Here is a 131982-nt window from a genome sequence, read left to right on the forward strand (position 1 = left end):
TTACAGTAAGTACAGGGACATTCCCCCGAGGCAAGTAGGGTGAAGTGCCTTGCCCAAGGACACAACGTCAGTTGGCATGACCGGGAATCGAACTGGCAACCTTCGGATTACTAGCCCGATTCCCTCACCGCTCAGCCACCTGACTCCCACCTAAACATGCCTAAACATCCCACCTAAACATGCACGCACACACACACACACACACACACACACAGGCCTAACCTTCCCCCACCCCACACACACACACTCTGCCTGACCACATTCCAGTAAAGGGTGATCGTGAATCTCACCCTGGAATCCGAGCCCTGAGCTGGTGAGGCGGCCTGTGGCAGCACTCCCCCTATCCCCCATAAAGAGAGCCTTGGGTGGGCAGGAGAGCCCTGCACAGCCCCCTGACCTCCATCCATCAGCCAGGGGGGAGTTCTCTCCTCTCCTCACTGCTCTAAATCAGCCTGCCAGGGTCCAGCACCATCCTCAGTGTGCCCCCAGCCCCACCTAACTCACCCCTGATCTGCAAGTGTCACAACATGTGCTGCAACTCCACCCATACCCCCACCCTCATCACCCCACCCTTATTCTACCCTTCAACTGTCAGATAGTACAGGCACACGCACACGGCCAGACATGTGATGACCAACAGCCTGTTAGGCAGCTGGTCATAGATTTTTGGCTGTTTATTATAGGAATTCATATCTAATGATCAGGTAATTTGAAAGTAATGATAAAGGACTGTTTGAACACCTCACCACTCTGTCCACTCAATGCCCCGAATAACATACCCCATGCTCCTAGAAAAACTAGAGATACATCTATGGTATCACATCATCCAACAATTCTTTTCACTGTCAAACAACTTGTGTTCTCATTTACAACTACATGGTGAGATCAGACTAAGAGCCAGTCACATGGTCAGTTTGTCTGTTTGTGCTCTTTAGGTCACATAAACACAGACTTCAAAAATTGTCATGGGGTCAAAGGTCAAAGCCTGAGAGTCACAGAGGCGGACTGGCTCTTCCCACACAGACACACACACATGCAGACACACACACATGCAGACAGACACACACATGCAGACACACACACACGTGCAGACACACACACACATGCAGACACACACACATGCAGACACACACACACACATGCAGACACACACACACACATGCAGACATACACACACACGCAGACAGACACACACATGCAGACACACACACACACACACATGCACATGCACACACACACACACACATGCAGACATACACATATGCTCACACAGGTCACATGCTCCAGACAGCATGGTGGGCGTATGTACAGTACCCTATAGTTCAGAATGAGAATATGCTAATAAATGTGAACAGACATGCATGCATTCAGGCACACACAGTACTCCACAGTTCTTTCATTCTTGTCAGTCTTGTTTCTCACAGGGGTGGGACTGCGGGAACCACACTGTCACTTCCTGTGCCCGCGGGCCTCAGCCAATCACCATCAGATAAGAAGTACCACTCTGCCAATCAGAGTTGAGCCTCAGATTCACATGGCAGGGCACCCACTGCGATAAGGACATAACTTGCAAGGGAAAACGTCTTGATCTCAATTGTAACCCCTTCAAACCATCCCTCCCTTCCCACCAAAATAGTTGTTTGGAGACAAGGTTTCTTTTTGTTTTTGCCCATAATTACCCTCCCTTTTATCTGCCCCCCTGTTCCCCTTGACCCCAGCTCTAGGGTCAGTGGCCAGGATATCCCACTCTTCTCAGCCCCATAATGTGCCTTTTAAGATGGATGAAGAGGGGCATTCACGCCAGGGCAGACAGGAGCGGAGAGAGGAGAGTAATCACTCCATCACGGTCTGCCCCCGTCTGTCCCAACCCCAGCCCAAACACTCAAGCAGCCAGCCTCGCCACCGACATCAAAGACCTGAGCAGACCTCAGCCAGGGCTGCTGTCCACAGCCCTCAGCCCAGAGACCACAGCCCAGCACAGAGGAGCCCTGTGTCACACTGAGTCTAGAGACAAGCACAGGGCTGCTTCTTGTGATTCTACCGGACAGGACAACACTGGACAAGAATGTTTACAACCTCAAGGCATTTGCTTTAGGTATCAAACACAGCTGTTTAGAACATGATGTTGCAAGGCTGATGTGGCGCTAACATTTCCTAGACGCGTATCAAACAGCCTGTGAATGAATGTGGTGGGAGTATCAGAGTGCCGAAACAATGACTCATTAAGGAAGGAAGTGTGTGGATTTTGAGGAATTTTCCATCTGCCTTCGACACAACAGTAACAGTCTTTTTAGCCATTACCATTGTTACAGAGCTACTTCAATGCTTGGCAGAGATGGTGGGCACTGTGAGGTAATTGTAGGGCGTACAGCTGTTATGGTTATGAACTATAATAAAAACAAACTAAGAGGCTGTCATGCTTATTGACGGTGAAATTCCACGATAGAAACAGCACACACACACACACACACACACACACACACTTGAACATTACACAAATCTCTACAAAACTCTTTACTCTACAAAATGACACACTAGCAGTACAACAAACGTGAACACACACACACACACACAAAACAGACTCATCAAATCACATCTTGAACAAGAGGCAAGGCAAAGAGGCAGCAACATGACCCAGGCACCCTCCACTGCGGAGCCACCTTGAATAGGCCGTCCTCCCTGGCTGCCTGAAGCCACCAGAGCCTGTTTTCTGATCAATAGCTGGATTAATTGCTGAAAGGGTGGGGGAGGTGGAGGGGGGCATCAGAGCCCCAGGCAGGGGAGGGTTTTTGGGGGAATGAGAATGAGAAGGAGGGAGGGAGACAGGGAGTGGGGGTTAAGATGGTGTTGACAGGCAGGGAACGCTGGGAGGATTTAAACAGCAAGAAAATCTAGGGGTTAGGACTGAGGCTGGGCAGTGCCCCCACCCTTAGTCACCTGGCAGCGTGCAGGGCGGCGGGCCGTCAGATTAGAATCTGAGAGGGGGAGATAACGAGTTGATTGCCCCCTGGACGGGGCTGCTGGAGCCAGGGAGGAGGGCCAGGAAGAGTGGGGGCAGTGGTGGGGGAGCGCTTGTGTTTGTTTTAACCTGGGGAGATAGATGCAACCAGGGCCCTTTGAAAGAGAACACCAGGGCTGTAAAACCAGCATGGTTAGAATACCAGCCTCCACTCAACCAACAGTACATGAGCCCATCCATCACTGATACGACACACACACACACTCACACACACTCACAGACCCCTACGTGTATGCATGTATGTATATGTATGTGTGTGAGACTTACACAGAAAAGGGTAATAGAGAGAGAAAATAAAAAAGAGGACAAAGACATTTATTTTTTATTTGTACATCATCAATTGCTTTTATCATGGCTGTTATATTTTTGCTTTTATCACAAGAAAGGGATCAACCTTATCACGAGTGCCTCATGAACGTAACTGAAGCTGAAATGAATCAATTTCTAGACTTGTGGAGACCAAGGAGAACACACAGAAGGACTAGCTGGTCTCACAGGTTAGGAGTGGGAATTAAACAGGTACAGTCCAACACAGGATGTGTTTCAATGAAACACAGAGAGGATCGGTGAGATGGAAAGAGACTAATATGTGCTAATATTCATAGTTGCATGTGGGATCAAGCCAGATTTTCCATTGAGGATAAACAGCAAAATCACAGAAATTGTATTGCAATCCACTTTCTTAATGGACTGAAATTAATTATCTACCCCAAGCTTGGGTGTGCTGTGTTTGCTCACACAATCACACAAGCAAAGGGAGAATATGATACATGAAATCTATATGTAATTTAACATTGCAGTCGGATACTCAGTCATTGAAGTCTGTGCACGTTTTGGAGGCTTGTGTTAGCTTTGCGGGTCTAGCCCAGGCGGGAGAGAGGGATGATAAGGGAAGCGGATATGAGAAATATGAAAAATAGTTCTGCGTTACTCTGATCAGAGAGAATGAGCGTTGCAGGTTGCTGTGATAAATGAGACAGAGTGAGTAACCAAAACCTATTCATATATAGACTCCATGATAAGATATTTCGGAAAGCACACACAAAAAAGACAGCTTCAAACCACATACAATGGATGACATGATCCCCCTAAAACACACAAACTCCCACTTTCTCTCTCTGTCACACACAAACACATGCACACTCTAAAAGGGATTTTGGGGCCCAACAGAGTGGCACGCGAGCGGCCCTCTGTCAGCTGTGTTTGCGCTGAGGCAGGCGAGGGGCGCCCTACGCTTCGGAAGAAGCGGAGCGAGGGAGAGAGGAGCGAGGCGGAGAGGGGAAAGAGGAGGGGTGCTCGGCAGAAAGGCCAAGGTCTGGAGAGAAGAGAAAAGAGCAGCCACAAAGCTGTCCTCCAGAGAGAGACTGAGAGAGGGGAGGGGCTGCTGGAACAATGCCCCTTAGGCTGCAGGTGCAGGGGCTCAGAGTGTGTGTGTGTGTGAGAGTGCGAGAGAGAGAGAGAGCGAGAGAGAGAGCGAGAGAGAGAGCGAGAGAGAGAGGCAGACCTTTCTTTTTGTGATGATTGAGCTGATCTGTTGTCTTTTCACAGCGGCAACTTTAACTCTCAACTGATTAACATGTGGCCTTTTGCTGCTCCTGAGTGTGTGTGTGTGTGTGTGTCTGCTGCAGTGGGAGCTCCCCGTGTCTGTTTGGAGAGTAATGACATGGGCACGAGGTGTGTAAAGACAAGCAAACAGAGTGTTAACTTGATTTGCACTTGTATGGATGACAGAGAAATGTAGAACGTTTATTTGAATAAATGCATGATGTGCTACATGTCCTAAAACAGACAATGTACACAGATGTCAGTTAACAAGCAGATCAAACACCAAATCTAGTCTTACGCACAAACAGTGTGCTTTAGTCACAGCACACATCAAGACACAGACTAAGTAAAAACGTCTAGATAAAGAACTATTAGTTAAAAGTTCGATGGACACAGATTGATCCTAATCGAAGATGGAATCCTACATTTAAAGCCATAATATTTCACCACTAACCAATGTCTGTAAACCTACTATTAGCAATTTAAAAATGATCCATGAAAGACAAATTGTTCAACTTGGATTGGTGTTGTCTAGTTGGACAGCAGAAGAGACCTTGAGTAAATGTTCAGGCTGAGTTGTGTGAGATGCCAGCCCCATGGTGCCAGTCTCTCATGTTCCTCCTCACATCAGACCACACCAGGGTGTTTGGACAAGTGGTTTCTATCCCAGGCATGCGGCATCACACAAGAAGATGGCTCCTTCCACCTTAGCCTGAGGGCAACTCTGAGACCGAGGGCTCAAACACCACACACACACACCACTGGACCAACACAGACCACCAACCACACACTTTCATGATCACATTGTGGTGTCCTCTATCATAACACACACACACACACTCACACACACCTCAAAGTGAGAGCCTCGGGCTCATCGGCAGGGTGCTCAGACAGCCTCGGTGAAACAGAAACACAGAAACATGTGTAAAGCCTTAAAGAAGACACTTACTTCACAGAGAAGTGAGTCCTCCACCCCTCCCCCATCCCACACCTCTGCCCATCCCTTTCACAAGAGATTATTGAGGGAGCGTGAGGGGCAGGGGGTGAAGATGGGAAACTGTGATTGAGCAGAAAGAGGCACTCTGTTTCCACCTCTCAGCAGATATTACTGCTTAATTAAAAGGGCAGCATGTGCTAAGTATTATTCCAGCTGAGATTGTTATCTCCCGGCTATGTAAGAAGATCTATGCAGGCTTACAGCTAAATTTCAAGCAAATTTCCTTCCTATTCTTTGCTCTTATTTCTTTTTGGGTCTGTGTCTGTTTTCTGCTGTCGCTGCAATCTCCAGCCTGTCTGCATTGTGTGTGCATGTGCAAGCTTGTCTGTTTTGCATGTTAATTAACTACCACTAATATTTTGTACACCACTTTGCGCATGAAAGTGTTCTGTTGAATTTATTCCAATTAGAAACGTTCCTTGAGGACAAGTTGGTTTTAAAGCTTGAAAAATGGCTTCCATTTCTCATAAAAACTCGTACAGCATGGACAAAATGTTACAAGTTGACTTCCTGTGTTGGTTAAAACCTTGTTCAGTACGTCTGGAAATCGCTACACCGGCTGTCTTTAGGCTTGACAGTCCTAAACCCATCCTTGATTGAATACATCTGCTCTCCTCAGACTTATGATTCATGTCTGCTCTTAATACTAGATGTGCACACACTGACTGTATGGGGGTGATGGATTGCATCTAGAAGACTATCTAAAACGTTATATAAATCTACATTTGGTGTAGATTTTCAACCAAAATCACATATACTATTACTTGCTGTGAGATTGTCCATATATAGTATGAAATTTAAATTATTTTAATTAAATATGATGCTAGATTTGAACCACTTCCAAATGGTTTATGTTTCGTGGTTGGTCAAGAGGCTGGCACATCCAGCCCCTTGAATTATTTCCAATAGAGTGGCTTGGAATCAAATTCAATCATCCGGTAAATGAGTTTAATCCAAGAGCAAATCTGTCTCCCTCACAGGACATTTTCAGAGGTGTCAGTCTGAGATAAGGCAGTGTGACAACAAGGCAGCCCCACCTTGGGGGAAACAAGCAGCCTTCAGGAGGTACAGAAAGGCCCACTCCAAAGATACACACACATTCTAAACTAACTTCTCTTTTCCAATAAACTGTGGTGTGACGGAACGATGACATGTTTGCAGACTTTTCTTCACTCTAAAACAGAAGAATGATGAATATTTAAAAATTTGAAATTTTCTCAACGGAAATTCCAAACTGTATCAGGCAGTTTAAGTTAGCTCCTTCATACTCTGCACATCATACTTTTCTCTCCCACACACAAGACACACACACACACACATTTCCTTGCTCTGTCCATGTGAAGTCCAGCCTCTGCAGATCACTACTGCCCTCTATCAACCACACATGTAAATGCAGTCAAGTAGGTTGTGACATGGACCCAATGTGTAGAGGCGAGTTTCAAGTTAGAGTAAATTTAGAGTTTAAAGTACATTTCCAGGTCTGAATACCTGTTATAAAAACAGGGTTGTATTTACAACTAGAGAGACGACTTTAGAAAGGTTTGGGTTGCACAGCTTATTTTAAAGCAAGTATATAAAAATCAGACAGAAAAGAAAATGCTGGACATAAAAACAATTTACAACAACAACATCAACTGTAGAGTAACACCAACAACAACTCCAAATGGTTCAATAAAGAATACAAAGTGAAACATAATGTCAACATTATCATGGCCGAAATAATAAGACAGTCATTTCCAAGACGTTATCTCCCCTTCTCCTGTTTCTCAGGATGCCAATCTGTCGTCGGGACCACACTGTCGTCCACCATTAAATCACTAAATCCTTACTTTAAAAGGCTACATCGTAACACCACGTAGTGGAGAAAAAGATACGACTTCATGAAAGGACTAAAGAGAAGCATAGGACAAGCTGACAACCAGGGGAGGGGGGGGGGTGATGTGTGTCATTTTAACATTAAGAACAAGTGGGAGAGGAAACAAAGAGAGAAAAGTCCAAAGGAAGTAACAAAATGATCTTTGAGTAAAATGAGATCACAGGCCGCAATTATATAATTCTTGTCAAGTGATGGTGGTGATAGCCTGAGAAGAATGCACACACACACACACACACGTTCATGCTCAAACACACAGACGCGCACAGTTCCAGCAACAGTCTTCTAGACTACATTTAAAAGTTGGAAAGTTTGGGGGGTCAGTCTAGGGTCAGGTACAGGAAGAGGAATGTTCATGTGCGTGTGTGTGTGTGCGGGGCAGAGGGGGATAAAAGCACTGCTTCTGATTTCCGTTTTTCCCGACTTAGTTTGTGTCCGTTTTTTCATTCTCTCTCTAGTTATGATGAAAGTCAACAGCCAAACGTTCACAAGTGTTCTCCGATGCCAAGCACAGATTTGAAGCTTTAGCAAGACTTAATATGTGTGTGTGTTGGAGGGGGGGGGGGGGGGGTGCATGTGTGTGTGTGTCTATGTGGGTATGTCTGTGAGTAGTGTATGTGTGTCTGGCTGTTCTGATCTGATCTGGCTTCCTCACATGCATGGCTACACAGCCTCATGAATGCAAACATATATGACGAATTGTCCAGTAGCATTTCCAGATGAATGCATTGAATAAACTTTGCCTTCACGATGATCCATACATGTTCTACATGGCCATTACACAACACCGAGTTTACAAAACCCATTTTACAGGGTGGAACACAAACACACATGACACAGACATACACGTATACACACACATGTATACAGACACACACACACACACACACAAACACCAGTGGTGGTGGTGCTGGGGCCAGGGGGTCTGGGGTAGGTTCCCAGGGTGCCCCTGTAGTCTCATGGAGGCACTTTGTCTGCAGAGGCTGGGGCAGACTGGAGCAGACTCCAGCAGAGATGCCTATCAGCCCTGGCTACGCTACGGCCTGCAGGATAGGGCAGACTGGAGGAGAGAGGGAGAGAGGGAAAGAGAGAAGAGGGAAGGAGGGGGGGCTTACAATAAATAGTGTGGAAATGTATAATGTACAATGGTTTTAAAACTATATTTAAGATACATTATTTAGTGTTATACTTACAGTATTCACTAAATGAAAGATAAACGTATTTGTTTGCAACACATCACATTTTTACATACAGTATTATATATATGTATACATGCAGTGTCTTCCAAATTTAGCAAAGTATTATCTTCCCTGTGATTTTTCACAAGGGGCCCAAAAATGGAAATGCCCCTTGAGAAGGAGGGAAAGTTTCACACCCAGAATGGAGTCTTGAACAGTGGTGAAGGCTGTGTGTGTGTGTGTGTGTGTGTGTGTACAGGGCCAGGTGGTGACAGGCAGAGTGATGTACTGAGGCTGTGGTGGTTCAGGTCACAGTTATGCTGCAGGTCAACAAGAACCTGACCTCTCCAGGTGTGGCCAGGTCTCTCACAGCTCACCAAAAGACATCTCTCTTTCCTGCCGTCTTCAACACTCAGTTTGGATCATTTTTATTATGTATCTGAACAACAAAAAACTTTAAGATAAATCTGTCTCTCATACTTCTCTCTTTGCCCCCTCCCTCCCTCCCTCCCTCCCTCCCTCCCTCCCTCCCTCCCTCCCTCCCTCCCTCCCTCCCTCCCTCCCTCCCTCCCTCCCTCCCTCCCTCCCTCCCTCCCTCCCTCCCTCCCTCCCTCCCCCTCTCTTTCTCTCCCTCTCTTTCTCTCCCTCTCTGTACCAGCAAGGTTGCCTGTCTTGTGGCGTAGCGCTAGACAGGTTTAATGTGGACTGTCTCCGACATGGCGGCTTCCAAGTTAGAGCGTGAGGGCATTGGGGAGGGGGTGGGGCTGGGGGTTGCACCATGACCCAGAGATCTCCAGCCTCTGTCAGCGGAAAATTAGATTACAAGAGTCGGACTTGGGGGCGACTGAGGAGGGGGCGTCAAGAAGTCTAAATATGGAGGGCTGAGTATGTCCATAATCACTTTACACAAGTTAGCCGAACAAAAAGACTTATATTTAACTCACTGTCCAGCCTGTGTGGTTGTGTTCAGTAAATGTGAGTGTACATGTGTCTGTGTGTGAATGTGTGTGTGTGAATGTGTGTGTATTACCCAACTTGAATTGTGCCCCATTTGTGTGCGCTGGTCACAATGGAAATTGTATAGAAAATGTAGCATACGTGTTCATGAGTTCAGCTCAACAAGTCAAAGTCAAACCGATTTGGATCGAGATATACCGTGTGACAGTTATGTCTGTCTACTCTGTATGTCAAACCGGATTAACATCCATGCTGGACCTTAGGATGTGACTACTGCTCTAAGGCATCCTGCTAACAATCACAGAGCTGCTGAGAAAAAACATGACTGGGATACAAAACATCAGTTTTAAGTTTTGTAACATTTATGCTGTAGTCATAAATACTTAACTGGAGAGGGAGAGAAGGGGACAATGTGGAAAGGGGGGGGGGGGGGGGGAGCGACAGAGAGACAGAGATAGAGAGAGAGACAGAGAGACAGAGAGAGATAGATAGAGAGGGTGAGAGACAGAGAGAGATAGAGAGACAGAGAGAGAGAGACAGAGAGAGAGAGACAGAGAGAGATAGATAGAGACAGACAGAGATAGAGAGAGATAGAGAGACAGACAGAGAGATAGACAGAGAGAGAGAGAGAGAGAGAGACAGAGACAGAGAGAGACAGAGAGAGACAGAGAGAGAGAGAGAGAGAGAGAGACAGAGAGATAGACAGAGAGAGAGAGACAGAGAGAGAGAGAGACAGAGAGAGAGACAGAGAGATAGACAGAGAGAGAGAGAGAGAGAGAGAGAGAGAGTAGAGAGAGAGACAGAGAGAGAGAGAGACAGAGAGAGAGAGACAGAGATAGAGAGAGAGAGAGAGAGAGAGAGAGAGAGGACTGGGAGGGCGGGGGGTTCACGGAGGCACACGGACAGACAGTGACAGTGGCTCTGCTCAACAGTGGAGACGGGAGGGGGCAGAGACAGAGCTGAACATTGAAGTACATGTAACATGACACAAATGGACAAAAGTATTTAGCTAATGATTTATTATTAAACAGCCAGCCCCCAGCACAGCCCTGTCCCAGACCCTATTGTAGACAGATGGAGTGAGAGATAAGGGCCACTCTAATGGCAGTCAGATGGCAGGTGGGCTGGTCACTGGTGGGGCCGAGCCCAGGGTTAATCACTGTTAAGTGCTGTGAAGAAGAGAGAGAGAGAGGATAGGGAAGAGAGACAGAGGAGGCAGAGTGGAGGACACCAGCCTGACTGAGACACTGTATCCTGGGGGGTTTTGGAGAGGCTGGGTCAGGTAAGACTGGTCAGGTAACTGCCCTCGGGAGGCAGCTGCATGGACACTAATAGCTTAACCCAGGACGTCATAGCACTAATACATTATATCAGCTCCCTGTCGGTCTGAGTGTCTCTGTCTCGGAGCATCTGCTAGTCTCTGTTGTATCCCTCTCCGACCTTGTGACTTGCTGCAAGATGGAAGAAGACTATTAACTCTTGATATTCCGACTGTCTAGGTAGAAACCGGCCTTTCATGTGACTCTGCCCCCTAGTGGCAGGTATTCTGTCAGCTCTGCATTACAAAAAGCAGCCTCTGGAGGAAATCAGAGTATATGAAAAAACAACAAGGCGGCTCTCATTCCATAGCATGAAACACAGGCCGCCGTGCACCTACATGGCAGACTACTAACCTTTAATGAAGGCAGTAATTGGAACAGCATTTCAAGTCTGCATCGCTCATATCATTCCGGCATCCCCGTCTCAATGTTCCAGAACAACTGAACAAAGAAAATAAAAAAACGCATTGACTTCAGATGGGCCCATGTCTAAGATCTTTTACAGCCTGGAGTCTGCAGCTGTGGCCATCCCCTGTGACATGGAGAAAGCCTCTCTCTGTTAGCTCTATCTAACCTTATAAAGGACACAGTACTCTCACCCTTGAGGTATCAGTCATACTGCATTATGGAATGGGCAATGCCACATTTTAGAGGTGGGACGAGGACTGGGAGATGAACTACAGTATGGGGGTTTGAGTCAACAAAACACGACACACACACACACAAAACACACACACAAAATCCCCATCAACCCTGTATCTGGCTCATCCCTCTGGTTGTTTCCCATAAAATTGAGTTGTAAACAGCAGATTTAGTCATCACGGCATGGAGGAAGAAGAAGAGAGAAGAGGTCAAGTTGAACTGGAACCCTTAGTTAAATCATCTGCTTGTAGTAAACAGCGGAGAAGTCCATCTATCAGGCAGGCACGTGCTGCTGACAGTATAATAATAAGGTGGAGAGAGCGAGAGCGTGGCCTGAAAACAGATGAAGAGCTTACCTCCTGATAGAGAGACCAGCCAGAGAAGAAGAAACCAGAGGACAAATCGAAAGAGAGAGGTACCTCATCACATTTACTATCACTGGGTGCAAGTGGAGCTCTTTTGATTTGACTGAAGAAAAGTGCATTGTGGGGACTGTTCTCTCTCCCTGGGTTATTGTGCATTGTTACACAAGACTCTGTGGACATGACTGACAAGGTTGGCAGCCAGGCCGGCCAGCTCTCTGTGGCCCACCGTGGGGATAATTACCTCATAACGACAAAATGGGGGGAAACCTTTGTACTGGTCCGCGCTCATACACACACATCCACACACATGCGTGCACAAACACACACTCACGCACACACACACACACGTGTAAGCGAGTTCTCAGACGGCAAGCCAGCCAGCAGGCTTGATGTCAATCAAGTGTGCTTCTAATTAAACGTAGCAGGAAGAATCTGCTGGGGACAGCATTCACTATCAGTCTCCCATTTTCATATGAATGGCCTTTTTTAATTAAACTGAGCAGCTAATAAGCCTCTGTATCCAAACCATGTAGCAGTTTAACAGACAAAGAGCTTCAGAAAAACACAGGCGAGTGGAGGAGAGGAGAGAGGGGATGAGAGGTAAAGACAGAGGGATGAATAATGAAGAGTAGAAGAAGGGTGATGCATTGCCTTTGAACCTGTTGGGTCTCTTTTTGTTCATGCGGGCACTTAGCCAGGAGCTATTGTTGTCAACAAAGTTTATTTAGCGTTGATGGTATTAAACACAGTCAACCAGAATTTGCCTTCATCAACCATAAGAGCAGAATGAAAGGAAGAAGAGAAAAGCAGGCACAATGCTATCGCTTATTCAGATGAAAAGGAAGCACACAGAAACCATTTGGGCCGGAGCATGTTTGCTTGTGCTCTTCCACTGCTGTGAGGTAATTACAAATAAGGGAATAAATAACTGGATCCAATCAAAGGTGAAAGTATACTTGTAAATTGAGGTGTAGTTTACTCAATGAATCCAGGTTTTTCAACTCAAATTGCTCTAGGCAATTCATTTCATCAAACCATTTGAGTAAACTTAACTTTTCAGGTTTTATAGTGTTGTATTACCCAACGCCTCTGCTTAAACAAATGACACTAACCAATAACTCAAAACAGTGCAATATTCTGTGTTTCTTGGACGACATTTTAAAATTCTGTAAGCATTTTGTTTGGTAAAGCGACCACAGTAATCAAAAAGACAGTGTACAATATATCAGAATAAGTGTTCAAGCATTCTGTCGCTAAAGACTGATCTTTTTTGTTATGTTTTAATAACTATTTGTTACGAGTCGTACAGTATTAAATGTGTCCTTTGAGAGTCTTGCTACTAATGTTTGCTTTGTTCATTAGCCAAATCAAACTGGTAGGCTGATCTCCGTCTTCTCTCTCTTTCACTTTCCCTTTCTTTCTCTCTTTTTCAGTCTCTTTCTGTGTCTCACTCTTTCTCTCTGTATTTCTCTCTCTTTTCTCTCTACCAAAAGAACCATGGGAAACCGAAGAAGCTGAAATTCATCTTCTTTTCTCTAAAATGCTGTGATGTCTCAGTTAAGGAGATTATGATTTTCCTCCAACAAACAAAACCGATCTGCATTTTCCTAACCTTTTACACCAAATCAAGCGCTCGTTCACCATTCAAGCCACCCAGCAGGTTCTGTCTAAACAACTTGGATGTGAGAAGATTGCTAGGCCACAGCGTCTCAATTGAGCTCTCCACACCGCCCCGCCACCATCTCACATGTTAATTCTCCATCTTTCTCACTACTTCAGAAACTTTTAACATCATGACCCCAAGAAACATTTGCAAACTATAACAATACAATTAACTTGTAATGAGCAAAATAATTGCACATCAAACGCAGCTCGCTGGCGGAGCGCACGCTCTGGAGAAAGAGCCCAATTTACAGATTACATGGCTCATGACTGCCCAAGTTCAAAACACAGAGAAATTGGTTGTGAAGTGAGAAAAAAGGGCCCTTCCAAAACGACTGCCCAGCATTCTTTAAACTTGTGTAATGGATACGCTGCAGGCAACTGGGCGAATTTACCATGCAAAGAATCTCCATTCTGCATGCAGCACTTCAAAGGCAGACAAACTGAGTTTCAGGGAGCCAGTAGGCACGTGGTGAGGAGGGAACTAGCTCGTCGATGCACATTTGTCTCCTGGAGTGACAGACATTGGCAGGAGGGGTTCAAAATGAGAGATGTAGCTGATCTAGGGCAGAGCATGAGTGGAGTCAACACCACATGATTCCTCAATATTCAAGAGAAATCACAATGCAGAGAGAAGAAATGAGGATGCAGAATGAGAGGTGTCCTGGTTGGAGACAGAGAGAGAGACACAGAGAGAGAGAGACCGAGAGAAAGAGACAGAGAGAGAGAAAGAGATAGAGAGACATAGAAAGATGGCTAGGTTCTGGGAGGGTTTTAATTATCTAGCTGGCCCAGTTTTCTCAGGCCTGTGTGTAGAGCGAGCAGGGGGCAGCAGGGGATTACACACTGGCAATGACAAAGTGACCCTGACTGCACTATGGCTTACCATCAGATACACTAAGACCACAAGATACACTACAGTAACACCACAAAATAAACTAACACCAAAAGGTCATGATACAAAGCCAAAACACATCCACTCAGAGTTCACAGGACACTGCATATGACCTGCCAAGATGCAGCACAGTTCAAACAGCACTGGTTTTGCTGTGAACAGGTTGGTAATTAAGGATTTTCTTGTTTGCACATTTAGCTCTCTTTTGCGTGCTCTCCCCCGTCCCTTACCCTTTCTACGCCTCTTCTCATGTCCCATGTTCTGTCTCACATTCACCCCCCTCCGTCTTTGTCCAATTCCTTCCCCCTCTCCTCTCCTCTCTCCCCTTGTATGTACCCCATCCTCCCCTCTCCTCTTCCTATTCTCTCCCCCTTCTTCTTCTCCTCACTTCAATCCTTTTCTCTCTCCCTTTTCTCCTCACTTGGCCACATCTTGTCTTATCTGATGGGAGCTCTGCCACTGTTTTCATAAAACACTGTTTTTAAAGGGTTACATATGTGCATGTGCACATTAAGACTCACCCAGCTCAAACTCACACTAACATACACACAAACACGCTCACTTTCTCAAAAGCTTGGCGGCTGACTCTGCTCTAGGTTGTTTGAACAAGGCCTTTCCCTTTATATAGACCATTTATAAATGCACACACAAGCATCCATCATATATTCTCTTTTTGCTCAGCTTGTCTATCCCTCCCTCTCCCTCTTAGTACTGGAGAGTGATAATCACTGCAGCATCTGTCTTCACAAACCATTAGTATTTCCATCGGTCTCGCCTCATTTTCACTATTACACCCAGTAACTTGTGTCCAATTAAAATTCCACCATTTGTTTTTCCTGAAAATTAGGTTACTTCTGCAAATTAACACTAATTTACTTAACTTAAGCAAACCTCTGGCACTCTCCATTGAAAAAGGCCCCACTGTTTGTTTAACATGCAACCCGAACTCTGTGACTTTTATATGTACCCTCCCCCGCCCACCTCATCAAACCTCTCTACACTGATCAATGGTCTGAAGTTCAAGTGAAGGACACCTATCCTTGTTTGACCAAGGTTTAGAGTGTAGGAATGTGAGTTAATCAGGGATGTACAGACTGATATATCTGCTCCTCTCCCCTCTCTCCTTCCTGAACCTGTGGTGATGTCTTGAAAGCCAACAATGCCTTTCTATAAAACAATCACTATACTCTGATCGGGAACAGAAGTGGATGGGTAAGGGAGCAGTCCTGCAGAGAGGTTGGAGAGTTCTAGACCAGGGGTGAGAGTTGTATACAGCTTGAGAGGGGTCTTGTCAACAGAGACAAACCTCTTTGTCAGACCCTTCACCCTTGACACAACCACTTCCAGGTCACGCATTAGAGGTCTGTCTGAGGGTTACCCAGAGTGCCAGGGGTGTTTCACATGACCCCCAATCTGAACCATGCACCCTCCCCTCTCTCTCTCACAGACGCACACACACTCACACACATGCGCACTCCAATTCCACTGATATAGTCGTAGTAGTACAGTAGTAGTAGTACTTTGTAGATCCCCAAGGGGAAATTGTGGCATTGCAGCAGGCAAGAAGATGAAATTAACGAATACAAATAACAGTGAGCTCACACAGATGTCATTTCCTGTCGTGTCAGCCCAGCCACTCACAATGTAAGCCGTTTGATCTGCTGTAGAGGAACAGTGTCAGTGGGTGAGGCACAGAGAGTAATGATCTTGGTGGACATAGGGGTCACACCTCCTCTCAGACCACGCGTGGCGTGACTAACACTTGTCCTCATCATCATTATCATCAAGAGAACTTAACGAGTTCAGAAACTGTTTAAATACATGTCCTCCACTATGAGCTCATCTCAAATTTATGACAGAAGCCATCAGTCACATCAATGACAGAAATGAACTCACTCCATTAGGTACAAACTGTTGAGATGTTACACTGCTGCTGTTGTCAAAGCATACACAACTACAAATTAGTTCCACAAACGAGGAATATCTTGTCCTCTGTGTGACAACATGAGTGTGCGTTGGTCCTGCTGTGGACGGAGACTGTTGTGTCGGGGTCCATTAGAGCAAGTTGCGGAGCGCAGAGGTCAACCTGAGGTCCTGAGAGGGTTTCCCACAGTTGAGAAACCTTCCTCTGACTTCCCAAACTAGCACAGGAAGGAGAATTAAGGGACTGCAACAGACTAATGGACAATCATTATGGTCTGAAGTTCTTTTCCTTCTCGTAAGCAGGGGTCGAAGAACACGGCCCCTATGGCCCCCTGGCACAGAGACTCGCTTTGATGTCATCACTCAGTTCTATATGTTGCTCCTGCGATAGGCTTTTTCCATTTCAACTCTTTTATTCTCTTTTATTTACTCTCTATTTCAGCCATTCTCCTCCCCTCCCCTCTCTCTTTTTCTCTCTCTAGAAAAAATTGTCTTTAACCAAACCCTCAGTCCAGTAGTTCAGGTCCACTGAAAGCTTCTTTAATTTCGTAGTGTGTGTGCAGGCCGTCGCGGGGAAACGTGGATATGATTCACGGGGCCCATGACTTGGAGGGGTCTCATTACTGTGTGGCTTTTCATGTCTGTAGTAATTATTTGACAATCAAATCAATATTTCAAACCTAAATTATACACTTTCGGAAAAATATTGAATAAACTTTTTCTAAATTAAAAAGTTTGAAATCTCTAAGGTCCCCCTCCTCCCCGCTCTAATAAATTATCTGCTCCAACTGCACGTTGCCAATTCCCAAGTAGTGTGCTGTGCGAATTAGTGTTACATTTGGATTGCGTTAGCAACGGGTGTCAGGAAAATGTCGTCGCAACATAAATCTGGGACACAAAAAAGAAAGAAAGCATAGAGAAAATACAGTCAATGTTGGGAAGTTGCTCTTAAAAATGTTTTTTTTCACCATAACAGCAAAAGATTTGATAAGTGAGCCAACAGTAGCCTACACTAGTAACTATCATGATGTAGTGGCATGATAGCTACTAGTGTAGTAGGCTACAGGCACGCACGTTATAGCTAGCACCTCTCAAGCTTCCTGAAAATCAGCTAGTTATCTGACATTGCACGCGGTGAAAACAAATGAAAACCAACAGACAATGGGTTGATATCTCCTTAATTAATTACGTACTGAGTTAACGTTCAACTAAAAACATTAAGTTATGAAATACTTGGTGTACAGATATACGTTATAAACCGGTGTAGATAGTTAAACTCACTCTAAGTTAGGCTTGGGAGGCCACCCGTGCCATGGAGCCGCTAGCTTTTCGTTGGCGTAGTTGGTAGTGGTCACGCTTGAGATGTCGGAGGTGGACTGTTTGATCGCAGGTGCCGGCGAACGTCGGTCAAGTGTAGGTCTACCTCCGACGGGGGCGCGACCACGTCTGTTATGAATTTTCGTAAAATCCGCATACTGATGATGGGGGGCCCGGAATTCCTAGCAACGGCCTTGTTTGTTTATGGGTGTGTGTGTATCAAATAAGGAACTAGTTAAGTAAATCTATGTACACCACTTTTAATGCATATTTGTAAGTACTGCGGGCAGTAATGACAGACAGGACCTCTCATCACTTCTCCCCTGACTTCCTGTTTCAATGGCTGTCCAGTCGGACTCAAAGAACAGGCATGGTAGAGTGTGTGTGTGGTTGATGAGAAGTAAATAGTTAGGGAGGGTTTGTGAAGGTGTGTATGAGAGACCGACAGGATCACAAAACTGGGCCAAAGTGAGCTGACTGAGTTGAGAGGATGACATGTGGTTATTTAGAGGGCGGCCTTGGACTGTGTGGGTGTCAAAATGGTTTCTCAGGATGCCAATGCCTATTTGCATAATTTCCATTCCCTGTAAGCTACAAAGGGGACGAATACAAAACAAAATCAGAAGTGACAAGAAAACAATGGTGGCCTTGAATGGTCATTTAGGGGGAGCTGAATTTTCTTGAAATATAGCTAAATATGGGACAGGATAAATTGTATTACCATATTCTGGCACCACTCTTTCAAACACCTGTTTGGACTGGTTTGACAAGACAACAGTCTTCAAGTATTCTGGAAACACAATGCCATTCACTCAGTCACATATTCACACCATACCATACCGTTTGTTCTCCATTTACATGGAAATGAATGTGGTGAAAAAGAACAATTGGCTTTACACAGAGCATGGCAGAGATACAACATGAATAATGCAAGTCTAATATTGAACCTTAACCTTGAGCACCTAAAAACCTTTCAAGCTTTAATTCAGGCACATCAAAAGTTTCATAAACCACCTGAATGTCCCCCAAGATTCTATGTAAAATGTACAGAATCGCTGTACAGACTGAATAGTCAGATGAGTGGTTGTATAGAATGTGGTGGGCATGGAGCAGGTGAATCCATGTGATCACAACAGCTGTAGGGGTTGATGCGGCAGGTGAGGAAAGTGATGGGGCAGTTGAAGGGGGTGATGGGGCAGGTTAGGAGGGCAATAGGGCAAGTGTAAGGGTCGATGGGCCAGGGGAGATACGAGGGGGCAGGTGAGGATGGTAATAGGGCAGGTTTGAGGGGTGGTGATGAAGGTGTAGGAGTTGATGGGCAGGTGAAGGGGGCGATGCAGCAGACAAAAGGGTTGATAGATCAGGTGTGAGGGTGGATGGAGATGGGTGATGGATAGGTAGGTCCAGCAGGAGCCGCCCAGCTTTATCTGAGCTGGAACAGAAAGCAGGCAGGCAGCCTTGTCTATGTGATGGGTGGGCTGTCAGCTCTTTGTTTATGGATCATGGCCCATCTCACATCTTACAGCCCCAAGGCCTGGAGAACTCAAATATCAGTGATACCTTACTCTCAATCTTTTAAGCTCTCATTATTTCTGTTTGATCTTCACACCCACCATCCATTAAATGATGAGTCTAAGATTGGCCTCCCTAAGATTTTTATGGAACACATTTGGCAGGATGAATGAATGTCCACAAATCAGTGTGTACATTTGAACAGTTCATGAAAGTCCCTGTAGTAAGTTCATAGTGAACGTCTTAGAGACGGATAGGAAAAGAGAAGGGAGAGAAAAGAAACCGTAAAACAGTGTCTTGAAAAGGCGAACAAGATACGTGAACATAACCCGATCACATCCCCACGAGTTGCACAGTTGTAATTAACAAGTCGTCCGTTTATCAGTCTCTGACTGGTGATTGCTCTTTTTAATCATATTTTTCTCCACGCTTTCGTCTTCCTCTTTTCTATCAGTTCTTCTTGCTCTTATCATCTAACCCCCTTCTATTCCCCTTTCATCCTCTCCCTCTCCTCTATCCCATGGTTGTACATTTTGCCTTCCGTTCATCACGGTCTCCTACAGTGATGTTCTCACGCTGTTAAATGACTGCTGCTCCTTCTGTACTGTGCATACTTCTGTCTCTGTCTGTGTGTGTGTATGTGTGTGTTGAAGCGAAGGAACATGTGTCTTGCAGTGCATTTAAAGTGTGGAGCACTTTGCAATCCTGTGTTGCAGGATTGCCTCACATCAGTGTTTAAATGCTACAACGATAGTGGTCGGTCAACGTCATTTACAGCCCTGTGAGTGACCTTTGACCATGACAGAACTTGACAGAGCGTGATGCAGAGGTTGGGCTACACCATCACTTTCTACACCGTCATACTGTAAACCAATGGCAAGTAGAGGACAGCAGAGGCCTCTTTTCCTGACTCAACCAGAAGCAGGCCTAAAGTCCTCTACATGACGCTTCACCCCCCCCCCCCCCCCCCCCCCCTTTGTTAGTGTGATTGATTTGGAGCCCTGAAATGTGCCTGACACATTGATCTATCTATCCACCTGATGGGGGGCCGGGGGGGTTATCCCATCGCCCGCCCGTACTGTGATGAATGGCGGGTGATGGGCGGGTGACAGAGATGCAGTTATAGCTTCTTTAATTTACCCAGCGCCCCGTGCTGACAGAGGCTCATAACAAGGTGACACGCCGCAGTAATGGTCATGCTCAGTCATCCCCTGTCGAAAGGGGGGTATCTGTAGGTGTGTGTGTGTCTGTTTTTCCATATTTCCTCTCCTCCCACTGGTCAAGGTCTTTAGCTCTTATCTTTCTCTGTGAGCTCGCCCGCCCGCCCGCTCGCCCCTCACCTTGGTAACTGGGAATGCCAGATGCACCAATCCCACAGTGCGGTCTGCCGGGTCACTGTTTGCCAACGTCCTCCTGGGTGGGCTATAACTCATCTCCAATGCGAAAGGGTCTTATCGCCGCCTTGCTCTCAGCCCACTCTCTCCTGACTTCTCTCTCTCCATCCCTCGCTCTGTCTCCAGAAAGAGATTTCTTAATACCTTGGTGTGTTTGAGTTATAGTTGGGTTTAAGGTGAGTGAATAGGCCTGTCTGTCCGGTGTGTTACTGAGAATTTATGTGTGCAGGAGTGTGTGGGCGCGTGCCGATGTATGCAGTGAGGAATGTGTGGTGCATGTCATTGAGTGTGTCTAGGTATGCTGGTGTGTGTATGTATGTCATGTTTGTTCCAACACATAGGCGCCCAACTTGGCTTTTTGTCATAAGTCATTTGATCATATGAAGGGCATCGTTACACTTGCATCTGAGCATTCATCCCCTCCCACCCCCCTTCATACACCCCTCAGCCCCCTGCCCCTGCTACACCGCCTCTCTCTGTCATCTCAGCCTATCAATCAAAAATGTATTAAGTCCAGAGTCAGGCCGATCAAAGGCAGAATTCCTGGGAGGAGAGCAGATAAGGCCTATCTCATTAATAAGTGCTTTAGCATCGGAGGGGCTCGCGTGCCTCTCGCCACACCCTGCCTGCCACCCTTTGATATCTAATTATCCATCCGTTTCATTCTGTCATAGAGGGAGGAGAGGGCCGTCTCACCCTGTCATCACAGCACAACACCGCCACACGCCTGTGCAGCCCCACACCCCCGTGCTACGCCACAACACCGCCACACGCCTGTGCAGCCCCACACCCCCGTGCTACGCCACAACACCGCCACACGCCTGTGCAGCCCCACACCCCCGTGCTACGCCACAACACCGCCACACGCCTGTGCAGCCCCACACCCCCGTGCTACGCCACAACACCGCCACACGCCTGTGCAGCCCCACACCCCCGTGCTACACCACAACACCGTGACATGCAGAAAATCTGAATGTGCAGAGAGTGACATATGTAAACACATGCAAATAAAGGTGTGGCGATGCTATGGCATTCGCGTTAGAGACTAAAAAAGCTATCATTGCCTGAGGCTTGTTGCTGGATCTGAGATAAACATTTGAACATGTACAGTAGGGCCTGTACGAAACACTCATTGTATAGGATCCTGAACATGTGAAACCACTCCCAAGCCTGATGAAACCAACTGCTCTAAAGAAGCAGGCAGGGCACAATACCAAAACCTCAGAAGAGGAGAGATAGGCTACTAGATGCTGTAATAGTAGAACATCCATGTGAGATATTGGAGGAACGGGATGGAGGCAGTGCAAGGGTTAAGAGTATTTCAGCTGTGGTGAGGTGAGAGAGATGAACAACAGAAGAAGAACAAATAAGGCACGGTAGAGACAGGAAGACGGGAGAAATGAGAGAAAGGGAAATGGGATGGAGAGAAAGAGTAGGGCTTTTTTTTTCTTCTTCTCTCTTTCGTTTTTTGTAAGAGTAGCTCGTGGAGATAAGGCTAAAAGGTCCGTCAGTCTGTTTCAGAACAATCCGTTCTGTGTCCTCAACCTTACTCTCTTTCTCTCTTTCCCTCTCTCTCTCGACATCGCTCTCCCCCTCTTTCTCTCCATCTCTCTCCATGAAACTGCTCTTCATGCTGTCTAATGGCACAACTCAGATTTCCATTGATGCCTCCTCTGATACCGTCCATCTCTGGTGGCAAGTTTTACTGACATCACCAGACAAGCACAGTGCTCTCAGTTTGCCTAACAGTACAGCCAACCTCCAGCTCACAGTACAGCCAAATAATGTCCCATCATGAACACATTCTGCAAACATACAACTGTCTTATTCATTGATATGCAGGAGGAATACTCCAATCTTGTGTAAGAAGCTACAGTAGAATAACGTCTTCATTCAGCGGTTCAACCGTATTCACTAATCGCTCAAAGCAGACCTCAAAGACAAACACAAACCCAACAGGATTTAAAAGAACAAAACCGAGTGTAAACACAGGCCTGCGCGCCACACAAAGACTCCAAAGCCAGCCTGGCCAACTCGTGTCCTCTTTTAAAGAGGCCTTCATCTCTCTGCGCTCCTGTCATGAAGAGACTTCCTTTAAAGGGAGAAAAGGAGGGGCGTCAAAGACACGGGTCACAATGTTTACAAAGACGACTTTTAATCCAATCACAGCTTCCTCTGCCTTTATTTCCTGTTTCATGGGATTAAAACTAAATGAAACGTAATAAAAACAAATTAATTGCTTGAATAAAAAATTCCAATGCTAAGTTTAAAAGTTGTGTGCTGGGTTAAAAGAAGAAATTATAATAACAATGGGGGAAAAATTAGTAAAAATTGTTTCTTAAGCTTTACAAATTAATTGTTCTTGTTTTTGTGCAAGTCCACAAAATAATTGACATTAGAAAGAATTTCACAATAACCGTGAGTTTCAAAACAGTTCATATTTTGGAGAAATACAACAATAAACTCTGTACATCAGAAAACATTCTACTTATCCCAAAATGTAAAGCGTTATTTGATAAATTATAGGGAGGATGATAATATAATAACTATACTCAAATATTTTCTTCTGTCTTTTAGCTCTCACTCTCCTACACTCTCTCGACCCTCCGTCCTTCCTCTCCCTTTCTGACCTGTTGTTGTGAGGGGGCCTGAGGGGTTGAATAACTGTCTGGTGCCAGGCTGCTTAGCCTGAGGGCTTGTGGGAGATGAAGCAGAGGTCAGCCAATAGGGCAGGGGGAGGTGGGGATTGAGAGGGCCTGTGCTGTGTGCAAGCATAGAGGTGGAGAGATGGAAAGATGGACAATGGATAGAAAAGCGGATGTATGGAAAGTTGTGAAAACAGAGGGTAGGACACTATTCTCTACCCTGATTCAGAGGTTATACACAGATAAATAAAAGATCAAGAAGAAGAAAAAACTCTGTATCTCAATTTTTTTTTTACAAATGAGTAAGATATACTAATTTCTTCTCATAAGTTTCCTGTATGACATGTCAAAATGCCGAGGAGGTCACAGCCATGTTCTCCATCTAGCAATGAGAACTTGGCCGCCCCAAACCAAGAGTGTCTGCTGGCTGTGACCCACAGGCAGATGAAAGGGAAATCACCCCACTGCGATGAGCTTCATCTGGGGGTTAAGAGAGTTAGAGGCATCCTCCCTGGGTGGCTACTCCAGAATGAAGGGTCTGGTTGTGATTTGGTAGAGGACTGTAAGCTATGGCACTCTTGTATATATTTCCCCCAGAATGCTTTGGGTATCGTGGGGTGAGGAGGGGGTCAATGGGCTCCAGTGGACTGTGCGGCCTGAGGGGGTTGGGGTGGTGAGGAGGCATCCCTCAGGACCCTCGCCCCTCCCAAATCAAAACAAACAAACACAGCGGTCCTGTGATCTAATCTAGCCAGGCTAAACCCTCCAAACATCATCAACAGGCACCCTGGAGGGACTAGTTCCGGGTTGAAAAGTTCTTGACTCATAAGATGTACTATAGTTTGGCTTTATCTCGTCAGCTTAATGGTACAATAAAATGTAACCCCATTCCAGCCATCTATTGACAATTTTTCGAAAAGACCATGTATTTACAATCACATATACTAAAAGGGCAAACTGTAATAAATTGACTGTGCCCTGCTTGGGAAAACAACTATGTCTGAATAAGATGTACTGAAGATCCTTGTCCCAAACACTTATTTTGAAGCTTTGCCATGGTTTATACTACACACTGAACAGCTAACAGGGATCCTGTTTCCCTAAAAACAATACCAGGTATTTTCTCTTCCTTATAAGATTCTTGTCCAATCACGGTGCTAAATTCTGTCAGCTGACCTTCCAAAGCAGAAGAGGGTGAGATTAGACCAATCAAGGGTCACGCTAAGTTTATCACAACCATTCTAAAACTGAAACAGATGGAGAAGGCTGAAATCCCCAACATCTACTGTTGGTTTCATATCTCTAGGGCCATGTATTTTCCGACTCATAAAGGGTGGGACAATGTTAGCTTTAGTTTTAGTTAAGAATCTGGGTCATGTTGTTTTAGTAGAATAGGGTCTGTGGTGTGATGCGATTCAGGGTCAAACATTAAACGTCAGCATCAATGCTGTACTAAACAGTAAGAGATGTTTCTCTCAGTAGACATTGGATTACCTGCGTAAAACAGAGAAATTGACAAGATAAAACACCACACACATACACCAACCACATACAATGTATCAGCTATCCAGTGGGTTGCTCTTTCCTGATAGCCCCATGGGGACCGAGGAGCGCCTTACTATTTCTCACACCACACTCGTCTGGGCGCACTCTTTTTTTCATTTGCTCTTTCTATTTTTATGTTTTTGTTTGTTTCTTTTCTCTGTTATCAACCCAGTCTCTGGAATTCAACTCCCTGATTCTGATAAACATGAGGCCCCACTCAGTCTCTCTCTCTCTTTCTCTCTCTCTCTCTCTCTCTCTCTCTCTCTCTCTCTCTCTCTCTCTCTCTCTCTCTCTCTCTCTCTCTCTTTCTCTGCCTCTTTCAATCCCTCCCTGACATGATTTTCTTTCCTAGCACCCACATCAGATGTCAAAGTGATTTAAAAGAGGCGTGACATTGAAGACACAAGACTTTCGTCATGAGGGGAAAACAAACAAACAAACAAGATAAAAGGATAGAAATATGTTCACCCTCTTATCAGTCATGTTAATTGTTTCAGCTTGAAGGGATAAGGGAGAGAAGAACTTGAGAAAGTCCTGTTCCTGACTTGGTGTTAAGCCCTCTTTTTCTAAGGTCAACACCAGGTTAAAATTGTCACCTCCTCAGCCTGATAGGTGGCAGTTATACTGCAGAGTACAGTACAGTACTACATTACTACTCTACACTGCACGGATAGTCCCATACTGCACACTATACCACCACAATTCTCATTATAATTTTTTTTATAGGCCACGGTGGACAGTGGCCTATAAAACAGTGAAAAACAACAGTTTCATTCAATGAACAATAACACTTTAAACCACTTTTCATTTCAGCAACGTTCCAGTACTTTGAACTTGCCCAACAAAGTGCCCGAAATGTTGCACTTAAAAGTAGAGAATGATGATTCTAAACTACAGGTTTATCAAACTACACCTCACTACTGGTCCCCTTTAGACCCTGGCTCCCTGGTCGGCTCTGCAGGGTGAAGACAAGGAAGAGAGATATATGGACTACTATAGGGGGAGAAGCCTTGGGCACGGTGCCCGCTTGGTGTGGTGTGTGGCAGATGTCAACGTCGGTCAGGTGTATCCAAACAGCAGCACCGTCACACAGACGGGCGGGCAGGCTGGCTGGCGTCAGCAGCCACACGCGTGTCACAGCACACCACACGCCAAGGGCCTGCATTCCGCCATTCCCACACGCGTGTGTACAAAGAGTGCTCAGTCCCAGCATCATGCACCAGCGGCAACAGCAATGTGAACTATTCGAGCAGGGACAAAGGTACAACAAGCAGGGGGAGTACAAGGTGGGTGGGGGGTGAGACCTGGGAGGTGAGGAAGGGGTGAGGCCAGGGTTGAAGAGTCAGAACAAAGTTAGCGACAATAACTTATGGGAAACAATGTTAGAGTTGTGTAGTTGAGTAACCACAGTAACTGGGAAAGTTTCTGAAATTGTAAGAAACTGATAAAGTGTCTTTTATACACAAGGATCATTGTTGAAACCATTTTTGCTTTTTGCACCTCAATCCTTATAGTACATCACAAAGCTTCCTCCAGCTTACACAGACTTAGGCTTGGTTCAGGTGTTGATATCTTAGGTGACATTTTGTGGCATTAAATGTTGAAATGGGTTTTCATATGTTTTAGTCACAGTTTCAAGGGCATAAAACTTAAAGGGTAAGGTCAGAAAATATCTGTGTTCAAATACCGGAGGCCACAGATCTGCGTGACAATATTCTTCACAGATCTCTGCTGCCCTCCTCTGGTCAAACCTTGCTTGACAATATCTTTGTTGGCTGAGGTTTAGAACTGAAACAGCAACACAAATCTTTGACAATATTGCTCCTGAGAAGCTGAACTAGAACAAAGGCTGCAGTATATTATATTACATTTAGTCATTTAGCAGACGCTCTTATCCAGAGCGACTTACAGTAAGTACAGGGACATTCTCCCCGAGGCAAGTAGGGTGAAGTGCCTTGCCCAAGGACACAACGTCAATTGGCACGGCCGGGAATCTAACCAACAACCTTCTGATTAATAGCCTGACTCTCTAACCGCTCAGCCATCTGACTCCCTGACTCTCTGACTATTATTGAGGTTCATTTTTTAAATTGGATGATCATTTCTACAGTTCGGTTCATTATCATGGAGAACAATGATAGAGGACCTCTCAAACCATTGATATCACCATGCCGACATCTGGAGTAAATTAGAGAGCCCACTCTAAACACACACACATACCTCTGAAGATCCCCTTAAGAAAAACCCTCTCAACTCATGAACTTCCGACATGACCTGTTTTAATGCTGCAGCCACGGGTCTGCAGCACTCTGCCATTTAACTACAGTAGGGGAAACACTGTAGCAAACAGTTAAGTAAAGTGAGTGATACACATGCATGTGCACACACACTACACACACATATCCCGATGAGAAACTATGCCTGTTGATGAATGTAAAACAAGACATACCAAGTACAAAAGCACATATTCAGACAGATGGTAGTACTGTATTTAATTGTTGGTAGGATCATAGAGAATAATTGTCCATATAAAGATTATATTGTGACTCAAAAAGGTGAGGTGTCCGAGTCATGCAGAACCTACTGACAGGAAGAACAAATCTCACACGCACTAGCTCAGCTACACTCAAAACACTAAAGCCTTGTGTAAAGCTATTAGTGAAGGGAAGTGACCTGCCATCTGGCTAATTTAACCAGCGTGGCTGGTTATTAAAAGAAAATTATAGTGCCAATTGCTCACACACACAACCAGGCTTGTGTTAAGACTTGCCAAAACCATTGCATTTTGGAGGCTATAGATTTACTAAATGCAAATACCCTGAATTATTTGGAATATTTCCAGGTTAAACCCAATCAAGAGGACACCCCTATGGTCTATGACCAATTATTTTGACATATCCCTAAACGTATCGCATATTTTATTGTCACTTGACCTCTGTCTTCTTGTTTTGCTTTCCTATATGAACATATAGTTATGAAGGACAGTTATTATTTAATGCAGGTATGTGCTGTTTGTGGACTACGTATATAGATGCTGCATTGATTCCTCTGGGACTGAGAGTGAGCTGGTTAATCTTAAATGGCCTTGAAGACCCCTGACACAACGTAGTCTGAGATGTCTCCATCTATGAGGCCAGTTCCGTTGTTGTGGATGAACCAGCAGGGAACTTTCTCACCCTTCTTTAGATCTCTCCTGAAGTCCCGCTGCCACCCCCTGTAGATAGAGGACAGGGAAGGGGCATTGACGTGAATATGAATGTGGGAGTTTGTGTGGTAGTAGATGTTTATGCACTGATATACAGTGTAATACATCTACCCTACCTTGTCACATTGAGCTCCTTTCCCTTCACCAACATGGTTGCATCTGGTTTCTCTGGGACTTCTCCTGGGCGCAGGTCCCTCACCTCAAACTGTACCCCATGAAAAAACTGGCCCGTAGGGGGCACACAGGTGCTAAAATGGGTTCTAAAATAATAAACCAAGTCTGGATCAGTGACAGATGTCATCCCCCCTGCCACTAACTCAATTATTGCAGTATGCGAGCCAGAATACTTTTTGGGATATTCTGGGCAACAATGCTTTGTGCAGCAAAAGAGGCGTACAGTACCTACTAAAAGTAAAAAATATATGTGATGTGGATTGGTTACGCACTGATCCACCCTCCCACATAAAACTAGATGTCAGTTAAGTTGAGTACTAAATTGGGATTTGGTGTACCTAGGCCATGGACCATGGATGAGAGCAGATGTTTGTCCAGGGTGTAGAAGTACAGGTAGTCCTGCTGATAGGGGTGCCCATTCCACACCTTGTGAAGAAGGACCAAAACTTCACTGAATCTCTAAGGGTGACCATCAGACTGCGGTCTTTGGTCACCTGCAAGTCCACACTGGTAGATAGCAAGAAGAAGAATGAGGTTGAAGAGTAAAGTAGAGAGTGAAGAGTAAAGTAGAGAGATCTGTGTAACTAAGAGTGCAGCAAGAAAAGTTTTTTTATGTTTTGAAAAATAGTTTTTAAAGCTTGAAAAAATATTTTTGAAAGAAAGTTGATAAGAAAACAGCTTCAAAAGGTTTGAAAAAAGGACCTGATAGCTGTCGTCAGAATATGTGATCTCCCTGTTAAAAGGCTGAAAAGGTCTGACACACCAACCAAACCAATCTCAGTTGACTTATATGTCCTTGCAATTTATAATCAAAAGACAGGTCAACATCTGGACCTGGAAACAACAGATCACTTATTTTGATAGCTGTAGTCAGGTTAAAAATAAGTTTTTGAAGAAAAAAGGTTTTTGAAAAAAAAAGTTATTTTATTTTGGAGCTATTTCATGTTAGATATATAAGTAGAATTGTTACACTAGAAATGTGATATATTTCTGCACGTTCACCTTTCGCAACAAAAAACAATGTTGCTTGGTAATTTGGACACCAAGCTCTTCTCAGTCTACTGTCTTCTGTTATGTTTTGACCTCTCATAGTAATGGATTTTACAGTTGTATGACAAGGGAGTCAGGTGGCTGAGCGGTGAGGGAATCGGGCTAGTAATCCGAAGGTTGCCAGTTCGATTCCCGGTCATGCCAACTGACGTTGTGTCCCTGTACTTACTGTAAGTCGCTCTGGATAAGAGCGTCTGCTAAATGTCTAAATGTAACTGGAGGTATGGAATAGAACACATTTGTCCCAAACATAAAGTAACCGTATGGCTGCTCACCTCCCATTCCCAAATCTGAACACAGCCTGTGTTGTTCCTGTGTGTTTTCAGATCTCACAAGGGATTTGCTGTGTTTACAGTAAGCTGCTATTGACACTTGCTCAAATATACGTATGATTGCAAAATTCTTACAGAGACTGACTTTGCTGACTCTTGGGGGAAAAGGTAAAGTAGAGTCATTCATATGAAGGAGAGCTTTGTGGGTCCTACACATCTAATACCCTATGCAAGCCAGGCCTGTTGCAAGTCATCAAGGGGAAGATTTCCATGAGGTGTGTGATTCACTATGTTTAATTTATGATGTTTGTTTTTATTAAACTTCATGGACACTCATTGTGCCCGGTTTCATATCACATTGCTGGCCCGCTGCACCCAAACCTTAGTACTGGGATCATTTATTTAAATGTTTTATACATTTCCAGTACATAATCTATGAAAACATGAATGAAGTAAGGAAGCCACCCACATTATTTATGGTATTTTAGGTTCTGCTAAATGAATTAAATGTGAATCAGGAAAACACCCCTATGGCCCATGACCTATTTATTTGGTATTTCCCCAAACATACGGTAATTGTTTTATAGTCACTTGACCTGATGAATTACAGTTGTCCTTGTAATTATGATTATGGTGTATCATGTGTGTATTATATCTTCAGTGCAGCATTTGTTCTGTATTGATTGACTCTCAATTCATGGGAGTCAGATGGCTGAGTGGTTGGGGAATCAGGCTAGTAATCAGCTAGTGTACTTACTGTAAGTCGCTCTGGATAAGAGCGTCTGCTAAATGACTAAATGTAAATGTAATTCCTCTGGGACTGAGAGTGAGCTGGTTAATCTCAAATGGCCTTGAAGACCCCTGACACAACGTAGTCTGAGATGTCTCCATCTATGAGGCCAGTTCCGTTGTTGTGGATGAACCAGCAGGGAACTTTCTCACCCTTCTTTAGATCTCTCCTGAAGTCCCGCTGCCACCCCCTGTAGATAGAGGACAGGGAAGGGGCATTGACGTGAATATGAATGTGGGAGTTTGTGTGGTAGTAGATGTTTATGCACTGATATACAGTGTAATACATCTACCCTACCTTGTCACATTGAGCTCCTTTCCCTTCACCAACATGGTTGCATCTGGTTTCTCTGGGACTTCTCCTGGGCGCAGGTCCCTCACCTCAAACTGTACCCCATGATAAAACTGGCCTGTAGGGGGCACACACGCCAGCAGACTTTTCTGGATATTCTGAACCAAAGCTCTTTGTGCAGCAAAAGAGTTCTAAATTCTAAATGTATGCGATTTGATATTGGATCAGCACTGATTCTCCCTCCCGTTGCAAATTAGAGAACAGGTATATAGTACTCTATAGTACTGCACTGTGATTTGGTGTACCTAGCAGGCCATGGACCCTGGAAGAGAGAAGGTGTTCGTCCAGGGTGTAGAAGCCCAGGTAGTCCTGGTGATAGGGGTGCCCCTTCCACACCTTGTGAAGGAGGACCACAAACTTCACTGAATCTCTAATGGTGACTGTCAGACTGCGGTCTTTGGTCACCTGCAAGTCCACACTGGTAAACAGCAAGAAGAATAATAATGGGGAGGAGAAAAGTAGAGAGATCTGTGCAACTAAGAATGCAGCAAGACAGCGTGACTCAATTAATTATTTATATAAAAGTATTACATTGTGATATCAGATGACAATATCATATTGCTAGGATTTTTAAACAGGAACACATATAAATAGCACAGCCGACACAAACTTGTTTCTTGCTCCATGTGAGCAACCTCAACAGACAGACTCACGTGGGTCCTTTGACAGTGGCGGTGTCGGACCACAGCAGCTTGGCCTGCTTGCCATCTTGAAACACAGTGATGTCCTGAGTGGTCACCTCCAGTCTCAGGCCTAGTCCTGGGTGGACTATGCCAAAACGCCCAAAATAGGTGTTGACTTTGCCATCTGGAGCCACTTTCTTATCGCCAATGGTTTGCCCGTTAACAAGAAGACCTGCAAAGCAACATGGGAAGGATATATTCAAACAAAAACAGTTGAAGAAAGTATGTTTTGTTAAAGACACTTTAACAGTTTCAATTGAACAGTACATGTTCTACTGGCAGTGTACATCTCAGTCCAAGAGCTCACCTGACTGTGGGTCCCTAACCAGATTCAAGATGGTCCCTGGTGTGTCATCGATGTTAAAGCACAGCGCATCCTCCCTCTCTGGCAGCTCAATCATGAAGTGGGGGTCTCCATCCACTGTAGGAAGGACAGAAACATGTCAGTCAGAAGATTGTGATCTACATCTCCATACTTTTTAGAGATCTTAGGTATAGACAATGATTCTGGAGCAGGGGTGACTTACCAAAGTATGTTGGTGATGATAATGATGGGCGAGAGTTATAACTCACCAAGCTGGGTGCAAGATAACCTAGTCAAACCACCAAGGGATTTCAGGGATGATATTGCATTAAAAGATATTAACATGATTTGTCCTCATCTTGGCCAAGGAACTTGGTCAAATTCAGGGTTTGTTTCTTACCTCGTTGCTCTATTCGTTGTCTTTCCTCTGTCATGAAATGGAAACATTTATCAGTTCCCCTCCACACACGTTTCTCCTCCAACACATCAGGTACAGTTCACTACTCCCACTTCCATTTCAGGTCTCTTACCCTCAGTCAGCTTGTCTGCAATGGAGGGACCTACTGGTCCCTCCTCTGTCTCAGGCTTGGTGACCACCATGGAGGTGAGGGGAGTGACAAAGCTATACTGGAGAGACATCTCCAGGGCCTGGGCCGTGGCGTTGCTTTTCTCTTCTTCAGTGCCGCTTCCTCTGACAGATGACACAAATATGTATAACACCATATCTGTACAGTATGTGGCAGTTGTTTTAAAGACCTGCCTATTGTAAGATATTTGTAACTATGGGTCTATTAAAAAGCATCCCCAGATCTCAAAGATACTACAGGGTCAACAGACTGACCTCTTCTCCAGCAGCTGTTGGATGGTAAGATAGGCCCACATGCGCTCTGTGAAGTCCCCGAAGATGTACTCCTGCTCTGGGTAGAGGACGTCCCACTCTTGGGCACTGGCCTGACCCTGGACCTGGAAGTCGTTCTCACTCTTGAGAGACACAGAAAAAAGCAGTGGAACTAGTGGAATTGCAAAAAAAAAAATTGGCAGCCTTCCAAATGGAGTTATGGGGAGATTTAAACCAAAGTCCATTTTTTTCTTTACCCCTTGTGCAAATACTTCCACCAGGAAATTATCAATGTCATTGTCATTCAGTCGGCCCGCCACGACAATCTCCGACCCATTGAACAGTTGGGGGAAGTGGTTTGTGGTCAGGGAGTTGACAATGTTATCAGGGTACCGCATGTCCACTGCTGAGAGTAGGGGACTAGCCACTTCATCATAGAAACCCTGACAGACACAGACAGAAAAATACACATACTGATAGTCAAAGAAGATTTGCACCAAAATAAGATTCATATAGACTGACATGAACCCACTGGATAGGTCTAGAATAATGACATAGTTAATAATAATTAACTAATAATAATTTAATTTAATATTTGAAAACTAACATGTGAGTTTTACCCATTCAGTAAGGATTCACAGTATCACAAAATATCCTAAAGATTTCTGAACGTGTGTTAAGAGCAATGGAACACACCTGGAGCTGGACAGTGGCATCCGAGGCTTCGTAGATCCTCCGGGCAACTCCTTCATTCTGCCTGGCCATCACGTCCAGGAAGGAGTAGTCCACGTCGTTCCCAAAACCCAGACAGAAAAGAGACATATTCCCAGCGATAGCGTTCTTTACATTTTTTTGGATCTGTGGGATATTCCGAACTCCTGTACACAAACACACACAGACAAATTTGGTCATCCATACATATGCGCAAGAACATATTTCATATACACACACACATAAAAAACACAATCAGATTTAATTTTATATAATTTACGAGGAGATCCTAACTCACCTGTGCTGGGCATTCCATCAGTCAGTAAGATTATCATGGACACACTCCTATCTGGGAGCAAGTTATTCTGCTTGTCTTTGACCAACATGTCCACTGCCCTCAGCACTGCATCGTTTATGTTAGTCCCTGGGAGGATTGAAGGACACAGGATCAGGGATGTTGTTTTCATGATAGCTGACATGTTGATAGATAGGTACCTTCATTAAGTGCAACTACTGCATCAGGAAACTAGTACTCACATCCATTATAACGTATGTTCGCAACAAATAACTTTGCGTCCGTCACATTCTGCTTTGTGGCCTTACTTAAAGAATCCCTCCATGTAGTGATTTTGTCGTCAAACACGACCAGGCCAAAGAAGTCCTCCTCATGTAGGTCACTGAGGATAGTCTGCAGTGCAACTATTGTCTATGGAATGTTTCACAAATAAGACTGTCATAACACCCCTTCACTCTTCACTCGCACTCACCAATACACACATGAACACAATGACTGCATATTAACCTAATTTCAGATAAACAAAATACTAATTCTGGAAAATGAAATTAGTTCTATAGACCTAAACATTGGTTGAGATTTTCTTTTTTCAATCACTGGACAGAATGTTGGAGAGGATGAAGGGAGACACATGGGCAATCCTTTCCTTTCAGCTGTTAGTTCACATTAACGAGAGAAGACCGTCCCAGCTTCACAACTCCTCAAGACAGGCCCATGTAATACACCTTGACAGACACTGATTTACTGGTCAATAACAAACCTCACCTGTGTCATTTTGGTTCCACGCATGGACTGACTCCTATCGATCACAAACACCACATTTTTTGCCACTCTGGGTAAATCCATTGGAGCGAAGAAGTGAACAAAGTACCCATTCACTATCTGCATGGAGAGTGTACATCAGATAGGTCATCAACATTATTATGTTATAGTATTTCCTTAGGATATATAGTAAGTTCACTCAAAGCTGAAACATTGGAATGTGGTCAACAGACAGTATCCACTGAGCTCACCTGAATGTCTCCCAGACTTTTAGCTCGATTTACATCATATTTGATGATGAAATCTCCATCCATCATCGTGCTATCACAGTTTGGACATGTCCTCTGTTGCTCCATTGTTGGACAGAAGGACACATGCGCCTGAAAGAGTAACACACTTTCTAAGAACAATGTAAAATCTACGAAACACAACATGAGATAACCTTACAGATTCTGGAGACATGTATTTTATTAATAGTTGGTTACTGTAATAACTACTTAAAGAGCAGTATATGGTTTTGTGTTGTTGCTTGCTAATTGGGAAACAGAACCTTTACCTTAGTGTCAGTAACAGTCTTCTCTACCAGGGGGAGCAGTTCATTAGTGATGAAGGTCCCGTAGGCGTCCAGGAAGGCAATGCCCTGGGGTTCATAGATGTCTGCTACAATCTGTCCCAGAAACAAACACATCCACAGACAGACATAGTTGAACACATAAATAAACACCTGCAGGCCATTCAGTTCATATACTGTCAAGTTGAACAATTTGCTAAATGATGACTTGAAAACCCCCTCTTCCAGCAAACCAAAGACATAGAAACCGCTTTTGCGTTTGGGTATGAAATAAGACAAGAATAGCAAGGTTGATGGACCTCAAAGTTGTGGACCAGTTGTTTTGGTTTGACCCGGGTTAAGATCTCATACTGGCCATGACGACGTTGAAGCATCTCCTCATAAGTCAGAGTGAATGTGACATTACTGTTGGGTGCAATGTTCACAGATACAGAGAACTTCTCCATCTTTCTTCCTGATGCCCTACAACAGAGAAACACTGTGTTAGTCTAAACTCTTCATAGAAAAGTTTCATATGGATCATTCCTTATAGTTCAATGAATTGATTAGTGATTGGCCTGCTTCACTCACTTGACCAGGCCTGCAGTCTGCCCGGATGAAATAGCTTTCTCATACTGCTTCTTGGCTTTTTCCTTCTCTTTCACCTCACCCACATACGTCTGACTTTCAATCTCCCTGAGAACAAACAACACAGTCATATAACCAAACACACACACACACACACAGCTTGACTGGGGGAAGCGAGGTGAGACTAACATGCTGAAGTTAGTGATGAAGGCGGTCTTGGGCAGGTCCACTTCAAAAAAGATTTCCTGTGAAGAGTTGGCCTTGTTCATGGCACTGGTGGTCATGACTGTGTGGGCGAAGCGAGAGGTCACCTTACAGTCCACCTTCACACTATACACCTCCACCTGTCCTCCAGAGACCAAGAGAGGGGTTGGACATTCTGTTAAGTATTGTATTCTGCATAAAGTATTGCACTGATGCAAAGATTTTTGCCAAGGCAAATGGCTCCAGCTTTGCTCACAGGATCCACATGACCTCAGTGGGTCTAGCTGGACAGTGTGGCTGATTCAGTACAAGGTTGAGTTTATTTAATCAACAACCAATATTTGCTGTTATTGCCAAATACAACCCAGATGATTCAAAGTATTTCCTTACCCCCTCATTGCTGGTACTCCTTTTCTGTAAAGGGATAAACATTTTTGAGTTCATTGAACTGTCACTGTTTGTATGCCAATGTTAATGATAATTAATATTGAGTTGGGAAGCAATTTCATAGAGCACACCAAAATTTCCTCCAAAAAACATTTAATCAACTGCGAGCAGGAAGTACATATATTTGACTGTTCAAAATACATCAAATGTTCAAAGGAGTAAAAGTCTGATGATCAGCAGAAACTTTATGTATGTAAATAAAGAAAACCTATAATACCTTGAGCAGCCTTGTACCACCATCAGAGTCCTGAAAACACAAAGATATGGGTGAACCTAGAGGAATTTGATTTTTATTAATTCATTTATCAGATTAAGTCACACCTCATAAGCCATCTCAAAAGGTATAGAAATTATTGGACACTATGATAAATCTACTAAAGTTGCACGGATAAATTTTATTTTATTATTGACAATAGCAGTCAACAAAATATCAGCCACAATCACAACCAGAAACATAAAAAGAGTGTTTTAAATTACGGGCAGGTAATGGTAGTAGTCACCTGTGCGGTGATGGAATCCCGGGAGATAATCAGAGCTCCATTGGATAAAATGGGACCAAAGTGAGAGACACAGCTCCACAGCAGCAGCACGCTCCACACTCCAGACATGACTGAACTGCAGCTCAACACTGACTTCATTTCCCAGACAACCTCCCAACTCAACCCTTCCCTTCCCTCCCACCCCACTTATAGGGGTGACCCAATCTCTGTGTGTAGGTGTTTATGTGTGTGTTTGTACTGTGAATCATCAATTTCTCTAGCTCGAAAATGGCAGTAGATTTTTCTAGAATATGGTTTAATAGTTATTCCTGGGGATATTTACATAACAGAATAACTATAATCAAACTTAAGATCAACAGTATTTGCCGATGTATGCGTTTTAACGTTTTTTTATTTGACCCCAGGGCTATCTACTTCCGTTATTTCAACAACTCCGACGATGATGGATAGCTACTTTTCGTGGTCATGTACATAGATATATATAAAGACTAGATGTCTTACGGCGGAGTCTAGAACGTCCGCACATGGCGGCCATCTTGCTACAGTCAGCTCGCTCACCCATAACATTGGCTGTGTCTACTACCGCGCACTTGTGCACTTCGAGCACTGACTTTCAGTGCTTAGGGCGCTTACACTGACATAACCAGCAGAATTCAGTGCACTGAAAGTACCCGGATGACACACTGCAAACGGTCAAAAAATGCAGTGTACAACGATGGACACTACTCGCCCTAAACGGGCGCCATATTGGCTACGTAGTGGAAGAGGAGGAGCCCTTTCGGCAGCTTTTCATTTCTAAAATAATGGCGGACGAAATGACTCACGAGCAGATTCGCCTAAGATTCGCGGGTGTCACAATCAGATTTGCGTCCGTCACTTCCCGCCAAGTGGTTAACTTAAGTGCTCCATTTGAGACAGCACTACTCAGCGACGGAGTGCACTACAGATGTAAGTGCACTGTATTGCAGTGCACTGTATTGCAGTGTACTTAGTAAAGTGCGCGGTAGTAGACACAGCCATAGTGTTGGTGCTAGATGTACTTTTTAAATGACCATAACTTGCTAAATTTTCAACCGATTTTGATACGGTTTGGTTTTTCATCAACGTCAGAGATGTCGTTATGCCACTGCATACTTATGAATAATTATGTTTTATTTTTTTAAGAATATAAGTATGCAGTGGCATACTTATATACTTACTTACCTCATGGCCAGACCTAGTACAGAAGCAAAATCAAAATTGAGCGGAAGTACATAGGAGGGCAGAGCCATGCTAGGTCCTAGCTGGGAGTGCTTGAATTATTGATTTATGCTAAAAACATTATCTAAATGTCCACTAGATGAAGCCGAAATCAGCTCTCAGTTTATTTCATAAACTATAATTATGGAATCAATGTGGTCTAGCCACCTACTTTATCACAAAATATTGTGTTTTTGAATGATTGTTCGCCATACGTAACGCTAGCCGCGATGCAAATTTCGCTGTTAAACACTATTGATTTATGCTAACGCCGAAGCTCAACGTATTCTAATAATGGGTCAAAGTTGAAGGTATGCCCGATTTTTCTAAAATGAGGTAATAAACATGAAGACGTTAAGACTGAAGGTATGGAATTTTGATGTTTATTGAACTGTATTATTTGTGTACACCATACATTCATTTAGCTAGCCACTGTAATCAAGAGGTTATTGTTGCACTCTATTTAAGTAGGCTGATTAAAATGTAATTGTTGCACTGTAGAATGATTTTATGTTCACCGGGCCTAGTAGGCTAGTAGATGAGATGTGGGATCTTCGCGATGTGGCTAGTAGACCGTTCTTTGACTGACAAACTAGAGCTACGTACTTCTGATCCTTCATATTCTGCTGTAATTTCTATATGCACCATTTGTACATTACTTTGCATACTAGGCTCAGCTAAATGAATTAAATGTGAATCAGCAAAACACCCTTATGGTCCATGACTCATTTATTTGGTATTTCCCCAAACATACAATAAATGTTTTATAGTCACTTGACCTGATGAATTACAGTTGTTCTTGTTATTATAATTATGGTGTATCATGTGTGTATTATATCTTCAGTGCAGCATGTATTCTGTATTGATTGACTCTCAATTCCTGTGGGACTGAGAGTGAGCTGGTTAATCTTAGATTGCCTTGAAGACCCCTGACACAACGTAGTCTGAGATGTCTCCATCTATGAGGCCAGTTCCGTTGTTGTGGATGAACCAGCAGGGAACTTTCTCACCCTTCTTTAGATCTCTCCTGAAGTCCCGCTGCCACCCCCTGTAGATAGAGGACAGGGAAGGGGCATTGACGTGAATATGAATGTGGGAGTTTGTGTGGTAGTAGATGTTTATGCACTGATATACAGTGTAATACATCTACCCTACCTTGTCACATTGAGCTCCTTTCCCTTCACCAACATGGTTGCATCTGGTTTCTCTGGGACTTCTCCTGGGCGCAGGTCCCTCACCTCAAACTGTACCCCATGATAAAACTGGCCTGTAGGGGGCACACACGCCAGCAGACTTTTCTGGATATTCTGAACCAAAGCTCTTTGTGCAGCAAAAGAGTTCTAAATTCTAAATGTATGCGATTTGATATTGGATCAGCACTGATTCTCCCTCCCGTTGCAAATTAGAGAACAGGTATATAGTACTCTATAGTACTGCACTGTGATTTGGTGTACCTAGCAGGCCATGGACCCTGGAAGAGAGAAGGTGTTCGTCCAGGGTGTAGAAGCCCAGGTAGTCCTGGTGATAGGGGTGCCCCTTCCACACCTTGTGAAGGAGGACCACAAACTTCACTGAATCTCTAATGGTGACTGTCAGACTGCGGTCTTTGGTCACCTGCAAGTCCACACTGGTAAACAGCAAGAAGAATAATAATGGGGAGGAGAAAAGTAGAGAGATCTGTGCAACTAAGAATGCAGCAAGACAGCGTGACTCAATTAATTATTTATATAAAAGTATTACATTGTGATATCAGATGACAATATCATATTGCTAGGATTTTTAAACAGGAAAACATATAAATAGTACAGCCGACACAAACTTGTTTCTTGCTCCATGTGAGCAACCTCAACAGACAGACTCACGTGGGTCCTTTGACAGTGGCGGTGTCGGACCACAGCAGCTTGGCCTGCTTGCCATCTTGAAACACAGTGATGTCCTGAGTGGTCACCTCCAGTCTCAGGCCTAGTCCTGGGTGGACTATGCCAAAACGCCCAAAATAGGTGTTGACTTTGCCATCTGGAGCCACTTTCTTATCGCCAATGGTCTGCCCGTTAACAAGAAGACCTGCAAAGCAACATGGGAAGGATATATTCAAACAAAAACAGTTGAAGAAAGTATGTTTTGTTAAAGACACTTTAACAGTTTCAATTGAACAGTACATGTTCTACTGGCAGTGTACATCTCAGTCCAAGAGCTCACCTGACTGTGGGTCCCTAACCAGATTCAAGATGGTCCCTGGTGTGTCATCGATGTTAAAGCACAGCGCATCCTCCCTCTCTGGCAGCTCAATCATGAAGTGGGGGTCTCCATCCACTGTAGGAAGGACAGAAACATGTCAGTCAGAAGATTGTGATCTACATCTCCATACTTTTTAGAGATCTTAGGTATAGACAATGATTCTGGAGCAGGGGTGACTTACCAAAGTATGTTGGTGATGATAATGATGGGCGATAGTTATAACTCACCAAGCTGGGTGCAAGATAACCTAGTCAAACCACCAAGGGATTTCAGGGATGATATTGCATTAAAAGATATTAACATGATTTGTCCTCATCTTGGCCAAGGAATTTGGTTAAATTCAGAGTTTGTTTCCTACCTTGTTGCTCTATTCTTTGTCTTTCCTCTGTCATTAAATGGAAAGATTTATCAGTACAAACACGTTTCCCCTCCAACACATCAGGTATTACTCATTACTCCCACTTCCATTTCAGGTATCTTACCCTCAGTCAGCTTGTCTGCAATGGAGGGGCCTACTGGCCCCTCCTCTGTCTCAGGCTTGGTGACCACCATGGAGGTGAGGGGAGTGACAAAGCTATACTGGAGAGACATCTCCAGGGCCTGGGCCGTGGCGTTGCTTTTCTCTTCTTCAGTGCCACTTCCTCTGACAGATGACACAAATATGTATAACACCATATCTGTACAGTATGTGGCAGTTGTTTTAAAGACCTGCCTATTGTAAGATATTTGTAACTATGGGTCTATTAAAAAGCATCCCCAGATCTCAAAGATACTACAGGGTCAACAGACTGACCTCTTCTCCAGCAGCTGTTGGATGGTAAGATAGGCCCACATGCGCTCTGTGAAGTCCCCGAAGATGTACTCCTGCTCTGGGTAGAGGACGTCCCACTCTTGGGCACTGGCCTGACCCTGGACCTGGAAGTCGTTCTCACTCTTGAGAGACACAGAAAAAAGCAGTGGAACTAGTGGAATTGCAAAAAAATATATTTGGCAGCCTTCCAAATGGAATTATGGGGAGATTTAAACCAAAGTCCATTTTTTTCTTTACCCCTTGTGCAAACACTTCCACCAGGAAATTATCAATGTCATTGTCATTCAGTCGGCCCGCCACGACAATCTCAGACCCATTGAACAGTTGGGGGAAGTGGTTTGTGGTCAGGGAGTTGACAATGTTATCAGGGTACCGCATGTCCACTGCTGAGAGTAGGGGACTAGCCACTTCATCATAGAAACCCTGACAGACACAGACAGAAAAATACACATACTGATAGTCAAAGAAGATTTGCACCAAAATAAGATTCATATAGACTGACATGAACCCACTGGATAGGTCTAGAATAATTACATAGTTAATAATGTTAATATTTGAAAACTAACATGTGAGTTTTTCCCATTCAGTAAGGATTCACAGTATCACAAAATATCCTAAAGATTTCTGAACGTGTGTTAAGAGCAATGGAACACACCTGGAGCTGGACAGTGGCATCCGAGGCTTCGTAGATCCTCCGGGCAACTCCTTCATTCTGCCTGGCCATCACGTCCAGGAAGGAGTAGTCCACGTCGTTCCCAAAACCCAGACAGAAAAGAGACATATTCCCAGCAATAGCGTTCTTTACATTTTCTTGGATCTGTGGGATATTCTCAACTCCTGTACACAAACACAGACAGACAAATTTGGTCATCCATACATATGCGCAAGAACATATTTCATAAACACACACACACTTAAAAAACACAATCAGATTTATTTTTATATAATTTACGAGGAGATCCTAACTCACCCCAGCTGGGCATTCCATCAGTCAGTAAGATTATCATGGACACACTCCTATCTGGGAGCAAGTTATTCTGCTTGTCTTTGACCAACATGTCCACTGCCCTCAGCACTGCATCGTTTATGTCAGTCACTGGATACAGGACACAGGATCAGGGATGTTGTTTCCATTATGAGCTGACATGTTGATAGATAGGTACCTTCATTAAGTGCAACTACTGCATCAGGAAACTAGTACTCACTTCCATCATCACGTATGTTTGCAACAAACAACTTTGCGTCCATCACGTTCTGCTTTGTGGCCTTACTTAAAGAATCCCTCCATGTAGTGATTTTGTCGTCAAACACGACCAGGCCAAAGAAGTCCTCCTCATGTAGGTCACTGAGGATAGTCTGCAGTGCAACTATTGTCTATGGAATGTGTCACAAATAAGACTAACTAACACCCCTTCACTCTTCACTCGCATTCACCAATACATTTACATGTATTCATTTAGCAGACGCTTTTATCCAAAGCGACTTACAAGAGAGAGCTTTACAAAAGTGCATAGGTCAATGATCATAAACCAGATAACCCCAAAAACATGAAACATATGTTGTGAAAAGCAAATAAGTGCCAATAGGAAGAAACATAAGAGCATGTAGTTAAACAAATTACAAATTACAAACAATACACACATGTATGTACATGCACACAATGACTGCATATCAACCTTATTCCAGATAAACAAAATACAAATTCTGGAAAGATGAAATTGGTCCTATAGACCTCAAAATCGGTTTGAGATTATTTATTTTTCAATCACTGAACAGTTGTTGGAGTGGGTGAAGGAAGAGACATTAGGCAATCCTTTCCTTTCAGCTGTTAGTTCACATTAATAAGGGAAGACCGTCACAGCTTCACAACTCTTCACGTCAGGTGGCTGAGTGGTTAGAGAATCGGCCTAGTAATCAGAAGGTCGCTGGTTCAATTCCCGGCCTGCCAAACGACGGTGTGTCCTTGGGCAAGGCACTTCACTCTACTTGCCTCGGGGGAATGTCCCTGTACTTACTGTAAGTCGCTCTGGTTAAGAGCATCTGCTAAATGACTAATGTAAATGTCAGGCCCATGTAATACACCTTGACAGACACTGATGTACTGGTCAATAACAAACCTCACCTGTTTCATTTTGTTTCCATGCATGGACCCACTCCTATCGATCACAAACACCACATTTTTTGCCACTCTGGGTAAATCCATTGGAGCAAAGAAGTGAACAAAGTACCCATTCACTATCTGCATGGAGAGTGTACAGATATAGGTCAGCAACATTATTACGTTACAGTATTTCCTTAGGATATATGGTAAATTCACTCAGCTGAAACATTGGAATGTGGTCATCAGACAGTATCCACTGAGCTCACCTGAATGTCTCCCAGACTTTTAGCTCGATTTACATCATATTTGATGATGAAATCTCCATCCATCATCGTGCTATCACAGTTTGGACATGTCCTCTGTTGCTCCATTGTTGGACAGAAGGACACATGCGCCTGAAAGAGTAACACACTTTCTAAGAACAATGTAAAATCAACAAAACACAACATGAGATAACCTTACAGATTCTGGAGACCTGTATTTTATTAATAGTTGGTTACTGTAATAACTACTTAAAGAGCAGTATATGGTTTTGTGTTGTTGCTTGCTAATTGGGAAACAGAACCTTTACCTTAGTGTCAGTAACAGTCTTCTCTACCAGGGGGAGCAGTTCATTAGTGATGAAGGTCCCGTAGGCGTCCAGGAAGGCAATGCCCTGGGGTTCATAGATGTCTGCTACAATCTGTCCCAGAAACAAACACATCCACAGACAGACATAGTTGAACACATAAATAAACACCTGCAGGCCATTCAGTTCATATACTGTCAAGTTGAGCAAGTTGCTAAATGATGACTTGAAAACCCCCTCTTCCAGCAAACCAAAGACATAGAAACCGCTTTTGCTTTTGGGTATGAAATAAGACAAGAATAGCAAGGTTGATGGACCTCAAAGTTGTGGACCAGTTGTTTTGGTTTGACCCGGGTTAAGATCTCATACTGGCCATGACGACGTTGAAGCATCTCCTCATAAGTCAGAGTGAATGTGACATTACTGTTGGGTGCAATGTTCACAGATACAGAGAACTTCTCCATCTTTCTTCCTGATGCCCTACAACAGAGAAACACTGTGTTAGTCTAAACTCTTCATAGAAAAGTTTCATATGGATCATTCCTTATAGTTCAATGAATTGATTAGTGATTGGCCTCCTTCACTCACTTGACCAGGCCTGCAGTCTGCCCTGATGAAATAGCTTTCTCATACTGCTTCTTGGCTTTTTCCTTCTCTTTCACCTCACCCACATACGTCTGACTTTCAATCTCCCTGAGAACAAACAACACAGTCATATAACCAAACACACACACACACACACACACACAGCTTGAATGGGGGAAGCGAGGGGAGACTAACATGCTGAAGTTAGTGATGAAGGCGGTCTTGGGCAGGTCCACTTCAAAAAAGATTTCCTGTGAAGAGTTGGCCTTGTTCATGGCACTGGTGGTCATGACTGTGTGGGCGAAGCGAGAGGTCACCTTACAGTCCACCTTCACACTATACACCTCCACCTGTCCTCCAGAGACCAAGAGAGGTGTTGGACATTCTGTTTAGTATTGTATTCTGCATAAAGTATTGCACTGTTGCAAAGATTTTTGCCAAGGCAAATGGCTCCAGCTTTGCTCACAGGATCCACATGACCTCAGTGGGTCTAGCTGGACAGTGTGGCTGATGCAGTACAAGGTTGAATGAGTTTACTTCATCATCAACCACCAATATTTGCTGTTATTGCTAAATACAACCCAGATGATTCAAATGACTTCCTTACCCCCTCATTGCTGGTACTCCTTTTCTGTAAAGAGATAAACATTCTCATTTGTAAACATTTTTGTGTTCACTGAACTGTCACTGTTTGTATGCCAGTGTTAATGATAAACAATAACTAGTTGAGAAGCAATCTCATAGAAAATGTCCTCAAAAAAACATTTAATCAACTGCGAGCAGGAAGTACATATATTTAACAGATTTTACTGTTCAAAATACATCAAATGTTCAAAGGAGTAAAAGTCTGATGATCAGTAGAAACTTTATGTATGTAAATTTTTAAAAACTATAATACCTTGAGCAGCCTTGTACCACCATCAGAGTCCTGAAAACATAAAAATATGAGTGAACCTAGAGGAATTAGATTTTTATTAATTCATTTATCAGATTAAGGCACACCTCATAAGCCATCTCAAAATGTATATGATACATATGATAAATCTACTAAAGTTGCACGGATAAATTTAATTTTATTATTGACAATAGCAGTCAACAAAATATCAGCCACAATCACAACCAGAAACATAAAAAGAGTGTTTTAAATTACGGCAGATAATGGTAGTAGTCACCTGTGCGGTGATGGAATCCCGGGAGATAATCAGAGCTCCATTGGATGAAATGGGACCAAAGTGAGAGACACAGCTCCACAGCAGCAGCACGCTCCACACTCCAGACATGACTGAACTGCAGCTCAACACTGACTTCATTGCCCAGACAACCTCCCAACTCAACCCTTCCCTTCCCTCCCACCCCACTTATAGGGGTGACCCAATCTCTGTGTGTATGTGTTTATGTGTGTGTTTGTACTGTGAATCATCACTTTCTACCCCATCCACATACTCCCTTCACTCCTGACTTCATGTCTCCTCCACTCTAACAAACCCTGCATTAGAAGTTGTTGCTTTAATTATCACTATTTAAAATAGTATCAGTCTAAAAAACATCAGAAACTTTGTATTTCGGAACTGGTCAATGGAATACATTTACAGTTCTTGCAGCTGAAATTAATGTTGTTTACCTTGTGTGGACTTAGGGGACTGAGAAGTCTAAGTTCAAGTGTACTCATGCTAGGTGTACATTCCCACAAATCATTTACATGTATTCATTTAGCAGACGCTTTTACAAAAGTGCATAGGTAAATGATCATAACAACGAGATAGCCCCAAAAACAGTGCGGGTAGCCAAAATTTTGATTTTTGCCCCAATGATTGGAATTGCTTATTTCTGTTACTGATGTTTTTACCAAGTACATATGTTATGGAAGTGTAGTGCTGTATTGGCTGTAGCAGAGAGTCAAACCGCCAACACAACCATTTCTGATCCACTCAGTAAGACACAGTACTGACCACCAGGATGACTGATTGCATTATATGATGTCTCATACAATGCTACTATCTTCTGGATAAGCCTCAAAGGGGCTGATGCCATACCTGGTGTTCCCCTCTCCAAGGGGGGAAAGAGCCAGCCAACGGCCCACCTTTCTCAACCTCCCTTACTCTAGAAACTCTGAATTATAAAGGATTTATCCCAAAACAGACATTTCATGGATTAACAAAGATCTCTCAAAGACAATACTGCTTGTGGACACTAGAAGAACTATTGGAATTTGTGTGACAATTTATGCTTTACCTTTAAATGCTGTGTTGATGTAATTTGATGTTTTAATGAAACTTCCTTTCCTGTTATGATAAGTCAATCAATCTTGATATCAAAATGATTGTACCATACTAACAAAACTATTTCTGAACGTTGTATTGTTGTATTTTAAAGTTTAAGCATTCCATGGACATTTGAAATATTGACTTCAATCTACCGACCACTTCACACCTATCTTATCTCAGGACAACGCCTGGTCAGGTAAACTGACCAATGAAAGTTCACCCTCAAAAAAGGGATACCCCGCATTTTTTGGATTATAAAAACCCAAGATGAACAATCACACTTTGCTTTTTCGCAAGGATTCACCGGAAGTGTTCGCGACACATCTGACCTATCCTTCTCAATCAGCAACTCACTGGACCACTAGGAACTTGAACGAAAGATTCCTTTGCTCTAACCGTTTGACAACGACGAACGGAACCTTGACTCTTCTTCTTCAAACTGACAACAGTAACTGCGATATTGCTACATTTCTTACTTGTGAACATTGGCATATTGTGATTTAATTTGTTACGTTTGATTTTAGTTTGCAAATGATTTAACCTAACTTTCGTTAGGATTAGTTAACATACTCTCCCATTGTTCTCCAGAAGCCTATCTCTCTCTCTCTCTCCCTCCCCCCTCCCCACGCGCTCTCAACCTACCACCTTGTACCAACCCTCATCATAGTTTAGGTGAAGTCCTTATTGTATTGTGGGGGTCTATACACAAGTGCACAAAGCAGGGAGATGACCAGTTCAACTTTGAATACTTGCACCTCAAGCTCAAGTAATTGCCAACCGGCAATAATCAGCATTTAAAATGATTTTTAAAAACAGCCGCCAAGCCCCCACCCTTTCAAAAAAGAGTCAGACAACATTTTCATTTATTAAGAGTTGATTTCTTGGCATAATATCACAGTCTCCCAGTCGGGAATGAGCAAACCCAAGTGTCCCCGGACTTACAAAAGACAAGAACGAAAGACCCAAGTAGTAAGGAAACCACACACATTTATTGCAAACAATATCAAAGGTAAATTTAGATCTTCTGTGCATAAAAAGACACTTAGATGTAAACAATGAAGCATTAAGCATGGCCATTCCAAAGAGCAGTACATAATAGGTTATGTGTTTTAAACAAGGAATGAGATCTTAAGTGTTTAGTCATTATGACAAACTCACAAAAATAGAAGAAAAAATAAGACCAATATTCCAATGTAGGACATATAGTGCATTATCCACCAAGCTCCAGAATCATTCTGATAAAGTTGAAGTTATATGTATCGCACCTTTCAATAGCAGGATGATTTGTCTGTCCATATCTCCTTCTCTTTCAATGTGTCTCTATGGTTACTGTATATATGGTGCAGTTCTAACCAGTGCTTCTCCATCCTCCCTCTACTTGCCAAACACACTGGCTCCAGGTGTTTTAGCAACAGGCTTCTCCAGTGCAGTTTCTCCACCAGACCTCGCGCCACTGAACACAGAGGGAGCCACCTTCCCCATACGCTCTGAGGACAGACCCAAGATGAAAGTTACAAGGAAAGTCTGTGTAAATGTAATGTTTACTCCATGCTGTATGATGATAGGCCTCCTCCCTGGTCCTCAACTAATTCCATTATGTCACCTTAAGCCTAATAAGGGGGGTGGAAACTCTCTCAGGCTCACTCTCCTGCCACAACTGGGCTCAGGCAGACACATGCCAGAGTTCAGAGATAGCCATAGAGAAAGAATGTTCCAGCTCACACATCAAGGGGCTTTAAATGCAAATCTGTCCCCCTCCACCATTTTTTATCAAGAAAAATTGTATTTAACGGCCACATTTTCAGTTATTAAACAAAGCTGTCCCACATTTGAAATCAAATCTACACCGCTGCACATATCCCTTAACTGACTATTTCAGTTCATTATTATCATGCAAATGATGTCCACATGCTCATACTTTTAAGCAAGAGGAGGAATCGATACACTGAAACTGTCAAGCCTTGAAAAAGCTGTTATACCGTTTGAAATATAGTGGTGAATGCTGAACGACTGCTACTCACCACATTCTGCCATGACCTCATAGGTCTTACTCTTGACCTCGCCCTTCAGGCCCAGTTTACTACGTGCTCCTTTCAGATCCTCCTCCTTCATTACTGGACGCTTCTTCTTCTTTACCTCAGCAGGCTGAGGGAGAAATATTTGGGACAGCTAGTGAACATGGAGCATACAGAGAATTTGTCAAAGTAGTTGACATGTAGTAGTTGAAATGGTCTACACTCGAACTCCAACATTTCCCTCAACCATTACTCCTACCATCTAATTGAAACATACTGTATATTAAATAAATCACCTGTGACATAGCGTTGGTAGGCTGATAATCTTCCAGTTGACACAATGATAGTCAGTGGAGGTCTTGTGTTCTGGTCTGTCCCTTTCTGTCTAGCCCCTCATATAATATCCCCAGGACCCTGAGATGGCTATTATTGACCATGAGTGAATCTGTGGCCTCCCCCTCCTGTGTCTGTTGTCAGGGTGTATTATTAGGTCTGATGTGAGGGGTTGTGACTCTGAGGTCATCCTCTGTTTACGATAAACCAACAGCTGTGAAGATCAAATTGGAAATCAGGGTCTGGGTAGAATCTTTAATCAGCCATGCTCATGTCCCTGGTGGTCTAGTGGTCAGGATTCGGCGCTCTCACCGCCGCGGCCCGGGTTCGATTCCCGGTCAGGGAACAGCAATTTTTCTAGGCCTTATAAATTAGATATTGACCGATTCGAAAGATCTACGATATTGTATCGGACTAAATAAACAGTATCTATTTGCTCATCCGATGATTACTTCATTTGTTTATCTCGGTATACAAACCTCCTGCTGTGTTTATCTGATAATAATTACATTCTCTCATACACTCATTATTCACAGAGACTGTCAGGGGTGTCAAACTCATTTTCACCGAGGGCCACATCAGCATTATGGTTGCCCTCAAAGGGCCTGTTGTAACTAAAATGTAACGTCAGTAACGATGTAAAAACATAGTGTTTTAGTTGTAGCTTGAACATAGGGACTATTCTGCTGCAATTGCAGTCCGCCTTTTAATTCTTGGAAAATCTGCTGTTTTTCTTGGAGGATAAATTTGGCATATTTATCTCCGTGTTTGGTGTCAAAATGCCAACGGAGATTGTACTCTTTAAGGACCGACATCGCCTTAAAACACAAACATTCGCTTTCCCATCTTTCTTGAAATACTTTTTTTTTTTTTTATATTGATAGGCCTACCATTTTTGAGACTGCTTATCGATCCGAGTGTTAATCAGGCTCGGAGGCAGGCGTTGTCAACATTCGGGGACGTATGTTGACAACGTCCCAAACCTAGGACGTAGAAGAAGAAACATGCTAGCTTGGCTGACTACTGTAACCAAGTTCGAGAGCAATACCAAGTTGGGTTGAATGCCCGGGGACCTTGGCTGAAAATGCGCATGAGGTACGTTTGCCGAACCGGCTGCATTGGAGTGCTGTCATTCAAACCATGCTCGCCTTCACCCAGTTAAACTTTGCGTTTAACACTGATGTGTATACACTGCTTTCTAGAGGCGGGATGCTGTAAAGCAGCGTAGACTTATTTCAATACACCATTTAAGCTTCTCTACTCAGATATTGTATGGCATGGGGCAGGGTCTCCCCCTGTTGGCAATTGAGAGCAAGCATCCTTAAAATGCCTGTGATAGACACCTGTTCCTGTCACACCACAAACTCGTAGACATGTACCCTAAAATATTCTACCACTCCCTGGTGGTCTAGTGGTTAGGATTCGGCGCTCTCACCGCCGCGGCCCGGGTTCGATTCCCGGTCAGGGAACATAGTTTTGGTATGATACTGCACATGGTCAACAATGACGCCCACTGCGCAAATAATCTAATCCATTAACATCATCTTGGAATTAAAAATTTGCCTACACAACTTTATTGCCAAAGCAAATATAATGATATCCGTAATTTCCTCATTTACTGAACTAGATATTTTAATTACAAAGTATTGAGAGTCCTCTCTGTCCTTGTTCAGACAAGCACAACTGTAACCATTTTATAATATGTTGCCCGCCTTCACCAGAGTACACTCTCACTTATTCCTTTGACATCACCAGCATCAGTCATCACAGTAACTCTGAAGAACACCACCCAACTTTTAACAGAACTTATAAAAGACAAGAGACACTCACACACACACATTCCTACTGTCTGGTCCAGTCACTCACAGTTAAGAGGTCTGTGCTTATGCTTAATTTTCCTATTTCTAGATGTGAGCTCAAGCCACTGAATGCTACTGCTGCATACCTGAAGATCTGGGGCCTTAGATGAACATTCAACACACATGGTGAAAATCACACAGGCACATTGTCAAATCAAAAATAATAAAATTCACAAAACAGTGGAGAAATAAATTGTGCAAGAGGTGAAGGTTTTGTTAGTCCGTTGGCTGGAAGTTGGATAAACTTGTTTCCAATCTATGTAATCTGAAACAAAGAACACTTTTGGAGTAGGCTTTTCCATGGTTTTGGCCCAATACAACACCCAGTAAAAAAGGACAAACACCACAGACAAGGAATAAATAGGATTCAAAACAAAGAGGTTTGGACACACAGACGTGAACAGCAACAGAGATTGCAGAGCTTTCCAGGAAGAGGATTTAACTGCTGCACTCTATCCTGCCGCAACCTCCAAAGGCTTTGATAACATTGACAATACATTTCACATCGCACCGAACAATGTAAACGTTCATGTTGAATTGTGGAGGAAAAATCGAATGTTCTTGTCAATTTTAAAAGCTGTGTTCACTTTCAGGAAAAATAACAAATACATTAATTAATACCTCCCTCACATTGCAGTATCTGCATCTATTAACTTAAACGCAGTACATGTCACACACACACAGAGGCCCCAACTCAACAATTCATTACGTCCTTTTTCACGGGAAAGGCGTCTGTCAGTATCTACATAGAAACTAAATGATAACACAATCAAAGTGAGAAGCTTGTCAAAATATCAAATATATCAAACTGTTAAAATGAGGTTTGCATGAAGGCCAGGAGGGGAGCGAGGACGGCTGAGTTACATCCCAGTGCCTGCTCTCCCCCTCTAGATCCAACCGCAAGCCCCTACTCCGACCCCTCCTGCCCCTGCTCCGACCCCTCCTGCCCCTGCTCCGACCCCTCCTGCCCCTGCTCCGACCCCTCCTGCCCCTGCTACGGCCCCTCCTGCCCCGCTGACCAGAAGATGGATCATCATCCACAAAAGGACACTGTGGATCCCTTGTAGACCAGTGTTAACACAGCTTTGCCAATACTCAAATTGCTTTACCAATATAACGCTCATACATAAGAGCTTTTGTCCCAAATAAATGTCTTTAAACCACCAGCAGGAGAGAACCATAGTGATATCTTAATGATATCAACGTGGTGTGGTTAGTAAAGCTGAAGATAGATGCATCCCATGTACGATCTCCCAGTTTGATGTCCCTTATGAATGAAGGCTGTCCAGAACACGCTGACCGTCTGCAGTCAAGACATCGTCCTGCTCCTTTGTTCTCAACTGTAACAGTGTGTTGCATATAGACTGACGTGCACACTCATATTAAGATAGAACAAGTTCAGACCAGGCCCCAGCCTAGGCAGTCCACAGGGCAGAGAGAGAATGAGGGAGAGAAATAGAGCGAGGGAGAAATAGTTGGGATATGAGGTTGTGACCTGGTTAGCCTGGATAACCTTAGGTCAAACAGGAATTCCCATGCGGTGTTTTTTCTTTTTGACAGTCTTGTGGCTGGTGAGTCTGCGAACATCATCCTCATCCGAGTCATCCATCTCATCATCGGCTGAAAACAGGATCTGAGGTGGGGAGTGAGGAGGGGGGTTACACATGCCTGATATCTGGCAGACAAAATCTAAAGAAGGCAGTCAACCAAATCACTCAAAAATGACTATGTTTGCAGAAAGGATAATGAACTGAGAAGCTACAGTTAAAATGTATATAATAATAATATATATATTTATCTCCTGTCATTTCTATATGCACTATTCGTACATCAAAAGTTTTAGAGAAAGTCTGGATAAGAGCGTCTGCTAAATGACTAAATGTAAGTCTAAAAGCAGCAAAAGTTAACACTTTCTATATATCTACAATGTATTCTAGACCTAAAATGTGACATTTAAAAAAAACATCCGAGCCAGCCAGGAGTGGAACCTTGAATCTTCTGGTCTGTAGTCAGACATTATCCATTGCCCCAATTGCCCCTGTATCACCAAATATTAGTTTCTGCAAATTCCATGAAACTATGCTCTTATCAGGTTCCCCTAGTGGCGGCCTGGAAAACTATAAGCAAAAACAGCCAAGTTTCTGTCCCACCATTCCTCCCTGGTGGTTAGGATCAGGGGCACTCACCGCCATGGCCCGAGTTTGATTCCCTGTCAGGGAATGTATTTTTAGGTATTCTGACATGCTGTAGCTTAACTGTCTTTATGGGGCTGACTGCTTTCGTGAGGCAGGACACATTGTACGTCACAGGATCCTGTGACAACACGCAAACGAGAAGGAAGAAACCAAACCCCTCAGCACCACACACTGCAACTGAGTCAGACAAGTGGGTGCCTCATAGGCGGTCGATTCTTCCCCTTCCCTTCACCCTGTCAGCTGTCAATAGACGCAGCTGCCGACAATCAGCGGGTAGGGAGGGAAGGGGAAATAAAAGGCCGGTGAATCCACAAGGGGAGAGTTCAATCTTACAGAAATAAGGGTGAGAGCCAGACTACGGGAACCCTTTGAGTGTTGTTTTGCTAATATGTTGCGACAACAGAACAAGCCGATGGAAGGACAGGTGAAGACCTCCCGGAGCACAGCCTCAACAGGGGACCAATTTCAGTTCCTGTTCTTTTTATTATTTTGTTATTGTACTATAAACTTGTCTAGGGTTTAAATCCAACTCTGTCTGGGGTGCAATCTCAGAACTATGTGCGGCTCTCCTGGTTTTCTTAGCGGCTTATCACAATGCCACATGTATCGCTTAAACTGGCAAATTGAAATACAAGCAAAACAAACATTGTATGGTTAGGATTTGGTGCTTTCACCGCTGTGGCCCCGGTTCGATTCCCGGTCAGGGGATGTCTTTTAAGTTAATCTGACATGCTGTCGCTCAGCTGTATTGGTAGTCCTGACTACTTTCTGGAGGCAGGACACTATGGACTTCCACATAGGCATCAAATCAACTGGCAACAATAAACGACATAACGGACACTGTCCCATCCCAATATCAACAGTGTTTCCCCTACCATTATATTAGGGGTGCCCCCCCCCCTTATAGCTTGCTGTTTTATTAAACAAACTGGCCTTATGTTATTTATCTTATTTACACGACGGCATGTAATTTCTCTCTCTACATGCCGCCGCCGCTGCCGCCCCCCCCCCCCCCCCCCCCTCTAAAGCTGTAAACCTAGGGGAAACACTGATCAATGTCAAAAACAAAAACCTAATGAGAAAAACTATTGTGGCAAATATCAATGACTTCCACCTAACACTCCTAAGAAATATAGTCAGCAAAGTAATGAGACAATTTGTCATAGCAAGCATCAAATAGACCTCTACGATTAATGGACAACAAATTGTGCTTTTATGTTGATTGATAGTTATTTTATTTTTACTTGCATATTTAGTGAACTCAAAATTGCGTGAGTGTGACTGTCCAAATTCATTCTCATTATTCACAGATATTGTATGGCATGGGGCAGGGTCTCCCCCTGTTGGCAATTGAGAGCAAGCATCCTTAAAAAGCCTGTGATGGGCACCTGTTCCTGTCACACCACAAATTCTTGAAGACATGTACCCTAAGACATTCTATCACTCCCTGGTGGTCTAGTGGTTAGGATTCGGCGCTCTCACCGCCGCGGCCCGGGTTCGATTCCCGGTCAGGGAACATCTTTTCTGTTTGGTTTGTTTTAACCGTGTGCAGGTTTAAAACAACGACTCCAAAAGATCCAAATATTGAACAACACTCAGACTGGATTATTTGTTAACATTATGTAATTCATACAAATTCCCCAGCCAGTAAAATGACTTAATGTATTAGTTTTAATGTGGTGCGCTAGTCTGTGTTCTGTGGAGCAGATTCCAGTCTCACTCCTACCTGTTTTACAGGCCTGTAAAGTGAGAGTCCGTGGGTCTGGTCTACAGTGATTCACACCAATAAAAATTGCTCCAGCAGTTTCCAAAAATCCTTCTTATGATGAACAGAGCAAGCAAGAGCCCTTTGGGGCCTGTCTACACCGCCTGTGGAGGCCAAGAAAGATGTGCCATGGCCTAGCCCAGTGACTACGTCAGCTGAAGAGCGAGACGGCTCAGAACAGCGAGACACCACACAGGGCTTCAGGAAGGCTTTCAGGGGAAGGGGACAGAGAGAAAGGAAGCCAGGCTGGTATAAAAAGCGATGTCATATTCCTCCCCCCAAAAAAACATAACTGTCTGATGCTATACACTAGAGCCGAGCTGCCTTTCCAATGTGTACATTTGCAGGGGTTAGTGTATGTGGATATGTGGTTTAAGGTTGTGTCAAAGTGTGTAAACATACTGTTCCGAACAATGGCTTAATATCCACATCCTGCTCTTACCTCCGACTCCGAGTCGTCATGGGAGAGCGCCCGTCTGTAGCGCACCTTGCTGCTCCCTCGAGGGTCCTCCCCCACCTCCCGCTCCTCCAGCTTGGCTTTTGTCCTTCCCTTCTTCATCAGGAAGTTATCTACAACCCAGAACATCAGGGCCTGTGGACAGCCCCCCAAAAAAGAACTCATTTAGGTAGCATCCCTGTAACTAACTCCTCGGTGCAAACACACAAAAAGGCATAAACCACAATGTTAAAACTAAAACGCTCACTACAGATAATAAAGCAGTTGTAGGCGCCGAAAACCATGAAGCTCAGCCAATTACAATGAATTACTGATGATGCTGACTGACTGAATGGAAGACGTCCTCGTGACAGAGACCCAGATGAACTGTACTTACGTTAACGAAGAACGGAACGATGAGCATGACGATTGCAAGCTCCAACTGAGGGTTGTTTATGGGGTTAAGGAGAGACAGCTGTAAGACACGAACACACATGCATACCACTTTTAGTGCATATTCACAATACTTGGAGAATAAAGGCTTACAAACTGACACAAACATCTTAGAACCTGATAGTGAAATACAGTGCTCTTAGAAAACTCTTTGGAAATGCTGACCTTCTTCCACTGAGGAATTAGCAGAACCAGGATGATGAGGACCTTCTCAAACATCATGATGAGGATGTAGAGAGCACACTGACCTGCCCATGCCGTGCACTGCACGGGCTCCCCTAAACACACAACCAAACAACTAATTTAGCCTAAAATCTCTTGTTTGGTGAAAACAGTAACAGTGCCTATACTAGCACAGGGAGACAAATCTAGCTAAGGCGTGCTTAGCATTCTACAAAAAACTCTGCCACTCTTCTGGACAACCTAGATACTGCATATAATGACAAGGAAACGTGTTAAAACGCTGTGCAGCCCTCACCGTACTCCCCAAAGCGAAGAGAGTCCCACTGCCGCCACTCGACCACGGCGCTGACTGCCCTCACGCCAGCGTAGATCAGCAGCATGCCCAGAGACGCGTCTAGCAGGAAGTTGATGAGGTATCTGAGGGCAGGAGGGGTCAGGGAGGGCAGAGACTGGTTCAACATAGGGGTACATTGGTGCTGAAGACACATACACAGGTGTAACTACAGATGAAAAGTGCCACACCCAGGCAGAGTTGTTGACACCCAAACTGACTTGCAGAAACGTAGGCACACACTCACAAAGAGCAGGGGTCTTCCTCTGTAAGGTCAGACAGGTAGACATTGGCAAAGTGTATAAATAGCATTCCAATGGCCTGTTTTGATGTATCCAGGAACCTGAGGAAAACAACAGACAGAGATAAAGCTATGACGCTGTCTTATCTGCCCAAGTTTGAGAGCATCCAAAACCAGATTCAACAAACACTTTCCCAGACAGGTTGTTTGTGTTGAGATGGCTGCCTTACCAAATTCTCCATGGTCTTCTCTCATGCTTGGGCTCCCTGAAGCGCTTCACTGTGGATGAGAGACAGTGCACACAAACACACAAAGAAAGACCCAAAACAGATTGAATTAGCCCACTCAAGTAAATTATTAAATGCACACACATTTGAAAAGCAATAGTGAAATTGTTAAATCAGTTCCCTGTCTTGTTTCAGTGGTAAGACTTCCCCTTTACAGAAAGCTAAGCTTAACCAAACAACTGTACCAGCACAGAACATATGCCAGAAACTGAAACATTCCTCCATGGCTAGTGCTATAAAGTTAATGTTGACAAATGGCGAGACGGTTAAAGGAACTAGCAGTAAAGTCTTTGTTGATCTGGCATATCACCTTACTTATCAGTAGCATAGATTTCACACATCCAGTACAGGTACTAGGGGTTTAAGGGTATCTCATGCTCAATCCTGGGGGAGTCAGTTGGCTGAGCGGTGAGGGAGTCGGGCTAGTAATCCGAAGGTTGCCAGTTCGATTCCCGGTCATGCCAACTGACGTTGTGTCCTTGGGCAAGGCACTTCACCCTACTTGCCTCGGGGGAATGTCCCTGTACTTACTGTAAGTCGCTCTGGATAAGAGCGTCTGCTAAATGACTAAATGTAAATGTAAATCCTAAAGGTCTAGACATAATATTCACAAGGACAGGGAACCCACATCATCTGATTGCATGTCAGTGTCTTTGTCTCCATATCAGCAACCTCAAACTTTCATGATCATGGGACAACAGGCATGTCTTTAGAAAGCATGATACATAAATTTGTGTACCATAATATCTTTCTGGGATACATGAATTGTGATCCTTTTGTAAATCTGTTGAATGAATGAATCATGAATGATGCAATAGTTTGTATCCTCCTCTCTGAGCGAGACATAATAGTGAAGAGATAAAGCTCTTGCTGTTCATGACAATAGTTACTTGTTCCCATGCTCTCTCTCTCTCTCTCTCTGCCTACTTCTATTACATAGGATGGCCTGCAAACTGACTTTTATTCTGATTTGGAAATGTTATGCATGTACAAATGTATACAAAAGGCTTTTGATATGTGTATGTTATGCTGTGCGCCTTCAGTCTGTTCAGTTATTTGTGTTGGATGCGTCACACCCTGCACACTGCTGGCTGCAATGCTGGCAGAGGAATATTGTCAGTCTACAGCTGGGAAAACGTCTTCAGGCAAGTCGACCTTACAGCTGAACATTCCTGGTAGGCAGACACTGATGTCAATAAGGGATTCCATAGAAGGGTCAAACAACTATGCCCCATGGTTGAGGGCTGGGAAAACTTCATCTACTACTTTCAGATAATACATCTACTTTCATAAGCCCATATATTCTCTCAGTCAATCTTGTACCTGCAAATTCAATACAATTGACAAAGATATAGTGCCTAATTCCTAAAGAAACAGGGATCAGAAGAAAACATTTAGCAAGGAACAAGACAACAATAATGGATATTTAATTAAAGAACTGGCACACTGTAGTGTTGTTTTAGCTGGCTACTCACACATAAGTGTGCTGAAGGCCACGACTCCTAGCAGGCCTTGAAGGAAGATGCCAAAAGAGTCCATCAAGTCACCGTTCTCGCAGCCGCGGGTGTTTGGGTCTGGCGTGGGACTGGCGGATACCGACGTGTTTGGCGACGATATAGCAGACATCCCGGCTCCTGGGATAGCCACATCCCCGGCTTGGGACAAAACATGTGCAACCCCGCTAACCACCATGGTTAACCAGAGCACAGAGGTGGCGTGCACTGAGTGAGTTAGCGAGTCGGCTAGCAAAATTTATGTTAGCTACAGATTTAGACAACTACAATCCACAATCGTAGTGACAACTTGTCTTGTCGTGTTAGTCAGCTGGCAATCGATAAATTCCGCCGAACAATTATCTGCAAAATATAAAGGAATCATCCTCTTCCTCTCAGCCGTGGACCCATTCTCCAGTTCAGCCAGCTAAATAGCTAGTAAACTCAAGACAATTGGGATTTTTTTAAGATTCATATTAAGAAAATAGTAGGCTAAGTGTATAGAAAAACTATCCTAAAGTGTATTTTGTCCGACAAGTTTAAACTGTTAGACAACTTGCAAGTCTGAAATGGTAGGGAAGTAATGCTCATAAATGCTTCAGGATCATATTCGGGCGTTAGGACTAGGAGTACTGCTACTGAGCTAGCTAGCTACAGTGTAGCTAACAAACTGCTCTCTGATGTCACGAGTATCATATGGAATTAACAGATTGACTGTCTGAATTAAGTTAGCAACGCGGGAAAGTATTAAACGAACGTATTGGTGATTAGCTAAAAAGGAAAAGCAAAGATGGAACAAATACGCAGAAAGGATGAGCGTGATGCTGACAAGCTATACTACTGTAGGGCGCTGTACTGTAGTATACTGCTAGGATGCTACTGTGGCTGGCTAACAACGCCGAGTCGAGTAGCAGCAGGATTTACTTCCAAATGCTCTCGACTGTGTGCGCCAAATTGCATGACACTTATGTACTCACGATTACCGAGTTGTTTCTGAACGTAGTATATTCAATAAAGAATGAGCTGCACATAAATAATTTGTTTGAGGACTATAATCCAGTCGTTTCGTTTCAGACATTCCAGCGGCTTCGTTCTCTGCCTGAACAGTGCATTCTCATGTTGATGTGACGTAACGATCACATGATCAACGTGTTATAGCGGAACCACCTGCGCGGGGCAGGGCACTGATTAAACTACACGAGTCAAATGTATCAGATTCAGGTTTTTATTCAATATTTTCTTAAATAGCAATCATATTCCACAAACACATAAGTAAAAACGAAATCAATGCAAATTCCAGTTTTATTCAAGATCCATTGATCTCAGTGGTAGAGGCAGGCAAACGAGGGAAACTAAAACAATTTACTCACAAAATGTAAACACCACAAATACTACAGTACTAGCAGATATTTATAATGATAGTTATAATAATGATAAATTAAATTTTATTTTTAGATTTTAATGTTTCAGGAGAAACGTCTTGCTTTAGAAAGCATATGCCCATGATGCAATCATTAAAACCCATTACTTAAACTTAGACCTATAGGTTGGAACAGTAATATGATGGTAAAACTTAATTTTAGGCTTTGGAATCATGCTCAGTGTAATTAAGCAAAAGTTCAAATCCTTTTCAGAGAAGTCAACCAAAAAAGCTATTTTTGTGAATATCCAATCCTGTCTAGGTATTGTCCAAAAATATGCCTAAAGTCCTTCTATAGGTGCACATATAGCCTACCTTATGGAGCTTATTTAATTGGTAGAAAATCAAACTAACCACCCTGTTGCACTAGAGGTGCTTTAGAATATGTACACTATATACACAGACACACCCTGTACACTTTGCGTACCACTAAAAAGTTGTAGTCTTTGTGCTTCTTCATGTATTTGCATTGTCAAACGCTCTGGGGTTGTTGGAGCTCATCAGATCATGGAGCCATTATGATTCCTAAACGGCAGGAATGTAGGCTAGCTATACCTGAATCAAGCAAGACATTTCTTCCCCTTTTCCTAGAAGATTTAGAGAGGGAGGGGAGAACAGGTAGAAGGTCAACACAAAGCCACTGTTCCTGTGCCACATGTGCTTTGCTCCTAGATTGTACAACACACATGGCAAAGAAACAGCAAATGATGAAGCTCTTGATCCATCAGATGTCTGAGCTTGGCGCAAGTTTCCAAGGGATGTCCAGAGGCAGCAGTTATGGAGAGTCATGTCATGGGACTGAGCACTGCATTTAATCGTCTCACTTTAATAAACCCCCTCAGCTATGTAGCAAATTGCTGATAGAATGCCAGCTTGACCCTTTCAATATGGTGGCAAAGCTTAATAGCAGGCCCTAACTTCAGGTCCATGCACTCCTGTACAGTGGGGAGGTTAAGCAGGAGTAGAGCCTGTCCATCAATCTCCTGTAAAACACATACAAAGGTCAAAGGTCAAGATAATAAGGTATTAGAAACATTATACGTTATTGGGAATCATTCTATTGATCTTGTCAGTATGTCACATGAATGTACCAGGGAATATTATATTACCTGATCCAAAAAGATGCGAGCCAAGGGAGCACAGTCAGTGGTCTTAATGAAACGCACTACGTCAGTCACACTCCACTCCAGAGGGCTTGTATCTAAACACAGCTTCGGTGGCACCTCTGTTTTGGAGCTCTGCAAACCAGCACAGAACGAAGAGATGCATAAAAAAATGTCAACCACACACTAGGTAAAGACATGACTTTGAAGAAACCCGAATTGGCCTCATTTGAATGTATAGTCACAGTCCAGCACTGGCAGCATGCTAACCTTTGGCGAGGGAGGCCGGTTCTCATCATCGGAGAAGGATGGGGAGCGAGGTTTCCTGCGCCTACGGGTTGGCCTAGGTGTAGCAGGTGGGGAAGGGGACGGGGTCGGGGGTTGAGACTTGCCGGCAGAATATTCAGAATCATCCTGGAGGTCATCCTGGAGCTCTGAGCCAGAATCTTCACTCAGAGAATCATCATCATCTAGATCCTCTTCCTCACCACTGCCCTGTAACACCAACACGGGTTATGGTCTTGGGATTCAGACCATGTCAAAAGGTGAACCACATGGTGTGTGTCGGTGTGCGTGCGTTACCTGTGGTGAGCCAGCAGGCGTGTTATCCAGTGAGGCTGAGGAACGTCTCTTCTTGTGTACGAAGAGTTGCTTTCTCCTCTTCCTCCGCCTCCCTCGTCTCTTGGCTCCTCCCTCCAGGTTCGAGTGACCCCCAGGAGGCCGGCCCACTCGCTTACTCTTCTTCTTGCCATAGTAATAGGCTGCGGTGAACACACGCACATGGATGACTAGGGGAAACTATGCAGGCAACACAATTCATCTACAGTATATGTAATCTAACCTGTTATCTAAACTATTACATTTCCTGGTTAGAATGTATATTTAGCCAAAACATAAAGACATTGAACTTAGAGAAGGTTCAACTGACTGTATTTGGTCTTGGTGAGGACAGAGCAATTCTCTGAGCAGTGCTCCAGAACCATGCGTGGTCCAAACAGGTTAGGGCAGCACTCCAGCTTGATGCAGGTTTTCCTACAGAAGTCAGCAACACGGTCTGCAGTGCGCACTATCTCCACCGTGGCACGGTAACTCTTGCCTTTGTACCTTATGATAAGAAACACAGTCTCTGGGTTAAAACGAGACACATCATACTTATGGTAAAAATTACCGTTAGCTTGAATCGGCCTCATTAACTGAATGTACCAGGATTTCACGTGTCCCTTACTTGGCTTTCAGCGTCTCCCCGTGGCCATGCCAGCGCCCCTCCTGGTCCAGCTGCAGCTCCCTCAGCACACGGCTGGGCTTGTAGGCTGAGTTAATCAGCAGGGTCAACACCTGAACAGGACACACAACAGAGAGGGCTGACACATAAGAGTTGTACATGGAAGGATGTTAGTCCTAATGTTTAATAGCAAACTATCCCCACCTCTTTGAGGACCAGTACACAGTTGCCTGGGCCAATGAACTGGGGCAGCTCAGCAATGCGCCCCTTGTTCAGGTAAGGCCCAGAGAAACACCGGTGGTTGAAGTAGATTTTGGGGCAGCAATACTTTCCATTTCCTTGTCCTAAGTTACGGCACAAAGTATTTAGTCAGAAAGGAGGGAATATTTAACATGGCATCAAAATAGGAGTAGTGGTGGTCAGTAACAAAATACTACAAAAACAACCCTCACCTGTCTCTGATTGGCTGGCTGACTGCTGCTTAAAAGAGTCAGGTGACGTGGATTTGGGCAGGGCTCGGCTATTGAGTAAGAGGCAGTGGTTAGGGGCAAAGTGCAAAGGACAGAATGTTAATCAAACTAAGATGAATAGCCAGGACAACATTCCCTCCCTCTCAGTCCTGCATACATACTGTTTCTCAGGTTGCACCACAGCAATCCGTCTCTGCTTTTCAACTAAAAGAAAAGTGTTACAAATTAATAATTAGTATAAATAAATAAATATTTTTTTTAGTTGTCTCTTACTGTCCCAAAAATAAGATATTCTTTGCTCTACATGGTAACAAATACATACACTGGAGGTGGCTGACCACACAAATATGTGTTTCCCCTCTAGAGAACACCAACCTTTAGGCTTTATGGGATAGAGGAGGGGGTAGCCATTTGTCTCGCACCAGCTGACAGGAAAGATGTCTAATGAGTCCACGTGAACTATCAGCTCTGGCATTGGCTGCTTAAGCCCTGAACAGAAAGAAAGGAAGATGGATAAGTGTACATGAAGTTTATCTGTAAGCGCTTTAGCATGAACAGCTCAGATAAATGCTCACCTTCCAGGCTAAGCCACATGTGCTGCCCTTTGACCTTGGTGACTGTTGCAACATGAATGTGCTCAGGCGAGAGAGGGTTCACTGCCTCCAGTTTCATGGTTTCCTTAAAGCTGTGGTCTGTCTGGTCCTGAGAAGAGAACAGAAAAGAGGGAGGCTTTCACAAGCTAGCTTTACTGCATGTTTTGGGGTTGTAAACACACTGCAATATGTGCACTGTGGTGCTCAAGCAGTTGCCCTAACTCACTGTGGGGAAACAGTGCTGTGGAGCTGCCTCAGCCTCACACTGTTTAAGGTAGTCAGCCCAGTCAAAGTCCTGCCCCTGGTATCCTACAGAATGACAGAGAGGGGAATATAAATGAACGCAGTGAAGGAAAACCCAAGAGACAGAGGGCAAGGGTAGAAAATCAAGCATGGGAAAGAAAGAGAAATAACTTTGAGTCATGAAGGAAAACATCAGAGTTTTCCAACCCAACACACCTTTTGGGGAGCTGAGAGGGACCCCGTTCTTGAGGCTCCACTGAGCAGGAAAGATCCCAGGACTGTTTCTGTGGCACAGGAAGGATCTCCCACTGTCCTCTGGCCCTTCATCACAACGGAGATCATCCATCTTCACAAGGAAGTACTGCTCATTGAACACCTGCAGGAAATATGAGTGAGCATGATGTGTTGTCTAACCATCTCACCTCAGCAATGCTAGTGATGATGCAAGTCAGTCGAAGAAATAACTGAGGGCAGTATTCAGACAGAAGAACAGAGTTAGAGGTGAGGGAGGATATATAGAAGGCTATTGCCTTGACGACTGTGGCAGGACTGATACAGAAAGGGGCAGCAGGGTCGACAGCTTCCAGTTTCATCCCGTCGGTAAAGCAGTGGGTTGAGATTGCAGGTCGGTCCTGAGGCGCACAAAAAACATACCCAATTAGCACAGAATAAACACCACCCAGACCTTTAAAACACTGGAACATGGTTTACCTTGGAGAACTCTTCAGTCAGTGCCACATCCTCAGCATGATCTCTGATTCGCTGTCTCACATCTTCCCACTCTTCTTCCTTGCACAGGGGGATGAGGTCTGAAAGAAGGAAACACATCTTATTGAGAAAAACCAATGTAGCAATGTAGCAGATCCTGTGTAAATTGGCTTATATTGCTATCATCTGAACAATATCAGTCATTAATCAGTGAGACCGGGATCTCCCAGGAAGCGGCTGACCTGTATGTGGCCTAAGGGTGCAGGCGTTCTCCTTAGCCCAGCCAGGTGGGTGGAGGCGTGGGTGGAAATAGTAGAGCCAGAGGGAGGAGAGAGGATCTGGGAGTCCCTCTGTGCCAAACAGGCGCAGTCTTAGCCTGCCCCCCACATTCTCCTCAACCTCTGCAGCCCAGGCCACCGCAGGGTCTTGGCTGTCCTGCACCTCCACACTGCAGCCTGGGCTCAGCAGATCCACTGGGTCCTTCCCACGCTGGGGCTGGGGACAGACATAGACACAGAGACAGAAAAACACTCAGTAATACACACACAACAATGGACACACTCACAAACTCATACATATGGAGGATGTGCTGCCAGGAATGTGCATTGCATTTGTTATAAACTAGAGTAGAAGAGAATATAAATGACATCTACATCTAAACTTCACTGTGCAAGGGTTGGATACATCCTCTCAAGGCAATGGGGTCATTGAGCAGACAGGTAAGAAAAACTAGTTTCTGAAACACACATTTCAGATTCCTCCTTGTCAGCTGCCTCTAGTATAAGTGTGAGGGCCAAGCATGCTCTTACCCCTTCCAGCAGGTTGGCAGGTGCGCTGCACTCCTCTGCCAGGGCCCTCTCCAGCAGGGCCTCCCAGTCCGGGTGTTTCTCACGCACACCTGAGAGGGAGACACAGAGAGGGTATTACCACACGTACGATAAGGTCACAGAGGTATGACACTGCCAGCATATCCAACACTGGTACTTCGTCACAACTGGTCACTATTTTGTGTCAAATAAAGCAGTGATATTGGGTATTATATTCAACAATCATGTCCTTTATTGTTTGTCACTACTGTGTAATAAGTGATTACACTGATAGCTCTCCTCAGCGCTCTCACCTTCAGGAGCCTTCATGACTTTGCCCTGCTTCCTGCTCCATCCAAGCGGATGAAGGTCCGCTGTCATGATGTCACACCAGAAGTCAGCGCGACGGTCATCCTGGTACCCTTCGTAGCGCAGCAACAACAGCTGGCCGCAGGTAGTAATGATGGAGGCCACCCAATAAGGTCCATCTGGCTCTGAGCGTACACATACCTCCAGCTTCATGCCCGGGGTCAAGCCTGTCTGTAGGCCCTGGTCCACCTGAGACACAGGGGGTGGAGGGGTAGAAGAGGACACAGAGACTTACATATTGATATCAGATAGTTGGTTCAGTGGCAAATCATTCTTACACTCATCTGAGAGTGTGCGTAGAACAAGACTTGTAAGGAATACATTAGGAATATGAAAGACATGTTGACTTACATGTTTAAAGGCATGATGGGGAACAGACACTGCCCCATTCTCCTCTAGATAGTCATCCCAGCTGAAGTCAGACACATCCTGACCAGAGTCTCCATCTAGGCAAATGCACAGATAAACATTGTATATATTTTTTTCGTCGCTGCAGTAACCTGCAGTTGAAAGGTACAGTACTCACCAGACTCCAGAGGCTCATGGCTCATGTTTGGTCTCCCTATAGGCCAGGTCAACAGCTATGAAGAAACACAGAACAGGGCAGAGGTCACTAGTATGAACAAGAAGAACCCACATCTTAAATACCACAGGAGAACAGATGGCAAATACACCATCAAAATTAGACACAAAATTCCATCTCTGAGGTCTTCATTTTTTGGGAGTGAACCATGCCTTTAACTTGGGATACGTCCAGAATTTGGCTTCATTGTTTCAAACAAATCTTTTCCAAAAAAGAATGTGGCATTCACATCAGAGTTTCACACATTTAAGTTTCCGCCTACTGCGAAAAGCGGATAAAATGAGAAGATGGCATTTCTAAACCAGCAATGAGAAAGCATTAGGGATGACAATGGCTGTGGGGTTTATGTAAAGGATGCGAAGGGTAGCTCCTCTGTCACCGCTGCTCCATTCAGCCGCCCTGTCAAGCCTGTCTTTGTCATCGCTGACGTCTCTATTAAAGACGAGACGGCCGTCAGACAGGCTCCCCCTGAACACCGGCCGGCCACCACGACCCCCGCACTCCTGCAGGATCAGCCAGGCCCTTTCACACACGACCCCACTGCCCTGCCAGGCTCAGCTAGCAGGCTCACACAAACACTACACACACAAGATATTGTTGTGCTGGGGGGGAGGGGGGGGGGGGGTTACACTCCAACACAGGAGTGGATGAAAAGAGCAGCAAAGAAATGTACAATGTCTCAACCATCACATGTCGATGTAGAATCAAACTGATATTATCAAAGAAGTCTATACTATTAATAACATGAGAAGGGTTGATTTCCACCCCCCCCCCCCCCCCCCCGATGTAATGGACTCCTTTGTTATATATAAGTGATCTATAATGCTAGTTGATGGTCATTTTCAAGATACAGAACTATTTTATATAACAATAACAAGTCTTTAAAGATAAAATAATTGGGTCTCGAGTGTCTAAACTTCAGATCAATTCTGATAGTTCGGTGGGCGTAGACTTATGCAAATGTTTAGTTGATTGACAGCTTCAAATATTGCTTTGGAGGGAAAAAGGACACATGCTGGTTGCTTAGGTGTTATATTTCCATATGGACTGAGAGAAATAGAACACACTTCCCTGATGATACATGACTCATATTTGAGATTAGGTGACATCAATGTCAACTGGTTGATCCTGGTAACTGCTCAAAATGCAGAAGACAACTCTTGAAATAACAATGTCATTATTGTCTTGTACTTTGTGATGATTGTAGTACGTATACAATTACACAAAAACACCCTTATTGAATTACTTGAAGACTTTACAGAATCTTTAAAACACACACACAAACTGCACAAAATGAGATGGCCTTTTCCTGAAAACAATAGCCTACACCATTAACTCACTCACCCTGAAAGGAAAGAGAAACCAAACTCAGTGAAGGTCTACAGTGCCCACACAACCCTTGCAGATATGTCCTTTCTATCTCTTGCTGGATCATATGATCAGTGTTTAACATACCATAAAAGCATATGCAGACCAGGCAACTGAAAGTAAATGCAAAAAGACAAACTAGACAACAGAAGAGAAACTATCTCTAAAAATGTATCTTAAAATGTCCTGTGACGTTCACACAAAAAATTTGAAGTTACACTTGAACAAAAAAAAAAACATAACCCTTTAAACATCAGGGTATACTGTCAACCATTGATTTACTCTTCAGAGAGATGGATATGGCCACCATCGTATTTCTGGAGTATGGAAGTTGAGAAATATGTTCTAGGTCATCTGACACATCTGTTTTGGAGTACTACAGATTTGATTTAATAAAAAAAAAAAAGCCAAATGATACACCTCAGGCGTCAGTGATTGTCCAAGCGCTGTCGAAAATTAACAATATTTTTACTGACTGCATAAAACGTATATAGGCCTACCAATACATAACACAACCAGTCAATTGATAGAACGTTTCATTGCGGTTTGTCAGTTGATAGAATGTTGCTCGGATTATTCAAGTTGCATAACTAAGGAAGTTGATAAGGAGAGAAAACGTTGCTATTGCCAACGTTGAAATGGTCCAATGTACAGTATCAATGCTAGCTCCAAGTAGCCGTATTATAAATAACTTACACGAAACCCCAAAATGTAAACATCCAACTAAAATGAGTTGATTCCCTTAGTATAATAAACAGCTTTGCAGCGTGCAGCGGTAATAGATAATAGCTTAACCATCCGAACAAATACGAACGGCTTAATTCCAGAACAGATTGCTGTGAATTATCCGTAGAGGCTTTCAATGACTGGTTTCTAACTGACAAACGCGGTCTTCGGCAATAGATGGGCCATTAATGCAATTGCTTTGCAGACACTACCGCCGATTATCCAACTTTACTGGTAGGCTACGTCCATTGAGGAGAAAGGCACGGAAAGCAAGAAAGAAAAAAACAAACAAAATAGCGTCTATTTTTGTGCCATGTAGGTCAATTCTGATGCCAAAGGCACAGCGGTCGAAGGGGGGCTTATTCGACACATGCTAAAAACGCCTGTGACCAAGTCAAGTTACTGAAACGTCATGGCTTGAGCAATACATAGCGAGCAATAAGGGCGCTTGCACTCGACCGAGCCCGAGTCATCTTTTTTAGAGACGGGAAAAAAGATGCAGACATCACCAAAATGCAGGTTACCATAATGAGAACATAATAAACAAAACATAGTATGTGAGTATTTAGTCACAAAATTCGTTTCTTACCAGTAAATAGTTTTTCAAGTCGGTTTTAGATGCCGTTCCTTTCCGCCTAGTCGTTCACGACCTCATTCCAATATGGCACAAACTGCAACTGCGCATGTTCTGCCGCCTATATCCACGTTCTAAGCCCGGATAGCTGATATTGTCGGTGTTGAGCATGAAAAAATGACTTCCATCTTCACACAATAAAATTTGACATATCCAAAACCAAGTATAAAATCCAGAAGGAAACTAGCAAGATTATTTTTCTTTTAATTCATACTTTTTCTTTTCGAAAAAGCTAATGTCCAATAAATCGTCAATGTCCGACTGGGTGCACGTTTGGTCCAATTCCCCTATGGATTCAACACTTTGTTAATCGTTGAACTAGAATAGGCAATGGATTGCATTCATGATCGACCCACTTTCGTTTAATGTCATTTAAGTGATGAAATACAAACTGTGATGTCGACTTCAACCATCTTGAAAAATATTCGAGTTGCTTATTTCAGCATCATTGTTCGGTCTATCGAAAATATAGCAATGTAAAATAATAAGTGTTATTTTATTGGAACGGTTGAATGCACACACTGTTGACAAATTTACAAGACAATCGTTGACGTTGGCATAACCTGCTTGCCATGGTCAAGAAAGTAGCATACCGATTTTTTTACAGAATCTGGAAGAAATCGTGATAAGAAGCTTGATAATTTGTGTTTGCTGTACAATGAAAAAATCAGTTTCAATTACAATGTATGAGCTAATTTAATGTTTAATAAAGCTTTCATTAACATGTAGGCTAAAAGAATATCCGATAGTGGAAACAGGTTTTTGCCGCTCACTTCGGCGATTTGCAGCCTTTCACTGTTTCACCCTCCACAAAAGACGAATCTCTGTAGAATACCCGTTCTAACAATAAAGAAAAACCACCGAAGCGGTCCTTTACACGTTGACAGCTATACAAAACGATTGAATAAATGGAACACGGAATAAGGTTTCGTGCATAAACCGTCTCTAAATGAGTTTACTAAAGATTAAAGCGTAGCCTACGCGAAGCCTTTTTTATTGAAATTTCAACTTCAATAAATTAAGTAGGCCTATTTCGAAATAATTTTTAATCGCGGCTGGAAATTAGGCTGTTGGGTAAGCAGAAAGCAACATCTCTCAATAAACGACGAAATAGGATCACATTTTGATAGGCTATTTGACATTGGATATTGATACATCGATTTCTCATTCAATGTATCATCTAAAGCTTAACGGGTTGACTATTCAAGTTGCTTTGTCAGAAAGAAATGCTCAGGAGCTTTGCTTTTATGATAAAGCTCAGTGTTCAGATAACCATTAAAAAGTGTAAGGTGTGTTGCACATGTATAACTTTCCCCATCACTGCAGGATAGGTGACGCGAGAGACTGGACAGTAGACGAGGATACAGTCCGTGCGCACTGCAGGAATGTCGTCGACTCGCTGGCCTCGGACACAATGGAGTTGTGTCTTGTGCCACCTGACCACTAGATGGCAGGAAAGTTTGATACCTGACCCAAACAGAATGCCAGTGGTCTCCGAGGGGAGTATCAAAAATGTATTAATGCAGTCAAAAGACGGAAAAACCACAAATATTAAAGGTAATGGCTGTCAGTGCATGAACAATCGAACTTATATCAAGGTAAATTGTATACGAGTTATTTTATTTTTGTAAATTTATAATCAGATGTAAAATATCAAGACAGTAAAAAAGTACATAGCTCACCAATATTTTATCTGTTTAAACAATATACATATAATAATCCTATAACATTATATCCTTGTTAAAATAACTACATTCAAGTAACATGACACCCAATTATCCATTACTGAAGTACCCTATCTGACATACATATTAACACAAATCCTTAAACATCAATACAGTACCATTACAATGCCTTGTTTCCTAGTAGCCCATGTGCCATGTGTCTTTGTTTAGAGCTTCTGATTTAGGGTGGCTTGAGCCACCTGGTTCTGACTTATGAGACGCAGTTATTATTCCATACCTCACCCATCTCAGAAAAACCCAGACCTTTTTCATAGGGAAAACCTACATAACTCTGAGGGGATCCTGCTGAAGACGCTCCAATACTGTATGTGACTGGTCTATAGGGACTGCTGTCTACTCGAGATTTTCTCTCTCTCGCACACAGACAAACACACACACCTCTCAAGACTAGAGTCAGTTACAGTAGTTGAAGCACACAGGGTGTCTAACCGAATCTCCTTTTGACATCCCAGCATGCAACACATACTCAAAAATTGACACCAACTCATATTGTCCGTGCTGTTTGTGTGTAGGTATGTGTGTGTAGGTATGTGTGTGCTTACTAAACATTAACATGTATGCTGAGTGCCCAGGCCTGTGTCTTGTACAATCTCAAATATTACAGTGCATTAATCAATCATATGGATTCAAAGATTTATCACAAGAAGAAAGCCCCCACTACTGATTGGAACCTACAAATGGTGAAACATGCACACACCCTCCACACTGTCTTCCCTCTCCTGGCCCTCCTCCCCTCCCTCTAACTGTATTTACACTGGGCCACCTCTGCAAAGACACAGGGTGCATCCCAACACAACATAATAGATTATTCTCTTGTCCTATTTTCCTGCTCTCACTTATTAAGATAAGTAAGACGAGAGCACAAAAGAGCATGGGCCTACTGTCGACTACGAAACCAAATAGAATTGTTTAGTATCTGCCATGGGGGAAGGGCAGACAGTGTGGGTGTTTATTTGTCCAGTAAGTGCTCCATTTTGGGGTTGATGAAGGAGAAACCTGCGAAGGCTGTCTGGTCCATGGAGTCTAACAAGTTCTTATCTGCGTGGGAGAGGCGGGGTTTCTCATTCAGGAACTCTCGGTCAAAGTTGCTGCAGTCATTGGGAGATTTCTGTGATTGACAGAAAAGAGTTGTCAGAGTTGTCATGCTTAACATGTGACCAGTATGGAGAACTAAGGACCTTTGTATCGTTTAAAGGATCATTGTTCCGATGTGTCTGAAGCTTATCCTTAGAGCTCAACGACAAGATCAGTTTTTGGTATCAACAAAGATACAACAAAAAGCAGTTTGTCAAATGCAATGGAGCAGGCCCAGAGGACAGATGATCATAATAATGTTGGTCGCGTTTGATATGCAAAATACATACTGCTTCTGCTGATACAAATACTGTTAAATCTCTGAAGCACTAAAATACCAGTATCTCATTTGTACCACAAAGATTACTCTGATAACAATAACTGGAAAAAAGTCAATAGAATTAATAGTGCATTCATCAAGACACAGAGCAAAGTCGTACCACTTTGGGTTTGAAGGGGGGGTCCAGCTCCCGTCGCTCCAGAGCAGGCCAGTTGAGGGTCTTGAAAAAGGAGTGTCCACGGATGTTTCCCACAACTCCCAACCTGCGACTAGGGTCCCGCTCAAAGAGCTGGGAGGAAGCAACGGATGCTTATTGACGCAAACATGTTTACTACATATGCACTATCTGTGTGTGTGTTCTGTTCTGAGATAAGATACTTTATTGTCCCAAAGGAAACTGTATTGGACACACTACCTACTTATAAAAAAACATGTACATACATCATAAAAAAATCAATATACCATACATTGTAAATGTTCCTTCTAAATGTGAAGCTTACCTTCTCCAGTAAGTCCTTGGCTTCCTTGGTGATCCAGCGGGGGTAGTGGGGTGTATCCATCCTGATGGACTCAAAGAGCTCATCCTCATCGTCGCCTTGGAACGGCGACTGGCCAATCAGCATCTCGTATACCAGCACCCCGAACGACCACCAGTCTACTGAGAAGGTGTACTTCTGACCCAACAGGATCTAAGGACAGGAGGACAACAAAAAAAAAGGGTTGGAAGAGGAGCACAATATTCTATACATGCAGAGGATGGTGTCTCTCACTGCACACTCACCTCTGGGGCAATGTAGTCTGGGGTTCCACAGAAGGTTGAGGCTCGGACCTCTCCAAACACGTTCTCCTTGCACATCCCAAAGTCAGCGATCTTTATGTGTCCATCCTTGTCTAGCATGACATTGTCCAGCTTCAGGTCCCGGTAGATGATCCCCTTGGAGTGCAGGAACTGTAGGCCTACTAGGGTCTCCGCAGAATAGAACCTGAGAGAGGAGAGATAGAGACCACACTGTTCGTTATCATTATTACGCAGATCTTTTGGGTGAACACCTCTCTCTCGTGCCCAATCACAATCCTCTCTCGGTTAACAGGCGGATCGCTAACTTTTTAAGGTGCATGCATACCACCATATAATAAGCTGGTGAGCACTCACGTAGCTCTGTAGAGGTCAAAGCGTCCCTTATCCTGTATATGGAACATCAGATCTCCTCCGTTTAGGTACTCCATCACGAAAAACAGATGCTCCTGGACACAAAGACCATTTAATTTACGTTTTTGAGGGAGGTGTGTATAGAAGGGGGAAGAGGGGAGCTAGTATGGGATGATACCTTAGTTTGGAACGTAGAGTAGAGGTGGGTGAGGAAGGGGTTGTCCCAGGCCAGAGCTAAAACTCTCTTCTCCACCATGGTGCACTCCACATCATCATCCATCAAAACCACATCTTTCTTCAGAGCTTTCACAGCAAAGTACTCTCCTCGTCCCTTAAGTTCAGCCAGCAGAACCTACAGAAGCAATCACAAAAGCAAAGAAGTGTTTTAGTGTAAAAAGAAAGCATTGTTTCTGGATAGTCTACTTTAACATTTTCAAAACATCTCAAAATCCACTCCCAGTATTTTCACCCCTGCCACTGGGCAGTCTGGTTGTGAATGTACAGCTGGTGTGGTCCCTACCTTGCCAAAGCTGCCCTTGCCCAGCACTTTGTGGAAAACAAAGTTGCTCATGGTGAGCCGTGTCTGATGGATGATGTTGGAGGGAGGAGCAGGAGCAGGACCACTTCTGTCCCACAGCTGCTCAGTGCCTTCAGGTAAACACATACATACACAGGCACTATGTGAACAAACATGCTGGAACAAAGCAAATGTACTGGACATCTTGGAAACATACAGTATTCCAGATATCTGGTATTCATTAGCCTGAGCGACTGTTTGCCAGAATGCACTGTATGTAATGATAGCTTCCTACCACTGGAGTCTGCTCCTGGACTTTTATTGAAGTCCTGGTAGATCCCAATGTCTTCCGAGTTGGAACCGTCCGATTTCCTCATGGATTTCTGTGGATGTGAAACATTGTATGATTTTAGGATTTATTGACTTAGAGTTAATTGGGATAAATGATTAAACTGAGCATGACCTAATGTGACTACCCGTCTCACCTGGCTGACTTGGGACAGAGCCTCTGCCAGGAGCTTCTGGTTGATACCACACAGGTTTGCCACTTTCTTTTGACATTTGTGATGGACATTCATGCCACATTCTGAGGAGGTGAGTAATACACCGAGTTAGGAAGTAGGAAAATTGATACAGAGTAACAGACAGAATGAAAGCGAGAACGGAAAAGCTTGTCTAACAGATGTTTCATCCACCTTCACATTTAAGGCCTTGCTTGACCATCCCCCACAGGAGACTTCCACAGTGGTCACAGAAGGTGGGGCTCATGTAGTTGTGGGTCTTCAGACGGTGAGGCATGTCGATCTTGAAGCGCTCCTTCTGGAACTGTACACATACAGATCTCCCATCAGCTCTGCGCCAGCCTGCTGAGGGACAGTGCCTACAAACAAGCTGGCGTAACACCACAGGCGCTCCAGAGCCTCATCATAATGGCCGTATGGGCAGGGGAGAGGGCACCAACCCTGAACGGGTGTGACAGGACCTCTCTGCACTCAGGCTAGCCTAATAGTAAAACCCTAGTATTACAACACTAGCATAACAGCTAACTTTACAGGCCTAGCATTACAACTGGTATTACAACACTAGCATAACAGCTAACTTTACAGGCCTAGCATTACAACTAGTATTACAACAATAGCACAAAACTGATTATGCCCTTTTCCAACTTCTGGTTATCTACTGACATGGGAATGTAACACAGCGTGAATACATTTCAACACTGCTGTGATGCTGATGATATGGCAGCCAAGTGCGTTCATTCCTGGTACAGTAGAAGGTTGTGTACTGTACTATGTGCACTGCATTATTGAGGCCAGAGCTCCAGACTAGAGAGGGTCATGGTGATAGGACGTTATGCTAACCAAAGTTTCCCTGCTGTTGGCTGCAGTGCCTGTGCATCTCCCGATGATTTTGTCGATGCATCTCTTGTGGATGGCTGCATTGCATTCTGGACCAAAGAGGAAAACATAGGAATGCTAAGTGTAATATAATCTAGCGAATGTGAATGTAAGTATTATGCAATCATAATAACACTCACGTCTGCACTTGTAGCCTTGCTTGTTGAGTCCCCTATTTTATAAAAAAGAAAGAAAAATTATGCACAATTATGAATATTATGTTTGTACTAGCTAATCACCTAGATTGTGAAATCTAAAATGCTGTGCAGTATTACAGCTGCTACTGTACAACAAGGCCCAGACAGACACAGTCTTAAACTGGACACACATAACAAGGGTCAAAGAACGTAAATTCCAATTGAGTCTAAATATAGATACCATATTCTCTCCTACAGTAACTGCTCCAAGGTTATGCTGACGTTGCAGTTAAGCCCAGTGGGGTTTTCCAAACACGTGTGACTCATGGTCACACAATACCAGTGTTGCCAGTAGTGTTGTTTCTGGAAACTAACTGCTCCAGTTAAGGAGCTATTAAATACCACACTGGTCTACTTAAGAGTTATGTGGGAGTGGCGGGTATCTGTATTAGTAAACTCTGTTTTAACTACAGTGGCTGAACATCTCCACAGCATGGTTTCAATGTAGCATTTACTGTGAAGGACAGTTTGTACTGTGCTGATTGATAAAATACAATACCTACTACTAAGACATGACTGTAGCTAAAAGTTCTCAGTAACTCAGAGGTTTTGGTAACTGTAGTCAACCAAGACCAAAGGTAAACCCTTCCAGTAACAGGAAGTGAGGTGCCGTGGCCTGGATCATGGTCTCTCACCAGACAAACTCCCGGCACACAGAGCAGAAAGTGGGTTGTCCAAAGAAGGTGGCGGTGAACTCGTGGTTCTTAATGAAGTGGACCTTGGCTTGTTTGATGGCTCCTCTTCTCCTGTTAAGAGTCATAACCCCCTCGTCCTCGGGTACCTTGACTGACTGCTTACATGTAGCTACAGAAACACACAGACAAACAGGTTTTACTGCTGCATCTCAGAATATTTGATGACTCACACCACTCTATTCCAAGAAACAAGTCAAGTTGCCCACTGGCACAATCATATCATTGGCATGTTAGTGGTATTACTATCTGCTGAGTGACACTTTGCACAAACATCAATCATCAGACCAGGACCCAGGGTTGTTTAATCAACCCCCTGTGTAGGAGCAGAGAGTTGCAGCGGGAGCTCAGGCCACTTCTTGTCCCACACGGAGAGTAAACAGAAAATATGGCCCTCTGACTCTAACTGAAGGAGCTGGGTCAAAGGTCACTGGAAGAAAATTAGTGAGGCGTGAGAGAAGTAAACAAAGAGAAAACTCAGAGTGGTGACAAATCACAAAGAGGAGGAAAGGACATTAGGAATGAGGAAGGATGGAGGGAGATAAAGAGGAAAAGATGTCGGCAAAAAAGGAGAGGAAAAAACTGAGCGTATTGAGACAAAGAGAACAAACGTCTCTTCTTGGCCTCCTCCCACTGTCTGGTGTGTATTTCGTGTTGTGCATTGCTGCGGCCAGCCAGCTCAGGACATGGGGCGGGTGGCCAATAAGAGAGAGACACGCATAAAAAAGGAAAAAACAACAACTCTTGTCTGCTTTTTAGGAAAGCAGTGGAGGAGGGACTATGATGAATGTTGGAGCAGGGAGCCTCTCCAGACTAGTAGCTCACATGCCCTTCCTCTCTGAGCTGACCCGGAGCAGAGGGCCTGTCTGGGGCCTTCCCACACAGCCTCCTTCTGGGCAGCTGCAGGCTGTGGAAAGTTAGATCCTGGAAAGACTCCCACAGACCCTCAGAGTTGCAAGTTAGAGCTGTCCTGCACGCTGCACTAAATATTGTGTTCTCGTCCAGTTTCTGGTGTTACAGGGCCTGTTTCTCTGGCTCGCATCAGACTGCCCCCTGCTGGCTCCTACAGTACATGTTGGGATCTGTGCTCACATTCCTACTGTTGTTGTCAATGCTGGACAAACAGGTCTCTAATCTACCTCTATGAAGCCACGCCTTAAGTAGTTATTTCCATTCGGTAGTCTCTTTTACAGCCACCGGAATGGGCTCCAGCCAGGTTAAGCAGTAACTCAAGAACTTATTAGAGGAGTCAGGGAATTGACTTGTTGAAGAAAATAACACTAATTTCTTTAGTTTTTGTGTGGGAGTGCTACTGGGTAACAATAGCCCATGTGAGACACAGTATCACCACTAGAGGGCATCGCTAACTCTCTTCTTGAGTAAGCGAGTATAGTTCGAAGTCAGACACTGTATGTTTTGTTTTCTGTGTGGGTGTAAGTGTGCATGCATACGCTCGTCTCCTACCTGCATCAGAGTCCTCCACGAAGAACTGGACCGACATCAGAACCTTTCCAGAAGGCTGCAGGTCTACCCAGAATTCGGCACTGCCATTGCCCTTTTTACAGCGCTCAGCGAGCACAGATACTCCGACGGTGGCCTCTGCCAGGGGCTCCTCAGCGGTCTTCATCAGGACCACCTGTAGAACACGCCCCTCGTAGATGTGGGCGTCAAAGGTGGACTTCCAGGCAGGGTACATAGTGGGCTTCCTCTGGACCAGCGTCTTACCTCGCTCTGAAAGGGGGTTTAAAAGTACATTTGTGTAATGTGAGTGTTTGTGAGAACAAGACTGTGTTTGTGTGTGCCGGGTGCCACTGACCTGTGCTGAGGGATTCCTTCATCTTAATGGCACAGAAAGGAGGGTCAGACAGGGGGGGTAGTGCCCCAATATCAAACGTATTGAAGCCTATACGCAGAAAGGGTGCCATGGTGAGCCGTCACCCAGCCTGAAATACATAAAGACAGTGGCAGGGTTACCAAAGAACATACACGTGTTTGCTTATCAAGCACAATAAAAACGAGAAGGAAGAATTCAAAGCAGCTGGTCAGCGGTAGCCTCAGACAGGGGAGGAAGTATGCTTGAGCAACTCATGCAAGAAAGACTTTACTGAGTACACGAGGGACTGAGTGGAAAACAAAACCAAAGAGAATGAACGGGTGCATTGATGGCCCCTACAATAAGGGTTACATTTATAGTTATTATGAATAATACAGCCAGCTACAAGAGAGTGAGGCAAAGCAGATATTGGTCCTCCTTACAAACATAAGCTAAACCAATTTCTTGTCTCCGTGAAGTCCTCACTATTGTGCCGTACTAACTACTACACAAGCTAGAAGAACAAGGTATTTTCTGGAATTGTGACATTGTCAGGTTCCTTAAGACAGAACGGGGAAGCCAGAACTTGCTGGGGAGATAGCAAGCAGGGAGTAGTTTCCTACACTTCCTTGTGTCATGAAGCCTGTACCGGATTAGCCTACATTCTAATTCCCAAAGAGCTATGAAAATCCCACAGAATTCCTTAAGGAATTTCCACAAAGCAGTGGAACTTTGTGTTCTAACAATTTATTTAGTTGTGTCTATTTGTCAGCATTGCCACGTGGACTGTCAGTTTTTCTGCACTGTCACTTGTGGCTGAAGATCCTAGGTTCTGTTCTGTAACAGTCAGACCATTTCTAATCAAGGATCAAGAGAGGGAGTTATGAGCAGATGAGTGAGATGCAAACCTTCAAAAGAACTGTTCTGTAATCCCTTTAGTAGAAACTTACCGAGCATACTTTTAGGCAAATGATATGCCGCACATTTTCAAAGGATCAATCATTCAGAAGAGACTGGTTTCTCTTCATGCTCTTTTTCACAGAGCTGCATGTCATTCCTTAGAAGGAACAAGTACAGGAAACAGTGTGTTTTGTTCTGTTCAGACAGAAACAATTATGATGGAATTGGTGTTGAGAATGTGCTTTAGGAAGAGGACTTTCTTGCTTCCCTGTTTGACATGTTATCAGTCCAGAAACAACGAACACAAACACAAAGCCACTTACTCTCTCTTATCAGACAAATGCACAGTACTGTGAAAAAGAAAGCCTTGTGTCCCCAGAGAGACTGGAAAAAATGAGGCTAGCACAGACAGCTGGAGAGGGAGTGGGCAGAGAAATAGGGAAGAAGAGAAACAGAGAGAGAGCGCGACACAGCAACACACTGAAATGAAAAGCTGGTGAAGTCAAAATGTAATGGAACAGAAAACGGCACCCTAGAGTAGAATCACAGAAAGATTCACTTCTGTGGATTAACTAGACTTCACTGTGTGAGTGTGTGTGTGTGTCTCTCTCTCTCTGTGTGTGTGTGTGTGTGTGAGTGTGTGTGTGTGTCTCTCTCTCTCTGTGTGTGGGTGTGTGTGTGTGTGTGTGTGTGTGTGTGTGTGTGTGTGTGTGTGTGTGTGTGTGTGTGTGTGTGTGTGTAATCCTAAAGACAACATGGGGCCTGACCACAACACTATTTGTATTAGATTTTGTGCTCAAATTAAAGAGCTTGTGAAACTGTAAATGTTAAAGTTTAGATAAGTAAGTTTAGATATTCATTAACACATTTGACTTTAAAATACCTATAGAAACAGTAACATTAAATATAGCTAATAGGGACACCACGGAATGAGACAAGGGAACAAAATCATTGAAAGAAGGAAATGTCATTAAGTCATACCATCCACATATTAGTATTTGACCTTGGAAGGAAAGTTACCTATGAGATTACTAGGGGTAGAACATATGATACACTGGAAACAAATGTCTATTGCACAATTTATATAGCAGTTAGTATAGGACTCTTAAACACCAAGAATGAAACACCAAACCCCTAAAGGGGAAGGATATTTCCAGGAACACAACCCTGATGCTGCTGTATACAATCTTGCAATATCTTCAAGTTCCAAAACAAAAAGAACAAAACAAATATCCATGTGTCATCGTGATATTATTCGTTGAGTATATTTGTTATCTTAACTAGCTAACAACAGAACTGCATGAGCAGGACTGACAGGTTAGGGAGCTATTGTGCACCTGTTCTATAGTTAGCAAGTTAGCATAGGCTACTTGCTCTCAATGGGGGAAGCAGGCACACTGACACTGACAAGGGGTTTTCATCATGTCATTTGCTGTTCCACTGTACTAACCCACTTCTAGATGTCCCCAGGCCTCTGTCAGAATTCGTATTCTCTACCTAACGTAACAGGAACAGAATTACTATAAGGCAGCTACACTGACAACAACAGAGCAGAGCAGCTGTCACATCAATAGCAGAGTCCTTGGACCTGTAAAGCTAAGCTTTGTAAAGTGAAAAGGTTATTTTAAGAGGCCCATATGACATAAGCAACAGGTGTCCCCAGTGTGGAAAATGCAGTAAGTGTCCTTTAAAATATTAGGTGAAAGGGTGAAAAAGACTAGCTTTCTTTTAGTATTTGAAACAAACACACAGTAATTCTTAATCATACCTCTCTATCACACACTCATATTTATCACACTATCACCTCACCTTGTCTAACTACAGAGTGAAAATTGATGGACGTTCATTGGAATCTACTAGCCTAATTACCCATGTGTAGGATGGTGCACACTGAAGCGACAATAAAACACACATTCACTGTCTCGTTCTTCAGGAGCATTTGTATGTGAGCCATTGGAATTTCTCTCAGCACAACGTATGGCTAATCCCAAACGCACCATGTCAGCGGGTGAGTGGACCTCCAGCTGCAATCACTGTGTTCTAATCTAAAGGGCCTCACTGATGTTCTTTTGACAAAATACCTTTCTGAAGAAACTGTAACATGAGGTGGAGGGGGAGAAAAGGAGAGGGGGACACAGCAGGAGAGAGGCAGACAGAGAGAGATCTACAGCAGAGGTCTACAGCAGGCCTTAGAACAAGTAAAACCAGTCTAAATTAGCTAACAAGCATAGAGCTAAACAAAGAAACTAGTAAACTTGAACTAAACTTGAACACCTGCCTCAGTTCTATTACAACCAAAGCTAATAACATGGTGTGTGTTTTATGACAGTAGAGTTTGTAGGAGGGTTTCTTCTGGGAGAGGTTGCATTCAGGCGGCCAAACAACTTTGATAGCCGGTCAGAAGATCATAGTCAACTGTTGTAATGAACATAGATTTCGCATTGTTTGTACGTTCTTGTTGACTCAATGATAAAACAATATTTCAGATTAGGATCTGTTTGTTTGTCTTTTATTTGCTTATTAATATAATGTTATGTAAAATTTTAGCTAACAATGGTTGACTATCAGCAGTCTCTGAATGAAATTGTCTCACTAAGTTTTCCATTCAAATAAATGTTTAGCTAAAAGAAGCTAGCCGAATCACAAAAACCTTCATGGCTTGCTGGCTTGTCCTATGCATTTCACCCAACCTACTGGTTTTTGTTCATTGTTGAGCATGTCTATCCTCTCCTTGACAATATCAAGACCATGGCCGTTAGGGCTGTCCCCGACTAAGATTTTCTTTGGTCGACCAAAACTCGACTAGCACTTCTGAACATCGACTAATCGGAATTTGAAACGTTTTTTTTTCTATAAATGTCACAATGTTTTTCATCAAACCATTTTGTGTGATGTTTTACCTCACTGTTTTAAGAGATACTATGAAAGAAATACATACATAAGAAGGGAGATTGACAACTCGACAAACATAAATGTACATTTTCCCGATCTGACTCAATGTAGCTGCTGGACATTCCAGATTCAGCCGCTATAAAATAAGCTATTACTAATAATAAGCCTCATGTCACCAGTCCTGTTGTTACCGAATGCCGATATAATACAAAATGCCTGATTGTAATAGATAATAAATAATAACCAATGTACTACAAATAAAAAATATTGTTTGTTTAACATGCAAATCAGCGCCCTATTCACTGCCTGAAAAAGTGCAGCATGCGAACTTACGTAGAAGCCGAGTGGGGAACGGTGCAACAGAGAAAGATTGTGTTGTCTTGGCCGGAGAAGATAATGTCATTCGATTTGGATTGATTCTTATAATAGGCATATTCATGTTTCAACCCAGCGCGTGTTAGCATGAGCGAAGTAGGCCAATTTATGGTTTTCAGGTGGTAGGCTACATCATATTCAACGTCGAACTATGAAAAATAAACCGTTGTTGGCAGAGTTTGCATTCAAGATGAGTCACCCGGTACTTTGTAAATGTAAATGTACTGTAAATGAAATGCTGCCATACCACAGATTTATTTGCCATTTTGCCTAATAACACCAACAAAGTAGGCTATGGCAGAGTTTGTAGTTCGGCAGACAATTGTGCTTGTGCCGTGTGCAAAAAACTAACAAAACAAAGCACAGATTAACGAAAGGGAAAACAATTTTTCTGTTAAATATATATTTTTTGAGTTGCTTTATTTGTCTTAAATAATATAATCTACAATTTATGTAGAACATTTCTTTAATTCAGCAATGGTGACACAAGCGGGAATCAGATCTCACACTGCCATACGGCAGCTCGACTAAAAAAATCTTAGTCGACCAAGAGCATATCAACCAGAAAATCGACTAGTCGACTGAGTGGGGACAGCCCTAATGGCCGTAATGTTAGATTCACTAAGATAGCTAACTAAGTCAAATTAAAATTATGACAAGGCTAGTTTACAACCTGCCACCCTTTAGACAAATTAGTTCTCAGAAATAAGAAATTACCAAATCCCTGTGGAATCCCAGGCTGAATGGATTTGAGTTGGTTAGTGGCCAGCAAACATATGGCCCAATATACATATCTCAAAGAGAATCCCAGTGTTAAAACAAAGTAAAATCTTGAATGCATACCAATGATTAGGTCAAGACTAAGGGTAACTATGACCACCAAAAAGTGTGACAAATGTGTAATTGAATGTGTCTGTGTTAATGTCTCATGTGCTGCTATGCTACAGTAGTTTAAACTCTTTAAGCAAAACAGCATTTCCTTCTCACACAAAACATTCCACAAATTTGTAGTATAAAGCTAAGTGGATAGGGGGGGTTCCATTACAATGGCTTGTGATATCGTGGCCTACATTTTCTTACAGGGCTTTATTTGGCATTAGACCATTCTGTAAGCTTTGTGCCCTCAAAGCTTTGCCAGACAAACCCATGCAATCAAAACTATAGTCTTCTGCTGTGGTAAGAGATCCAAACATTTGACTCTGTGAAGTATTCTAGTACAAACATAATTGTTCTCTTCAAGGGCTTGTAGGACTGGCTTGAGGCACCTGAAACCTTCCTCTCCAAAATAAAGTTAATGTCTAACTCTGAACCTGTCACCGTCACAGGTGTCAGACACAGACCAGGAACTTAGTGTACACACAATACACACACTAGTATACACACACACACACACACACACACACACACACACACACACACACACACACACACACACACACACACACACACTACAACATTCAAGAACCTCAGGTTGCTGCAGGACAGCTGAAGGGAGGGAGGAAAAAAATAGAGGAATAGAGGAAAATAAAAGAGGAGAGGAGAGAAGGAAGAGGGAGGAAGGATGCAGATGGATGAGGTTCCTGGTTCAAGGTCTAAGGGAGGACGGCTGTGCTGAGGTAAATTCCGCCCAGAGTGCCATTGATTTTGTACTGCTAGACTCACAATACTTTCCAATCAATACCAAAGTTATAAAATGCCTGCCTGTATCTCTCCCTCTTTCTCACACACCAACACGAAACACACACAAGCACTGCTCCCTCCCTTTCCTTGTGGATGAACAGTGGTGTCCATTACTGCCTCTCTCACAGTTCACAGCAGCTTGATTAATGTGCACCTCAGACAGCAAAACACCCTGAGAGACACAGGTAGGGCGACTGACTGCAGTGGGGGACATAGCATGACAGGCACAAAGAGAGTAAGAGCGAGGGAGAGTGAGGGAGAGTGGGGATCCGAGAGAGGGATATAACCAAAACATAATTATCGAACTGTAGTCTGTGGATTAAAGGTTCAGAGGGTATTATAGTAAATACTGGTGTGAAGAAGCACAATCATCCCTCATTTAACAAGTAACACCAACACTGTTAATGATGTACCACAGCCTGTGCAATGCCCCTGAGTTTACCACTCAATGTCTGTTTAATTGAGTGTGCATGTTATAGCTTTACATGTGGTAGAAGCAGGTGTTATCTAAATAAATAAATGATACAAGACTGCCAGTGCCATCATGGACACTATGACCCCACAGACAGAAAAGGATCTAGCTCTGTATGTAAAGTTGGCTGTGCACACAGAAGACTGTGTCTGTGTGTGTGTGTCATTGTGAGCCTGGCTTGGCTCCTGCAGATCCAGGGTTACTTGTATGTCTGTTGTTCTTATGCCAGGGATCAGTGATGGAAGGAGAGCTCCAGTGAGCAGATGTCACAACCGTTTCCTCAGAACCACAGACCACAACCCACAGCCAACATTGACACAATGGTCTGACTGCTCCAAATGCAGCCACATGTACATATAGTGCCTTTCTTTCAAAGTGTGGTGACACATGAACATCTGTTTCAACTATTGATTTGAACTATGATGACTCCACTCTGACTTCAATGCCTACTCTGTCACAGTTATTGTAGTATCGTTTGGAAATAGAGCAATGGGGTCTTACGATCTAAATATAGGCATATAGTGGAAGATGGTGTTCTGTAAACAGCAGGCCTGCATTCCTAGAATAGGCCTATTGCCTACGACTTCTGTTATGACAAGTGAAACGGTGTGCCTAACCACTTTATAAATTGCACAGTAATACAGTCGTATATAAAAGTAGGCCTCATCAAAACATTAAACACAAAAGAAAACTTTGGTGGAGCACGAATTGTGCATAAGCCTTTAGGCATCTTGGTAAAAAAAAATAGTATGTTGTGGTGGAGTGAGAAATAGGGGGGTTGTCCAAAACAACCACCAAGCCATAATCGCCATGTCACAATCCAAGTTCCACAATGGACGTGAAAGGATGAACAATTTGAACGATGCACTCGGCTTCAATGTTTTCAGTAGCCAATTTTTCTAGTTAAACATATATAAATGCAGCATGCACGTTTGTTGTCAGTATCGCGGTTGAACATATAAACCCATGCGAAAAAAGTTACGTTTCTATTTTAACAAAAGTGTAGCGTGAAACTCATGCAGATGTCTCACTGAACACTACCCACGTTGCGTAAGTACAACACGGATAAATCATTCTCCTACAGATGGAGCGTCGAGCAAATGTTTCCCGCAGTTTCAATCCTCTGATTTCAAGCCTGTTCTTAAAGTGCCTGCTCCGACAGACACCTTGCAGTTAACAAGAGACAACTGTGGCAGTGTAGTTTTTTTCAAGTCTTACCACTAAATCTAAACTTTTACTTTCGTAATGATCATGGCTATTAGACAAAAATCGCGGGCACTCTTTCTAAAATAATTTCCGCAGCGCATTTGACACTTTGTCACGTCAGCTTTTTCAAATTCTTTATTAACTTGACGTAATCTAGTTCGCGGTGAAGTGGTTTACTTACCCTTAGAGTAGGTTGTAGATTTAGATTTACGTGTGTTTTACCTCCTTTGGTACTCTCTTGTCTCTCTTTTACACACACTACAAATGTTCAGTGTGTTTGAGGAAGTGTTCGACAACCCGCTGCTCTTTCCCTCTTTCTTTCTCCAGCAATGCAGTGTAGAGACGAATGTGACGTTGCCAGGTGACATCCGAAGTGCGGACCGAGAGAGAGAGAGAGCGAAGGAGAGAGAGGCCAAGAGAGGGTGGGGTTGAGAAAAGGGATGGTTTGGGTGGGAGGAGTGCAGGTAATAATATTCATGTTTGTGTTCTGGATCTAATCTTAGAACCTTTCTGTTCTTTTTAGCATGGTCTAAACGTGTTCATTTAAAGCACTACATGTTTTCGACACGTACAAAATAAGAGGCTTGTAAACGTGTGCCTTTCTGACGTCTAACTGACACATGCAAATATTGATAGACACGCGGGCACGCGTGCACACACACACACAAAGCCAGGGGTATCCCACTTCACAGAGTAGAGAGGTGGGACCACACTTCAAATTCAGAGGTAAACTCTCCACAATGGCCACACCTACACATCTCATGCTCTCTAGAGTCTCAACTGTCTCGCCCACACAGGACTGAGTGAATCACGTGCTGCTGACTCATCAAACCCCACCCTCTTCTCTGACTATAAGACTGAACAGACTGGTAAATTTAGACTCTCTCTCCACCTATAGTGCTCTTTTAGTTATTTTCAGACTCTACCTATGGCACGCAAACACTGATGACACAGGCCTCAAACATTTGAGGAGCTGGATTTTCCATACCTTTGTTCAGTCAACAATAAGACACAACAAGGTTAGTGCCATTTATGTATGATGTCACCCACAGTATGAGCAAGCATTTTTAAATGTCAGTATCATTGACTTTACAGTGAAGAATAGGTTGTTATATTTGTGAAACACATTAAGTTTACTTTTACTGTGCCTTCATTGACTCAACTAAAACAACTGTTGTCAACTGGGTCTCTTTTAGAACTTTATAGACTGACTGCTGCACTCCTGGTGAGTGAAATCCTGGACATTGTGTGCTGGAACCAGTGCTCAGGGCAGTGTTCATACACATTCCCCTTGGCAATGCCCACGACTGTTGCGCCCTATGCTGCCAGAATAAACATCATAGTGATTGAGACTTTCTCTTTCTGTCCTAATTTCGTTCTCCGCCCTCAACTTTCAGTTCTTTTTTATTTCTACATCTAGTTTTACACTCTCCTACACATAAACACACACATCTATACGGTCTTTGTGTTGGCTGTGTATATTACTTCACAAATGAATGCACCGATGAACATAGTGGAGGCCATATTGTCTTATCAATCTAGGGCAAAGTGTTTCTCTACAGTCTGTTACATGTAGGAAGGAAACAAATAAAGTCTTAGTCTGAATATATTTCATGTGACAGCCCTCCAGCTCTGGGTGATTCCTTTCTGTGTTTTTTTAAGGATATGAGGCAAACCAGGCGTCACTCATTTCTCAACAATTATTTATTTTAGCCTTACATGGTGACGTTGTAAAACACTAAGGCCTTGTAACTGTTTATATCGACAAGCTGCCAACCTGTCCTTGTTTATCCACTGCAGTGTTTTAAGTTCTGTGAAATTAACAAACACCTGGTCTGTTTTCTGCATTTTTACATGCCGGCAGTGCAGAAACAAATCAGATTAATAGATGAGAATTATGGCATGGACAAAAACTGGTCTGAAACATAGAATACTCTGAACCTTGTTTGAACCTTATTTCTGTTTGGTTGAAACTTACTATATGTAGACTTTACTGTTTATTCCAGCACAGCATAAACGCTCTCTGAACAGCTCTGGTGCAGACTTAACACTGCTCACTAATTACATCTGTATCTTAGGACCATTTTAGAGTGCAGGTTCTTTTCAGTTAAACCGTTAGAACACCATTCTGTCAGTTCGTGTCTCTCTCCACATCACCCTTCCCCCGCCCCAGGTTACCTGTTACTCAGACTCTTCTGCCCTCTCTGTGTCATTATTTCCTGTTTGGTTTGGTATATGACAATAAAAGCTGTGTGTTCATGCATTGTGAGCCTATAGATGTGGATCTGAAACCTTCCAATGACAATTTGAGGATGAAATGACCTTACCTATTTTAGACCCTGCAAGCTCTGAAGGGCACAGAGAACAGTAGTCATCGATTTGTACATTCCCACGTGAACTAGTCTGCATCTCTAGTTCCTCATTCTTGGCAAGAGATGGAGAGAGGGAGATGGGGGGGTTTGGAGATAAGGTGTCTTTAATGTCCATGTACATTGGAGGGAAAAAGTTTATCAGTTCACTTAGTCTATCTTCTCACTCATCATGTCTCTGTCTTGGTATTGGGTCATTGTGACTCATGGGATAGTGTTAATTAGAGCAACTACAATTTCCTTCATCTCAGTTTTCTCAGTTTTCTGTCACACACTCAATTAAGTCTGATTCTCTTCTATTTCCAATTCATACTTCTAGAGGCCTATACTTCTACCTGCTGTGACTTTCCTTCCCTCTCTTCAGTGACTTTAATAAGTGAGTGTACTGAACAGAGTACTGTATTTCCTCCATGATCAGACCCAGCGTACAAGGTTGTTCCCAGGGACTTGGAATGCCCACTACAGAAAAAACAAGGCTGTGTTTCTCTGTATTGCTCTTGCATTGGGCCCGCAGTGTTACTCAGTCATTAATATTGCAGGCATTGAAAAAAGAAAATAGGGCAAAATGTTTTGTGCTGTTTCTTTATCTTTAATTATTCATACAAGTTGCTGCCTTACTAGCCTCGGTCCACTGGTTGGTTGGTGCTTGCTGGGATCCTTTGATATACAACTAATTAACTCATATCACTTGTGTCATATTAGTTTGTCTAGAGCAATGGACTGAACAGATGAAAGATAATGGTAAATAATGATAACTTGGATCTGTGGTAAACTGTAGGCTGAGTTGACGGGTTGTGATGTATGCTTCGGGCCTACAGGGAAATGTGAGAAACCTTTTTCCAAGACTCCTCATTTGCATGACCCCGTTCCTCTCTTCTAGAAGCTTATAGAAGGGAGACAGAAAGCCCTTGCATTCATCTCTTCTTCTATGGTTCCAAACAGATGTTGACTAATGTGAAATTGAATAGTGGGGAGTCAGGTGGCTGAGCGGTTAGGGTAGTAATCAGAAGGTTGCTGGTTCGATCCCCGGCTCTGCCAAATGACGTTGTGTCCTTGGGCAAGGCACTTCACCCTACTTGCCTCGGGGGGAATGTCCCTGTACTTACTGTAAGTCGCTCTGGATAAGAGCGTCTGCTAAATGACTAAATGTAATGTAATTGTAAATTGGATTTGAATCATTGTAATTTACTGTCACCTATTGGAAGCCTGAGACCAGGATGAGGCCTGAAAGGTCCTAGAAGACACCTCACATGATAAATGTAACATATTGTTTTCATACACGTTGGTGATTAGAAGTGTAGGCTACCGCCAGGGTTTTATGAACACTGTTATGTTGTTTAGATAAGTTTATTTTCAGTATGTATCTACATCAACATTTACAATGCACAATATGCAAGGCCATTAAGAGGTACAATCCATAACACTGTAGGTATAACTCATAAACACACTAATAAAAGCAAAACTGATCAGCCTAAGGCAGTATGAACAGTACAATGTGATGATTTACAGCATGTGATAGTGTCTAAGTAAGGACTACCTGCATTTCGGCCAGAGTTAAAATGTGGCCTAGCAGGTTGGATAGCCTTTTGTTTTGATGTCTTCAAGTGTGAAGGGTAAACGTTTAGAGGAAGGCACACTGTCACTGATACTGCTGGGAATTTCCCTTGATTGATGCAAATCCTGATTTTGGTAATTTTACTATATATGACATCATAGCTTATCTCACAAGGATGTCACATGAAATCTGAATCTTTATTCAATAATGACATGCAATTTGTCATGCATACTGTATTTTGACAGCAGAAATTGTAATGGTTATAAAATGGAACCATTTCTTAAGTGCTTGTTTAAAGAACATGGATTTGTCATTCATTAATGGTTCTGAATCCACCTGAATTATGATATTACACACTTAAAGTAAATGTTTTTGGGTGAAATCAAACAATGCTCTAAAATATATCTGAAATGAAACTTTAAAAACTATTAAAACATTTGAGAAACAGTTTTCAAATACGTTTCTGATGAACAGTTGTTCAGGATCATACTGTCATTGTTTTTGCATGTGGGTGGATGATTTACTGTGATAAACCGTTATCAGTAAGAAGTAAGGTCTCTTGCTGGAAACATATAACATATAAGAACATTTCTGTACAACAATCTCATATACCTCACTTAAACATATTGAATATTAGGCCTACACAATATATATACTCAACATATAATATGTCATAACATATGCTAAAATGGCAACAAACTATTCTTTCTCTTGTAAATACTTTCACAACTTGTAAATACTGATTTGGAACATAATTTCTTTCTTAATTTTTGCATCAAAAAAGTACATCAAATCCATAGCAAGATTAATGGACAGTTGTCTCATTTTTAAAATGAAGGCGATTTATAGATGGAGATTCAACAGTAGAAAAGGGATGGTTGTGTACTGAGTGCACGCCGGTGCTGGGAAATAGTTCCTCAGAAACGGCACAAACACACGTCACGCTGTCAGTTGGTTTTAGGATGGAGGAACAGGAGTGGAGGCATGCAGTCTCTTTTTAACTAGCAGCTTTGCGCCTTTTATGATCTGAAGAGAAAACGACAGGCTTGTGTTCCTTTGTGGCCTCTTTGATTTTGGTGATTGGCCAGGAGTGGGTGCACTACTCCATGCAGAGGGTCCCCTTCTCCACTAGGTGGCAGCATGGCTACAGATCCTATTTTCCACTGAGGCATTCTCACAGAGTGGGAGTTTATGAATCCAGGAAAGATGAACAGAAGTGACAGTGCGCTGCTCTGTGGGAAGGCTGGGGCAGTGTTGAAGTGGGGCAGAGCAGGGAAAGCAGGTGCTATAAAACTGTGGCCTCTTCGATGGCGTTGACCCACCTGCCGAAAAGAGAAAACAACATGTTTTTTATCCAAAAAGCCTGGTGTATTTGAAGTTAGGTTGACTGCTATTTACTTGAACGGTAATTTGAGTCCCTGACGTGTGTTTCTGTGTTGTTGTGTGTGTGTGTGGGTCGAAGGCAGTGTGTGTGTGTAGAAGGCAGTGTGTGTTCCAAGCTGACCTGCGCGCTGCATGCTCGTCCTCTGCTCTGAAGGTGTAGTAGAGGGTCTTCTTGTGGTAGAGGTGAAACACGTTGCTGCTCTGCTCTCCCTCTGGTTGCTCTGACAGCTTCACTGTGAAGCCTTGCAGAGGAAGACTCTCTGATGCCACCTTGTCCTGAGGGCAGCGAGAGAGGGTGAGAGGGGGTGGGTGGATCTTTAGCTAAACCTAACACTCAGGAATACAAACAGGAATACTCCAATTTAGGTCATTGACTCATGTCAATGAACGGATGCACACTTGAGTTGTCCATGATCTTCAATATTATACAAAACATGGTTCAAGCAGATCATGCAAAAAGAATGAAAGTGAGAGAGCAAAGAAATTCTCCACATGAGGTCTGTGCATAGGGGCTTTTGTGTGTTTGTATGTGTGTGTGCATGTGTGTGTGCATATGTGTGTTTGTATGTGTTTGTGTTTGTATGTGTGTGCGTGTTTGTATGTGTGCGTATGTGTTTGTATGTGTGTGTGTTTGTATGTGTGTGTGTTTGTATGTGTGTGCGTGTGTGTTTGTATGTGTGCGTGTTTGTATGTGTGTGTGTTTGTATGTGTGTGTGTGTTTGGGGCTGGTGTGGGAGACTCAGTGCCCCCTCACCTCGCGTGCTGTGAAGGTGTAGAGCACCTTGTCTTTGAGGAGGAACCACAATCTCTTCCATTTCCTCTTGCTCTTCTTGCGGCGCTGCAGGATGCCGCTCATGGTGGAGCCCTCGGCCCCCAACACCACCTGCAACACAGGTCAGAGGTCACTGTCAGGAGAGGAGGTCACTGGCAGTGGTCCAGCACTGTACTGGACAAAGTACATATATACACTGGCACATTGGTGGAGTGACATAAAGGAGAATGTACAGGCAGAGAGAGAGAGAGCGGTTAGCTAATGCCGTGGGCAGACTATGGGTCTTGGACACAAACATTTTTGTTTTCATAACTATAAAGTAAATCTGTTGCCGGCTTCACACACTCTGAGATCAACCCGTTCCATAAAAGACTGTGAGTAACATTCTCTCATGTCGGGCCTTTTATTGGTGTTCCCTTTGATTTGAGAGGCACCGCTTCGATAAATGAAGCATTCTATTCTAGTCTATTGCGCAGGCTCTTAAAACAAAGAGTGCTCCATGTGAGGCCAGTCTAGGCTGCAACGGCCCCAGACCTCCAGACCTGGCTGAGAGGGGAGCTGTTCTTCCTGCTCCTCCACAGGCTGGGGGTCTGGAGGGTCTGGAAGACTGTGGACAGGGGCCGGCTGGCCCTGTGGGAGCGAGGGCTGGAGTCACCACACGCCCCTGACACGCTGCCACCTACACACAGGCACACACACACACAAACACACGCAGATAACATTAGTATGACATGGTGAAAGAAAGCTTTACAAAACAAACAAGTAAGAAAATATTCTTTGCAATTCCTATATTCAGTGAGGTGAAGGTGGTGTGTTACAGGTCCACTGTACCTCTTTTCCTCAGCTCGTCATAGCAGTGGTCACACACTTTGGACATTCTGTCCTTGAGATACTTCAGAGGGTACCTGTTCCTGGAGCAGGCACGACACACAACCTGTGTGAAAAAGCGTAGAGGAGGGCGTTAGTGCAAAGCCATACAGAAGCGTACATAGGATCAACTTGAGAACCAGCAACATAACAATGAACAATATAACAACCAGAAATATAACCTAAATAATACCCAACACCATGATAACCAGGAACATTATAACCAACAGGATGCGTAGGCAGTAGCCTGAGTTTTTGACCTTGCCGCAGGCGTTGCAGTGGTGGCGTCGGAGGGTGAGGCTGAAGTCAGAGGTGCAGTTCATACACATCATCACGTGAGACACTGACACCATGACTGGAGCTGCCTCTCCCAGGGCCATCCACAACTTCTCTCGGGCCTGGATGAACACACAGCAATGTTACAACTAAAACTTCTTACTGCTTGAAAACACATAGATCTGTATTTGGACTTGACACCGGGGTAGCAAAGTAGTGTTGCGTTAGGAGGGAGAATGTTTACCTCGCTGCAGGGGCCTCCGAAGGTGCAGAGTCCTGCGGCGTGGTCCGCTATGGCCCGGCTCAGTGTGTGGAACCAGTCTTCCCTCTCTCCACATGAGCTACACACACACACACATACACAGAATATTACATTTATTTACGCCACCTCCCTACAGGAGAGAGCAGAGGACAACATTAGCTAGCCACATCCCTAAAACACAGGGCTTATGAGACTGGTTTGTGTGCTTGAGAGCCTTGATTGCTAGCAACTCCATAACAACATAGGGAGCGAAAGTGTGTTCCTAGACACCAAGACACCGGTCCAGTCCTGGAGCCTGTGCACGAGGACCTGGCTCTACTGGGAAGCCCACTCCCTCACCTAGCTGACAGCGTGATAGTGATGTCAGACACCTCGATCCTCAGGCCGTTCAGCACGTTGTCTATGGCCGGCTTGCTGACCTGGAGGTAAAGGACAAGCACACGACCCGTCAACAAACTGCACACTGACCCAAAGAGCCAGGGGCCAGACCATACTTCTGGGGTCAAAGGTCAACTCACTTTCATCCCAGACAGAGAGAGGGTGTTTTTCAGCCTGTATTTCCCATCTTGCTGGGGGTAGGTGTACAGCATCATGTCATTCATCTGATGGGAGACAGAGAAATAGAGAGGTAAAAAATGTTATGGTGGGATTAAGTTGTATCCATACCATTTACTTCAGGTATAGTAAACAGTGACGGAGGGGGATTTTAATGGCAGAGTTTCTGACTAACATGGCTTTACAACCCTCTACTGCCACCAGGAGGCAGCGTGAGCTTGTCCAAGTTCTGCTTCGCTTGTGAGTCACACGTTCGTTAGTCTGGATAGTCTGTTTCCTTTCACACCATTTACACCTCTCAGCTTAATCCTGCAGCCACCAATTCCAATGTTAGTACACAACAAAGCCTGCATGATAAAAGCCAAGGTTTGTTTGCTTATCACACACAAAGTATTGAAGAACATGCTTCAGGCCATTGTGTTTCCAGCTGCCTTATTTAGAAGGAGACAAAAGGGGTGACATCATTGCTCACACATCAGGTGTGGTCTAAACATCCGTGGGCCATAAGGCTGCATCCAGGAATTCTCCGCCCTCTCCTTCCCAAATGTCTGTCCACTCCAATAGCCCTGTCCACTAGCCCTGTCCACTAGCCCTGTCCACTAGCCCTGTCCACTAGCCCTGTCCACTAGCCCTGTCCACGAGCCCTGTCCACTAGCCCTGTCCACTAGCCCTGTCCACTAGCCCTGTCCACTAGCCCTGTCCACTAGCCCTGTCCACGAGCCCTGTCCACTAGCCCTGTCCACTAGCCCTGTCCACTAGCCCTTCATTCAGCCCTGAACCCCAGCCCTGTCTCCCAGCCCTCCTCCCAGCTCTGTCCCCCAGCCCTCCTCCAAGCCCTCCTCCCAGCCCTCCACCCAGCCCTCCTATCAGCCCTCCTCCCAGCCCTCTTACCTCCCCTCCTCCCAGCCCTCCTCCCAGCCCTCTACCCAGCCCTCCTCCCAGCCCTCCTCCCAGCCCTCTTACCTCCCCTCCTCCCAGCCCTCCTCCCAGCCCTCCACCCAGCCCTCCTATCAGCCCTCCTCCCAGCCCTCTTACCTCCCCTCCACCCAGCCCTCCTATCAGCCCTCCTATCAGCCGTCTTCCCAGCCCTGTCCACCTCCCCTCCTCCCAGCCCTGTCCACCTCCCCTCCTCCCAGCCCTGTCCACCTCCCCTCCTCCCAGCCCTGTCCACCTCCCCTCCTCCCAGCCCTGTCCACCTCCCCTCCTCCCAGCCCTGTCCACCTCCCCTCCTCCCAGCCCTGTCTACCTCCCCTCCTCCCAGCCCTGTCCACCTCCCCTCCTTCCAGCCCTGTCTCCCAGGCCTCCTTCCTGCTCTCAGCTGTGTGAGAGACTGGCTGGGTGGCTGGCCGGAGGCATTGACTATGCAACAAGAACAACAACTCAACAACAACAACACAAACATACTGAGACCGTGACTGTGACCATACTGCTTCTTCTGTGAACCTGCTCCACCCGGCCTCTCTCTCCCAGTTATTTACTCTCTCTCTCTCTGTCTCTCACACACACATGCTCACACACCCACACAGACACACACACAGACACACACACACACACACACACACACACACACAGAGTAAGGCCTTACATATTGGTCCCTAGGAAGATCCTAGAAAATGCAGGAATTACTTTACCAACCACTTTTACAGTCATTGCCAGATTGACCAAGCTTGTACCACACCTGTCCTCTTCATACCCCTCTTTCATCCCCATGACCCCCTTAAACCCTTCACCTGTCGCTCTTCCCTCTTTTGACAGCTCCCCCTCTGTCTCCCATCTCTCTGTAATCCTTCCTCTTACTCATCCCGTCTCTTGGGCTTTCTGAGACCTTCCACTGGTTGCCATGACAGTGCTCTGATGGTGGAGTATACTGGTGTCTCAGTGTTGGAGCTATGTCTCGATGACTGATCATCTCTATTTAAAAACACTTTTCATAAAGGCCCTTAAATGACGCCTGACCCTGTCTGCCTGAAGATATAGGGTGCTACACAAGTGAATGCAAAGAAAGGTATGAAGGAATGAAATACGCTGTTGTTACAATAATAACAAACAATGCTGAATCAAATAGTATGTCAACATCAACACCAAACTATCCGTCCCTGCTTTATCTACATGTGCGAGCCTTGGTTATTCCTCCTCCTCCTCTGGCTCTAGAGGGTGTCTGGCCTTCACAATCCTGTCAGTTCACTCCCTACACAGGAAGCCAGCATCCAGTGACCCACACCAAACATCCTGTGAGGAAGTGGAGCCCTGGAAAACAAGCCCTGAGAGAGGGAGGCCCTGTGGCCTTGCCCCCCAGTCTCCACTATCTGCCCCTCAACCTCCCATGTCTGTCTAAGCCTACCCCACTCCACCCTGTGGCCCTGTCTCCTGTTACCTCCCCTGTCTTTCCCTGCCCCACCTGCAAGTCATTCGTCAACAGAATCACCGCACAATGCAAATGAAACATAACTGCAGAGTTTGTACTTGTCCTGTGTGGTTAGATAGAAAACACACGATACTTACCAGGAACAGGTGTCTGGGCTGCCGGCTCTTCCTGGATACTTTCATGAGAGTGCCTTCCTTGACAAACACCTGCACACACACACACACACACACATATAGTAAGTGAGCGAGAAGGCACACTGTACATTTGGCCTGCGGGGTCCAGGGGCCCGATCCCAGCCAGGGTATTGGTGGTGTGATAGCATTTTCTCTGCGTATGTTGTGTTATGATGTTGTGTTATGATAGTGAAGCTGAGTAACACTGTCCAGACTGATGCAGGCGGCACTCACCCTGCCTGGCTGGAGGAGGTCTCGCTTGCCTCGGACACTGAACTCTATGTGGACCAGCCGCAGCAAGTTCTCCTGAGAGAAACACATTTTTCCAGTGAGGGACAGGGAGAATGGGAGAGCGAGGATTCAACTGTCCTTGTTTGTTTGTGAATGAGAAGGTGGGAGGCGGAAAGGATGTGTGGCTGGAAACTGAAAGGGAGCTGGGGAGATAGAGGGATCCAGTGTTTGCCTGTGAGTGTGTGTGGGGGCCCACTTATGAGACAGTGTGCTTGCGAGTGTGTGGGGGAGGGAGGGAGTGCGAGGGTGAGATAGCCGGAGGAGTCACGAGACAGTGAGCGGGATCAGTGGGGGAGGAGGTGTTAATGAGCACGAGATGCAGAGAGAGAGAGAGCGAGAGAGAGGGGGAGGAGTGAGAGGGGAGGAGGGTGATAGTGTGGGGCTATCTGTGACTGAGCTGAGTGGGTGTCTGTGCGAGAAGGATGCGGCGTGACAGCGACTCAGAGGAGGATCTGTGTGCGGGAGTGTGTCAGCCCTCCCTCACACTGCACCCTTTGTTACGATGCACCTGGGACCTTTTGATGACGCCATCTTTTCTCGTCCTTGCATAAATCAATAGGCAGCCGAGCCCAGTGACAGCAGAGAGACAGAACGGTGTGTCACCCAGAAAAAGGATGTGCACTTGGAACATCTAAAGTACAGGGTCTCCCTGGTAACATCAGCAAGGGGCTACCAAGGATTTAGTCTGAACAGTATACTCACATGCACATCCAGGCACACAAAAAGAAGACCTACCCCCTGCTTGAGGTTGTCATTGGCCTGGTCAGCTACCTCCGAAACGACCACCAGGGCAGCTGAAGCACAGAGCAGGGATAGAAAGGGTTCATGTGAGTCACCGTTCGGTGTTCTGTCCTCACTGGCTGCCTGTCTGGGCGTAGGGCCTTCTGGTGCTGTGGGGGAGCTTCCCAGTGTGTGCGCGGGGATGCTGGGGGGGAACCGTCACAACATCCACACTGCTGAAGGATGTTCGCACAGATAAACATACCTTGTGTGTCTTCGTATTCTTTTGAATCTGGGGAGAGGTTGTTTAGGTAATCTAAAGCAAAGACAGAACAGGACATTTTAGTTTAAATGACATCTGTAAGGGATAAATGAGTGGGTAATGTGTGGAACGACACCGAATTTTGGGCCATTGTGTTTGCATTTGGGACAACATTTGGGATCATCCCTAGATCCTTCTCAGTTGTGGCTACAACGTTTTCCCCTCCATTACTAATCTATTCTTTTCTTTGCCCCAGCAACCTGTGTATGTATGTGTGTGTGTATGTATGTGTGTGTGTTTGTGTGTGTGTGTGTTTGTGTGTGTACCTGTGAGCAGCATGCGGTACTGGAGCACTCTCACAATAACCTGCAGCAGCTGGTGTTTCAGTGGGACTGCAGCTCCGTCAGGGCCCTGTGCCTGCACACACACACACACACACACATCATCACACCTACGCACAACACAGCACGCAGTACAACAACACAAGCAGCACAACAACACAAGCAGCACAACAACACAAATAGCAAGCACACTACTCTCTATCGGGTCACCTCTGTTTGGCTGGGAGAGATCACTGATGAAAAAGGCATTGTTGAAATAACCTTGCCAGAACGTTCTACCACCCCGTCTGACCTACACACGTGTCCTCACCACACAAAACCAGAACAATCTCTTTTCTTCTCCCTAAAGAGATCGTTCGTGAGGTGAAAGAGGAGAGAACGGTACAATATAAGATATCTACAAAACCAATCAGGGTCTAATTGTCTGTGACAGGTATTCATTCCCACAGAGGGCTCAGAGCTGAGTGGTGGAGGAAAGCAGACACACACAGCAGCCCTGAGGAGTTTCCTTATCCTGCAGGGACCCATCCTTCATTAGAGAGGCAGGGAGGGAGCCCTGCAGAGAGAGCAGTGGCTTCTCCTTTACACTGGGAGAAACGCACCTACAAGCACCCACACGCACCCACACACACCCACACACACCTACACGCACCCACACACACCTACACACACCTACACACACCTACACACACCTACACACACCTACACACACCTACACACACCTACACACACCCACACACACCACACACACACACACACACACACACACACACACACACACACACACACACACACACACTAGGCTGAAGGGAAAATCCCGTTCAAACTGATGACCGTGTAACAGGGAGGAGCAGGCCCTGGACGCTGCAGCCTTTGTCTTCATTATCAGAACTCACTCCTGACAGAGGGAGGGTCAAGATAGAGCTCAAATTGCAACCAGACTTCCACGGTGTGAACTACCCAGCGCACTCATCAGCCTCCCTAAACTGTCTCACAAACGTCTCTCTCTCTTATTCCCGTCCCATCCTTTTCTGCCCATGGTGAAGGAGCTGGCCTTTCTCCTGTCTGTACCTTGTGCTGTAATGTACTTTCTCTCTCTCTATGCCTCCATCAAGTAGGACGCCTGTGGTTATTTGCTCCAATAAAGAAACGGCCATTAAATCGTCTTACTGACAGCCTTTCCTGGAGTGTCACTTGGATGCTGCAATCTAATTGACACTTGCTCAGAGGAAGTGGCCCTGGTGGCGAGCCAGAGATGATAATTAGCTTCAGGTTGTTTGGGTGATGGAGCCAAGGAGGAGGATGTCTCTGTACGTGCTAGAAAAGTGACAGCAAACACACGCACACAAACACACACACACACACAAACACACACACCTACACACACACTTCTCCATCTCTGTCATGGCCTGCTGGTTTTGGCTTCTGCACACTCTGATCTAATTGGAGGGTTGTAAAGGAGGCGGCCTCTCTAATTAGCGTCTGTCTGCCTCATTGCCCCGCTGCCTTTACTATGATCCCACTCCATCGCTCTCTCTTTATCTCTCTCTGGCCACCTGCTGCATTCCACAAACAAGTTTTCCTCGTACTCTTGTGGGGAAAGAAGTTACTTGTTGTATGATCTCGTTTACTAAAGCAGAAATATGCCAAAGCAGAATGCATCACATCAGCATTCACACATATTGTGTGTGCGTATGGCAACACACACATGCACACAAGTACACATACACACTCACACACGTACCATTGGCCAGTGTTTATAGTCAGAACATAACCAACGGGCAGCTGAGGGAGGAGGGGCTGTAATCCGGTAAAGGTCCTACAGTGATCTGATCACGGTCCTGAGCTACTTCATCACTGTCATCACCACATCCACAATGAGATTACACACTGCTACACTGTGGACCGGCACTTAGAGCGCTTAACAGTAACCATTCTACTCTCACACTGCAGAGAGAGAGAGAGAGAGAGAGAGAGAGAGAGAGAGAGAGAGAGAGAGAGAGAGAGAGAGAGAGAGAGAGAGAGAGAGAGAGAGAGAGAGGGTAGAGAAAGAAAGAGTAAAAGAGAGAGAGAGAATCGGAGAGAAAGGTTAAAGAGAGAGATGGATAGAGGTTGGTAGCAACTCACTCAAAAGATCACACAAATGGCTACCCCTCTTTGAATTGATCTGGTAACCTGACATTTACAGATGAATGACTGTTTTTCTTTCCCAGCACTGAGGCGCTGACCTCTGGTCACCAGGGCACGTCCAGAGCCCCCTGGTCTCCCTCATCACAGCAGGGTCAGAAACACACACAGCCCAATGGCAGCTTCCTCACAGCACACCACTTCCATCACACACACCCCAATACCACCACCACAGAGCTCTGGACTCTGTCAGAAGCACAATCTCATATGGCAGCGAGAGGGGGGGCAGAATTCAATGTCAAACTGAGCCTATTGTGACAATACAAAATGAAATAGGATTTTAAATATCTTATGCCCACACCTGAATTCCTTCTCTGGTATACATTGACCATGTTGGAGCCCCAGTATCTCTGGTGAGGGCAGCTGCTGCTGAATATTCATGACCCCAGACAGTTGGTTCCTTGTCAGGCTGCGTTTCTTATCGGTATAGAAATGCGTATCAGCGATCATGGCGAATTAAAATATAGCTCAGCACCCCTGTTTCATCCATATGTAGGTTTTCCATATCTGTGGGTGGTCTGGGTCACAGTACTGGGGAAGCGTCCTGGGCAACATACCAGCTACACCACACAGCCCAGGCTAATGAATCCTGCGCACATTAACAACTGAATTAATTAAAAGCTAAGATAGACAACTACTGTAGATATCAGCCCGTTAGATACAGTCTGCTTTACACAAGCAAATGATACTGGCAATTCTTTAATTCATAAATAAAGGATAACTCGAGAAATGTTCTTATCAAGGTGACCTGGAGACCAGAGAGAGATATCTCGTTCCTAAACACTGAATCAATTCTACGACAGCAGAAGCCTGAATGGAAATAATGATGATGGCTAGATCTCCAGTGAATTATCTGGCTGTTAATATCCTGTAGTTACTACCTGCTATTTATAATATACCCTGTTGTCATCATTAGGGGAATCATTCATGTTTTCCTCAACATGGGAGTTGCAGTTTTCCAACAAATCCTTATTTACACTCTCACAGGTGATGGCTAGGATAAAGTGTCGAACAAAATAAATAAATCAGTTTCGGGTATTTGAGAGCTATAGAACATGAGGCAGTGAAAAGGTCAGTTCTGTAGGTGAGCAGGATAGAGATGGGTAGGAAAGGACAGTAACTCCCTGTGGAATCTGAGTGACACATCCTCACCCGCATGGACAATACAAGAAGAAAACCCTGTCTAAATAAAGTCTTCGTTAGATCCTTCCACAAGACGAGATATTGTGAAATGTACTCAAAATGACCAAAGATAACCTGCATGAAACAAGCAAGTGCGTCAATTCCTGAATCTGTCTCATCGTAGTTTGGCAAATGTAATTATAAAAACTCTTTTTTTATAATTACTATTATAAAACGGTTAGTCTTTGATTCTATATGTTGAATCAGCTGGATAGTGGATGTAAAAGTTCCTGTCCGCATTCAACATCGTCCTACAAGTTATTTACACAGACCTCACTTTCTTTCTGTGAGCCTTCAGGTTTGTGGTGTAGTTGTGGCATCTTACCTCGTACTGCTTGGTGACGGCAGCAAAGGCAGGGCACAGCCTGCAGCTCTCCTCCAGCAGAGACATGCTGCGGTCATACTCAGATATGTAGTCCGAAAACACAGCAAAGTCCTCTCGACGTGACAAGATGACATCAACAACCCTCTGACTCTCCTCCCTAGAGAAGGGCAAAGGGCAGAATTCAAGTTTCTATGATGCAATAATTTATGATCAATTTCAGTGAAAATAATTTCATAGGGTGGTTGGAGAAACATATAACTTTGTCCTAAATAGAAAAGAGCATACATTCTTTTACTCAATGATGTTTCAAGCAGAGGAGTTTTTGCTGAAACGTCAGTCCTGTGCTTCCTATAGCTGTATGTAGATTTACAGAAGTGTAATTTCATGCCCTGTGAGCGATCTAGGTCTGTGTAATACGGTGTTTCACCATTGTTTGATGCGAGCCTCCAGCTCGTTGAGGATGTTGCTGTGAAGAGTGTAGACCTCAGGGAGCATGCCCAGTATCTCCCCCAGCCTGTGCTCCCCCATCACGGGCTCCCCATAGTCCCCCACTGCGGCCTTCACGGCTTCCCTGAAGTCCTGCAGAAGGAGAGGGGAAAGGGAAGACGGGCCAAGATGGAGGGAACGGGAGAGATTGGGGAGTAAGGCAGGTAGGGAAGGGAGGGGAGAGGAAATCACAAAGGGAAGGAAGGTTGGTTCAGTCCTCCTAAACATCCTTCCTGTCCCTCTAATCCACCGTCACCTCAGGGCTCCTCCCTCTTGGGCTCGGTCCAGACACTCAGGAAAACGGGTGTTTGGCTTGAAAGGAATACCAGGTGTTGTGTTGCATAATGGTGTCTTGCTGGTCACTGCTGCAGTGTTGATAAAAGCACTCGTAGACCAGCCTACTTTGAGGTAGGGACCACACGAGTTAATACTTCATAGGAATAATGGCCCTTCAATAGACGTGAATACCCTTAACAAATGTTGTTTATCTACTCCAAGACTTGGAAAAACCGAAGAAACCTCCCCAAAATTGATTGAATGTGTCAAAATTCTTAACAAATATCTATTGTCTGACCGGGTGTAGCTGTCTGATATCTCAGAGCGTAGCTAGTACAAAGCCATAATGTGTCTACAAGGACGCCCGTCTGGACCTAATCAATTTCAGTTTGGAGAAAGGCACAGACATAAGACAAACAGAGACATACGCTCCGCCGAGTGAACGAGATAATATGGTGACACTGTGTGCTTTACTGCCACCCGTTCATCATGTGCTATCGATCGTGTCTGAGTTAGCATTCATCACTGCTGCCGTGGATCAGAGCTGCTCCTCTGACTCTCCCCCATGGGATGGACACGCTGCTGTCCTGGCCAGGCCCAGACACAGCTCACTAAAGCCTCAGTCCACCAGGGGAGCTTTACCCTCAGATTCTCTCATCTGCTTTCAACCAGGCTCATCTATACTGGAGTTGGATTAAACCCGGCAGGTTGATTGAGAATGCTAACCAGTCTGTTGCACAGCCAGTTAAAGATGGTCAAACTAGAGGGAGGGGGATACTCAGAAGGTCAAGGGTCTAATGAGAGGTGCAGAGGAATAGTACTGAGGTGTACATACTACCATACTGAATGCACCTCAACCATGTACAACCGCAGAAAAACCTATTATTGGAGAAGCCTTACAGAATAATCCCTGAAAACACAACTTCACTTCCCATTTGGGGGCAGGCTCTGGAGTGTCTTTGTATTCTAGTTATTCCCTATCAAACAATGGAACAATAGCCAGCATGTTTTCTCCCTACACTCACTGATGGTGGTCCTTCCCCTAGCTGTGTGTCCTGTCTGTGTGTATGGGTGTGTGTATATCTGTGTGTGCCCTTATATTTGTGTGTGTGCACTGTACGTGTGTATATTTGTGTGAGTGAGCCTTGGAGAGAGCTCTGTCTAGGATTCTGGGGGTTTCTGCTCATGGACAGCAAACTTCATACAGCCTGATGACGTCTCTTCACCACACAGAAAAGGTGTGGTGAAGAGACGTCAGTCATGTGTCCTCTGTTCAGGGATGTTCTGTATTCCCAATAGGTTAGGCTGCTGCTCTTATACCTTTGAGAATAACAAGGACCTGTACGGCACCTATATGCATTATGCAACAGTGTGATGAAAATATCTTGAATGTCACACTTGAAGGGTAGGTATAAGGGATTCCTTCCTGCTATAATAACATTAGGCCTATTGAGAAACGGTAAGAAATCAAGGTTAAACAGCTGCTCTCAAAACATGGCAAGTGTTCAGAATCTGTGACCAAAGGAATATGTAAAAATGGCAATCTATGAAAATGTTAAAAGAGGTGATCTCAGAGCACTGTGAGGCTGTCAATCGTCCACACTATTTCACTGGAAACTTTTGAATAATTATCGTGGTGACACATTAAATAGGATCATTAGAGTTGAGGGACGCATAGTATTTGCATTACTCAGCTTTTTAATGGTGGCAATTTACACAAACCTACTACTTTCATATTTAGATGAGCCAATCATAAATCATGGTGTGAACACATAAGTAATTAAGGTTATGACCTTGCTCAAGGTTATCCAGTACAGTCTGACTGATGGAGCCCCCCAGTCCGCTCCTGTCAGGACACACCCAGCCAGGCACCCACGCACCGGTGTACCAACACCAACAAATACCATCTTCTGTTGCCCCTCCAAAATGTGTAGGATCTATGGACTTATTCGTTAATAAAATGTTATGTAATTGATTGGTAACAGCTATGGCATATCTAGAAACCTTTTTTTGTGTGTTTCTCAGGGAAAAATCCATCTTTCATCCCTAGCTCTTTGGGGATCTGGCCTGGACACTGGCCTTGACAGGCAGCAAATGAGGAATAATGGGAACAGATGATGACAGCTGGTTTTGATGCATGGTTGACCTCAGGGACTCAGTCACTCACCTCTGGGTCCTCAGACCTGTATAACCCTCGGTCCAAACCCCCCATGTCTCAGCCCTGACTCTCTAGCACATATGATCTTATATAGCCTATTTATATACGATGAAGACACAGAGCATAGTATACAGTATGGACCTCTCCCGGAATGTTCTCAGTCAGGTACTGTAGCAGCAATGGACCTGAGTGCATGTGTGAAGCCTTGTCAACTACAGTCTACTGTGTGTACCCTTCATCATCAACAGACTGGCTACCCCGCAGCTGACCATGCCAGAGTTGTCACAACGAGGAAGTCCACTTCACTGGAACAACACTGATAAAAGGAGGGAGTGGGAAGGGGGAGGGGTGTTGTAGACAGGAGGGCTTAAGAACAGACACACCGGAGGAGGTGATGTCATCAATGGGCTTTGTAATCTATACAGTACTTGTATTCATAAGGGCTTTTCCAAGCAGAGGGATCCCTTCTATAATAAAATGCACTTATTACATTGAATTCTACCTTGCAAATCACAGCATTTGCTAAATTAATATGATTCAAAATGTAATGTAAATTGAAATATCTTTTGTTCCGGTGTCTTACCTCTTGAAGGTGCTTGAGGGCTTTTACATGTCTGAAAAATAGAACAGCACACACTCCATTTAGAATGGAAATCTGTTCAAATGTTCAAGAAACATCACAGCTATTCCTTGAAAAGTTATTAACAGCACAGTATTTGAAAACAACAGTCAACTGTCTTGTGAACCTGTGCTGATACCGTTTAAAATACACCTGTGTAATTAACTGTCAGTAAGGTTTTCCATGGATGCGGCTTGTGCATTAGCTAAGACAGTGATGTAGAGCAGAGAAAGAGAGCGAGAAAAATAGAGAGACCGACAGAAAGACCAGATTGTGAGGGAGGAATAGAGTGTGTGTGAGAGACAGAGAATAGCCCACCGTCAAGCAGAGATGGTGGTGAATACATTACAGAAGATACTCACTGTCTCTCAGAGTCTACCAGCTCTTTGGCAATGTAGAAGGCCCGGGATCGCCCATCAATCTGGGTGACAGGAGTGAAAGAAGCAAGAGATGAATGAACAGAGCTAATGTTTAAAGGCTCTCTATGGGCACTTCTTCCTGTGGAACATTAATAGCAACAGCTACGCTGCATTGAGGAGATTGAGGAAAAGCAAATTCCGTTTTTTTTTTTTATTCTCCACTGTCAAAATAAGACAGATTATTTCATTAGAGCACAGCATAGACGTGAAAGCTTTCTCAAATACATGACTTTAAATTCAAATGCATTATGTATGAGTGGCTGTGTTCAGGGCAACAACAATGTGCCCATTGATTTAGAGGCTAATCAGCAGCCACTAAACATTCAGACCCTAACATAACATGAAGCCAGTTAAGGATTTACCGACATTGGTCTCACTTTGGTGAATGTTGTTTTTTCCAACGGGACAACCATTTACAAATACAACACTAATAGCATGTTAATCTTTATTTCCTTTGAATGCGACCAAAACACTTTCATCCAGAACACAGTTTTTGGGACAGGCTCAAGTATTTCTCTCCCTGAGATTGTTTTTTCTTTTGAAGAAGTAGAAAACAAGGAAGAGTGAGTCACATAGCCAGAGCCAGGCTGATATTATTGTGGCAGAGAGACAGGGTGGAGTCCATCTCTGGACTGCTGTAAAATGGCTGTTGCTCACTAGTGCTAAGGAGGGACCAGGGATCAGAACTGGAGAGGATACATCATGTGATATGTTCCATATAAACATGTTTGTCTGTGAATCCTTCTAGAAAAAGGCTCCTCCAAATTCAGGCAGACCAACTCACAAGTGTTTTTTTTCTCTAGTATCAGTAAACAAGCCGTTGAACCCCATAGTGTTGTATACAGTGGTGATTGTGTATTGTGTGTGATGCAAGGCCGTAATCGTAATATATATTGGGGGGGACACATCCCCCCCAATATTCAAATCTGGTAAGAATGTCCCCCCCAATATATTGATATAAAAATACAAATATAAATGTTCTACGCTACGCACGCTGTCCGAAATTATCATAAAAAATGTAATTCGTCCCCCCCAATGGCCTTGGAGTGACGTTCTCCTCACCTGTCTGTCATAGCCCTGCTCCAAGCCCCCCTCCTCCTCTTCAGAGGTGCGTCCATGGTCCTCGTCAGCTGACAGGCCTGCTGGAGCAGCAGTCACTGGGAAGGGTTCTGTATAGGCACTGCAACAACAAGGACAGACACAGAGAGATAAGAACAAATGGAGAGCCGAGACCGTAATAGAATAATCAAGGCTCTGTGGAACAAAGACCCGCATAACTATGCAGAACCAGAGATATGTATCTTCAGAAGAACCATCGTCTGGATGTAGCCAGCATGTACAGCACTGGAACGTATTTGAACGGCTTCCTATATGTCTCTCTTTATCTCACTTCAATGAGACGCTCCTCCTCCATGTGTGCTGTGCGGGTCTGTCCTCTGCATGGCAGCATGGACGACCAGGAGCAGATTGCAAGGACATTAAGAGCATGAGTGGAGGCGTGTCATATGGGCCCCTGTAGTGAACAGGTTCACAGTAAGGGATAGTAATGGAAACCAAAGCTGTAGAGAAGGGTGCCTCCAGAGAAAGTCACAGTCACTTAAGCAGTTTGAGGATTGCACATACACACACACACACACACCAAGACATCCACTTTAAAGTGGACATTCACACCAGGTGGTAAGAAGTATCCTAATGAGCTAGTTGTATTGATGACTTGACCAGCCCCCAGAGTAGAGAAAGACTATTAGCTGACTGGGCTCCTTCAGCTCCTATGGAGCAGGGGTTAAGAGAGTTCCCAGCTGGACTTCATCTTCACTGAGACACAGTCATCCTTCATGAGGCTCAGACCACACTAGAGGCTCATACCCACACACACACACACCTAAACACACGCGCACACACACCTTACTCTGACTGAGGAGGAGGGGGCATCTACCATTCATTACTCATCTCTGACCTCCCTCGGTTCTCTCTCCTCCTCTGAGCTCTGGGATACAGTAGACTGAAGAGGGCGTTCTTCAACAGTCTCACTAACATTGAACGAAAACCCCTCTTTATCCAGCCCACCAGATCTTTGTCTTCGACCACTTTATCGTCATGAATCTGTGTCTCCTGGACACGTTGAGATTTCAATGCGGTTATAAATTGCAATACAATTTAACTATAACTGGAAGTGCATTTGCGTCCAATTGTGCTTTCTTTAACTGTTATATTGCAAGGTCAAATATATGTGAGGTCTGTGTTCGAGATTATTAAAGAATAAAAGAAAATGTATTGCAATAGAGGACTGTGTAACCTACTTTTAGACTTTTTAAAAGTCAGATTAAGAATAGCATGAACTGATACAAATAAATGTACATTAGGCCACCTTTGTAAATTTGTTGACGTAATATGTAATTTAATTGAGCTAAATCTTTAGCATTAGAACATCCATTAGGAACAATCAAAATGGCCTTTTTGTGCCTGTAATGGCACTATTATGGGAAAACATGCATGGCTGAGATGGGTTCATTAGCCAACACAACGTGGGAGATATGGATGCAGATGGGATTTTAGAGAGTAAGAGCTGTTTTAAACTGTTCTGTGCTCTTTATGATGATGACTTTGTGTGCCCCATGGCTGTTGTGCTAAGTATAAGAAGCAGAATGCTAAGAATCTAGCCTAACTGGTGCCCTGACTGTGGCTGTCATTATGAAGGAGGCCCTAGTCTTTATGCAACAACAACCACAACATCGCCTCATTATAAAGCCAGTAATAATAAGGCTGAATGAGCTAAACCGTCACGCTAGCTGAATGTTAGCTGGATGTTAACTGGATAAAGGGCTTAACATTGCCGCATTACCAAGTGAAGACGACAGCACCATTCTGAAGGGGACCTGACATTCCTGACACCACCACACCTTGTTTTGTTGTTCCAGTCACAGGGGAGTCTGGGAACCTCCACCCCACCCTACTGACCCCCCTCCTATCCCTGTCTCTCCCAGCCACCTCTCCACCCTTGTCCTGCATTTCCTGTAAACAGCAGAGTGGAAGCTCCTAGGCTGGACGCTTCCTCCCAGGGGATGACCTGGCAGCGACCTCCGAGCGCCTGGCACTAGGCCTGGCCTCGCAGACCCGCACGCTGCCCCGCCACGGCACACCCTGCATGCCTGGCACCTCGCCTCAGCACCCAGCACCCAGCCACCGCCCAGTTCAACAATGCACTTGTGATGACTCTCTGACCACCACTAACGTTCCAGCTTCTACAGATGTAGAGTGTTAGAAGCCGCTCCGTAGGGCTGTAAAGGGGTTGCAAACTGTCCAACGGAAAACAACAACTGAAAAGATAGTGGATTCTTTAACATGCACAGTAGCACTCCTTTGTGTGGGTTTGGTCTGTTGATAATACATTCCAGTAGAGCTACATTAAAGCAGTAGCCTGGTAGTGGTCCGCAGAGGGAGAAGTCACAAAGAACACTGAACACATCTCTGAAAAAGTGCCGTCAAGCAGACTTTCCTAACTGACAATGCTGTGTTCAACTGTACTGCCAGGTAGGCAGTACAGTTGTAGGTCCAACACAGCTTTGCCGAAAAGACTGAGACTGCACTAGCACACACTGTCTCATATGCTAGCAGCCTGTTTTAGCATGGAGCTTTCATTATCACTGCCTTGGATAGGCCTGCATAAATCATTACTGTGTAGCCTATGTCTTTACCCAACCTCTGTATTATGCTTGCAAAAGAAAATGTTTCTTTATTGGCCTAAAATCTATGCTGAAACCGTGTTTAAACAGTGCTGTTCATTAATCAAGTGTGAGAGAATGAATTCAGAGTTGGCTTTATAGTAGAGTGTAATAGCAATCTTACTTCTCTGTATCTGTTTGCCTTGCTTTTGTCCATATTATCCCTCCTGTGTCTCACAGCAGAGCGCTGTCCTTATGGGCTCCTCTGGCCAGGACAGCAGGACAGCACAGCCCTTCTGAATGGGCAGGCCGGAGAAGAGTGTTGACTGCTGAATGTGTTCTCAATAAATCACTGCCATCATCAGCCCTGTGGACTAGGACAGTGGCAATGTCAGCCGTTCAGCAGGAGCTTAGGAGGGGGACACGTACACACACACACACACGCAGAACGAGCAGCCAGGCAACCAAGGCATCTCCAGGGAGAATGCAAAAGAAGTGAGGCTGGGCCAGGCAACAGGACAGATAGGCCTCCTTGGATCAGTGAGTGTGGTCTGAGGTTTGAGAACTTCGCTACACAATGAGCCAGATCGACCAGGAGAAAAAAAGCCTGCACTGAGAGACTATTGTCTGAGATGTGAACCAGATTCAAACCTGGGCTACACTGTTTTCATGTGGAGACCAGCACTAAGGAGGTCCTTGATCAAGATCAGGGCATGGGATGTCTCCACTGATACACAAAAGCCGGCAGAGGAGACAACAATTAAAGATACAACAGATTGTTGGTTTTTGCTCTGGAAATATATTTATTTGATCGCTTTAACACAAGGCTTTCCAACCCTGTGGAGCTGTCATGCTGTAGGTTTTCATTTTAATTTCAGTTTAAACTAACCTGATTCAGCCTTTCAACCAGCTACATTTAGTCATTTAGCAGACGCTCTTATCCAGAGCTAATTATTAGAATCAGGTGTGCTAAACTGTAAACCTAAAGCCCTGCTTTAAAACATTATTTACAAAACAAGAGTCTTCACATTTAGTATTAAACAATGAATTTCAATCAGTGTAAGATAATATAATCTAAACACACTTACACTGAAAGTACTGCATGCACTGTGTAACAAGTCTTGGCTACATGTGTGTGTAATAAACAGCTCTGCAGGAAATAACAATAAATGGCAGCTAAGCCAATCTCAGCAGAACTGCTCTGAAAAGGCTGTCTGGAGGCTCCTAGTAATGACCTGTCCCTGTGACCAACACACAGGCCATCAAGCAGAGGTGTGTAATGATGGCTGTGGGGAGGGCTGGCCCTAACAGAGGTACAGGCAGGTTGTTTAGTAACTTGTCCTACCTCTCACCAACCTTCTAGGGCCCCATGAAAGAGAAATGCCCTGGATAACCTCCTTGAATAAAAGCGATCCTAAACTTAACTGCAAGTGTTGGGTACAGGAGAGCAATTAAACCACAACTGCTTTAACTTTTTCTCCCGTTCACAGACACACACACACGCACATTTTTCTTTCAGCCTTCTCTCCCTCGATATACACACTTTAACACTTTTAATTGTAAAACATAATTACTTATTCCATTATGACTAAACCTGCGCTCTATGAGCTATTCAGTCTTGGGCAGCTCTAGCATCCCCTCAGACACACACTGAGAGCCAGCACCAGATGCTGCCTTCAAATCTAGAAAATGAAAAAGCGAGATAAGCTCTCCCACAAGCATAGTCCATCTTCCCAAACCCAACGATGCTCAGCACAGCAGGCTGCTCATCCTGCACATATTCCACTCTACAAAAGAGAATCCTACTCAACCAGGTGCTCCCTGTTCATCCCAGCTAAAACTATCTATCAGATGGTCTGGAGGTTGAGATTGCTATTGAACTGATAGGATCTGGACAAACAAGCCCACTGATGATGAAGAGAGTGGTTCTGAGTGGTTTTCTGTATTCTCCACACTAGAATCTATCAAGCGAGTACATGGAGCTCTAATTATTAATCCCTGGATATCCTCACTAGACAATTTTATATAGTTACATTGATCGATCTGACTAAAAGGCACTGATATCAAAAGGATTCCCCCAATGTTCCTTATGTCATCCCAGTGCTGTACTGTACCTTTCAGTCTCCTGCTCAGGCGACTGGGATTTGCTGTCGATCCCAGGGAAGCTGTTCATATCCACATAGCCGTCATTCTCATTGGAGGGAGCCACCATCCGATTGGGGTCCTCAAAGAACTCTGTCACAGTCAGGGCTCGGGTGGGCCTGCCTGGGGGGATCTGGATGTTTTCATAGTCAGAGTTCAAGGCCGGGATGTTCTCGTAGTCGGACGTGTCAGCACTGGGAAAAGAGATGGAGCGGGGCTTGGTCAATGGGAGGGGCATGAGGGGGCGCCGCGAGCGGTCCTCAAAAGATTCCACCCTGGACACGCCCCTGCTGCCGTAGCCCTTGAGATCTCCTTTCCTTCTCTGGGGGTCTTTGTAGAGGAGGAAGGTGGTGGGCTGGTCAGGGCGCTGCTGGGGCTTCACCATGCGGGACTGGAGCTGGGGGGAACTGTTGGTGCTCCTACGGTCCAGGTCCAAGACTCTGGCTGGACCATGGTGACTGGACTCAGAGGAGGACCGCGAAGAACGAATGCTCCCGTCTCCGAAACCTTTTTTCTCTGTCTTTCTTCTGAACTTCAGGGCCAAGAAGCGTTTAAATGAGGACTTTTTCTTCTCGGGCTTGCCGGTGGTTTCATGCTGGATGAGAAGGGACGGGGAGCTCTTTGTGATAGGTCTCTTGGTGATGTAAGCCAGCTCGAATGGTGGTGGGATGTCCACAAGAGAGGTTGGTGTGGAAACACCACTGGACGACTGATGGCTGCGCTGAGAGAAACTCCCAGAGGAAGTTATGACACAGGGCAGAGAAAGAGTGTCATCTTTCCTCTTCAGCCTACCCTCTTCCTTCAGGGACTGATCACCATCCAGGTGAGCAGCCAATGACAGTTCACGTCCCTCTGCGGAGTAGGAACGTGGGTATAAGAGGAAGCGGCGAGGTTTTAGAGAAGGAATCAGTCTGTTGACCTCTGGCTGCTCTGGGCGTCTCAGGGGTTCTCCGTTCTGGTCTAAGGCCACGGTGCAGTAGTCATGGCTCTGGTACTCTGTACCCGTCTCCTCGGGAACCGTCTCAGGAACATACCCCGGAACCTTCCCCGAGTAGGACCGCGACCTTGTCACTATGGTCTTCCTGTCGAAAGAGACAAAGTTCTCCCCTTCAGAGTCAAACCCTGCCTCCTCATAGATATGTTCCTCGCTGTCAGAATCGGTGTCCTCTAGGTAAGGCACAATATGGCAGTCCAGTTCCTCTATGTCCTCCTCAAAGGCCTCAGTGGTGTGGGCAAAGACCACCCTGTTGGTGAGTTCAGGGGTCCTGCCCAGGTCCAGGTCCGTTGGCACAGTTATGTTGCACAGCCTGAGACGAGGCTGGCAGCTGTTCCTCTGACTGGAGAGAGCCTGCTCTCGCTGGGCCGTTCTCTCTCTCGCCGTCTTCCCTCTGATCTGCTTTTTCTCTGTGTCCTCTGCCTCCTCGTCATCATCTCCTATCTCCACATAATCCTCTGATGAGACATACTCCAGCTGCTGGAAGTCATGTGCCTCTGGGCAGAGGGAATCCTCAATGTCTGCGTATTCATCCACTGACTCACTGTCTTTGGCTTCCTCTGTGAACTGGCCGGAGAGCTCAGTGCCCTCCTGAACGTCACCGCCCTCTAACCGCTTCTGCTTTTCTTCTAGCTCTGCGACATCATCTGATGACACATAGTACGGTTCTTGATTCGAGGTGCCTGCTGTTGCCAGCTGCTCTGAAGTGCTTGGTTTGTCATCGTTGCAGTTGTCATCCGGAGTCATCTCTGGGTCAGCTGTACCGGCTGTGTCCGCAGGCACCATCTCTATGACGGAGTAAGGCTCAAACACGTCCTCTGTGCTGGCAGTGAAACGGAAGCGCCCAGAGGGGTCCTTTGTGGCACGTTCTGGCTGCCACACGCCCGAGTCACCCGTCTCCGCCGGGTCACATGTGTCAACAGCATCCTCTGAAGGGCCAATCACATCGTAGGGATACTCCTCACACACTGTCGGAAGCGAACAGCCATTTGAGCCTTGTGAGAAATCTGCCTCCTCAGCCTCATCCTGCAAACAATCCCCATGTGGGGCGGCGTCATCAGTCGCAAGAGAATTGTTACTCTCTGATTCTGGTTGGCTGAGAGATAACTGATAAGAGTATTCTTGCACTAGACCTTCACATGGGTCTCCTGTTGGTTGCTCGATGATTTCGGTCTCTTCGGTAAATCCCTGTTCTTTAACCTGTTCTTCAACCTGTTCTCCTCCCCTCTCTTCTTCCCCTTCCTCACCGGTCCCCTTGCACTCTGGAAGTGTCTGGGTCAACGTGTTGTCCCAGTCTTGAGTGTCAGAGTGTTCCACTAGTGTGTCATCATTGTCACTCTCATGTGGCTTCAAGTCCTCTGTTTCGCCAGTGTTCTCCCTTTCAGTAGTGTCAGCAACAGCTCCGTAAGTAGCATTAATACCATTCACAGAGCCTGCGCTGTCTGTTTCAGCAGCATCCTCTTGTGCCTCTCCTTCTCCCTCCTTCTCTTTTTGCTCCTCCTCCATTGTATCCTCGCAGCTGACGTTGTCATCATGTCTGACTTCAGGGTTCTCCTGTGGCTCTCCTGGCTCCTGTTCTGGGGAGGAAGCCCCAGGCTCCACACAGTCCCCCTCTCCTGGCTCCTGTTCTGGGGAGGAAGCCCCAGGCTCCTCAGAGGGGGACTCTGAGGAGCCTGGGGGTTCCTCCCTGTTCTGCTCCTGTTCTGGGGAGGAACCCCCGGGCTCCACACAGTCCCCCTCTCCTGGCTCCTGTTCTGGGGAGGAACCCCCAGGCTCCTCAGAGTCCCCCTCTGAGGAGCTCACATCTCCATTGCTCATGCTGTGATGAGAACATGGCTCCTCCTCCTCCACACGGGGATCTGACAGAAACAGGGATCCAGGTTTGGGAGCAGCAGGGGGCTTGGGGCCCTGGCCAGAGGGACCTGGCTTTGGCATCAGCTTTGATTCCACCTTGATTGTTAGATGATTGGGAATCTGTGGTTGAGGGACTCGTTTCTGGTAATCTGTAAAGAGACGAAAGATAGTTGTAACTGTGAAAGGCCATGGTTGAATCCCTGTTATTTAAGTGAATGTACTTAATTCCTGTTTATGATATATGTTCCATGGTACATTTTAACACAAAATTGACCACAAAAAAACCAATAAGGATAAATTAACTGATTTTCAAATGTAGAGGAAATATATTTATCTTATAGTCAATGACATACAGACTATTGAAGGGCTCATTATCTGCAGGAAAAACAACATACTGTTGCACAACGAAATCTCCCTGACTGGGACACTGGGATGTAAATGCAAAGCAGCATGCAGTATGACTGACACTTCATGCATTGCAATTCAATACAATGGCTTGTGCACAGAGGGACATACTGTGATTTTGACTGGTGGGTTTTGCATTTAAATAACTGTATGTGTGAAACAAATTCTCCATCAATGCAGCTTTTATAACACATAACTTTGTCCAGAGTACTGACTTTTAAGTATTTAGGTAAAACACACCCTTACTTAACCCAACGTATACACTCGCATTCTCTTCCTGTTATTTAGTACCTGCCCTGACGCACATCCTATTAAACCCTGTGTGCACTCTGGGCTATCTTTCTTTCTCACTGTTTTCTGTTTCTCTCTTTAGTCTTTAAAGCATTTATCTCTTTCTCTCATTGTCTCCATCTTCCTTTCTGGCTTTATGTCTTTCTCTTCCTCTCCCTTCACTTTCATATAAGATGTGACTTTCCTTTCAGTGACTGTTTCAGCAGAGTCTTCTGAAAAGACTCCACAAAGGAAGTTCACAAGGAAAGAACTTTAAAAAACGCACCCTTACTCCTCAGTTAACCTTGCTAGAACACATTTTCATAACACAAATGATGTGATTCTTATTAATTGCCACAAACACACGCACGTCTTGCTGAAAAAGATGTTTCAGTGTGTCAAACAGTAAAACCAGGAGAAAACCTGGGTTCAGTCGCTCAGCAAACAACAGGATATGAATTATGCAACAAGAATTTGATTGTAACAAATGTTACAAAAACAAAGGAAAAGACAGTCACTAAGACCTTGACTGAGCCAAGCGTACAGGATGTGATCTCAGTCTTTAAAAACATAACACTAAATGTTACTATGGTGAGACTAGTTTGAATTAATCAAATATTACTCTATTATCCACTTCAGCCCACAAACCCCAAACACAACATAGACCATAAGGCAACAGTAGGAATTGACCAACTTACTACAGGGCATTTAATCACTGCTTTCAACCGTCACAGTTCATCTTGACTTTGAGGTACAGTTTTATCCCCTGTCTGACATAATAACTCACACCTGTCATGTAAGACTAAATCAAACAGTAAACCTGTCTGATCAATGATCAATCTTCTAGTCAAAGCAGGAGCACAAGTGCGTTATTCACTGTGATGACATATGAAGTAAAAAAGTGTATATTGCTACAATATTCCCTCATATTTTCAACTAACATTATTGGAATAACACGCAAGCAGGAAAGCAAGAAAAGGGGAAAGAAGAAAGGAAAGCTAAATTTATCTATGACACTAAAAGCCCATATTAAAACAACAACAGGAAGTAAAAGGTGTAAATAAGGTGCTGTCTTGCTTGATTATTGCATTAAATGCAAGGATAAAATTACGCACCTGTGTTCATCTTGGGACATCATCCACCATAGCAACCGTTTGCCATCCACATATTTTCTGAGGGTGAGCACAGTACATCCAAACGTTGAGTAAAGTCAAACTTATTTCGAATACATGGTGATGAAAATATTGGAATTGTTTCAATTCTACGTTTCACCAGTTGTCTCTTTGTCTTTGCCGATATAATCACTTGATCACGATTTATCTTACAATGTAGCAGGTTTTTGTCCATTGAGAGCGTGTTCCCCCTCAGTCGATGCGCGACTGGAGCGCTCGAGGATGCATTGCAACTGTGGATGTTCCGTGTTCCCTCCCGCTTCCTGGGAGGTGGGTAGAGCGCGCGGACAAGGACCATTGACCAAACCCACAAAAAAAATTATGAAAAGTTAAAGATATTGATTCCAATAATTTTGTATTATTAATTATATAGCTATTACTTTGATTTTACAAACAAGTTTATTTATCTCCATGCCAATTTACAGATAATTCACTCATTAGCGGCTACTGATAATGTTCTCGATGCAACAAAGCATTTTTCGGTAGACTCAAATGTTCTTAGTATACGAGGTAAACCTACGAACTAGTAATAGTAAGCAAGTTTATATTCCTTTATGTGCTCTTTCATATTTGCAGTCTATTGCTCTTGTCTAAACCCCTTGAAAGATAGTTGCTTAAATTGGCAGCTTGTCACCCTGTCAGTTAGGCCTATTTATCATAAGGGATACGTAATATATTAATCATGTTGCAAATGCGCTACTACAACACATCCTGAATACTTGGAACTCCTAGAAAAATTCCTAAAAACAATTTCTAAAAACAGTTTCCCTAGGACACCAAAAGCTTTTGCTATTGGCCGGGTTTCCTGCCTCAGCATCTGTTGCATGATTGGAGGAAGGCGACCCTTTAAAAACCTCTCTTCATAACAGGAAACCGCTCTCCCTTTTTCCTGCACAACAGGCAACACTTCCTTAGCAACAGATGGACAAGGATGGCAAGATTAACCCCTTAGGTAGGCTAATCTGAGTTGATTGACTGGTGCTGTGCTGTGCCTGAAGGCTGGAGGAGAGACTAACTTTGAGAAACCTCCAACTGGGATTCATACTGGGGCTGTTCAAGGACATCAAAACCTTCTGAAACACAGAAGGAGGCAGAAATAGATAGTCACCTGGGGCCACTTTTTTGACAATCTCACAATGCAGGTGAAACACCCACACATTGGCGGGAAGATCTCCCCTCTATTCTTTTCCTCTCCTCACTTGAAGGTCAGATGATGCAGCAGACCTTTGGGAGTTTTCAACAGAGCAGAACTGAGAAGAGAAAAGGGATGGGGGCTGGGAGTACAATCCAATAATAATCTTTTGTTGAAACTCTGCAGGGCTTTGGTCCACACTATTCAGATTGCTTGTTGCTGAAAATAATATTTGCTCTAGGTTTATCTTTGCAGATGCAGTGTACGAAGCTGGTCCACAAGATTGTGTTTAAAGGATGTGTTTAGAACGATGCAGTACCAACATTGCTTTGCTTAAGATTGTTTATGTTCCTATAGCCTGTTTTCAGTTGTATGTGTGTCAGTAGCACATATTGTAATGCTCTGTAGTGGAGGCTTTCCCTTTGTTTTGGAATTGAATCCTCTGGAAAGCACCTCTAAAGATAGCCCACACCTGCCCTTCTGGCACTGCCCGTTGTATTACTTTGATAAAGTGCTGTATGTGCATTTGACCTTTTAGAATTGTTTTGTACAAATCTTTTTTAATGATTGGTGGGGCAGCATAACAGTCTGTCAGTTGTATTGTTTCATTTGGATAGAAAAAGGTTTTAGTAGTAAATGTCCCTCCAGATGTTTCACAGTACAAACATGTTTTGGTCTGAGGACACAGGTTTCCTGGATTATGAGTGTGCTGTCTGCTGTGTCACTCCATCTGGAACACAACATCACTGCAGGAGAGAGAAGTAGTGGAGACACCAGGAAAAACATGTCAGAGGAGCAGAGAACAAACCGATTCGAACCCCCGCCACCCCTCTGGCTCCCCCACCGCCCCAAACAGGAAGCTGATTAGGGAAAAGGGTCAGCAACTTGTTCCCAGACCCCAGACATTTATGGATGTTTCGTAACACCTGCTCTGCCCAAGAGTGGACATAGATATGTTGAATGTTTTTGTCACCAGAAAGCTATGAGATGTTGTAATGCAATCAGTTACTGTAATCCCTTGTTTTGCTTGACATTCCACTAATGTTCTGCATTAAAGTGCATTGGTTGGACACGTCTTGGTCAGCTTTTCTTTGAAATAGCAGGTGTATTGTTGCGTGTGTGATATCTGAAGCAATCATGTCGAAATTCTAAGTTGGGGGGTTTGACCAGGACACCATTGTAATTATTGGATGGTAAAGTGTTAGACTGCACTCAAGCACTGAACGATTTAACTATTGATCTTTGATTGATCACAAAGCAGAATTCAAAACAAAGCCTTTAGAGACCTGCTTATTTGACATAAGCTTCACAGTCTGACTCTATGTAGAAAACAAATACTACTCATTAAACAAAGAATTGTATAGTTGGTCAGGAAAGATAGGAGATAGGGTAGGTGTGTGATTTCAGCCAGGTTAAGGTTTGACCCTCGTTGGACCTGTGTGGTGTTTTTTGCACGAGACTCGACTAAAACAACCAGAGACACATAACAGGCGTGTACCTTTCTCAGGTACCTTTCTCCCTGTGTCAGAGTAGAGGCCTGGTGTCAGCGGGTTATGCTATCCTTTACCAACAATATGAAGACAGGCATATTCCCTGTGTTTCCCCCAGTACCACAGCCTAGAGCAGAGTACTGCAGTAAAAGTGGACCTGGGAAGTCAGCACTTCATCAAAAAAATTGCAAATAAAGACTCAATTCCCTGCAGGCCCGAGGACCTCTACAGCCAATCAATACAGCCGACCATTATTCCCCCCCTTCCCCCTCTCCAACAAGACTGTTTTGTGTACTACTAAGGTGTTTACCATCCTCATGTTTCTTTGTAGTCATCCTCTTACTGTGGACTTTCTATTATCATATATAGTTTATTCAAGACTCCCTTTTACTTTTTTGGTTACTAATGCAAAAAGAGGTTGATGTATTAGTGTCTGACTGAATGTTGTATTATTTTGTAATCTACAGTATATAATTATGTTTACAAGATATGAAACAGTATAAACTAACATAAAGATTAAGTGCCTGCTGGTTTTTCCTTAGCTAGGATACAGATGTAATTTATTTCAGCACAATACATGTTCCATCCTTGGTAATTAGCTGAACGCCCAGAGCCTCCTAGGTCAGTTTCTGATAACACAGACTTTGTTATTCTCTTTTCTCTATTCATAGAAAGACAATCCTCGAAGCTGAACTGTAAAAACAGCGATTTATAGGATCAAAATAAAACATTCAAGGAGCATCGTAAAAGGAGGTTGTGCATGGCCTTTAAAATAAAGCACAATGGTGCAGTCAAAACATTAACCGCTGGCCTTTAGCTCAATAGATTTATGGACACTGTAAAGGTCTATCCTTCTGAGAGAGTGTTTGGTTTGTGCAGTCTTTCTCCTTCAGTCTTACAGCATTATTATTATTATTATTTATCTTCATTCTTGGCTGCATGTTTTTGTTTGTATTGAGCTATCATGTCCCTTTTCTGTCTCCAATATAAAACCGATTCCGCCGCTGAGGGTAAATGTGTGTTTTTGACTTAATGTGTGTATTTGATATGTGTGTGTGTGTGTGTTGTGTACCCCAACCATATAGAGTGTGTATGGGACCAGGGGCCGGCTCTCATTCTGTACAGTTCCATAACAACAGGATGATGAAAAAACCCCGTATTTACTCTTCCCGTCACTGTTTTCACATCTTTCAGCTTCCAGAGACTGGAAGGATGCAGATATTGCTGCAAGTGAATACATATCATTGACAATACTTTATTTTGGCATAATTCCCAACTACTATGAAATGCTCATGTAACTTCCTTGTTCCTGGTTTGTAAATGCATGCCAAGAAAACACAAACATGAGTATGGCAGTGCTACTCAAAGTTCTTTGTAACAACATGTGCTTCCGGCCTGTGTACTGTAGAGTGGAGCACATCACAATCATATCTTTACTCCCAAACAAAACATGTCTTGCATGTGCGTGTAGAATGAGCCAGTGAAACACTACCGCAGAGCCCTCTCACTGCTCTCATGTCGAACACATGGCGCAAACAATAACTCATGAATCTGAATGAAACAAAAGTCCAATATTTCAACAAACACCAAGACTAATAGAGCACTGGAGAAACAAGAACAGACATCCACATACAGTGTGCTGCAAGAAAGAAAACATATTTGGGGGGTTTCCACATTGCATTGACAATGCATCTTTCATCATGCTGCCTGCCTGCTGATATGACTGAGAGCAGTGACGTCTGCTCAGGCTCCCAGAGTGGCCTGCATGAGCCAGCCCACCGGTGAGGAAAACACAAAACACAGATGGTTGTTGTTTTTGGTTCTTCCGTCAGACCTGCGTGACCTTTACACAAAGATAACAGGGCGAGCTGTTATCCCCAGCCCCCCTCCCAAAACAAGGCGTCTTGGCAGCTCAGACAGAGCACTTCCTCTGTGCTCAGGGCTGTCTGATAGGACAATATCAATGGCTGACGGCACCTTTATTTTTTTGGCCCAAGGAAAAAAAGCTTTTGTTTTTTAATTAATTACGATTTTTTTTTTTTTTTATCAAAGCAAGGCACTGACTTACAGGAAATTTGAGATCTAGGTCAGAATAAATTTGAAGACTTTTTGTGCACAATATAATACAAGACCCTTTGCTCACAAGCCCCGCACTTTGAGTATGTACAGTAGCATCCAGTCCATGTCATTTTAACTCAACACGTTTGTGTGTCCTACATCAAAGCATGCTTAGTTCTCTGCATGTCTCCATCTCCTCGTGAAGACACAACATCCCACTCCTCACAGTCCCCTAAGGACGCAAGGTGACCCTCGTGCCACAGGGATCCTCTGAGACTCTTAGGCATTCCTGTCTAAATGACATAGCGTGTTTCATGTCAACATGCTAACACACAGCCACTCACACGTACACACACAGAGACACACACACGTTTACTCAGTGGGGAATAGTGAAAGCAGTTGTCCTGCCTCTGGTCAGGGTTTTGCTGAGGTTGTTTGAGCTGAAGCTCTCTGGTCTTCACGTGCTCCAGAGCCCCAGGGAGGAAGGGGGATGCTCGGTGCTCATGCTCTGAGCGTGTTCTCACCAGATCAGCACAAATGGTACACTCAATTTTCCTTTATGGTGATAGCGAAATCATCATGCATCGTATGCTCATGTGTGGAATGTGTTTATGTGTGTGTGTGTGTCTAGGTTGTGACATGGACTACTGAATATCAGCAGGGTTCGAGGCTGGAGGAAAAACGTTTAAACATCCCTCCTGGTCATTTTATTCACAGATCACACTATTTTAACAAAAGGCTCACACCATTATGGTAGGTAATACAATGCTCCAATGGCACAAACATTGCAAAGGTCTAAGAATGAAGCAGATATATTAAAATGTCCTAAGATTAACAGATGAAATTTGTTCTGTAGGCACAGATTAGCATTTCACATAAATGTGAAGCTTGTCTTTTTAAGTGACAGTACCGTATGTCTGTTTCTCTTTTTCTTCTGCGAGTTGCCACAAAATTGACACGTTATGTTAATACTGTTAAGGTCAGTTTGTCATTGCATTGTAGTTTTATTAAGACTGACTGCCATTTCACGAGACTGAGGCATCTGTGATGATACTTATGTTTCCTGACAGAGTACTTTATTCTTCAGCTCAGACAGAGATGTAATTTAAATACATTTCATATCTAACCAACCATATTTGATTAACTCTGTGTGAACTGGTCTCCCTTTTATCACCACATCTATTACTCAATAACAATCAGGCTAATCTCAATAGAGCTCAGTGATCTGAGTGAAACAGGCATTGCTGGACGAGTGACGAATGTGAGATGAATGCAGGATGTGAGGTCAGAGGAGCCAGCCTGAAAGCACGGGGATGAAACAGTGGTGTCTGCTGCTGCGGCTCAGAGCCCCCCTGGGCCTCACCTTCATGTGGCACTTAACCTCATTACCGAAGGCAATGAAGAGGCACTGAAAATCTTACTCATGCACACACACACATGCACAGACACACACAGACACACACATGCACATACACAGTAGCTGCACAAACTGCACTATACAAACACAAGGTATGCACATTTCATCTTTTCTGAGACCCGTTCAATAGATTTCTCCTTTATTGCCTACTTATGGGGATATTCCTTGGTTAGTAGGGGTTTAAATCTCTCCGTTATTGCACTGCCATGGCGCCACAATGGTGGCTACATGAACTGTGAAATGACACAGCGTTGCCCTGGTCCTGCTGAAGAGGCTGTGTGTGGGCTGTAGCCACAGGACCACAGGGTCAAAGAGGGGTGACGGGAGAGTGGACAACCCACGGGTCAAGGGGGAGGAGGGGGTTTCGTTATTTCAAACAATAAAGATTCCAATTACAAAAGCCTCTACCACCTCAAGATTGTGATAATCAGTAGGCCGATTGAATTTTGACCCCTGGGTTTCCATGGCAACAACATCTGTTCCAAGGCTGGTGACCTGTGTGATGGACAGATGCTGGTGGGGAGGTTCAGAGGACACACATCACCTTCAGAGACACAGATTATATGCCATTGATGAACTCAGGGTTGCACTTTGCCGAGCCTGTTCCTCCTCTCTTCTGTTTCTTACAGTAAATGAGTATTCAGTTGATATTGAAAAAATATGTCATTTCTGAAACCAAAAACAGTGGTAAACAGCACATGGAAAACGTCTGGCATTGTTTGAGAGGGAGTGTTCTCAGCAGGAGGGATGCTGTCCATTCATCAGAGGTTTTTATGGAGTTCCATTATCAGTTTGTGCTAAGCAAAGATGCAAACAGGCCATAACATCCAGAACACCACCCTCAGGATAAACCTGCTATTGAATTCCTATTCTCATGTTGCTTATTCTGCTGTATAAACCTCTGGTCTACCTGTTAACATCCCATTCAAAATGTCCTCTTTTTTCTGCTGGAATGGGGAATGGTATTTGCCCATGCATAACTGCACTTCATTACTGTTCAGGTGAGGAGGTGAGGAACGACTGAGGCAGCTAAACAGGGCTCCTCAGCTCTCATGTACATCTCATGTAAAATAGGAGGTTATGTCTGGAGTGGCTTCTTATCAAACTGTGTGTCTTCCCAGAAGACTGTCAGCGATGACAGACGGGGAAATGAGGCCTTGGTGGGCACTGAGATGGAACAAAAGATGTCTCAGTCAGATAGCAGCAGGCTAATGAAGTTCTCTGTGTGCTACACTGCTGTGCGCACAGCAGTGTCTGTCACCACAAAGCTCTGAAATGTCTTTCAGCATAAAAAAACAAAGATCTCTCACGACATCAAGAAGACATGATGAGGCCGATACAAAACATGTTCAATGACAGTGATCAAATATGAATAAGAAAAAGCTGTAAAGTTTTGTAATTGCTCCACTGGTTCTTTTCGGGTGACGATTTGTCCGATGATGTCCTCCCTCATTGCTGGCTCTGCCTCATCTCTTATGTGCATCCATTAAGCCAGGAATGATGAGAGGAAGCCATCACAAGGGCAGCCACAGCAGGGTCTAAAGCTGATTAGAATACTGCCAGCCAGCACACAGACCATACCCCTTAAGCACACTCATATATTCAATAGAAAATACACCCCAGGCAACTAATCAATATATATGAACAGATATAATATCATACCATTCATCTTGATGGAGAGAATGTCTATTAATTAGCATTTGCATCAAAGATATTCAATCACTCTTCTTGTTCGTTGTATATTTTGCAGATGGGTAATTTGGCAAAGTTTCACGCAGACTATAGATCTACACCCTACTTACTCTCTCTCACTGGTTTCCCTGAAATGAAATGAGCTTGTCCAGCATTTAAACATGAGAGCCACTTGTAGAGGATACTTCCCTACATCAGTCTTAATGACTGGCCAAGCAAGTGCCTGGTGGTAGTTTAATTGTATTGTACAGCCATTCAAAGTGGCCCTAGGGAGTATGGAAGACTGCATGGAAAGTAATACTGTGATTAAAATACCTCACTGTGAACACAAATACCAGATAACAAAGGATTATTTCTTATCTCTCAAGTAGGGTGGTTGAATCATGGTTGTTTATGATAAGAGGTTAAAATGCTGAGTTTCTTGTAGGCCCCTATCTACAACCTTCTCTTAAAAGAGAAGGATACTCAGGCAAAATTAAACTCAAAATGTTACATCTTACTAGACAGTGTCTATAACAAAAACTCCAAATGAGTTCAATGATTTCCTGAGCCATGCTGATTGGGTTTCCACATCCAGTGTGAGCTGTTGCAAAAAGAAAGTGATGAGATAAAACAGCCTTGAGTGAGACAAGTAGTTCAACAACAAAAAGGCGGGTTAAAATTGTATTGAGTGCCATTAAATGTGATTGTACCCTCTAATGTTGAGGACAGTGCCAGGCACATCCGGCATGAATACCAATGCCTTCTCTGAGTCATCAGGTTTTCACAGGAACAGCCCGTCTCAGCACGAACGCCTAAGTGATCTAATGTGTGTGTGATCAGCAGAGCATGTGTTCAAATGTGTGTATTCAGTGATAGCACTTCCCTGGGGACTGCGTGTATCCCCTGGTGGAACAGCGCGCAGAATGGGCTTGATTTATGTTCTGCCCCGATTAGACTGTTCCCTCTTTAGTTTATCTCTCTCCCTCTCTTTTACTCTGGGAACCGCTCCCTCTCTCCACCCCCAACACCTCCTACCTCTGTTTCTTTCTTTCAGCCTCTCTTGCTCTGCATGGTGGTGAACCGGGCGAGGGGAGTGACAGATGAGACTAAAACTGTCTGGTTCTGAAGAAGAAGCCCCAAGCAGGTGAGTCGACTGGAACTGACCTCAGGAGAGCAAGGTTCCATCCACCACCAGAGTCTCTGGAGTGAAGCCCGAGGAGAGCCTGAGTCTGTTCCATAACAGCTACCACATCCCCACTGTTCCTGAGGGACTCGTATGTGCGTTCCACCATGGACTCTCACAACCTGAACCTTTCAAAGACGTAATAACAAATGTTGCTTTGTACCACCATTTATGATTTTATTGCTTTCCCATGACAAGTGCCATAGTATTTTACCTTGAGCATCACCAAGGGAGGCACCGAGCTAAGTAAAATATGTTGTTGTTAACAAACAATACCTTATGGGCAGTGGAATTTCAAAACATGAGTCTGCACACACTGTTGTAACCAAATATAAAATGTCCCCTTGGAACTTAAACAAGAATGATAGCATTAATCATCTTTCTACCATGAGTTAGAGTTGAGAGTGTTTAAAAGTGTCAAATTGTGTAAGAGGTTAAACAGTCAACTGCAGACAAACCTGAACACAGTACCAGCCAGTGGAATGACGCCAGAAGGAAGGATCATGAGCAGTATATCCATTGCAGATGTATTTTGTTAACAGTCCCTGTAATCCAGACGATGAATGTTGGTTTCCATAACATCATCATCTACTGTTTCACCTTTTACTGATTAAGTACATAGACTCTTTTCACTGCTGTTAAACCTCTTGGACTGTAAAACAACATTGGTATTTGAGTTGTATATCATGATCATAAAATACTGACAATGGGTTGTTGCTTGTGTGGATGAGAAGATCAATAAGGCGCTCATGTCACATTGATTAAACTCAGACTAACAGAATCCCATCTATGTGACTTGAATGTTAACTCCTTTTAGATCTCCTGTCACCTGGAGGTCCAGAGCATCTCTGTCTATAACTGGTTTTGGAAAGTCTGAAGTGATCAGAATCACTTTCTGATCTAAGGCATCGGGCCAGGATGAACAGAAATGCTTTGGAAAAGCAATGCCATTTGTGGGATCAAAGTGACCAGTTTTGGAGTTGTTTAACTGTGTTCTACATTTCTTTCTCCCCTGCCCATCCTCTCAATGGGTTCATCCCTCATCAGTTTTTACTCATGTAAGATGTACAACAATTATACTGCTATTAACATAAAAATGAGCATTTCAGTTGGCTTTGTGGCAGTAATTACCAGTTTGAAAACCCGTAATCTACTCCGGGGAATTAGTATACTAAATAATTGAGCATACTGTCATTCAGGTTTCCCCTGTCCAGCATGAATCTATTCATTAACAATTCTCATTGCTAGAGAAAAATCTACTCACAAGTGATGAGTGTGTAATGCTAAACCCTATGACAAGAGAGCTTACAGCTTGTTAATCCCTTTCAATTGGTATGACCCCAATCAACACATTGACACCATGGTCATCAGGATTATGATTATGGTTGTACAGTAAGTAAAAACTCCCATACCCTCTGCTTCCCGGAATATGATGGTCCAGAAGTCCATCTGCTGCTATGTTTTGGAAGAGTGTGTCCTGGAACCTGTAAACACCATGCAGACATGTAACACTCCAAGCAGGTGCATCAATTATTCAGTGCTGGAATGGATTCCTTTCTGCTTCCAGTAGAGTTCTGATAATACCTTGAACACTCCGGGCCCTTTCACCCCCTCACCCATGACTCGGTACAACAGATTGGAAGTACGGAACAGGGAGGAGCAAAGGTATTGCAGACCAAAGAGGTAGAGTTTCCTTTCTGTTAGTGTTAGTGGCTTTTGCCAACTGAATAAACAATCCTCTAATGCATCTTGAGAAAGAATGGGACACATCCTCTGTGTTACGCGATGTGTTGGATTCCAAAATGGCTTCCTGGCTGGCACTGGTGAAAAGAGTCAATACTGTCCCAGTCTCCATGGTGATTTGTGGCAGTATGAATGGGCAAAGCGTACGTTTTCTAAAAACATCCACAGCTTTGGCAGCCCACAAACACAAACCAGGAATAGGAAGAGATCAGAGTTTTAGAGCAACTAGAAGAAGCCCACATGTCGTTTTCACGTGCCTAACATTTTTACAATAGCTATAGCCTATTATTATTGAAGTAGTAGCCAAACAAATATTTATTGATCAATCAAAGTACAGCATGACCTCTACAGCTGTGCAGCTGTACCTTTCCAGGTCTATTCCCTGTGGAAGCTGGTCACCTCTAATGACCACAGACTGGGCTCTGATCCCCTTTGTAATGTGGTGATGTCTGCCACTGCTGTAGACACAGGTCCAGGATTTACTCTCTTTATTACCTCAGTAGAGAGTTTAATTTCCTGCCCATTTGGGTGTGTTAGTGCTACAAGCAGGCATGTGTCAAGACTGGCAATCACTCAGAGTGATACTGTGAGACAATGACGCAGGGAGACCGCAGCTCCAAGGAGAAGCAGACTGGACTGGCTAGGAGAGAGAAAGGTATAGATGAGGTATATAAGAGATAGATGGTGGAGAGTGCCAAAAATGTGGAGAGGAAGAAAGGGAGAAGGAGAAAGAGAGTGTGATAGAGGAAGAGAGGGACAGGGAGGGACAGATACAGAAAGAGAGAGAGGGGGGGGGGGAGATGGAGAGAGTCTGTGTATTTTAATGAGTTTACAGTACACTAAGGACGTAATGTGACACTCATTACTCCATTGATTGGTCCAAGGAAGCTCATAAAGATCATTTGGGTTCTGTCTTGATGAATAAGTTACCACAAACATTTTTAATCAACATGCTATCTCGGTAGGGTTATACTGAATTCATTATGATGGGCTAGGGAATATACTGAGAATATTCTGTTTTATTTTACAGTACAGTTTGCATTCTTTAGTGAATTTCTAATAGATACCCAGTGAGGGTATGTGGTGGTACTGTTAATGTAAATGGTTATCTTGTCAGTAGCTTTTTAGAGAATACTATCTAAAAAACACAAGTGAATAATCAAATTAATCACTTATGAGCAATACTTACTGGCTTCCTGTACGCACAGTGAACTACAACAGTTGTAACAGTTATTACAATGAAACACTGATGTGTATCAACTTGAGTTATTTGGTCATAAAATACTTCCTAACTACTTTTATTATTATGCATGTTGGGTTTTTACCATGATATGCACAAAATAAGTTCATCTATTTTTGCAACCTCACTGCCAACAGGGCATTATAAGGATATTAACACTTTTAAATGTCCACAACCACATACATTACTATTGCATTAAGAGAGCACTAGAGTACTTTATGGTTAGATAGGGCTTTAGATAGGGTTCTAAGACCTTTATCAAGTCTGTTGTAATGACAAAACAACCTAAACGGTTCCCCTTGGTCTGATGGAAGAGGGGTAGAGTTGACAGTGTATTAATATTAACACAACAGATGCAGGAATTGTGAATATTTGACTCTATTTGATGCAAGAAATGTAAAACTAAAGTTAAATACATGTATTTAATAACAGTGCTAATCAATTCAATCAATTAAAAGGCAAACGTGTTACAAAATTAAGGTTCTAAATCTTACCTACTCTACATTTACATTTAGTCATTTAGCAGACGCTCTTATCCAGAGCGACTTACAGTAAGTACAGGGACATTCTCCCCGAGGCAAGTAGGGTGAAGTGCCTTGCCCAAGGACACAACGTCATTTGGTTGGCATAGCCGGGAATCGAACTAGCAACCTTCTGATTACTAGCCCGCTTCCCTAACCACTCAGCCATCTGACTCCCTGCAGACACAAAATTGTACATCGGAGAGGGAAAGAGACAGAAGTCAGACCTGATGGCCAGATGAGGGACAGAGAAAGAACCAAGTAAGAGAAGAAGCGAGAGAACAATTGTCCACATTCCTTTTCATACCCAACCATCACCTGTCACAAACATCCAATCAGACCACATCTTGAACCTTCCTTCTCAGAATATAACTGTCACACAAAGAGGTGTGAGAAACATCAAGAAAAACTTCTTCAAGTAACTCAAGTCTTAAGTATGTGTGAGCAGGGTGTCTACCAGCCTACACTACCACAGGTATTGTATTCTAGACTGTGTGTAGTCGGTGAGTTTCATCTTCACCAGCAACAGTGGGCCCCAAACTCTCCTCTCCCAGTCGGCCTCCCCTCTCCTCTCCTCAGCCACGTCCTGAGCAGTGAGGAAGGATATTCCTCACTTCCTAGAGCTCCACCCTGCCCTACGTACCAGAGAGGAAAGAGGAGAGAATAAAAAAGCAGAAATATTCCTAGGGGGATAAACCTGAGAGTGGGAACAGACAAAACATTGTAGATCCACCAGGCCAAAGTAACTCCACAGCAAACACGCTTTCACATTTTTGGAGAAAAATAATTTGATTATATGGGCGAGAGGCTTCTGCATGAATTGATCATTTATCCTGAAGTCGTCTGACATTGTGTTGACATATCTGACACACAGTCAGAACTGTCTATCGGCTTCTTCCATCTTCGAAAGGGCTTTGTTGATCATTAGCAGACATTCTTTAGTTGCTGCAGAATGGATGGTGTCTTATCATTGTAATCTCATTCAACATGGGGAACCTAACTCTATTGGTAGAACAGAATGAATGGTAAGACAGGAAACACACTGAGGAGGACAGGAAATGGAACGCACATGCAGGAATAAACAGGGTTGAAATAGCCAGAAAGGAAATTTCAGTTTCTCTGTACTCTCTTGTAGCCAGGAATATTCATTTAGTGTCCTTGAAGAACCTAACACAAGCCTATCCCACAGATCAAGGAGGTAAAATGACAATAATATTACTACAATGATAGAGATTGAAGGGTTGAGAATGATGAGAATAAGGTACACCTCTCCTTGTTTTATGTTGGGATTTCTTGAAGTCCCACTGACATAAACATTGTTCACCTCTAAGACATGTCTGGACATTGGATGTGATTGTTTTGAGAAACATGCTTCATGTGAAATTATCTTTATGTTTGTTTGAAAGGGGATTTAATGTATGAAGAAGATTATGTTCATACTTTTCTTTGTGGTACAATGACATTCCTTCGTGGATGCCCCCTGACTTTCTTCTGATCCTGCCAAACACTGAAGTGGATGATGGGACCTCCTTTCAATCTTAGAAAAGCTCTTGGGGACTAAACAGCGGGAAAAAACATGTGAGGCAAGGTCAGTGTGAGCCCTCCGCCCCTCCAGCCAGGAAGTGCCTAGCACAAACTGCATGTGGGGCCCTGCCCATCAGAAACAGGAAGTACAAAGTGCAAACCAGCAATGACGCCCCACCCCTCACACCAGGATTATGTATTATATTGTCCACTCTCCGGTTCTGGTCTTAAAGACTGATTTAGAATAAGCTCTCCCTTTATCTCTTCCTGGAGACACCACCATAAATGTTGTGAACTGAGGGTTATCACTTAAACAATGAGATGCCTTTCAGGGATAGAAGCAACAAGTTTCAAGTGGAACACATGTGTTCATGGCCATCAAATGACCACTTTTAAGACTGAATTTATGTTTATACTTGCAACTTATTCATGTCTGACCCCTTTTGGGTTTGGCTACTTTACACCACGTCAAACTGTTGGCATGGAGACAAACAGGAGCTAACAGACTTGAACCATCAAAAACAAAATGTATTTTCACAGCACATGAGAAATATTTGCTGGACTTTAGAGTTACAATGAACACACCAGGCAATTTCATCTTATGAAGTAAACACATCAATCATATTCAATAATTTAATAAGTGTCTAATGTGCAACAGGGGACGTTTCCTGCTTTAATAAAATAAATTGGGGTAGTATGTTCCCTTGTTAATTTATTCAGACATACTTCACGAGAGTCAGGTTTTAAATCTTTCACAATACAATGCAAATATTTTATGTACACCATACATTCAGTCAAACACACACACACACACTCACACACACACACACACACACACACACACACACACACACACACACACATTAGCGACAGGACAACACAGTTTTATGGGGATAGTGTAATGATGTTGTGAGCAGTATAGATAAATCACATGGGCCTTAATCAGCCCACTGAGGCAGAGGAGTGATCCATCACTCTGGTGACTGTGAAGCACTCTGGGTGTGCTGAGCCCGTCTCCTTCCACTGACAGCATCGCTCAGTAACCTCCATAGGAGACAAGAATGACACCTCATCATTATCACTATCAACACTACTGGAGAGTACACGTAGGCACTTCTCAATTAACTGTAGTCTATGACACAATGGTTCAAGTAAAGAGAGTCTCCTGGATGACATTCCATACGTTTCTTGGACTAGTTTGGTTGTTCAATATGGATCCATAAGTTGCAGGTGTATCAGGCATAGTCCTGCTATTCTTCAGAGTCACTTACACCTGAGCTTTACCCACACTGGGCTTCGAACTCTGAACCTCCAGCTTGCAAGCATGACTACTAACCAGCTACATGCCCGAAAAACTAGCTTTTCCCTGACACGGGTGGACTGTACTTATACTGAGGAGAAGAGAGTTTACCAATTCATCTCAGCTACACAGGCCCTATCATAATATGTTTCCAAGAAAGATATCAGAGAAGCAGTAAAACTAACACAAGGTCACCTGCCTCTCCACCAAGGTTCTTCATCTAAGACCGTTTCATCCAACTGACTAGCCCTTGGTGATGGAGTGGTGATCTAGATTCACTGTGCACACAGTCCTCCATGCATACAACTACGCTCACAGTGATGGACGAGAGACGATGCGGCCACCTCAAAGGCATTGTGACATTCAGAAGCTGCCTTTTTAAAGGCAGGAGAACTGATAAATGATGTGGAGGAATCTGTTTATAAGGCCATGGGTGGAAACTGGAATGGGTTTTGCTTGACAGTTTAAAAAGTATGTTACAGATTTGAAGCGCTGAACTATTACTTCTGTTTTATACATATATCGATGTGTTCTCTGCCATTTTGTTCTTAACTTGGAAACCAGGTTCCCAGTAACAGGTTTTGCTATGTTTTACAAGTAGAACTTTTAATGCATTTTAGAAAGATTTGTTGTCATATTGCTGAAATATCTGCCATATTTGGATAGGTCTGTATAATCGAAAATAGAAGAGAGACCAAATCACAAGAGAGGCTGAAATGGTATCCAGTCAGCTATGAAGGTCAACTCTGAGTTACCATGCTTATTAGTCATCAGTTTCCAGAGGCTGTCACTTGGAACAAAAATCTCATTAATATAAAAAAAGTCACAATCTTTGTCCGAATTGCATGAAGATTCATTCTTGTAAAATTATACACAGATGCATGTGCTTCTGTACACACAGACACACGCACACACACACACACACGCACACACACACACACACACACACACACACACACACACACACACACACACACACACACACACACACACACACACACACACACACACACACACACACATACAGTGTACATATATGTAAGTTTCAACACAGTGGAGTCTGACTTTGGTCTCAGCAGGAGGTAACAAGAGATACATTATCATAATGTAGTTGTGGGTGGACAATTAATGAGTTAATTAATAAATTTATAAATTAATTATATGAATGGGCTAGTATGTGTCTAAACATGCAGTGAGGCACATCCAAGTTTTATTAATCATTCTGGCATTAGATGAACACCCAACATTCATGAGAACAATCTATCTAGTTAATCAGATGATACTAGTAGGCAGTTGGGTAGACTGGTAAATAACTTATAATTAGGAACCTTGAAAGCTATTATCATTTTGAACTCCTACAATCTCTCACCAGCCATGTATTTGCACATTATACACTAATACTTGCTTGACTTTGCTATGAGAGAAATCTTAATTTTTAGAGAAAGGTGTTTCTAAAAATAACCACAAAAAGACGAGTAATATATACTAGTCACCCCTGAATAATTGATCATGCTGAAGATTGCATTTAGGCCAATAAAGTCAACTAAGATTAATTGTCCCCTCTAAAGAGTCATCTGAGATTTACTCCGGATTTTCTCCTCCCCTGTAAAATTGTAAACTGGTTTTATAGGTTATTGCTAATCTTATTGGCCTAAACTCTACAGAACAGTGTAATAATCATCAGTGTCATTATAAAAAAAAACAATAACAAATAGACTACTTAAGTTTAAAGTATCTAACACGCTATACATTAGCTTGCACAGGTTGATGAAACTATTCAAAACGGGATCTTTCGAGGATTGTTTTTATGAAAA

The 131982-nt window shown here is 44.0% G+C and overlaps 7 protein-coding genes and 3 non-coding genes across 12 annotated transcripts; 3 read left to right on the plus strand and 7 right to left on the minus strand.

Moving 5' to 3' along the window:
* Positions 1-29840: 29840 nt before the first annotated feature.
* Positions 29841-35700, minus strand: LOC136948376 (inter-alpha-trypsin inhibitor heavy chain H3-like). The gene is made up of 19 exons (XM_067242503.1): positions 35551-35700; positions 35365-35469; positions 35094-35256; positions 34780-34890; positions 34475-34603; positions 34227-34343; positions 33704-33872; positions 33465-33590; positions 33152-33333; positions 32713-32898; positions 32459-32598; positions 32148-32308; positions 32018-32044; positions 31841-31906; positions 31621-31734; positions 31284-31485; positions 30876-31048; positions 30577-30688; positions 29841-30469 (listed from the first exon to the last, which is right to left on the minus strand). The coding sequence occupies exons 1-19, from the start codon at positions 35643-35645 to the stop codon at positions 30331-30333; spliced, it is 2517 nt and encodes an 838-aa protein (XP_067098604.1). The 5' UTR covers positions 35646-35700; the 3' UTR covers positions 29841-30330.
* Positions 35701-38142: 2442 nt separating this feature from the next.
* LOC136948216 (inter-alpha-trypsin inhibitor heavy chain H3-like) lies at positions 38143-45334 on the minus strand. The gene is made up of 20 exons (XM_067242493.1): positions 45326-45334; positions 44250-44404; positions 44058-44162; positions 43787-43949; positions 43473-43583; positions 43168-43296; positions 42923-43039; positions 42006-42174; positions 41771-41896; positions 41456-41637; positions 41038-41223; positions 40783-40922; positions 40472-40632; positions 40348-40374; positions 40171-40236; positions 39951-40064; positions 39614-39815; positions 39206-39378; positions 38907-39018; positions 38143-38799 (listed from the first exon to the last, which is right to left on the minus strand). The coding sequence occupies exons 1-20, from the start codon at positions 45332-45334 to the stop codon at positions 38661-38663; spliced, it is 2586 nt and encodes an 861-aa protein (XP_067098594.1). The 3' UTR covers positions 38143-38660.
* Positions 45335-47288: 1954 nt separating this feature from the next.
* mustn1b (musculoskeletal, embryonic nuclear protein 1b) lies at positions 47289-48736 on the minus strand. Its single transcript, XM_067245612.1, has 3 exons — positions 48630-48736; positions 48340-48463; positions 47289-47805 (listed from the first exon to the last, which is right to left on the minus strand). Exons 1-3 carry the CDS (start codon positions 48636-48638, stop codon positions 47693-47695), a joined length of 246 nt encoding a protein of 81 aa, XP_067101713.1. The 5' UTR covers positions 48639-48736; the 3' UTR covers positions 47289-47692.
* Positions 48737-48940: 204 nt separating this feature from the next.
* Positions 48941-49012, plus strand: trnae-cuc (transfer RNA glutamic acid (anticodon CUC)). Its single transcript has one exon. It is a non-coding gene; the product is annotated as a tRNA-Glu (tRNA).
* A 1051-nt stretch (positions 49013-50063) lies between these two features.
* Positions 50064-50135, plus strand: trnae-cuc (transfer RNA glutamic acid (anticodon CUC)). Its single transcript has one exon. It is a non-coding gene; the product is annotated as a tRNA-Glu (tRNA).
* A 1394-nt stretch (positions 50136-51529) lies between these two features.
* On the minus strand, positions 51530-58998 carry stimate (STIM activating enhance). Its single transcript, XM_067245611.1, has 8 exons — positions 57892-58998; positions 56360-56408; positions 56136-56231; positions 55853-55974; positions 55540-55652; positions 55319-55396; positions 54928-55077; positions 51530-52158 (listed from the first exon to the last, which is right to left on the minus strand). Exons 1-8 carry the CDS (start codon positions 58106-58108, stop codon positions 52045-52047), a joined length of 939 nt encoding a protein of 312 aa, XP_067101712.1. The 5' UTR covers positions 58109-58998; the 3' UTR covers positions 51530-52044.
* trnae-cuc (transfer RNA glutamic acid (anticodon CUC)) lies at positions 54165-54236 on the plus strand. Its single transcript has one exon. It is a non-coding gene; the product is annotated as a tRNA-Glu (tRNA).
* Positions 58999-59193: 195 nt separating the features above from the next.
* On the minus strand, positions 59194-68180 carry sfmbt1 (Scm like with four mbt domains 1). Of its 2 annotated transcripts, none has more exons than XM_067236188.1 (21): positions 68110-68180; positions 65370-65424; positions 65195-65289; positions 64789-65032; positions 64478-64566; positions 63911-64163; positions 63672-63769; positions 63491-63592; positions 63177-63336; positions 62944-63026; positions 62700-62826; positions 62500-62613; positions 62286-62328; positions 62107-62174; positions 61859-61998; positions 61658-61767; positions 61361-61536; positions 61015-61193; positions 60703-60927; positions 60439-60567; positions 59194-60312 (listed from the first exon to the last, which is right to left on the minus strand). In XM_067236188.1, exons 2-21 carry the CDS (start codon positions 65392-65394, stop codon positions 60172-60174), a joined length of 2601 nt encoding a protein of 866 aa, XP_067092289.1. In that variant the 5' UTR covers positions 65395-65424; positions 68110-68180; the 3' UTR covers positions 59194-60171. The 2 variants fall into 2 exon arrangements, with proteins under 2 accessions (XP_067092289.1, XP_067093071.1); XM_067236970.1 differs by lacking the exon at positions 68110-68180 and adding an exon at positions 67491-67565.
* A 1579-nt stretch (positions 68181-69759) lies between these two features.
* On the minus strand, positions 69760-84905 carry prkcdb (protein kinase C, delta b). 2 transcript variants are annotated; one of them, XM_067238944.1, is made up of 17 exons: positions 84726-84905; positions 77970-78076; positions 77023-77149; positions 76671-76937; positions 75150-75318; positions 74458-74489; positions 74282-74367; positions 73616-73745; positions 73406-73506; positions 73216-73303; positions 72924-73051; positions 72582-72755; positions 72407-72498; positions 72035-72236; positions 71754-71942; positions 71414-71542; positions 69760-71007 (listed from the first exon to the last, which is right to left on the minus strand). In XM_067238944.1, exons 3-17 carry the CDS (start codon positions 77129-77131, stop codon positions 70849-70851), a joined length of 2055 nt encoding a protein of 684 aa, XP_067095045.1. In that variant the 5' UTR covers positions 77132-77149; positions 77970-78076; positions 84726-84905; the 3' UTR covers positions 69760-70848. The 2 variants fall into 2 exon arrangements, with proteins under 2 accessions (XP_067095045.1, XP_067094252.1); XM_067238151.1 differs by lacking the exon at positions 77970-78076.
* Positions 84906-88241: 3336 nt separating this feature from the next.
* Positions 88242-115063, minus strand: fgd5a (FYVE, RhoGEF and PH domain containing 5a). Its single transcript, XM_067243152.1, has 22 exons — positions 114830-115063; positions 112914-113188; positions 110164-112808; positions 105450-105567; positions 104331-104389; positions 103933-103963; positions 100857-101008; positions 100430-100586; positions 96721-96811; positions 96398-96448; positions 96148-96206; positions 95356-95427; positions 95086-95154; positions 92547-92630; positions 92368-92447; positions 92011-92107; positions 91751-91888; positions 91455-91557; positions 91166-91302; positions 90606-90734; positions 89973-90127; positions 88242-89790 (listed from the first exon to the last, which is right to left on the minus strand). Exons 1-22 carry the CDS (start codon positions 114837-114839, stop codon positions 89754-89756), a joined length of 4749 nt encoding a protein of 1582 aa, XP_067099253.1. The 5' UTR covers positions 114840-115063; the 3' UTR covers positions 88242-89753.
* Positions 115064-131982: the final 16919 nt, after the last annotated feature.

The sequence above is a fragment of the Osmerus mordax genome, chromosome 1 (genome assembly GCF_038355195.1).
Source record: "Osmerus mordax isolate fOsmMor3 chromosome 1, fOsmMor3.pri, whole genome shotgun sequence".
Taxonomy (NCBI): domain Eukaryota; kingdom Metazoa; phylum Chordata; class Actinopteri; order Osmeriformes; family Osmeridae; genus Osmerus; species Osmerus mordax.

Bases quoted from the DNA above. Each gene is read 5' to 3' on its own strand.
- stimate (XM_067245611.1), bottom strand. From the start codon at position 58,108: ATGGTGGTTAGCGGGGTTGCACATGTTTTGTCCCAAGCCGGGGATGTG. The intron at 55,653-55,852 runs GTGAGGGCTGCA...TTGTGTGTTTAG, and splicing joins TCTTCGCTTTGGGGAGTACG to GGGAGCCCGTGCAGTGCACG. The intron at 55,397-55,539 runs GTCAGCATTTCC...CGTGTCTTACAG, and splicing joins TAATTCCTCAGTGGAAGAAG to CTGTCTCTCCTTAACCCCAT.
- LOC136948216 (XM_067242493.1), bottom strand. The intron at 44,163-44,249 runs GTTAGTCTCCCC...GTTTGTTCTCAG, and splicing joins TTCATCACTAACTTCAGCAT to GGAGATTGAAAGTCAGACGT. The intron at 40,237-40,347 runs GTAGGAAACAAA...TGGTTTGACTAG, and splicing joins ACAAAGAATAGAGCAACAAG to GTTATCTTGCACCCAGCTTG.
- prkcdb (XM_067238151.1), bottom strand. From the start codon at position 77,131: ATGGCACCCTTTCTGCGTATAGGCTTCAATACGTTTGATATTGGGGCA. The intron at 76,938-77,022 runs GTCAGTGGCACC...ACCCCCTTTCAG, and splicing joins GAAGGAATCCCTCAGCACAG to AGCGAGGTAAGACGCTGGTC. The intron at 73,746-74,281 runs GTTAGCATAACG...GTATGTGTACAG, and splicing joins CCAACAGCAGGGAAACTTTG to TTCCAGAAGGAGCGCTTCAA.
- sfmbt1 (XM_067236188.1), bottom strand. From the start codon at position 65,394: ATGAGCCATGAGCCTCTGGAGTCTG. The intron at 64,567-64,788 runs GTGAGAGCGCTG...TCTCCCTCTCAG, and splicing joins AGTCATGAAGGCTCCTGAAG to GTGTGCGTGAGAAACACCCG. The intron at 63,770-63,910 runs GTCAGCCGCTTC...TCCTTCTTTCAG, and splicing joins CACCCTTAGGCCACATACAG to ACCTCATCCCCCTGTGCAAG.
- LOC136948376 (XM_067242503.1), bottom strand. From the start codon at position 35,645: ATGACCACCAGTGCCATGAACAAGGCCAACTCTTCACAGGAAATCTTT. The intron at 35,257-35,364 runs GTGAGTGAAGCA...TCTCTGTTGTAG, and splicing joins CAGACTGCAGGCCTGGTCAA to GGCATCAGGAAGAAAGATGG. The intron at 33,334-33,464 runs GTGAGTTAGGAT...GTTTGTGTACAG, and splicing joins TGATGGAATGCCCAGCACAG to GAGTTCGGAATATCCCACAG.
- fgd5a (XM_067243152.1), bottom strand. The intron at 105,568-110,163 runs GTACAGTACAGC...TTGTTGTTGCAG, and splicing joins CCTGAGCAGGAGACTGAAAG to TGCCTATACAGAACCCTTCC. The intron at 95,155-95,355 runs GTGAGTGCCGCC...GTGTGTGTGCAG, and splicing joins ACCTCCTCCAGCCAGGCAGG to GTGTTTGTCAAGGAAGGCAC.
- mustn1b (XM_067245612.1), bottom strand. The intron at 47,806-48,339 runs GTGAGTAGCAGT...GTCTGTCCTCAG, and splicing joins TGAGGTCATGGCAGAATGTG to AGCGTATGGGGAAGGTGGCT.